Source organism: Carassius auratus, chromosome 32 (assembly GCF_003368295.1).
Source record: "Carassius auratus strain Wakin chromosome 32, ASM336829v1, whole genome shotgun sequence".
In the NCBI taxonomy this organism is placed as follows: domain Eukaryota; kingdom Metazoa; phylum Chordata; class Actinopteri; order Cypriniformes; family Cyprinidae; genus Carassius; species Carassius auratus.
Window position 1 is genome coordinate 18,809,928 of NC_039274.1, and position 136,887 is coordinate 18,946,814.

Below are 136,887 nucleotides of genomic sequence, written 5' to 3' on the forward strand. Positions count from 1 at the left end.
CTGCGGGTAAATAAATATATACTTTCATTGTATTATTTTATGATTTTTTATTTTTATTTTATTTAAATGTTACTTGATGGATGGCTATAATTTTATATAAGAATATATAGTCAAATGTTGCATGTGCCCTGATGTTCAAAGTTCATCTTCGCTATGTAAAACCTTTTAAGTCATATATCCTTTCTCATAAAATTGCATATAATCTTTCTTTTTTTTTTTTTTTTTTTTTTTTTTTTACAGCATTTTTAACGTTTGGTGTCCCAGCTGTACCAGAGAATGTGAAGGTTTTTGATGAGTCAGGGACTGAGGTGGATGGTGATGTTTTTGAGGATGTAGTCAGAGATCCCTCAGTTGGAGTTCTTATCATAAAACATGGTGCAGGTTTGTATTTATTTCATTTCATGTTTAGAATGTATTTAATACTTCTAATTTACAATAATTCCCCATAAAAATGTATCTGCAACCAGACTTGGATTCTGCTTCTCCACAAGCCTCTCATGAGCAGTAAAATCGGTCCCATACTCCATCCATGGACTCCAGTGACTCACAGGACACAGTCATTATTGAAGAAACTTCCTCATGTAAACGAATGTGGCTAGACGAAGAAGCTAAAAAGGTGGGTATCAATTTTTTGGTACATTTATATTTTTGGGGAAAAAAGACTGGTAAAACTTATAAATGTATTTTTAAAAATTAAAAACATGTTTGATATTTATTATTGATTTAAGTTGATTAATGAGACTTACAATTTTGAAAACTAATTTATATATATGTTTTTATTATAATCTTTAAGTTGGTGGAAACCATTCTTGTCCAGAAACCTGGTGGGGAGTGTATAATAACTGAGTACAACCAAACTAAGTCTTTGGGGGATGAAACAAGGAGGAAAATGTTTAACATCTTGGCAGCTCACATGACAAAAACGAATGGGTAATCTTCATAATCATCACCTGGTGTATTAATGGTCTCTAGTTTTAAAATGTCTTGATGTTGTTTAAAGTCAGGCAAAGGACACAAATTGTATTTATTTTATTTTTTACTGCAGTACGTCACAAACAAGGCAGGTGAAAGAAATATATGCCAGAGGAATTGTGGCTTTGTTCCCGTACCTCAGTGACCCCTTTTCCAAAAATGGCTACGTTAGTGTCCGCTTTGAATTATAATTCTGTGTTGAAATTTTTTCATACTTCGGGACAGGTGGTGTATTTTGCTGTTGAATTTATATACTTTTTATCTGTATCTTTCTCTTTCTAAGGAACATTACTATGATGGCGAAAGCGGTACTGGGTACTTGGCATGGAGAATCAAAACTATACAGAGAGGCTTAGCTAAAGAACGACGTGCATCATTTGAAGGTACAGGTTGAAAATCTCCTACCTTTTTTTTTTTTACCTTTTTTTTATAATTTTTTTTTTTTGTCATCTTTCATGGGAGTTCTGTTGCTACGAAGTTGCCCTTTTAAGATTAAATTTCGTTTATCATTCTTTAAGCAGTGTTGAAGCTTTTAAAATGTTCAAAGACATTAAAGGCTTGGTAAAGTGTTTATAATCATAAGTTTTTATCAATTTAACATTACAACAAAATTTACTGATGTCTAAATATGTTTATTCAATGCATACATGGGTTTATATAATTATTTGTATATTACTTAGAACAAAATATTTTGCGTCATCCTTTTCTGCCTCTTCTTAGATTGAGCAAGACTTTGTTCTGATGTTTGGAGAAGGAGTGTCAGGAAAGCTACTGAAGAACTGGACCACTGCATTCAAGAAAAAAGCAGTGCAAAAAGCTTCCCAGCACCAGTGATTTGGAAGAACTTCTACTAGCAGCTGAATCTCCTACTGGTGACTCAGAAGAGGGTGCTAATTTTGGTAAGATGTGTAAGATACATTTTTCTAGAGCTGAAACAACGAATCGATTTAATCGATTAAAATCGATTATTAAAATAGTTGTCAACTAATTTAGTAATCGATTCGTCGCTAAATAAATTTTATTTGCCATAAGCGGCTCATTTCGTTCATATTTCAAATCTGCGGTGACCAAAGTGTGGCAGTAATGAGCCACCGGAGGTTTTACTCAGCCAGTACAGCAGGTGAAGTAGCGAATAGCCAATAGCTGGCCTCGTTTTATGTCACGTGCTTCCCGAATAGCGTCTCTGCAGCATTCAGCGGGAAGTGGGAGTACTTTACTTTGAGCCTTCAAAATGAAGAGTAACCTGTAAACTCTGCACTACTGAACTGTTTAAGGGGCCGTTCACATATCGTTTCTTTTGCGTGCTCAAGTTCGTTATTTCCTATGTAGGCGCGCAGTATGCACTCTCATAATGGAAGCGACGCGGTCGCGACACGCACGCGGTGCGATGCGCCCGTTTTTCCAGGCGCGTCCACACCGCATCCATTTATCCTTTGCTGAAATTTCCGGGTCTTCATGGAGAGGGCACGTCATGGAGAGAGCACGTCATGGTTGCTTAGCAAAGGCAGACGCCTCAGGGGCGCTTCTGCCCGAGCGCTTTGGAAAGAAGGAGAAAGCGGCGCGACTAGCGTTTTCCACGCGTTTTTAGGTGCGATATGTGAACGGCCCCTAAGAATTTTATTTGTGCAGATTCTCCAGTACAAGGTTGTTTGCAAATGTTTAGTCGTAAAAGCTGATAACATTGCTTTTTAACAGTTAACATTTAAAGCTTTACAAACATGTTATGTGATCAGTTTGTCGTTTACCAGTTCATAATTCAGACTTGCAGCCTAATTATGACTGAATGAGAGAGGTAAATGTTTGAGTATATTTAAAATGCTCTTCTTTTCTAAGTATTCACTGCTCTTTTTCACACAGCAGGTTTTTTGTGTGTGTTCCAACCTTCTGATGGATTTTACTTCCATTCAGGTTTCATGCCATTGGCACTTTTTTTCGAAGGATTGTTTACAATTTCACAACATAAGCTATAAAGCTTTTCCCAGTAAATAATAAAATACAATGCACTGCAATTTTATTCTGTTTTATCCTTATACTTCGTGAAAATATGTTCTCAAAGATTCCTTAAGCTTTGTTTGGGATGTTAAACTGCTTTAGGAGCTCTAAGGACTGCCATGGTGAAAACAATATTTGAAATCTCCTTGTGAATTTTGCTAGAGTATGGGTCAGTGTTTTGATTGCAGAAGAGTTCGACAAAGGATTACTAACATAATAAAACAACTCCAGGTATATTTTTGATAAGGATATGACAATGCAAAATGGTTAAAATCTCTTAAAAATCTATGCTGAATGATAAAGACCCTTTATTAATAATTTACTTGGGGAAAAAATGGAAAAAACTAAAATATAAGTACATAAACCGATTAATCGATTAATCGTAAAAATAATCGACAGATTAATCGATTATCAAAATAATCGTTAGTTGCAGCCCTACATTTTTCAATTGGACTATTAATTTGAAATAGTATTGAACAAATTTTCCAAGAAACTATAAGTTGAACGTTTTAGTCCCCATACTTTTTTTTTTATGTTATCAAACTACCAGTTTGCATAAGTGGTCAAATTTTTCTTACATAATGTGTGTTTAAACGGTTTGGGACAGTGAACTCACTTCAATTATACTTCTGTTGCATCTGATCCCACCTTCTGCCCAACGCTGGAAAATACCAGGAAAGGTATCTGCCTCTCAAGCAGAGAAACACCTTGTTGTCTTTAAGAAGGTTTGTTTTTGTTTTCTTCTTTTCTTGTTCTTCTGTTTAATTTTTAACACATTGGTGATAGTTATCTTCTATTTGCTTGGTCTTCTCAGAGTTGAACAAACATTGAGGAGCATCTTTGAGAAATTGCAGCTATTGCTCAGCCCTACCTCCTGGCCGTGTGACCTCAGAAGAGTTCAATTCATGAGTATTTCATTGTTCTTGATCAGCATGCCATTCCATGCAAGTCACCCTCTTCTCTTGGTGCTTTTGACGAGCTGTTTAAGGCACACTTTGTTTTTGGCACCTCTTACAACATCATGCTACACAACATGTACACTTTCATTCAGACCACTGTGTACAACATAGATGTTGGCAAAGTGAAAGAGAGTCCTCGTGTTGCTGAGGTTAGAGCAAGGTTGCTTAGTTAGGTGCTTAAAGTTTTTCTGCCCTCATGAAGTGTTTTGTTTGTCAGACTGAGTTATCTGGTTCAAAAATACTTCTCAGGCATCTAGTTCATGGTTTTGTTCCTGCAAAGAATCTTCGCCTTAAATGTGTAGAGGCAGGATGTAGTTCTGTGTTTGGTACTTTTTCAGGTTTTAGGAAACATTTGCAAATAAAACATACTGAGCAAAGTGACCAGAATTCTGATACCATTGACATCAGTGAGACTGCTGTTCTCTGGAGTTATTTGATCAGCATTTTAACCTATAGCAAAACCAAATGGGTTTTAAAAGTGTACTGACTGAGTGGGATTTGCTTTTCACTAAGAAAATGTAAATAAACTCTACAAAAGTGAAATAATAACACTAATTGGTGTTAATTTCCCCTTGTTGTTAAATTGTGGTGACACTATTCAGAGTTAAATTACTTTAGTGTTAAATTGTAACAACACTATTCAGTGTTGAGCAGTGTTAATTTTTAACTCCAAAAAGAGTTAATTTTACTCTGAAAAATGAACACTGTGAATAGAACCTCCTGCAAGGGGGAGTGGTACCAGGAAGCAGTTCTATGCTGCAATCGTACGGCCGATGCGGAGGAAGAGATGTGGCCCAGGAATGACTGAAAACCGCCCGCAGATCGAGGTACTCCTCAAGAACCCCAGACAAATCACCCTGTTCCAAAGCCCAACTCCTGTCCATAAAGTTCTCTTCCGCCCCAGAGTCTATTAAGGCTGGACAAGGTGCAGCGGATTTGGCCCAGCAAATAAAGAAGGTGGTCCGGAGGCGTGGTTGAGGGTCCAGAGAAGAGGCGATCAAAAGGCTCCCTCTTACGACTGGTGAGCTCTGGCTTTCACCTGGCACGCTGCGGCGAAGTGCCCCTCCGTGCCGCAGTAGAGGCAGAGGCGGTTTGTGATCCAACGATGGCGCTCATCAGGTAAAATGTGAATCCCTCCCAGCTGCATTGGCTCAGGAGCAATAGAGACAGTAGAAGGAAAGCAAGCAGTAGCTGACGAGGTGGGTGTGGTGTGTGCGCGGCGAGCCCGTTGGCGCAGCTCGAAGCACTTCTCAACTCGTAATGTGGAGTCGATCAGGGTATCAAGGCGCGTCGGAACCTCTCGGGCCAATACCTCATCCCTTATCTCGGCGTCAAATCCCTCGATGTAAAATTCCCTGATACAGTATTGTTCAAAATAATAGCAGTACAATGTGACTAACCAGAATAATCAAGGTTTTTAGTATATTTTTTATTGCTACGTGGAAAACAAGTTACCAGTAGGTTCAGTAGATTGTCAGAAAACAAACAAGACCCAGCATTCATGATATGCACGCTCTTAAGGCTGTGCAATTGGGCAATTAGTTGAAAGGGGTGTGTTCAAAAAAATAGCAGTGTCTACCTTTGACTGTACAAACTCAAAACTATTTTGTACAAACATTTTTTTTTCTGGGATTTAGCAATCCTGTGAATCACTAAACTAATATTTAGTTGTATGACCACAGTTTTTTAAAACTGCTTGACATCTGTGTGGCATGGAGTCAACCAACTTGTGGCACCTCTCAGCTGTTATTCCACTCCATTATTCTTTAACAATATTCCACAATTCATTCACATTTCTTGGTTTTGCTTCAGAAACAGCATTTTTGATATCACCCCACAAGTTCTCAATTGGATTAAGGTCTGGAGATTGGGCTGGCCACTCCATAACATTAATTTTGTTGGTTTGGAACCAAGACTTTGCCCGTTTACTAGTGTGTTTTGGGTCATTGTCTTGTTGAAACAACCATTTCAAGGACATGTCCTCTTCAGCATAGGGCAACATGACCTCTTCAAGTATTTTAACATATTGTAGTGGGATTGCCCCTTTAATAATAGCTGGCGTAGCCCTTTAAAAGAGCAGACAGATTGCATCAGGTGCGTGGTTGATTACGTCAGGTAATCACGTAGCTATATAGGCTCAGGTGAGTTCGCTTTCTTTGTGCCATTGTACTGATGTGACCTGTTGCTGTAGGTCTTGTATCTCCTTCACTCCTTGGTAAAGGTAGGTTTGGTTAAATTGGAGGGTATTGACGGGAGGGAATTATAAATTTAGAATACGGGTGTTTGTGGGGAAGTTTATTTAATTCACAGGTATTTAATGTGTTTGTTTGGTGTTATTTTAGATTAGTTGGGTATATCCAGGCATCCGCTGTGAGTATGTGAGTGTTATACACGCAAAAGGTAATTTTATTTTTCCCTACCCTTCTGGTGTGATTATAAATAGGAGAGGAGTGGGGAGGAAGAAGAAAAGCAAACGAATGTATGTCTAATGTTTTTTTTCAGAGTGCCAGTTGCTGCTTTGCTGAGGTTAAATCATCGTTTCCGTTTGAGAAGCGGGTTTGCAGTGCACGCTCGTGGTTGTATCGAGCGCCCGCAAGTTCATTGAACATTGTTAATGCCTGTGCGATCCCCATGTTGAAGCCGCTCTAAACCCGTAACTTGATTTCGGGATTGCATGGTGTTCGCCACCTCGCTTGCGCAATTTTATGTATGGTTTAACTTTAGTTATTTAGTAATCTGGTTTTATTGTATTTGGGTTGCTTCCTGCATATTGGCATCGCTCACTTACGGAGCAGATTAACGGTGACGCAATCCTTTTGATTTTCATTTATTTGCTGATTGTATTTTGTTGTGTGTGTGAGTGTAACTGAAATTGTGTGTTTGTTTGTTTCTTTATTTTATTTTCGGTTTTGTTGTAATTATTAGCTATTATCATTTAGGTTGTTTTTGAATTGATTTAGTAATTTGATTTTGTTATTCGAGTTGTATTATTTCTTTGATCTGCTTTACATTAGAACTGCTCAAGAATGTTGTGTAGTTATTGTGGGTGATTTGTTTTTTTTATTTATTTAATTTGTCTTATTTTGGCTTATTTGGTTTGTGTTGGGTGGATTTACATAATTGTGTTTATTTGGGTTGAAGTGTTTGTGTTTATTATTTGAGCAGTAAATTGGTTATTGCAATCAGAGGAAATAAACTAACTTGATTAGTTTATTTTTTTATTTTCCTTTTTTTCTTGTATTTTTTGAATTTTTTTTTTGTGTAGGTCAGTGTATGGTGGGCGGCCCATGTAAGCCAACCACAACAAAGCCCGTTTCGTTGACCTGTTTCCATTGGTCAAAGGGGTCTTTTAATTATTACTGTCGAGCTCAATGTGGTTTTAGTAAATTTAATTGTTTAATAAATTTTGTTATCTGTGATTTTTGTCTCTGCTCGTCCTTTTCATTTGGTTGAAAGCCTGGAGTACGGGCCTTATTAGGATGAGTTGACTGTAATACGGTCACAAGTGGCGTAGTCGGCAGGGTTGTGAAGTGACAAGCAGAGACAGTCACAGAGAAGAATTGTATGTTTGTGTGTTGTTGTGTTGTGGTGTTTTTTTTTTTTTTTTTTAGCAAAGCAGCAGCTGGTACGAAGTAGCCAGGATTGTGATAGTGGAAGAGATTTGGGTTAAGTGGTAAGGTTTTCCTTTTTTTTTTTTTTTTTTTTTTTTTTTTTTCTTCCTCACTTCCTCCAATGCTTTCTCTCTCTCTCTTTTTTGGGGGGGAAGCTTGTAGATATGGAGGCTGAATTGGAGGAGTTGAGAAAGCAAGTGCAGTCATTGAGGGGAGAAAATGAGCGGTTGCACCAACAGCAAGCCGGCCAGGCTACTGGAGCGGCGGGCCCCTCATCTGTGAATGTCCTACCTGCCCCTAGCCCCGTAGTTGAACGAGTTGTTTACGTCCCTAGGGAACGGAGGGGTCGTATGTTTAGTGGTAGAGGGGAAGACAATGTGTTTGAATGGGTGGAGGAGATACAAGCCTGCTTGCGGGTTCGACATCTGCCTTCAGCTGAAGAGACATTATTTGTTATAGATCATTTAGAGGGTCCTGCCAAGAATGAGATTAAGTATAGGGCAAGAGAAGATAGGGAAACACCAGAAAAGGTGTTCTCTATCTTGAAGGAACTTTATGGGTGCTCACAGTCCTATATTGCCCTGCAGCAAAACTTTTTTTCTCGTAAACAGCTTGAGGGTGAGTCCTTGCAGGAGTATTCCCATGCTCTTTTTGCATTAATGGATAAGTTGGTACAACATACCCCCGGAGGTATGACTAATGCAGTGGTTTTACTTCGAGACCAGTTTGTAGAGCATGTGCTGGATAGTGGTTTGCAGCGGGAGCTTAAACGTTTTGTTCGATTGGACCCTAATTCCACCCTACTGGATTTTCGCAAAGAGGCAATTAGATGGGTGGGTGAGGGATTTCATTCGGAGAGGAGGGAGAGGAGTCATTCGCTCCAAGCTTCCTCTGTTCTTCAGTATAGAGTACAGGGACAGATAGATTCCTCTAGTCCATCAGAGGTAAACGTTTCAGAGCTCATAGAACTGAAGAGAATGATGAGGGCCCAGCAAGAACAACTTAATGAATTGACTCAAAGTTTACGGCAACTGCAATCCCAGAGTGTAGGTAACCGTCCCAGGCAGCCTGGCCCTATCATTTGTAGGCGATGCAATCAGCCTGGGCATATTGCTCGTAATTGTCTACTAGGACAGACTCAGTTTAGAGATCAACGGGCTCGCTTGTCACATGGGAATGTAGTGCCTCCTAATGGGCAGGCGGAAAACTGCAACCCTCTGAACTGATGAGCCACAGTTCGGAAGGGATAGGGCCTGGCTCAGGGGCCCTTGCCCCCACTGGTAGTGGACCCTCTACTTTGTTGGGTAAGTGCCCCTCAGTTGTAGTTAATATGGGTGGGGTTAATGTTCCATGCTTATTGGATACAGGTTCCATGGTAACCACTGTCACAGAGAGCTTCTTCTTGGCTCATTTTGAGCCTTGGGGTAAGGAAAGGTTGAATGAATGTGGATGGTTGCAGCTTCGGGCCGCTAATGGTCTCTCTATTCCTTTTGTAGGATACCTGGAGTTAGATTTTGTTGTATTGGGTAGACGTATTCACAATAAGGGTGTCCTTGTTGTAAAGGACCCTCCTCAGGTTCTTTCTACATCAGGGTTGCCAGGTCTATTGGGGATGAATGTTATAGGTGAGTGTTTTCAGGAGCTGTTTAATCAACATGGCCCAGAGTTGTTTAATCTCCCTATAGTTAAAGAAGTTCCAGCATGGACATTGGCACTTCAATGTTGCCAGACTGGTTGCTTTCAGGGGTCGGAATTTAGCGGGGGGCCTGTACGTGTCCGGGGTAAACATGTGGTCCGCATTCCAGCAAACTCCTTGCAGTTTGTCCCAGTTACTTGTGCTGTACAGTGTGGGTTACTGTCTATGGCCCTTTATGAGCCTTTAGACAATGGGAATCCACTCCCATCTGGCTTGTTGGCATCTGTATCCCTGGTTCCGGTGAGAGGTGGTATTACTAAAGTCCCTATGGTTAACATAGGTGAACTTGATGTCTTCCTGCAACCACGACAAGTGGTGGGGACATTGTGTCAGGTCCAGCCAATGAGCTGGCCAGGGGAGATTGTTGCTACTCGGCCAGGTGTTGTCGATTGCCAACAGGCTGTAGTTTCTTCACAAGTTGGAGGTGTTGATGGCGTGGAAGAGGTGATCCAGCAGATGGATCTCTCGCACCTCTCCGAAGAGGAGCAGAGTCAGGTGAGGGGTCTGTTGGGTAAATATAGATCTGTATTTTCAACAGATGATTCTGATTTGGGGTGTACCAACTTGATTACACATGAGATCCCACTTTTGGATTCTGCTCCTATTCGGCAGAGGTATCGGCGAATCCCCCCTTCTGACTATGTTGCGGTTAAGGAACATGTGCAAAAATTGCTTGCGAGTCAGGTGATTAGGGAAAGTAGTAGCCCCTTTGCTTCCCCTATAGTTGTCGCAAAAAAAAAAAGATGGCAACATACGGTTATGTGTCGATTACCGACAGTTAAATCAAAAGACAAGGAAGGATGCCTTTCCCTTGCCCCGCATCGAAGAGACCTTAGATGCACTTTCTGGGGCTCAGTGGTTTTCAACGGTTGATCTAGTAAGTGGCTATAATCAGGTTCCTGTGGCAGAGCAAGACAAGGGTAAGACTGCTTTTTGCACACCCTTTGGGCTTTTCGAATTTAATCGGATGCCCTTCGGGTTGTGCAATGCTCCAAGTACATTTCAACGGTTGATGGAACGTATGTTTGGAGATCAACGATTCCAAACCTTGTTGTTGTACTTGGATGATATCATTGTCTTTTCCACCAATGTTGCCCAACATCTTGCACGATTGGAGTTGGTTTTTAGCCGGTTACAGCAGGAGGGCTTAAAGGCCAAACTGGATAAATGCTGTTTTTTCCGTCAGGAGGTTCATTACTTGGGGCACGTGGTTTCAAAAGGAGGAGTTTCTACCGATCCCAGTAAGATTAGCACAGTGGCAGAATGGAGGCGACCTAGTAACGTTGCAGAGTTGCGATCATTTTTGGGCTTTGTGAGTTATTATCGGCGTTTTGTAGAGGGGTTTGCCAAGTTGGCTGCTCCTCTGCATCGCCTGGTAGCGGAGTTGGGTGGGACAAAGAAAAAGAGGGGCTCAGGTAGACCCATAGAGAGCTGTTGGACCCCAGAGTGTGAGCAGGGATTCCAGTCTCTCAAAGGGAAATTGGTGGCAGCTCCGGTGTTGGCCTATGCCGATTTTACGAAGCCCTTCGTGCTTGACATTGACGCTAGTCATTTGGGATTAGGGGCAGTGCTTAGTCAGGAGCAAGGTGGAAAGTTACGACCAGTGGCCTATGCCAGCCGAGGGCTGAGGCCTACAGAAAAGAATATGGAAAATTACAGTTCCATGAAGCTTGAACTCCTTGCCCTTAAATGGGCGATGGCGGAAAAATTTAAGGATTATCTCCTGGGTCATCAGTGTACCGTTTATACAGATAACAACCCACTGAGCTACCTGAATTCAGCCAAGTTGGGTGCAACGGAGCAGAGGTGGGTGTCTCAGTTGGCAATTTTTGATTTTGAAGTAAAGTATCGCCCTGGTCGGGTTAATGGTAATGCCGACTCATTATCAAGGCAGTATTCCTCCTGCACTCGGACGCAGTCCCTTGGTACGCCATTGCCCCAGATACTCCATACAGTTGACATCCAACAGGAGGATGAAGGTGAGTTGGTAGGTGCAGAGCAACATGCCATTGTCGCCTTCCCATTTCATTCTAAGGAAGAGCTCCAGCAGATGCAGTTAGATGATCCAACATTGAGTGAGTTCCTTGCATTTTTTTCCAGAAATAAGTACCCTTCTAAGGTGGAGCGTCAGTCAATGTCGAAATCTGGGCTGGAGCTCTTGCGACAATGGGGTCGATTGTTTGTTAACGAGGGATTGTTGTACCGCCACCTCCAACTTCCTGATGGTGGGGAGGAGGTGGACCAATTGGTATTACCAGAGGTTTTATGGAACGAGGTATTTACGCAGTTGCACGATGGGCATGGCCATCAAGGCAGGGAACGGACTTACGAGCTAATTCGTAGGAGATGCTATTGGCCAAATATGAGCACCTATGTACAAGAGCATTGTCAGAACTGTCAACAGTGTACTATTTCAAAGCCCAGTTATCCAGTAGCTCGTGCCCCTATGGGACACTTGTTGGCATCTAAGCCCAACCAAATAGTGGCAGTTGACTTTACCACCTTAGAACCATCTAGTGATGGACGGGAAAGCGTCCTAATTATGACTGATGTATTTTCTAAATATACATTGGCTGTGCCAACTAGGGACCAGAGGGCAACCACCGTAGCCAATGTCCTGGTCCAGGAGTGGTTTTATAAGTTGGGTGTGCCAGCCAGACTTCATTCTGATCAGGGTCGAAATTTTGAGAGTGCAGTGATTGCCCAATTGTGTCACCTTTATGGGATCCAGAAAACTCACACAACTCCGTACCATCCTCAGGGTAATGGACAGTGTGAACGGTTCAATCGAACTCTACACGATCTCCTTCGTACCCTTCCACCTGAACAGAAACGCTCCTGGACTCGGTACTTGGCACAGGTGGTCTTTACGTATAACACCACTTGCCATCAGACTACTGGTGAGTCTCCTCACTTTTTGATGTTTGGGCAAACTCCACGGCTGCCGGTGGATTTTCTGCTAGCAGGAGTAGAGGATCCAGTTGGGGGTAGTGTGGAAGAATGGGTGGCTAGGGATCAGGAGGGACTAAGAGTAACATATGGACGGGTAAAAGCCCGTATTGAAGCCGCTGCAGAGCATAGGAAAAACTTGTATGATCAGATAGTAAGGGGTCAACCACTAATCGTGGGCCAGTTGGTACACTTGCGTGAGTGTGGAGTTCGGGGCCGTAACAAGATTCAGAATATGTGGTCAACTGTTCTGTATCAAATAGTAAGAGCTCCTCAGGAAGGTGGTCAGGTGTATAGTATATCTTCATTGGATGAGCCCACTCGGGTAAAACACGTGCATAGGTCCCTGTTGAAGCTGGCTCCTGAAACTGTACAACAGGCTTATCATGTTGATTTAGGTTTACAGGGACAAGATTTTCAGGAATGTTTGCATGAGGGGGACTCTGTGATGGTGGTTATCGAACCTTTACCGCCTGCTGCTGTCGAGGTTGTTCCAAATGTGACATCTGAAGGTACCCTCCCCTTAGTTTCTGGTCTAAATTCGCCGTCTAGTGAGGTCTCTACTATGGGGGCACAGGGCGTACGGAGATCGACTAGGACAACGGCTGGGAAACATTCTAATCGTTATCATTTGCCCAGGACGGTAATTGGTGATGTATCCGCTAGCATTTCAGTGCCTGCGGAGAACTCCCTCCCGGGACCGGGAAGGCATTGTCATTTCCGCCCTTGGCTGTAAAAGGTTGAATCATTGGGACAATGATTGAAAATCCCGGGGTAGATTGTAGTGGGATTGCCCCTTTAATAATAGCTGGCGTAGCCCTTTAAAAGAGCAGACAGATTGCATCAGGTGCGTGGTTGATTACGTCAGGTAATCACGTAGCTATATAGGCTCAGGTGAGTTCGCTTTCTTTGTGCCATTGTACTGATGTGACCTGTTGCTGTAGGTCTTGTATCTCCTTCACTCCTTGGTAAAGGTAGGTTTGGTTAAATTGGAGGGTATTGACGGGAGGGAATTATAAATTTAGAATACGGGTGTTTGTGGGGAAGTTTATTTAATTCACAGGTATTTAATGTGTTTGTTTGGTGTTATTTTAGATTAGTTGGGTATATCCAGGCATCCGCTGTGAGTATGTGAGTGTTATACACGCAAAAGGTAATTTTATTTTTCCCTACCCTTCTGGTGTGATTATAAATAGGAGAGGAGTGGGGAGGAAGAAGAAAAGCAAACGAATGTATGTCTAATGTTTTTTTTTCAGAGTGCCAGTTGCTGCTTTGCTGCGGTTAAATCATCGTTTCCGTTTGAGAAGCGGGTTTGCAGTGCACGCTCGTGGTTGTATCGAGCGCCCCCAAGTTCATTGAACATTGTTAATGCCTGTGCGATCCCCATGTTGAAGCCGCTCTAAACCCGTAACTTGATTTCGGGATTGCATGGTGTTCGCCACCTCGCTGGCGCAATTTTATGTATGGTTTAACTTTAGTTATTTAGTAATCTGGTGTTATTGTATTTGGGTTGCTTCCTGCATATTGACATCGCTCACTTACGGAGCAGATTAACGGTGACGCAATCCTTTTGATTTTCATTTATTTGCTGATTGTATTTTGTTGTGTGTGTGAGTGTAACTGAAATTGTGTGTTTGTTTGTTTCTTTATTTTATTTTCGGTTTTGTTGTAATTATTAGCTATTATCATTTAGGTGGTTTTTGAATTGATTTAGTATTTTGATTTTGTTATTCGAGTTGTATTATTTCTTTGATCTGCTTTACATTAGAACTGCTCAAGAATGTTGTGTAGTTATTGTGGGTGATTTTGTTTTTTTATTTATTTAATTTGTCTTATTTTGGCTTATTTGGTTTGTTGGGTGGATTTACATAATTGTTTATTTGGGTTGAAGTGTTTGTGTTTATTATTTGAGCAGTAAATTGGTTATTGCAATCAGAGAAAATAAACTAACTTGATTAGTTTATTTTTTTATTTTCCTTTTTTTTCTTGTATTTTTTGAATTTTTTTTGTGTTGGTCAGTGTATGGTGGGCGGCCCATGTAAGCCAACCACAACAAAGCCCGTTTCGTTGACCTGTTTCCATTGGTCAAAGGGGTCTTTTAATTATTACTGTCGAGCTCAATGTGGTTTTAGTAATTTAATTGTTTAATAAATTTTGTTATCTGTGATTTTTGTCTCTGCTCGTCCTTTTCATTTGGTTGAAAGCCTGGAGTACGGGCCTTATTAGGATGAGTTGACTGTAATACGGTCACAATATGCAAACTGATCCATGATCCATGGTATGCGATAAATATACCCAACACCATAGTAGGAGAAACATGCCCATATCATGATGCTTGCACCTCCATGCTTCACTGTCTTCACTGTGTACTGTGGCTTGAATTCAGAGTTTGGGGGTCGTCTCACAAACTGCCTGTGGCCCTTGGACCCAAAAAGAACAATTTTACTCTCATCAGTCCACAAAATGTTCCTCCATTTCTCTTTAGGCCAGTTGATGTGTTCTTTGGCAAATTGTAACCTCTTCTGCACATGCCTTTTTTTTAACAGAGGGACTTTGCGGGGGATTCTTGAAAATAGATTAGCTTCACACAGACGTCTTCTAACGGTCACAGTACTTACAGGTAACTCCAGACTGTCTTTGATCATCCTGGAGGTGATCATTGGCTGAGCCTTTGCCATTCTGGTTATTCTTCTATCCATTTTGATGGTTGTCTTCCATTTTCTTCCACGTCTCTCTGGTTTTGCTCTCCATTTTAAGGCATTGGAGATCATTTTAGCTGAACAGCCTATCATTTTTTGCACCTCTTTATAGGTTTTCCCCTCTCTAATCAACTTTTTAATCAAAGTACGCTGTTCTTCTGAACAATGTCTTGAACGACCCATTTTCCTCAGCTTTCAAATGCATGTTCAACAAGTGTTGGCTTCATCCTTAAATAGGGGCCACCTGATTCACACCTGTTTCTTCACAAAATTGATGACCTCAGTGATTGAATGCCACACTGCTATTTTTTTGAACACACCCCTTTCAACTAATTCAACTAATTGCCCAATTGCACAGCCTTAAGAGCGTGCATATCATGAATGCTGGGTCTCATTTGTTTTCTGAGAATCTACTGAACCTACTGGTAACTTGTTTGCCACGTAGCAATAAAAAAATATACGAAAAACCTTGATTATTCTGGTTAGTCACATTGTACTGCTATTATTTTGAACAATACTGTATGTTCAGTGCCTGTGCAGTAACCCGTTCAAAGCGTTTGGATAATGATTTCTCTGAGGGTGTGGCCTCTAGTCCTCATCTACTGTTACATGTTGTCCCCTGGTCTGTTTCCCATGATGAGCTGATGCAGGAGCAGAGAGCTGACAGCACTTTGAAACCTTGTGTGGATGGGGTTTGTTCTCCTGTTGAGATCAGAAATTTTCTCGTTGTTTTATGCATAATATCTTAATGAGAAAATGGATGCCGCAGTTTGCTGTAACTCTGCTACAAGATTTATTTTAGAAGAAAAGTAAAAAAAAAAAAAAAAACTGCAGTGTTTGGGTGCACCCCATTTTTTTTTTTAAATAAACGGGAATTTCACCCCAAAGGACTCTGATTGAGTTGGACCTGGAGTGCTTGCATCATTCTGAAAAGCTGAGATATTTTTTAATCTAGATGCGGTGCGGACGCACCTGGAAAAAATGAGCACATCACTTCCATTATGAGCATACATACCTTATTTGAAATAACAAACTTGGGCACAAAAAAAGACGTGATATGTGAACGGCCCCTTCATCGGTCAAAACATTTACTTACGGTCAATATGAGTATCCCTAACTGGCATATAAACATAATATAACATACAGACATACAAAATTTATTAATTTTAAGCCACACAAAGTCAGCATTTTGCTATTTCTTGCTCTGAATCTGCCATCTTTTGAAATGCACCTGTGTTATTATGCCATTTTTATTATATTAGTTGAAATGGGTGTTGAAATGGGGACATTATTTCATGTATGAAGTAAAAAAAAAGAAAAAGAAAGAAAGAAAGAATAATAATAAATAAATAAATTAGGTGGAATAAGTGTATTTAAACTTTCATAGTTTAAGGCTTATTTGTACCTAAAATAATTAGTCACAGAAGAGAATATTAGAAGAATGATCATGAAAGAACGATCATGAATGAAATGATCCGAAAGGAAAATTTGAATGATTCAAAATAAATGTAATGTTTAATTAAATTTGAATTAGAGACACAATTAATAATTGTGAGTCAGTATTTTCCTTTCTATTAAAATGCTAATAATTGGTATAGTGAGAAAAGGGAGAAATAAGAGTGAGAAAGAGAACAACAAGTGTATTGGTTGAGATGTTTAAAGGGTTAAATCACTTTACCGTTGCCGAAACAGACAAGATTCAACCACTGGATGTTAATGCTAATGGTTAACTTTTGAGGCTAGTGGCTTTAGCATAGACATCAATGTAAAATACAACTGTTTCGTTAGCTTAGCAACACTGTGGAGTTTGTTTACAGTAGTGTCGATGCGCTGCACGTGTGCAGTTCAAAGTTGCTCCGGAAGTAGGATAAGATGTCCGTGACACAATCGTAACTGTGGCAACCAAAACAGACTCTAGTGACGAACACATAAATTGTTGCAATGCAAGTACAGTTAAGCATGTTACATGAAATGTTGATGCATTTCAACTCTGTAAAAATAACAACACCGCTTTTAGTTGTTTTTGCAATGTAGTGATTAAACTCTCATTTCATTCAGAGTTCAGTTTAACTTTATTCTAATAGCAGCTTCGTGCTGCAGTGGAGGGAAAACGGTAATAACGATATCGGCAGATCTGAAATCTTCGAGCCAGTTTCTCTGGACACATAAACACAACAGGTTTTCTTCGCTGTTGGTACAAACTTAAAATTTATTTTATAAATTAAATTTATAAATTAATTGATCAAGCTTTTAAAACACTCCCATCAAACTCGGACGCCCGCAGTTTTACATGTGTCTTAGGTGAAAGTCGTGACATTTGCCAAGTATGGTAACCCATACTCAGAATTGGTGCTCTGCATTTAACCCATCAAAGTGCACACACACACAGCAGTGAGAACTAAACACACCGTGAACACACACCAGGGCAGTGGCAGTGGAACACTGCAATCAATTTAGCTATAAACAAGGCATTACAAAAATGAGGAACACGCTCAATTTCTACCTTATTGTATGTTCTCAGATGTTAACTTTAAGTTCACTTACTAGTGTTTGACAATGTAGAGGTGGATTTAAGTTACAATCTCATATGCGTTTATTCATTCAAGAGGTTGCGCACTGCTTTTGTCATTGGTCACACACACACACACACACACACACACACGTCTCAACTTTCAGCTTCTCATTTTCGTCCACAGTAAAAGAAAAAATTAAATAACTTGGTTTATGCTCACAATTTACTCTCTAACAATACATTAACTTGTATGAACAAAACACAAAATACTTCTCTTCAAACATGAATAGGGCTTAATTAAATCTAAGACTTATAAACTAATCATTATTGAAGATAGAAAGTTAGGAAAGAACGAGTTTAAGAGAATGAAAATGTGAAACATTAACCACCATCAATCACTTAATTAACCCTCCCATCGAGTTCATCAACGAGGCTAAAATTAAATTAGATAGCTATACCTGTTTAGATCAGAGTCTGGAGGTAAGTTACTTGCATTGCATGTGTAAAGAGGGGTCCCTTTGTTGTCTTGAAAGGGAGGTTTCCTGATGTTGCTGATTGGCTGGAAGTTCAGTAGTCGTTGAAGTGACTTCTTGGTAATCTGACAAACCATCAAGGAATGTTTTTCACAAATAATAATGCCAGAGATTTAGCAGGTAAGTCAGCTGAAAGCTTACACTTTATTATAAAGGTAAATAAATACGTACTAACCTGTTAAACAGCACCCCTTATTATGGGGCTCACAGCTGAAAGGTGCCCTAACTAATTACATTTGTAACAGTTCCTTACTTCAGTGTGTTACACACATAATCTTTGTGTCTTTGGAAAGAAGACCCTTTGGGCTTTACTTTTTAACAACCAGATTTGATAATGCTCAAAAATATTAAAAGTTATAGACACTGAAGTACCTTGAAAATCTTTTTACCACACTCAATATATATATATATATATATATATATATATATATATATATATATATACTATATGTACTGATTGTACTGATTGTACTAGTGTACTGTACCTTGCTGTTAGTGTTTGCTAGTAACATTGAAAAAAACAAAATCACATCTTATGATTTTTAAGCATATTTACTTATTATAAAGTAAATTTAGAAAACCAAAATAAAAATAAAAACATGAAAATCACAGCAATATCACTACTAGCTAGACTATTTAATCTAAAAAAAACACACACTAGAAGTGTATATGACTGTATCAATGAAAAACATCAAACAATAGCTACATTGCGAACATGAATTTTGAAAAAGACTAAACTCATACAGCGATGACATTTCTATCCATCCCAAACCATTTTAAGTGCATAGTAACAACGAGGAAAAGACAATCAATAACAACATTACAAAAATGAATATTAAAGAAGATGAAACTTACAACAATACAATTGCTAATACAGGGCTCGACATTAAGCTTTTGCATGAACTTTTTTTTTGTTTTGGCACAAATGTAATTTATTCGGAAACAGTCTCATCAGTGCTCTGTTACATTTTTTAACTTTATGAAGGAACATATTTTTCTAAACTGATTGACTGTAGATGTCTACATTTACATTGAATTCTTACATGTGATCAATACATTAAATTATAATAAGATTTTATGGTTATTATAAAGATGAAATCAGTATCAACAAACTCCATCTGTCCAAATGCATAAATAATGTTATTAGATTAATGTTTTACTTTTTTGACATACTAAATATGAAATGTTGGAAAAATGCTATGATACTTTTAAATATGATATTAAACCACCAGTAGGTGGTGGCAAGTCACTGTCTTAATGAGTGAATCATTGATTCAACCGATTCGTTCAAACGGCGGATTCCTTCAATAAATGAAGCAAGTAACCGTTTTTATAAATGGCTCACTGAATCATTCAATTCAATTCAAGTTTAAAACTTTTATGCTGAAAGTAATAAAATCAGAATCATTCTCGCCAAATTGTGTTGCCCTAGTTACTGTTTGTTATTAAAATTTTGATCAAGTTACTTGTCCGTTTGGGCAAGTAAAATTCTCTTTCACTTGCCCCTTCACAAAATCCACTTGTCCCGGACAAGCGTTAATGTTGAGCCCTGGCTAATATATAAAGACCAGTTCCAGTTTAATATTTCATCTCAAAACACTTGAAGTGCGTGAGGTAGTAACAATGAAGAAAAATCAACATTACAAAAATATATTAAAGAACATGAAATTCCCAGCAATTACTTTGCTAAGTCAAAGATTTCCATGGACAGCTAATTAATCCGTGGTTTACACTGAACAGTGACATTTTCCCATGTTTCTCATTTAAAACTTAAATCACTCTACATCCAGTAATTAAAGGCTGTGTTCCTCTCCATTGTCATTTACCTTGTTGCTGATTTCTTCTGAGTATGATTCTGGCACCCCTCCCCCTCTCCGCCGGAAAAACTCAAAGAATCACGGACGTTTATAAGTGGCAGGTTTATTAGGAAACAAAATTAAAATTTATAAAAAAAGACATTTAGGAGAATCAATGAATTGTGAATGGATTATTACCATTGTGCAAATAATATGTAATCATGTAATCCATAAAAAAGTAACTGTGGTCTGATTACTAGTATTTTAAAAAGTAGTGTACTCTAATTACAAGTACTTGAGTTTTGGAATCTGATTACGTAATCCAGATTACATGTTATCTGTTACTACAAACTCTGTATATAAGTTTAAGTTTTTAAGTTTAGTGTGTAACATGTGTAAAGTCTGATGTGTTACACTGGTATAGGGTCCAATATAGATAGATATAGATAGATATGGACCAACTGATCAGAAGGTAAGTAGCAGCTACTGGAAAGAGGAGAGCAACACAGCAGGTAGGTGAAAACCAAGAATTTACAGTTCAAAGAGTTCACTCAGAAATTGATTGCATTCAAGTCTTCTCTCTCAATAACAATCAGGGGCGGCAGTGGCTCAGTGAAAAAAATGAAAATTTCCTAATCATTTATTCCTTCCAATGCCATCCAGGATATCCATGGTGTTTTTTCTTAAATTATGTTTTTTAAGGAAAACATTTCAGGATGTTTTCTTCATATAATGTACTTCATTACAGTTGGTTGCTATGCTTCCTAAAAAAATGTAAACATTTTTCCAATATGGGACTCGAGACTCGACTCGGACTCGAACTCTGGTAATGGTGACTCGACTTGGACTCGATAATTTAAAGTATAATAAATTTAAAAACAATTATTTAAAATTGTAATAATATATCACAATATTAGATTTGTTTTGTATTTTTGATCAAATAAATGTAGGCTTGATGAGCAGAATAATCTTCTTTCAAAAACATAAAAAAATAGTAATTTTTCCAAACTTTTGGTCTGTACTGTATATAAAATATGTTGATCAACGGATTAACGTGTTTAACAGTATTGTCAGTGTTAACTAAATCTAAACCTATTAAAAATTATGTAATTAACTTTAAAAAAATATATTATATAAAAAATCAAATTAATTGAACAGTTCATGAAAAACGGCAGTTACAACTGTGTAGAGAAGAAAGTATTTTCAGGACTTTAAGGAAAAGGTTTGAAGAGGAAAAAGTTTTCCTCCAGAGCTGTCTATTACTGCATACTGAAAACAATGTTGTTAGCATAATGTGATTGATTAGTGTTGCTGATGGTGATTCAAACAGATCAAATTGTATGGAAATACATTTTCTATGAATGCAGTAAAGTAAATTGCTCACCCTTTTATATTATTTGTCTTACAGCAACTCAGAGTGGATCATAGAAGATCAAATGGATTTTCATCTAGATAATAATTTACGTTCAGACATCACACGGTGTATCTTCTTCATCATTATTTTTTCTGTGGGTTTGCCAGCTCTGGTTTGGGCTTTTCGCCGTCTGCAGCTTCATGGAAAAATTAGAGTCCAAATTTCATCTTTCATCATCATCCTCCTGCTCTGTGACCTGACACAACTTAAATATACATATAGAGACACAACTACTGACAAAATTATATACTGGATCTCTGAGCTTTTCCAGTATTGGTCAGGGTTACATTGGAGTGGTTTTCATCTACATCAGCTGGTGGCTCTAGAGGGGGTTTTGACACTGAAATTTCCGCTGTGTTCTGGTTGTATTTTTTTTTTCACTCCCTAGTTGTATCATAATCTAAATTCCTGTGATTGTCTTTTTCATTGTGAGTTTATTAACTACACACTATCCTATATTTGCTCCTTAATTGTTCGGTGTTGCCACTATTTTGAAATATCAGATCTTATTCCCTGTAACATTTACGATCACCTGTAAAGCCTCTTCCACCCCCGTCAGCTTTTCTTACCTTAATGCTGAACTTGCCATTCATGTTGATCATGTCTGTAAATGTCTTCATGGGTGGAGTCTATATGTCTTGGTTTTTGATGTCTCTGTTTGAGGAGTTTGAGAGTGATTTTGGATCCTCTTATGTGTGTTTTGTGCTGCAGAGGAAATATCAGAGATGTTTAGACACCACAAACACACACATAACTCAACACTGATGAGAAGTCAGTCTGAACTTGAAGGATGCCATGAGTTTCATCAGTCCTCTGGCTTTTTTTGCTGCCTTTTTTTTAATCTTCCTGTAATCAATCAATACAGCACCACAACAGATGCAGCATTAAATGAAATCTACAATTAAATTACATATTTAAATATACATACACACACAGATATATATATATATATATATATATATATATATATATATGGTATTAGTGGTGGGCCGTTATCAACGTTAATGTACTGCGTTAACGGGAGACTCTTATCGGGCAATTAAAAAAAAAATATATCGCCGTTAATCTATTCTCAAAGTTGGGAATATATATATATATATATACACACACAGTACAGACCAAAAGTTTTGACACACCTTCTCATTCAAAGAGTTTATTTTATTTTCATGACTATGAAGATTGTAGAGTCACACTGAAGGCATCAAGGGATATTTGACCAAGAAGGAGAGTGATGATGACCTGGCCTCCACAGTCACCGGACCTGAACCCAATCCAGATGGTTTAGGGGTGAGCTGGACCACAGACAGAAGGCAAAAGGGCCAACAAGTGCTAAGCATCTCTCGGGGAACTCCTTCAAGACTGTTGGAAGACCATTTCAGGTGACTACCTCTTGAAGCTCATCAAGAGATTGCCAAGAGTGTGCAAAGCAGTAATCAAAGCAAAAGGTGCTACTTTGAAGAACATAGAATATGACATATTTTCAGTTGTTTCACACTTTTTTGTTATGTATATAATTCCACAACTGTTAACTCATAGTTTTGATATATATATATATATATATATATATATATATATATCAAAACTATGAGTTAACAGATGTGGAATTATATACATAACGAAAAAGTGTGAAAATATATATATATACAGTATTGTTCAAAATAATAGCAGTACAATGTGACTAACCAGAATAATCAAGGTTTTTCGTATATTTTTTTATTGCTACGTGGCAAACAAGTTACCAGTAGGTTCAGTAGATTGTCAGAAAACAAATGAGACCCAGCATTCATGATATGCACGCTCTTAAGGCTGTGCAATTGGGCAATTAGTTGAATTAGTTGAAAGGGGTGTGTTCAAAAAAATAGCAGTGTGGCATTCAATCACTGAGGTCATCAATTTTGTGAAGAAACAGGTGTGAATCAGGTGGCCCCTATTTAAGGATGAAGCCAAAACTTGTTGAACATGCATTTGAAAGCTGAGGAAAATGGGTCGTTCAAGACATTGTTCAGAAGAACAGCGTACTTTGATTAAAAAGTTGATTAGAGAGGGGAAAACCTATAAAGAGGTGCAAAAAATGATAGGCTGTTCAGCTAAAATGATCTCCAATGCCTTAAAATGGAGAGCAAAACCAGAGAGACGTGGAAGAAAACGGAAGACAACCATCAAAATGGATAGAAGAATAACCAGAATGGCAAAGGCTCAGCCAATGATCACCTCCAGGATGATCAAAGACAGTCTGGAGTTACCTGTAAGTACTGTGACAGTTAGAAGACGTCTGTGTGAAGCTAATCTATTTTCAAGAATCCCCCGCAAAGTCCCTCTGTTAAAAAAAAGGCATGTGCAGAAGAGGTTACAATTTGCCAAAGAACACATCAACTGGCCTAAAGAGAAATGGAGGAACATTTTGTGGACTGATGAGAGTAAAATTGTTCTTTTTGGGTCCAAGGGCCACAGGCAGTTTGTGAGATGACCCCCAAACTCTGAATTCAAGCCACAGTACACAGTGAAGACAGTGAAGCATGGAGGTGCAAGCATCATGATATGGGCATGTTTCTCCTACTATGGTGTTGGGCCTATTTATCGCATACCAGGGATCATGGATCAGTTTGCATATGTTAAAATACTTGAAGAGGTCATGTTGCCCTATGCTGAAGAGGACATGCCCTTGAAATGGTTGTTTCAACAAGACAATGACCCAAAACACACTAGTAAACGGGCAAAGTCTTGGTTCCAAACCAACAAAATTAATGTTATGGAGTGGCCAGCCCAATCTCCAGACCTTAATCCAATTGAGAACTTGTGTTCTCAATTGGAGAACTTGTGGTGATATCAAACTTGTGGTGATATCAAAAATGCTGTTTCTGAAGCAAAACCAAGAAATGTGAATGAATTGTGGAATGTTGTTAAAGAATCATGGAGTGGAATAACAGCTGAGAGGTGCCACAAGTTGGTTGACTCCATGCCACACAGATGTCAAGCAGTTTTAAAAAACTGTGGTCATACAACTAAATATCAGTTTAGTGATTTACAGGATTGCTAAATCCCAGAAAAAAAAATGTTTGTACAAAATAGTTTTGAGTTTGTACAGTCAAAGGTAGACACTGCTATTTTTTTGAACACACCCCTTTCAACTAATTGCCCAATTGCACAGCCTTAAGAGCGTGCATATCATGAATGCTGGGTCTTGTTTGTTTTCTGACAATCTACTGAACCTACTGGTAACTTGTTTGCCACGTAACAATAAAAAATATACTAAAAACCTTGATTATTCTGGTTAGTCACATTGTACTGCTATTATTTTGAACAATACTGTATATTTCATCTGAAAATGTGTAAGTGAAAATATTCAGTATGTGCTGAATAAATGTTCAGCAATTTGAAGTCAAATCTCCTAACGTCAGCTAAACGTACAAGCATCATCAGGCTGAAATAACTTACACATTCTAGTCTGTATAACATGTTAGTTCATGTTTAATGAGTTAAGGTGATAAAAACAATAACCAGAGCCATGTCTTACCTAGATATAATCGGTTGATTTATACAGCACTGTGCTGATTACATAAGAACATTTCCAGTCTTGGTTGATTTCTTCTCTCGTTCTATCAGTGTGTCTTGCTCTATCTTGTTTAGTCAACTGGCTTATCTTTATTGGTTTATCTGGTTGTTTGATCTCAGCTCTCATATCTGAGCTCTGACTGTGGTTTTAGTAATTCAAAACCTCTTTGTGGACTTTAGTTTGGCTTGATGGCACAGCTTCATCTCAGCAGCCCTCCAGACCAAACTGACCCAGCTCTTTTTTACTAGCTCTATTTGTCAGTGGATCAGCTTTCTGACAGATAGGCAACAGTTAGTGACACTGGGGAAATTAATGTCAAACAGCTGCTCCACAAACACTGGTGTACCTCAGGGATGTGTTCTCTCCACACTCTTCTTCTCCCTGTACAACAATTGCACCTCTAAAGACTCTGTCAATCTCCTGATGTTTGGAGACTACAATTCAGTCATTGGTCTCCTCCAGGACGCTGACGAGTATGCTTACAGATAAGAGATTAAACAACCTGGAGCTGAATATGCTCAAAGCAGTGGAGATTATATTGGTTTTTAAGAGAAATCACCATCATGAACAGCACTGTGGCTGCAGTGGAATCATTAGGTTCCTGGGCACCACCATCTCTCTGGGAACTTAAGGGGGCCAATCACATTGATTCCATTGTTAAAAAGGCCAAACAAAGGTACTTCATTCACCAGCTGAGGAAGTTTTAACCTGGCTGTGGAGCTGCTTAAACATTTCTACTCAGCTGTCATCGAGACTGTCCTGTGCACTAGTTTAGAACATGCAACCACAATTATGGGAAAGACTACTGAATTTTGTCCAGAAGACGATCATCATCACCCTCCATAAGGAGGCATGACCATAGCCAGTTATGAAGTCACTGGACCTCGGTACATTTTTCATGTTCGAAAATAAAATTTGTTCTCTGATTTACTAATTTGCTGTTAGACTCCGCGTATGAATGTCTGCATGTATAAGTCACAATTTTTAGCATCTGTGTTAAGAAAATGATAGCTGCGAGATGCTTCTGATGTGAACGAGTCTTCAGAGAGTTGTGACAATAGATTGAGATGCAGCCGTGTTGCCAGATCCAACTATTATAAGCATTTTAACCTTGTTTTTCCACTAAATTTAACACTTTAGAAAGTTAATAAAGTAGGAAGTTGTGGTTTATGGTAAGCGAAAACTTTATCTTATCCAATTTCCAAAATATTTGAAATATGTTTTGTTTATTTTATGAATTGATAGGTTTTTATTTATTTTAATAGCAATATCTGGCAACATTGCATCGCCAGTGTTCTGAAATTTCGAGACTTAGGTCTCTGCAGAGCAAAAGTTGGCATTTATGACCTTGTGGGTGTTTTCAAACTGCTGCGTATTTCTAAATCATGCAATCAAAATGATCCCCTTTTACCTAACCCCACCCCTAAACCTACCGTCATTATGATGTCAGCCAATCAGGTATCATGGTCTGAAAACACCCTGATCTGGTAGCTCCCATTTTTTTCATTTAGAGACCTATACTTGAAATTTTCAGTGTCTGAGGTATTTGGTGTCACTGGGTGGATTAAACATGAATATTCACGAGTTTCATGTTTTCGCGGTAAAACGACTCTGAAAATTTTAGTACATTTTCACCGGATCACAAAAACTGTTTAACAATGTAGGTTAATTACCTTTCAGCTTCGAAAGATGATAAGTAAACGTATAATATAATTGTTAATTTGTGCACAAAATGTTATTAGTTGTTTGATGTTTTAAATGTTTTCTCAATGATTACAGCCAGTGATAAGTAAATTGGCCTGCAGCTGTTAAATATTTTCTTATATTCTTCTGCTTTGCTATTAATAGTATTTCATTATATATATATATATATATATATATATATATATATATATATATATATATATATATATATATATATATATATATATATGTCATTTGAATTTGTTTAGCATACAAACCTTTCAACAATCCCGTTTTTTCCCGGGAGTCTACTGTATTTCACACCCATCTACCGCCCCCCTCCCGATTTGTTATTTCTCCCGGGAAACGCCCATAATTTGTATGGCCCTGCCTCGCTATATAAATAATAACCTCAATAAATTACTCCAAGGTTTTCCAGTTGCCAGATCTTGTATGAAACGCATCCTACTCACACAATAGATACATCATACGATTTTGAACCCATTTTTGACTTCAACCTGGCAACCTACAGCTCTGATGCGCAGTTGATATCTGCACAGGTAGATGGATGAATTTGAATGAAGCATCACTAAAAATGGCTCAAAAAAATTAAAATCTCAGGAGGTGCTATGGTGAAAGAAAAAAAACTGCAATTTCAAACTTGATCAAATTCTGCTACTTACAATTATAATTCTGGATGTAATAAACACTAGGAAACACCGTTTCCTAGTACTGTAATGTCATGTATTTAACATACACACACATATATATGCACCACAGTGTTTTCATTTATGTAATATAATTTTTTTTATAATAAAGATAAATAAAAAATAAATTCTCATTATTATCACAATAATCCTTATTAATAATTATGTATTATATATTTACTTATGTGTATTTAACTTGCCTCTGAGCCGCCCCAAACCCAACCCCCATCTGTCGAGTCCAGGGCTCATTTGGAGCATAGCCTACCTCAGGTAAATCATTATGACAATTACTAACCATGACACAATCTTTATATTATTTTTCATATTAACAATAGTAATAAAAACAACAATGCACTAAGCATAATGTCATTCTACGCTAAAACGTACCTTTTTGAAAATTGTTTATGTTTCAGTGACAATGCACTAATATTTTCAGTCGCTTTAACTCGAAACAGGAAACTCATTAACATTCATGTATGCTCCGCCCAGTGACACCAAATATCCCAGACACGTCGTTATTGTAATACATTATAAAACAGTATGCAATAATAATTTATCTAATTTCATGGATGCCAATCCATCCAATAAAGCCCTCCCTAAACGTACCCTTAACTTTCTTATTATTTACTTAATTTTCATTGAAAATAAATGTTTTCTGATGTGATTTGAAATTTGAAAAAAATAAAAGATTTTTGACAAAAGGTGCCAATGGAGCTGACTGTGAGGTATTGTCTTTTGTAATCTTGACTATGTTTGCATGAATAATAAATAACTGATAATATTATCCATCCCATAAACATAGTATTAAAAAACTTTGATGCAATAAATAGGGTATAATAAAAAAAATAGCATCCCTCCAAAAACATCTATATTTCTTTCTCTTTTCAAGTGTTAGAATCAAAGCCTGGCTAGGGCCATGAAAGGAGGGTAAGTTTAATTAAATTTTCCTAAGCTGTAAGTAATTACCGTTAGGATTAAAACATCAAACTCTTGAAAAAAAAAATAATAAAAAATAATATTATTTATGCTGCGGCGCCCAGGGAGCAGTTGGGGGTTTGATGCCTTGCTCAAGGCCACCTAAGTCGTGGTATTGAAGGTTAAGAGAGAGCTGTTCATGCACTCCCCCCACCCACAATTCCTGCCGGCCCGAGACTCGAACTCACAACCCTTCGATTGGGAGTCCAACCCTCTAACCATTAGGCCACGACTTTCCCTATAAATATATATTCGAAACCATGATCACCAGTGCAGCGATTGGAAATGAAACCCGACGAAAAACTTGACACATTTCTGGACTTTTATAAGGAAACAGCCAAGGAAACAAAACTACATAAATGTTATAATAGATACATGAAACAGATAATAGATACATGTTTTTATTTTATTACATATTTTTTTCATGATTCCCAATTATTTACATTCACAATTTATAATAGTTGTTCAATCTTTACATTTTTTTTTCAATGTAGAAATTATCTATTCATTTCGTTTATATTTGGACAGATTTGTTACGTGACAGCGTTAATGAAAGTTTCTTAAGCGTCAATATCATGTTATCTGCATGCCCTGCACTGCATCAAGCCACTCTTAAAATAGCAGTCATCACTCAAAATAATGCACGACTCTATCTGTATAGTATATGGTTAAAGTATCTAATAAACATGTTGTTGGTTTAGATACAGTGATACGTTTATTTAGCTCTTTCTGTCCTATGTTTGTCCTATAGTTTATCTTTGGAAACTGAAGTCTTAGATGCTGTAGAATCTACATTCGCTATTGTATTTCTCATCTCAAGGATCAATCTTAGGACCCATTTTGTTTTCAATTTTTATAAATGATTTGGATAGAGATGTTCAAGCCAAATTACATTTATACGCTGATGATACAGTGGTTTACACCCAGGCTTCCACCATTTCAGTAGCAGTGCAGGAACTTCAGACTGCATTTCAGGCATTGCAATACACATTATTGAGTCTAAAATTGGTTTTAAATACACAGAAAACAAAGTTTATGGTCTTCTCAAAAGCTCGAGCACAGCTACTCGACAATTGTGGCATTTTGTCATTAGATGGGAAATCAATTGAAAGAGTGTCTTCATATAAGTACTTGGGGATATGGATAGATGATAAGCTTTCCTTCAATGAACATATTACTGCTTTAGTTAAGAAACTTAAAGTCAAGCTTGGCTTCTATTACAGAAACAAATCTTGCTTTACTTTTAGTGCTAGGAAGAAACTTGTGGAAGCTACTTTTTTGCCTGTAATTGATTATGGAGATATATTGTACATGCATGCTGCATTTTCCATCCTGCGTCATGTAGATTCAGTTTACCATGCACCACTACGATTCATAACAAATACAAAGTCCCTTACCCATCACTGCATTCTTTATGATTTAGTTGGTTGGACATCACTTAAAATTCGTAGACAACAGCACTGGTATATCTTTATTTATAAAGCTATACTTGGCAAATTTCCACTGTACCTCTGTAACCTCCTCTCTGTTTGCTCTGGTACCTATCAGCTACGCTCCTCAAAGTGGTTGCTTTTTAATGTGCCACGAGTTACAACCGAATTGGGAAAAACTGCCTTTTCTTATTTAGCACCTTGGGGGTGGAATAATCTACAAAAAGAGCTAAAGTTAGAAACCCTTATGTCCTTAAATGAATTTAAAACTACTATAAAGAGTGTTGTGATGGAGACATGTTCTTGTTTTTCTTAAGAGTCTCATTGTGTTTTATATTTTTATTTTTAATATTTTGTACTTCTTTTATTGTTAAAATGTACTTTAGTGTTTGTTATGTATGCATTTGTTGTGATTTGGCTGCTACCTTGGCCAGGTCTCTCTTGTAAAAGAGATTCTGAATCTCAATGGGACCTCCTGGTTAAATAAAGGTATAATAATTTCTAATGTTATCTATTTTATCAGTGAAGAAATTCATAAAGTCATTACTATTTAACGTTGGTGGATTATTTGAATCAGGTGGCGTCTGGTAATTTGTTAACTTAGCCACTGTGCTAAATAAAAACCTTGGAGTGTTTTGGTTATTTTCAATGAGTTTGTGTATATGCTCTGCCCTAACAGTTTTTAGAGCCTGTCTATAGCTGGACATACTGTTTTTCCATGCAATTCTAAAAACATCCAAGTTAGCTTTTCTCCATTTGTGTTCAAGACTACGAGTTACTTTCTTGAGAGAGTGCATATTACTGTTATACCATGGCACAGTACGTTTTTCTCTAACCTTTTTTCAATTTGATTGGGGCAACAGCTTCTAATGTATTAGAGAAAATAGTGCCCATGTTGTCAGTCATTTTGTCTAATTCATATGTAATTTTTGATACAAATAACAGTTGAGATAGATCAGGCAGGTTATTTGCGAATCTTTCTTTGGTGACTGGAACAATAGTTCTGCCCAGACGGTAACGCTGAGACATATAGTTAATATCAGTGATATGCAGCATGCATGATTCAAGGAAATGGTTTGTAACATCATCACTTTGAGGTACGATATCTATAGCAGTAAGATCGATTCCATGCGATATAATTCAATCTAGTGTATGATTAAAACGATGTGTGGGCCTGGTGACATTTTGCTAGACTCCAAAAGAGTTTTTATTAGGTCAGTAAATGCAAGTCATAATGCATCATTTGCATTATCAACGTGAATATCAAAATCTCCCATGATTAGCTCCTTATCAACTGTAACCAGAAGGTCTTAGAGGAAATCTGCAAATTATTTTAGGAATTCTGTATACGGCCTTGGTGGTCTATACACAGTAGCCAGAGCAAGAGATACATTAGATTTCTTTTGCATGTCTGACAGTGTAACATTCGCACATCGAATGAGTTTAACCTGTATGCCGTTTTCTGGCTAACATTGAGAATATCACTATATATAGTTGCAACACGTCCGCCATGACCAGTCTGACTGGGCTCATGCTTATAACAGTAGATTGGTGGAGTCGACTCATTTAGACCATAATCATTTGGTTTTAGCTAGATTTCATTCAAGCAGAGTACATCAAAACTATTATCCGTGATCATTTAATTTACAATAATTGCTTTGGGTGTGAGTGATCTAATGTTTATGAGCCCAAATATTTTTCTAGATCCTACATTAAATTTATATTTTGACCTCACTATTCAGTGATAAAAATAGATTTTTCAGCGCTAGTACTTTTATAATTTAAGCTGGTGGAACAAAAGTCATCATAATAGTTATTTGAGAATTGTCTTACTAATCACATGGAGCGAAGAGTCCTGGAGGTGTTTTCAGAGAGCAGCTCCGCTCCGCGAAACAGCCTAGGACGCTCCCAGAAAAGATTCCAGTTATTAACAAATAGCAGTTTTTGTTCTTTACACCATGACACCTCAAGGTCTCCAACTGTTTCTCCATGGCCTCGAGCTTGAGCGGAACGTGTCCTTGCCTGCAATCCAAGTTAGACATTAATCCGCCATTAAAGCAAGTAACAGTGAGTACAGCAATGGTAAGTGTGTGAATACAGTATTAGCAATGTAAGCGCAGTTAGCAGCAACCACGCCGCTGATGCTAACGGGCTATAAGCTAAAAGCGGACCCAGGAGATCCAAATAAAACTAGTGATAATGAGGCACTCTGATTGTTTTTGTTGTAGAATACAATAGAGGATATATTCACACATTATATAAACGCAAACGATGGTGTATAAAATTGATTTTTAAGATAAAAATAGTCGATAAAATGAATATAGTGATGGAGCTCAAACACAGTACAGGCGCCAACAACAAACAGGAAGTGACGTCTAAAAGTAGCCACCTTTTGCTTTGATTACTGCTTTGCACACTCTTGGCAATCTCTTGATGAGCTTCAAGAGGTAGTCACCTGAAATGGTCTTCCAACAGTCTTGAAGGAGTTCCCCGAGAGATGCTTAGCACTTGTTGGCCCTTTTGCCTTAAGTCTGCGGTCCAGCTCACCCCTAAATTATGTTCTCGTTAACAAGGTTCGGGAGGAGCGCGTCAGATACTTAGCCTAATCAACACAGTTGGACCACAATCTAGTCATCAATCCCACAGTATAAATATTGTTGAATTACCTCTATCCATTGACAGTTAATCAGCATTCAATTCGCTCTGTCTGTCATCTGATCACAGACCCAATCTTCCTTCCAATGAAGAGATCTGTCACTTTTTCCGGACCCACAATCACTCCTACATCGCCAAACACGGCAGCCGAACACCATTAAGCATTATTGCGACAGCTGCTCTTCTCGCAAAGCAACACGTTGTGGCCAGTAGACCATGCAAAGCCCCGAGTCCGCCTCGCTCCCGCTCAAAACCGAGCTCTCCTCGAGCGCTGGATCGCAGCAGCAGCAGGCATTCAACCAGCATGGCCGCACCCCAGTTCTCACCGCAGCAAGTCTCTCTCGTTTACCGTCGTGGCTCAGCCTTTTCACTGCGGCTTTTCCAGCCACAGGGCAGTTTGAGGCTGCCTCCTCTAACAGCCCAGACCGCCGGTCGTAAATTCTTCAATACAAATTCTTCAATACATTCTTCAGGTGGAGACGCTAACACAGGTTTCGCAGCTAAAGTTTTTAATCGACGTCATGACATAATTCTGTCGGATGATGATGCCATTTCACCACAAAGCCAAGGCATTTTTTTTTTCAAGGCAAGCCATCCACACAGAAATGTTTGAAGACATTACATTTACCCTAGCGTGCATGTTTAAACCTCACTGAGATGATGCAGACAGAAGTTGCATGCAATTATTCTGGCAGGAACTGTTTGTTTAGGTAAGGCAAGTTTATTTATATAGCACAATTCGTACACAATGGTAATTCAAAGTGCTTTACATAAAACAAAGTGAAATAATTATAAAGGGAAATAATAATAAAATAAATAAATAAAACAAACATTTATTTTACTTTTTAAAAATGATTTTAAAAAATGTACTTCTTTAAAATGAAATTAAAAACTGTTAGAAACAGAAAATGATTTAGCCAAAAAAAAAAAAAAAAGACAGTTCGGACATTGCACAAGTGCTCATTCAATAAATGCACAGCTTAACATATAAGTTTTAAGTCTAGATTTAAATGTGACTAGTGTATTAGCACATCTGATCTCTTCTGGAAGCTGATTCCAAGTGCGGGCGGCATAGTAACTTACATGTTAAATGCCGACTCCCCTTGTTTGCGTGAACCTTTGGTATTTCATACTGACTCTATCCTAGTGATCTGAGTGCTCTTTTAGGTTTATATTCAGTGAACATATCCAAAATTTAAAGGGACATATTTCACCATTTACTTGCGTGATCACTCAAAATTTATCTAAAACACAACTACCCTCGTGTTTTGCCGCAGGACAGCAAGGGTGAGTAAAATTTCTGTTGTCTTTTCTGGATTGTAATACGAAAAGCACGCAAAGTAAATATCTTTAGAATCTGCTTGAAAGTAAATAGCACATAACTGCAATCATCTTTACTATTATAACCATGTCGGTTGGTACAATGTTTTACAAGACTAAACATGCTTCATCGTTTTCAAAGCCCCTGTTTTCACAGTCCATCCTACAATGCGAAAACATAATTCCAAATGTATCCGCTCTGGAGACCGTTTAGAAAAGGCCGGAAGGCCAAAACGAGCGGAAAACATGCTTCCAGCAGGAACGTACTAATGTGGATAAGGCTTGAGGTATTTTCAAACCCTGCAAACAATTGCTAAGGTGGCAGCACCGTAGGCTACCCAGGCACTTTTTTATTTATTTATTTATTTATTCATTCATTCATTTATTCGTTCATTCATTTATTCATTTATTTATTTTTTTATACATTTTTTTTTAGCTTGCCCCATCATTTATTACTAACCCTTCTACTTTTCCTGCAGCCAACAACTACAGCAGCCGAAGCAAGCTCAAGCCGCAGGCGGCCCAAGAAGTTGTCCCTCCCCACTGCCACAGAGCCTCTATCCACATTTCTCCACTGTTGCAGCAGTGTCTTTTCCCGCAGGAGCCTCTATCCATATTTCTCCTCTGCCGCAGCAGTGTCTGTTCGCACAGGAGCCTCTATCTATAATTGTCCATCGCCGCAGCAGTGTCTGCTCCCGCAGGAGCCAGCGAGGCTTACCCTTTCGATGCGTGTGCTCCCATCGGATGTCGGCAAGAGCCTCCTGGCCAGACTACCTTTCTTTTCTCCTAACAGCCGCAAGCTGTCATTTCCACCATGCAATATCCAGATCCCCGGGAAGCCGGCGAAAACCTCCTTTTCCATTTCTATGGTCATCGAGGTTTTCCCGTCCGATGCTGTGAGTACAAGCTCCCATCAGACGTCGGCGAGAGCCCCACGGCCACCCAAACTTACCTCTTCCATCCTTCGGCCTGCGATGCTAACCCAGCCGATACAGCGACGACAAAGTTCCTGTTGGATGCTGGTGAAAGCCTCCTGACCACCCTACTTTACCTTTCCGTCTTTCATCCAGAGAGGCTTACCTGTTCGATGCCATGAGTACAAGCTCCCGTTGGACGTCGGCGAGAGTCTCCCATCTAGACAAACTTACCTTTTCCTTTTCTATGGTCAGAGAGGCTTACCCTTTCGATCGTGTGTGCTCCCGTCAAACGTCGGCGAGAGCCTCCTGGCCAGACAACCTTATTTTCAAATCACCTTTATTTATATAGTGCTTTAAACAAAATACATTGCGCCAAACCACTGAACAACATTCATTTGGAAAACAGTGTCTCAATAATGCAAAATGATAGTTAAAAGCAGTTCATCATTGAATTCATTGATGTCATCTCTGTTCAGTTGAAATAGTGTCTGTTTTAATTTGCAATCAAGTCAACGATATCGCTGTAGATGAAGTGACCCCAACTAAGCAAGCCAGAGGCGACAGCGGCAAGGAACCGAAACTCCATCGGTGACAGAATGGAGAAAAAAACCTTGGGAGAAACCAGGCTCAGTTGGGGGGCCAGTTCTCCTCTGACCAGACGAAACCAGTAGTTCAATTCCAGGCTGCAGCAAAGTCAGATTGTGCAGAAGAATCATCTGTTTCCTGTGGTCTTGTCCTGGTGCTCCTCTGAGACAAGGTCTTTACAGGGGATATGTATCTGGGGCTCTAGTTGTCCTGGTCTCCGCTGTCTTTCAGGGCAGTAGAGGTCCTTTCTAGGTGCTGATCCACCATCTGGTCTGGATACGTACTGGATCCGGGTGACTGCAGTGACCCTCTGATCTGGACACAGACTGGATCTGGTGGCCACGGTGACCTCGGAACAAGAGAGAAACAGACAAATATTAGCGTAGATGCCATTCTTCTAATGATGTAGAAAGTACATGTTATGTGTTATGTGAAGTGTTCCGGTTCCAGTTTACCTAATTAATGCAGCCTAAAAATCCTTTAACGGATTTGGATATTAAAAGCATATTAGTATGTTATGTGTATGCCAGGTTAAAGAGATGGGTCTTTAATCTAGATTTAAACTGCAAGAGTGTGTCTGCCTCCCGAACAATGTTAGGTAGGTTATTCCAGAGTTTAGGCGCCAAATAGGAAAAGGATCTGCCGCCCGCAGTTGATTTTGATATTCTAGGTATTATCAAATTGCCTGAGTTTTGAGAACGTAGCGGACGTAGAGGAGTATAATGTAAAAGGAGCTCATTCAAATACTGAGGTGCTAAACCATTCAGGGCTTTATAAGTAATAAGCAATATTTTAAAATCTATACAATGTTTGATAGGGAGCCAGTGCAGTGTTGACAGGACCGGGCTAATATGGTCATACTTCCTGGTTCTAGTAAGAACTCTTGCTGCTGCATTTTGGACTAGCTGTAGTTTGTTTACCAAGCGTGCAGAACAACCACCCAATAAAGCATTACAGTAGTCTAACCTTGAAGTCATAAATGCATGGATTAACATTTCTGCATTTGACATTGAGAGCATAGGCCGTAATTTAGATATATTTTTGAGATGGAAAAATGCAGTTTTACAAATGCTAGAAACGTGGCTTTCTAAGGAAAGATTGCGATCAAGTAGCACACCTAGGTTCCTAACTGATGACGAAGAATTGACAGAGCAACCATCAAGTCTTAGACAGTGTTCTAGGTTATTACAAGTAGAGTTTTTAGGCCCTATGATTAACACCTCTGTTTTTTCTGAATTTAGCAGTAAGAAATTACTCGTCATCCAATTTTTTATATCGACTATGCATTCCATTAGTTTTTCAAATTGGTGTGTTTCACCGGGCTGCGAGGAAATATAGAGCTGCGTATCATCAGCATAACAGTGAAAGCTAACACCATGTTTCCTGATGATATCTCCCAAGGGTAACATATAAAGCTTGAAGAGTAGCGGCCCTAGAACTGAGCCTTGAGGTACTCCATACTGCACTTGTGATCGATATGATACATCTTCATTCACTGCTACGAACTGATGGCGGTCATATAAGTACGATTTAAACCATGCTAATGCACTTCCACTGATGCCAACAAAGTGTTCAAGTCTATGCAAAAGAATGTTGTGGTCAATTGTGTCAAACGCAGCACTAAGATCCAATAAAACTAATAGAGAGATACACCCACGATCAGATGATAAGAGCAGATCATTTGTAACTCTAAGGAGAGCAGTTTCAGTACTATGATACGGTCTAAATCCTGACTGGAAATCCTCACATATACCATTTTTCTCTAAGAAGGAATATAATTGTGAGGATACCACCTTTTCTAGTATCTTGGACAGAAAAGGGAGATTCGAGATTGGTCTATAATTAACTAGTTCTCTGGGGTCAAGTTGTGGCTTTTTTTATGAGAGGCTTAATAACAGCCAGTTTGAAGGTTTTGGGGACATGTCCTAATAACAATGAGGAATTAATAATAGTCAGAAGAGGACCTATGACTTCTGGAAGCACCTCTTTTAAGAGCTTAGATGGTATAGGGTCTAACATACATGTTGTAAGTTTAGATGATTTAACAAGTTTATACAATTCTTCCTCTCCTATAGTAGAGAATGAGTGGAACTGTTCCTCAGGGGGTCTATAGTGCACTGTCTGATGCGAAACTGTAGCTGACGGCTGAATGGTTGCAATTTTATCTCTAATAGTATCGATTTTAGAAGTAAAGTAGTTCATAAAGTCATTACTGCTGTGGTGTTGGGAAATGTCAACACTTGTTGAGGCTTTATTTTTCGTTAATTTAGCCACTGTATTGAATAAATACCTGGGGTTATGTTTGTTTTCTTCTAAAAGAGAAGAAAAGTAATCAGATCTAGCAGTTTTTAATGCTTTTCGGTAGGATATGCTACTTTCCCGCCAAGCAATACGAAATACCTCTAGTTTTGTTTTCCTCCAGCTGCGCTCCATTTTTCGGGCTGCTCTCTTTAGGGTGCGAGTATGCTCATTATACCATGGTGTCAAACTGTTTTCCTTAACCTTTCTTAAGCGTAAAGGAGCAACTGTATTTAAAGTGCTAGAAAAGAGAGAGTCCATAGTTTCTGTTACATCATCAAGTTGTTCTGAGGTTTTGGATATGCTAAGGAATTCGGATACAGCAGGAAGATAACTTAAAAAGCTGTCTTTTGTGGTAGAAGTGATGGTTCTTCGATACTTGTAACAAGAAGTAGAATTTACAATTTTGGCTATATGAAGTTTACACAGAACTAAATAATGATCTGAGATATCATCACTTGGCTGAATAATTTCAACACTATCAACATCAATTCCATGTGACAGTATTAAATCTAGAGTATGATTTCGACAATGAGTAGGTCCTGAAACGTGTTGTCTAACACCAATAGAGTTCAGAATGTCTATAAATGCTGATCCCAATACATCTTTTTCATTATCGACATGGATATTAAAATCACCAACTATTAAGACTTTATCTGCAGCCAGAACTAACTCGGATGTAAAATCACCAAACTCTTGGTCGGAGACACTTACCCGTTTGATTGTGTGTGTGGTCCCATCGGATGTCGGCAAGAGTCTCCCAGCCACATGACTTTACCTTTCCATTTGACGATAGGCGAGGCTTAACCGTCCGACGCCACGAGTCTCAACCTCTCGTCAAATACTGTACAAAAAAAAAACTCCGCTACCCTCACATCTCCCCCCCCCCCCGCTTGGCGAGGCTTACCCGTTCGATGTTCTGAGATGATACCCCATTGGATGCAGCGTGAGCCTCCCAGCATGGGTTTTCTTTTCCTCTCCCCATCCAGCGAGGCTTAACTGTCTGATGCGTATGCTCCCGTCAGATGTCGCCAGATTATCCTTGTCGGTCAGCCCAAAAACCTTTTTATCTGCCAAACCGAGAGGACCCTGACGTCCTTCGTCCTGAGTCTTAACCTCCAGTCGGAGGCTTCATGGGCCCTTTCGGTCAGCCATTTGCCCTTCAGCCTCTGAATAGCAGGGGCTTCTCGACCAGTAGGGCCTGTACCCCCGACACCGTGACCTATTCCAGTCGAGGCAACTCGGGCCCTCCCGGTCGGGCTATACAACCACGCCGCTCCTCCTCATTGGCCGGTAGGACTCACAATTCCAACGCTGTGAGCCCCTGTTGAGCATCGGCTTAAGCCCTACCGACCGGGCGCCTCTAACCATATAGTCCAGTACCTGCAGCCGGTAGGGCCTACCTTCCCAATAAAATCAGCCCCCACCAGTACTCAGTGCTATTTTGCAAATCACAGAAACAGCGGGTGTGGCGTCAGGCTGAAAAGCTCCTCTCACCAGAGGCCACTGACACAGGGAGAGTCAGGAGTAGTAGTATTAATGCTTAAATTACTGAACAAATCCAGTAGCTCATCATTGTATATGTAATTAAGCATGTCAAATGGGGAAGTGGCATGGTCAGGAAAAGTGTAGAGAGATGAATTGATCTCAAGTGCCAAGTCATCAGCATCAATGTCATGGAGGGTTCATTCCAATTTTTTGCATTGTTCATGAAGCTTTCCATTATTTATTGTCTGCTTCATGTTGTCCTTTGAGAACAGAAAGTCATAAAGGTCATAAACACCCTTCAATCTTGAAAACATGTCACTTAGGCTTCTGAGGGCTGTGTCAACCATGGGCAGAAAGAAGTCTCTTCTGAAAGTCTCGTCTGGAGTAGACTGAGTTTCCACTGTACCTTCATATAGAGACTGTCTTTTCTTTTTACGCTGCCTTTTCTCAGGAAGGGTAATTTCCATATCCAGATTTTGTGCAATGTCTTTGACAGGAAGCAATCCCATTTTCCCTGAAGTCTTCAAGGAAGTCTTTTACTCCTTCTTTTTCTGATCTAAGTGTTTCCATGGAAACATTTGGACTTTGTAGCAGCTTGCTGATATGATTGATCTGGTACAAAACATGGTAGGTCATTGTGCAAAGCAGAAAAGACCAGGTCTTCAACTCACCATGTAAGCTTTTAGCAGTGGACATGATCTCTGAGTCCCCCTTCTCTATAGCAAACGTCTGGAGTGCAGACAATGTATCCAGGATCTCTGGTAACTGGTATCGCACCACCTGCACGCAGTTGCTGTCAGTTCACCTGAGCTGCTTTACATGTGCCTTTAGAGATGCACAGAGGAACTGAATAAGTTATAGAGTCTTTGCAACACACCAAAGAAGGAGATGGACAACACTGAGGACTTGGCAGCATCTTCCAGAACCAGGTTAAGTGTATGACTGCTGCATGGAATGTAAAATGCTTTGCTGTTCAATTGCAAAATTCTTGCCTGAACACCCTGTTTATGGCCCATCATATTGCTGCAATTGTCATAAGATTGACCACGACAGTCAGAAAGACTCAGGCTGTGTTTCACTCAGGCCCTTACCAGTTGGGCTTATTAGCAGGTGGTCACCCTAGTAAAGGTTCATGATTCCTACTGAAACCACAGTCAGAGCTCAGATACGAGAACTGAGATAAAACCACCAGATAAACCAACAACCAGAAACCAGTGGAAGAAAAAATTAATTAAATAAAGAGCAACACACAGACAGAGTGAGAGACATAGTTGGAAACGATCTTATGCCATGAGCAAAAAGCTGTGGAAATCTCCTCAATACATATATTTAGGTAAGACATGATTGTTATTTTATTTTATTTAACTTTTTCACTTGAAGTAATTAAATATAAACTAACCCTGTAAAACCCGACAAGTAACTTAACTCAAACCGTTTGAGTTAACTGATATCATTAAAAACCTGACAAATTAGGTTTACTCAAACCATTTGAGGCAACTGATTGCCTTAAACCATTTAAGTTTAAAAACGAATAGTTGTGAGTACTCCGAACTTAATTCAGTTGAGTTCACTGAAAGAAGATATACATTGCAATTAAATAATTAAGTGATTAAGTGAGTGCTGATTGTGAATTAGTGATGATCACCTGCTGTTAAAAAACAGAATTAATGAAGAAAAGAGAAACACAAGAACTGCATCTGACTTCAGAAACAGCCTTAGATGAAATCAACTGAAATAAAATACATGAAATATTCTCAAGATCTGATTAAACAACCCCACAAACAGCATCACCAGCTCCACTTATTAATAACCAGACTGACTTTATTTCTGTCAGACGTCTACAGAAGATCTTATTGAGAATGAACTAAGATGTTTAGATGTTGATTTATTGTTTCATTTGAAGTAACCAAGTTAGAGATCAGTGTTTGCTTTAGTTGGGATCTTGACCCTTGACTTCCGTCTAAGTTTTTTCTTAGGTATGTTAACCATATGTTTCTAAAACATATCTGTTGTAACTCAAAAGCCCAGAAATTTTTTATCAGGTGTTGCAAACACAAAAGCTGCTTTAATCCAAAGCAATTTACAGGGCTTTCAGGCTAATGTTTTTTTTTTTTAACCAAACCTTTACTTAGCTGTTTATTGTTATACTGTATGTTAGTGATGATAATCATCATTTATTGAACTGAGTTAAAGATATTGAGTCTATTCTCTGATTAAATAGATGTTATGTAATTATTTGGATTGATTATAGTAAAAGTGATTCTAAGAGCCAGTGGTTCTGTGATAATCAGTTAATAAAAAGGAATTTCTGAACAGTTTGGTTTTCTATGGTGTCAATTAGTCACCAACAGACAGCAATAATCAGCATATGAACCTCAACAATGGTGACCAAAAAAATGCAGCAGAACACGCTAGGAGCCATGAATGAGTTTTGTACTACAATAGTACCCGGCATGCATTGCATGAAGTTTTTTTATTTTTATTTTTTTTAACACCCTTGTTGAGGTTCATATTCGGATTATTGATGCCATAGAGGAAAAATGTATGTGCACAAAGTACTTGGAAAGTACTTTATATTAACTGATTATGAGAGAACCACTGGCTCTTTAAATAGCTTTCATTGTAATTAACCAAACTAATTCTACAACACCTATTAAATCAGATTTTAGACTCTAAACAATTCCATAATTGATGATTGTCATTATTGCTGTATAACAACCAATACCTTATAATATTTGCCCTGGGATTTTGAGTTATAACAAACATGTTTCAAAAACACATGGTGACAGCAATCAGATAAAAAATAAAGACCATAGTCAAGGGTTAAGATCCCAACTAAAGCAAACACTGATCTCTAACATGTTTACTTCAAATGAAACAATAAATCAACATCTAAACCTTAGTTCATTCTCAATAAGATCTTCTGTAGACGTCTGACAGAAATAAAGTCAGTCTGGTTATTAATAAGTGGAGCTGGTGATGCTGTTTGTGGGGTTGTTTAATCAGATCTTGAGAGATTTCATGTATTTTATTTCAGTTTATTTCATCTAAGGCTATGTCTGAAGTCAGTTGTAGTAGTTCTTGTGTTTCTCTTTTCTTCAGAGATTCTGTTTAACAGCAGCTGTTCATCGTTAATGCTCAATCAGCACTTAGTTAATCACTTAATAACTTAAATGAAAAGTTTTAAAACTTACATGATTTAAATCAAGGCAATCTGTTTACTCAAACGGTTTGAGTTAAGTTTACTTGTCAGGTTTTACAGTGTGGAATACATACTAGAAAAGACTAGACTAGTTGTTGCAGATGATTCCTATTAAAGGTGTCATATGATGTTGCTAAAAAGAACATTGATTTGTGTATTTGGTGTAATAAAATGTGTTTATGGGGTTTAAGGTTAAAAAAAAATATATATATATATATTTTAAAAACTGAATTGTATATACTGAAGAGCTTACTGAACAAAGTTGATTTTAAACAGTCCAATCAGGACATATGTCCACAAATAACCTGTTCACATATTTAACGCAATCAGACAAATGGCAAACACAAATTGGATCGCAAAATTCGCAAAATCATTGAATCATTAAACATGTTCAAATGTTCCACTGGTTCAACCTATGAAATGTGTAATAATCTATTTACATGTTCATTGTGGATTTTTTTTTTAATTTTCAGCCAGAGCATCTGACATCTTTCAAGTTTTTGATGCCTTTTGTCTGAATAAGGTCATCAGTCGAGAGAGATGCCGGTCAAGCCTATATAAATTAGTGGTGGGCCGTTATCGGCGTTAACATGCTGAGTTAACGCGAGACTCTTATCGGGCGATAAAAAAAAAAATATCGCCGTTAATCCATTCTCAAAATTGGGTTGGGAGCTGGGTCTATACTAAGCAAGACTTTCATCTTGATATTTTATATAACTTACTCACTGAGGCCAGCCTCAAAAGATGCTCAGGACAGTTGAAGGGCCACTGCTGCGCAATCGTCCCGAAAGCTTATATTTTTCACATGTTTTTACGCCTTATCGCTTTTCGATTTAAACATTAAAGCATCCAAACATAAGACGTGGAAAAGCTGAACGGAGTAGCTGGTGACTCGCGCTGTGTTCGGTGCGGAGAGAGAGAGAGAGCCGCGGTATCAGCGACACTGAACTGAGCTCTCTTCTGCGAAGAGAAAGGCGTCTCAAAACACTTGAACATCGAATTTGCTTATTTTTGCTCTTGTGCCGACAAATAAATACAAAATATGTCCAAATATCCACCTTGGAAATTATGATCGAAAAAACTGTCAGTTATTTATTAAGTGAAAGTAAACAATTGAGGGAAAACATGGGATGTGTATTAAATTGGATGCGTTAATTGCACTTTATTGACTGAATTACTTTGTAGTTTTAACAGTCAAACCAAAAATTATTCAGACACCAGGTATAATTTTTGGTATAATTTTTGACCTCTAGGCTGCGTCACTTCCTGTTTGTTGTTGACGGCTGAACTGCGTTTGAGCTCCGTCACTATATTCTTTTGATTGACTATTTTTAACTTAAAAATCTATTTTATACACCATCGTTTCCGTTTATATAACGCGTGAATATATCCTCTATTGTATTCTACAACAAAAACAATTAGAGCGACTCGCTATCACTAGATTTATTTTGATCTCCCGGGTCCGCTATTAGCTTTTAGCCAGTTAGCATCAGCAAGCGTGGTTGCTGCTAACTGAGCTTACATTGCTAATACTCTATTCACACACATTACCACTGCTGTACTCACTGTTACTTGCTTTAATGGCGGATGAATGTCTCCACTCTGTGCAGCTCGAGCTCGAGGCCGTGGGGAAGCAGATTCGCGACCTGGAACGGAGGCAGGCCGAGCTGAGAGAGCGGAGAGCCGCGCTGGAATCATCCCGGGCTGACGCTCACAAGTCCGGGGTAAGTATACAGCGTGCTGTTAACAGTCCCACCACGTCTACTCCGTGTGTTTCTCTGCGCAGGCCCGGTGCACCCAGGACGCGATCTTCCCAGATGTCCTTCACTGCGACGCCGGGACACCACGGACCCTGGGTGCATCCACAGCGGAGGATGCGAGCCGGGTCCCGGGTGACGACATCTCCCCCTCCTGCCTTCGAGATCTCCATCCAGAACCGCTTCGCTCCCCTCCGCGAGACAGGACGCGACGCTGTGATCATCGGAGACTCCATCGTCCGACACGTAAGTGCTACGTTAGCCGAAGGTAAAGTGCACACTCATTGTTTGCCTGGTGCTCGTGTTCTCGATGTTTCTGCGCAGATACCCGCGATCCTGAAGGACGACGAGAGCCCGAGAGCGGTCGTGCTTCACGCCGGGGTTAACGACACCACGCTGCGGCAGACGGAGACGCTGAAGAGGGACTTCAGGAGCCTGATCGAGACGGTTCGCAGCACGACGCCCGCGGCGACGATCGTCGTGTCAGGACCACTGCCCACGTATCGACGAGGACACGAAAGGTTCAGTAGACTTTTTGCTTTAAATGAATGGTTGTTGTCATGGTGTAAAGAACAGAAACTGCTATTTGTTAATAACTGGAATCTTTTCTGGGAGCGTCCTAGACTGTTTCGCGCTGATGGATTACACCCCAGTCGAGTCGGAGCGGAGCTTCTCTCAGACAACATCTCCAGGACACTTCGCTCCATGTGACTAGTAAGTCAATTCTCAAATAACCATTATGATGAGTTTTGTTCCACCCGCTTAAATGATAAAAGTACTTGTGCTGTAAAACCTATTAAGACTGTGTCTGTTCCCCGAATAGTGAGGTCAAAATATAAATATAAATATAATGTAGGATCTAGAAAAAATCTTATCGTAATTAAACCAGAAAAATGTAAAGTAAATGAACAAAAACAATTTTTAAAGTTTGGGCTCATAAATATTAGATCACTCACACCAAAAGCAGTTATTGTAAATGAAATGATCACAGATAATAGATTTGATTTACTCTGCTTGACTGAAACCTGGCTAAAACCAAATGATTATTTTGGTCTAAATGAGTCAACTCCACCAAACTACTGTTATAAACATGAGCCCCGTCAGACTGGTCGTGGCGGGGGTGTTGCAACAATATATAGTGATATTCTCAATGTTACCCAGAAAACAGGATACAGGTTTAACTCTTTTGAAATACTTCTGCTAAATGTTACTCTGTCAGACATGCAAAAGAAATCTAATTTATCTCTTGCTCTGGCTACTGTGTATAGACCACCAGGGCCGTATACAGAATTCCTAAAAGAATTTGCAGATTTCCTCTCAGACCTTCTAGTTACAGTTGATAAGGCGCTAATCATGGGAGATTTTAATATTCACGTTGATAATACAAATGATACATTAGGACTTGCGTTTACTGACCTAATAAACTCCTTTGGAGTCAAGCAAAATGTCACCGGGCCCACTCATCGTTTTAATCATACACTAGATTTAATTATATCGCATGGACTCGATCTTACTGCTATAGATATCGTACCTCAAAGTGATGATATTACAGACCATTTCCTTGTTTCGTGCATGCTGCGTATAACTGATATTAACTATATGTCGCAGCGTTACCGTCTGGGCAGAACTATTGTTCCAGCCACCAAAGACAGATTCGCAAATAACCTGCCTGATCTATCTCAACTGCTATTTGTACCCAAAAATACACATGAATTAGACAAAATTACTGACAACATGGGCACTATTTTCTCTAATACATTAGAAGCTGTTGCCCCAATCAAATTGAAAAAAGTTAGAGAAAAACGTACTGTACCATGGTATAACAGTAATACTCACTCTCTCAAGAAAGTAACTCGTAGTCTTGAACGCAAATGGAGAAAAACTAACTTAGAAGTTTTTAGAATTGCATGGAAAAACAGTATGTCCAGCTATAGACAGGCTCTAAAAACTGCTAGGGCAGAGCATATACACAAACTCATTGAAAATAACCAAAACAATCCAAGGTTTTTATTTAGCACAGTGGCTAAGTTAACAAATTACCAGACGCCACCTGATTCAAATATTCCACCAACGTTAAATAGTAATGACTTTATGAATTTCTTCACTGATAAAATAGATAACATTAGAAATACAATAGCGAATGTAGATTCTACAGCATCTAACACTTCAGTTTCATCCATCGCACCCAAACATAAACTGCAGTGCTTCACAACTATAGGACAGAAAGAGCTAAATAAACTTATCACTGTATCTAAACCAACAACATGTTTATTAGATCCTGTACCCACTAAATTACTGAAAGAGCTGTTACCTGTAGCCGAAGAACCGCTTCTCAATATCATTAACTCGTCATTATCTTTAGGACACGTCCCAAAACCATTCAAGCTGGCGGTTATCAAGCCTCTTATTAAGAAACCAAAACTAGATCCTAGTGTACTGGCAAATTATAGGCCCATTTCAAATCTTCCATTTATGTCTAAAATTTTAGAAAAAGTTGTATCTGCTCAATTGAGCACCTTCCTGCATAAAAATGATCTGTATGAAGAATTTCAGTCAGGTTTTAGGCCCCACCATAGCACAGAAACTGCACTTGTTAAAATTACAAATGACCTGCTCCTTGCGTCAGACCAAGGCTGCATCTCATTTCTAGTCTTACTTGATCTTAGTGCTGCGTTCGACACCATAGATCATGACATACTCATAGATCGATTACAAAACTATACAGGTATTCAAGGGCAGGCTCTAAGATGGTTTAGATCCTACCTGTCCGATCGCTACAATTTTGTTTACTTAAATGGGGAGTCATCTCATTTATCATCAGTAAAATATGGAGTGCCACAAGGATCCGTCCTAGGTCCCCTTCTGTTTTCAATATACATGTTGCCCCTTGGTAATATTATTAGAAAATACGGAATTAGCTTCCACTGTTATGCTGATGATACTCAGCTATATATCTCAACGAGACCAGATGAAACTTCCCAATTATCTAAGCTAACAGAGTGTGTTAAAAATGTAAAAGATTGGATGACAAAGAATTTTCTCCAATTAAATTCGGATAAGACGGAGATATTAATTATTGGACCAAAAAACACTACACAGAATCTTGTAGATTACAATCTGCAACTAGACGGATGTACTGTTACTTCCTCTACAGTCAGAAATCTGGGTGTTATATTAGACAGCAATTTGTCTTTTGAAAATCATATTTCCAATGTTACAAAAATTGCATTCTTCCATCTTAGAAACATTGCCAAGCTACGAAACATGTTATCTGTTTCTGATGCAGAAAAGCTAGTTCATGCATTCATGACCTCTAGACTGGACTATTGTAATGCACTTCTAGGTGGTTGTCCTGCTTCTTCAATAAACAAGCTACAGGTCGTCCAAAATGCAGCAGCTAGAGTCCTTACGAGGTCAAGAAAATATGATCATATTACCCCAATTTTACAGTCTCTGCACTGGCTACCTATTAAGTTCCGCATCAGTTACAAATTATCATTACTTACCTATAAGGCCCTAAATGGTTTAGCTCCAGCGTACCTAACTAGCCTTCTACCACGTTACAACCCATCGCGCACCCTAAGGTCACAAAACGCTGGACTTTTGGTAGTTCCTAGGATAGCAAAGTCCACTAAAGGAGGTAGAGCCTTCTCACATTTGGCTCCCAAACTCTGGAATAGCCTTCCTGATAATGTTCGGGGTTCAGACACACTCTCTTTGTTTAAATCTAGATTAAAAACACATCTCTTTCGCCAAGCATTCGAATAATGTATCTTTAATTGTGAGTGTAGTTGCATCTGATCAAAGGTGCATTTTTATTCATTAGCTTGGGTTAAATAAATTTTACTTTGTTGGATCAGCAGCTATGCTAATGATGTCTGTATTTTGTTTCTATGTTTTGCCACGGGATTCACATCCCGTGGTAACTAGGATTTACACAAGCTCCAGTCTGGATCCAGAACACCTGAGAAGAGATGATGCTGACCCTCAGAGGACCTCAGATGATGCTAACCCTGAATGAACAAACAGAACTAACAATTATTCCTAAATGTGTGACTTAATCATATAATAACTTAATTAATAATATTGATAGTTCATCGTCTAGCTGACTACGTCTTGTATTATTATTATTTTTTAGTTTTTCTAAAATCCTGTGAAATGTGCACAAACTACTAGCTACTACTAAATATTGTAGAAACATAATTTTCTGTAAAGTTGCTTTGTAACGATTTGTTTTGTAAAAAGCGCTATACAAATAAACTTGAATTGAATTGAATTGAATATATACATATATATAGCAAAACTGTGAGAAATGTTAGAACTGTTGAAGGTGTCTGAATAAATGTAGGTTTGATTGTATATTTCATTTTTACATTGAAGACTATCCAGTGCTATTTTACATGTAATTATTTGGTTTCTGTACTTTGACGCCTACAAACTTGAAAAAAACTTAAACATTGGTGTGAAACAGGAGTAAGGTTGTTTGCACCTTGTGCAATGTGGAATTAGTTTACAGCTTTTTCAAGCACTTTGTGATGCATTTTGGAAACAGGAGATGAGCCCCTTTCCTAATGCACCATCTAGCTTGATAAACCCCTTCTCAAAGACTTACTGTTTGTCAATTTTATTTGGGTAACACACATATTCTGAATGCCTTCGGCAGAATTTGAATGATCCATTTAAATCTAGATTAATCTAGATTAATTTCAAGATCACAGTGAGATTAATCTAGATTTAAAAACTCTATGCCCACCACTAATATAAATATAAATATGCTAAATAAATTAAGTTTATTTTTAAATCACTTGACTTTTAAACTATTTGAAACAATAGAAATAGCAGGACTTCATCATTCTTAGCATCCAAATACTTAATTATATTAAGTTGTATTTAATTTATGTTTTTAAGTTCCATTTGATCAAAAAATTAGTTAAAATTACTCAAAAAGTAAGAAATGTTATACCAACTTGAAATAATTAAATTAATAGAAACTTTTCTAAATCTTTGTGTATACACTACTTAATCTATTTATTTAATTTGAACGTTCAGGTTTACAGTGATACTGTACATTATTGTTTCTCCTCTATGCCCCGCCTTTCTGAAATGCATAGATTTTTAAACAAAGCTCATCGGCCCGAAAAGCGAGGTGTGCCTCTCAGAATACTGTGATGCCATCTCCCAACACGACCAGACAAAACCAATTACAAACCATTACAAACAAAGCATTTGTTGCATCCAGTGAGGACATTATTAGTGATTATAATGACTTATACTTGTATGACTAGTTACAAATTGCATTGTGCCACATAAACATAAAACCATGTCTGCATTTGTGATTGGAGAAACGACAAAGAAGCGCTACTCCACACTGCTTAAACTCACGAATCAACAGTGGCAAATTCTTTCAAAATAAAATCATACTTACAGTCTGTGAGTCAAAACAGATGGCAAATCAGGAAACATTCCTCCATTAAATGCACTGCAGATCTTAATATTTGTGTCGAACCGTTCTGGAGCAGTGTTGTAAATACAACTTAACCACTGATTTATAGTTGTGTCCTCTGTTAGAAGGCCATTCGATTGTGCATGATTTGAAGTCCAGCCAGAAAAGCACTGAAATACTTCAGCCTGGAAATGACAAGGCCCTGGATGAGAAGTTGTTGCATACTGCCTGACAGCTGTTGTTGTTGTTGTTGTTGTTATCTTCTGAAAATTGTTTAGCATTTATTTAGCACAGATACTAATTTTTATTATGTATACACTTAATTATTTTCAACAGGACATTGCAAAGAGTTCAAAGAGACACTTGAATATGGAAAACTTGGGAAACTATACATTTAAATGGAAGCTGGAAGCTGACCTACTGGAGATAAGGGTCAGATGGTCCATCTTCACCATCATTAGTGTGTGTGCAGGTCTACCAGCTCTTGTTTGGTCTGTCAGCGATCTGATTCATAACAGAAGGAATGGACACCGGATTTCAGTCTTCATCATCCTCCTCCTCCTCACTGACTTGGTTGAGCTTTTCTTGAGTCCATGCATACTGATTAAAGACTTCATAGGTTTGTTCACCCAGTTTAAGGATTGGAGATTGAGGGTTTTGTGGCCTTCATGGTGGTCATTAAGAGCCTGTGCTCTCCTCTTGAACCAGCTGGTGGCGCTGGAGGAAATTCTCTCAGTGAAAGATCCACTTTTAACGGCTTCAGTTTTCTCTTCACCATGTTTCAGGATTTTCTACATTCATGCTTTTCTCTTAATAATAATTGGTTATTTTTCTTTACCTCAAGTTTATTATGGCTGTATTGCTGTAGAGTTATTCTTGACTGTATCAGTAACCATATGGATAATATCTTGTGGAGCTTCAAGTGCTGCTCATCCTCACTCTCACTCATCCAGGAAACCAGATCGTCACATTTTAGTCATTTTCATATTAACTTTGCTGGTGTTTTATCTGCCCTTTATTGCATTTAATTTCTCCTTTAACTTTACTCTGTCTTTACCAAATATCCATCTTTGGCTGATTCCTATCTTCTTGATGAATGTGAGGTTGATTTCAGATCCTCTCCTGTGTGTGCTGGTCTGCAGACAGAATCTCAGAATTCAAACATCACAAAACCCTGAAGTGACCAGTTTAGTCTGAGGAGGTCTGCTAAGATGGGCTGGTTGTGATAGTTTGACAAAAAAAAAAAAAAAAAAAAAGTCATAGTTACTTATCATAACGAAAAGTAAAGTAAACTTTTACATTGAAAGTAAACACACACCATTACACTTCCCATATTATATCTATTTTCAATTTCCCACATTGTGTGATCTTTTTTTTTCTTCTTATAATAAATGTATTATCAAACAGAACAGAGACTGAATCTGAAACTTCATCTCTATATTCTCTTTTTGTCGTCAAGATTTTTTAATCTTACATTCACATTCATACTGTTCTAAAGATCTTTTAATCTATAAACCTGATCTGTAATATACTGCTAAAGCACACTAATGTAGTCATCCAGCTTACGGAGTCAGAACACAAACAACATGTTATGTGCAAAATAGAAATCATTTTTAGGCCTACAAACAAAGAAAGGAAAGCAATCTTTTGTGATGTTTGAAACTCTTATATGTTTAATTATTTATAGGCCAATATACACTGCTCCAGCAGATCCAGACCAACGCAGACATTCATCATATTTGATCACATCACCTTTCAGACATTCTCTATACCAACAAATATGTTCATTTTTGCAAAATCACGCATGGTTGAACCAAAATCCAATAGTTGCTGAAATGGGGAGCACTGTGTTCTGACAAAATCATGTCTCTTGCTGCTGGTCACGTCTGACAGTTCAGTGTGAGTTGTACCTTATTTTAACCTTTTAGTGGTACTCTCTTTTGTGTGAATTGGCTTTCATGAACTATGCATAACCACAATTTTTTTTTTCTTTTTCTTTTTATGACTTATTTTATTTCAGTTGATTTCATCTAAAGCTGTGACTGAAGTCAGTCGTAATTCTTGTGTTTCTCTTTCCTTCATGTTGAGACCAAAATGCATGAAAATACCTGTAACAAAGATCATAAGTAAGAAAGAAGGAGGCGAACTGCACGCCTCTGCACCGCTTACACATACTGTATACATACTGCAAACGGAGTACGTGTGAACCTGTATAATATATAACAAATCCATTTCGACACCTGAGGCACCGCTACAATTAATGAGCTGTATGAACAATGCATAGCAAAAAAAGAAAAAAAGTCCCTGGACACTGGATCTGGATTTATTTATTTATTTATTTTTTGCAATAAGTCTATAAATGTTGTTACACCTTAACTATAGTGATTAATTTGATGTATGCCGGTTCAAGAGATGTTACAACTTTTTGAAAAAGCTTTAATTGGTTTTCTTTTGGAAATATGTTTCAAATTCATCCTGAATGCATTTATGACTGTAAAGCATACCGGTGTTCGTCAAAATTGATTAAAATTGAAATCTTGAAATGTATCAAAGAAATCGCGATAGTTTTTTTTTTTTTTTTTTTTTCGTACATATCACCCAGCTCTAGTTCATTCAGTAAATACAGTTAACAATCTAGCTTCTGAGTAATAAGTTATTAACCCAACAATAGCGGGCTCAGTTAATTTTTTTGCAGCGGGCCACGAAAAAATATGTGTTTGATTGTGTGGCCCAAGGTGAAAAAGGTTGGAAACCACTGTTCTATGTACTTCTGTTTCTCATTATCTTTATTGGTTATATTTTACTTCTTGTGTATTTATGCTTTATTGCTGTACTTGTGTTGATTGTTTCAGTGATCACATGGATAATATCTTGTAGGGCCTTAATGTTCTTCTGATCGTCACTCTCACACATCCAGGACACCAGGTCATCAAATTTTAGTCATTTTCAAATGAACTCTGTGCTTAATCTGCCCTTTATTGGATTTAATTTCTCCCTTTACTCCATATTTACCAAAGATTGTTCCTCTATCTTCCTATCTTCTTGATGAGTGTGTGGTTTACTTCAGATCTCTTTTTTTCTTTTTATATATATATTTTTTTCCAGTCAGTGGGGAACAGCAACTGTTTGGTTAACCACATTCTTCTAAATATAATATTTTTGTTCAGCACAAGAATAAATAAAACATTAATACATGTTTGATACAACATGACTGAGCAAATAATGACATAATTATTTTTTTTAGGTCGAACTGTCCCTTTAATGACAATCAGCAGAATGTTTAGTACTGTCCCTTTAAGACGTACACACATCTGTTTTTCTCGCAACTGTTTACTTTCACTTTAGACATTAATTGTTGGCGCATTCAAGTCATGTCGGATAAATCATATTTACAAGTTAAACCCACGTGAACGCCACCACAAAGTTGTAATTTGGGGAACTCAGAATTTTCTTTAAGCTCTGAGTTTCCGAGTTGGGTGCATGTGAATGAAAAACAAGGTGAAATTGCCCTTACGAAAAATAACCATGGTTTTATTATAGTAAAACTGTAGTAACCCATGTTTTTTTGGCGTATTGACTGCCATTTGTAAAACCACAGATTTACTAACAAATACCATGGTTAAACTATGGTTAATATAGCAAAACCATGGTTAATTTGTGGTTACCATGGTTTAACTAGAGTAACCATGGTTTTTTGGTTTGATTTGTAGTAAAACCATGGTTAATTTTCGTAAGGGTGATGGCTGCAGCATTTGTTGTTGATGGTAAATCTGTGTTAAAATCAATATTTTAGTTGTTGTATAAACTTTAATTGGTTACTTTCTTGCTTTTCAATCTAGTTAATGAAATACGAAGAAAAAAAAATCCTATAATTTTTTGAGTTAAAAGAAGGTACTTCGCCATCTTGTTCCGTCCAAAGTGACTTGAATGCACCCGATGTCATGATTACAACTTATCAACTACGAACTTCTGATGAGCACTTGAATGTACCATGTGTTTATATGTAAATCTTATATGGTTTTCACAGTATCAACACAATCAGACCATAACTAAGTAATCGGGTGTTGTTTGACCGGCCTTTTAATAAAAATATATGAATAAGCCCATAGAATAGCACATAAATGAAACATTTAACCAGTGAGGCTTTAAAGCATGCCGAAAGTCAAGTAAAGTAACCTTTATTTATATAGCGCTTTAAACAAAATACATTGCGTCAAAGCAACTGGACATTCAATAGGAAAACAGTGTGTCAATAATGCAAAATGACAGTTAAAGGCAGTTCATCCTTGAGTGATGTCATCTCTGTTAAGTTTAAATAGTGTCTGTGCAATCATTTGCAATCAACGATATTGCTGTAAATGAAGTGACCCCAACTAAGCAAGCCAGAGAATAAGAGAGAAACAGACTAATATTAGCATAGATGCCATTATTCTAATAGGACCGGGCTAATATGGTCATACTTCCTGGTTCTAGTAAGAACTCTTGCTGCTGCATTTTGGACTAGCTGTAGTTTGTTTACCAAGCGTGCAGAACAAACACCCAATAAAGCATTACAATAATCTAACCTTGAGTCTCATAAGTGTAACATTTTATGTGAATGTGTCTCATGAGTTTCGGCTGGTGCTGGATTCGTGAGATGATACAGTGCATTGCTTTAGGTAGATGTTGTGTTTTGTTGGTATTCATTTCATTATATTACTAGTGTTGCCTCCTCTTGTTCACTATTACTCTACTGCATATATTTCATTGGACACAGTGTCGCTTTGTTTTGTAACGTGAGATCACACTTTCAAACGTTTTCCTCTTGACGCGATGACTGAGTGCACGCACACACACAGCGAATGTGCTGGATATCACACACACATCAAGCAGACTTCAGCCACATCACTCAGTGGAGGAAAATGACAAGCAGCAGCTTCTAATTTGATGTTAACATTGAATTTTACAGAGATAAAACAACACAAGTATCGATAACAGTATCGTCTGTCTGGAAGCTTATCATTACTCTGGTATGGACCCAATTATGTACGGTCCAAAGAAATACAGATACCCACCCTAGCTGTATCTACTTGTTTTCTTTGTATGGGTGTGTATTGAGTGTGTGTGTGTGTGTGTGTGTGTGTGTGTGTGTATATATGTATATATGGTAGTTTGCTTTGCCAATTGTGAAATTTGATTGGTAAACAGTTTGCCAGAATATAACCTGACTGTTGAGGAAATTTTATTTCTATCCGAAATATTAATAATATTTGCTTCACTGTGCTAAAGAGTGTTCTTTAAACTGTCTCTGAGTGCTCAGTTTGCTTCCGTATGCTTGGGCTTTTGATGAGTTGAGAGATAACAGGAAATCTATTTGTGTATGTGTGCAAGATAAGTGTGAGACAGAAAGGTTTTTTTTTTTTTTTTTTTTTTTTTTTTCTTAGATGTCCTGGCTACTCAGAAAATGATTTGCATTTAATTCTTAGAAACGCATCTGGAGGACATAGATGAACACCTTAAATTGACATATATGTTGAATATACATTATGATTGGATGAGATCAAATCATTTGATGATGTCATAAATGTTGAGTTGGGATGTTTCCTTTTGGTCTCATTCTTCAGTCAACTAGGATGACTTTATGACTGTCACATTTTCTTGCAAGAAAATAAATATTAAAAAAAACTTTTGTCTCATACCTTTATTAAAATGGAAAATTGCCACAACAGTGACAAAATAAATTGTCAAAAGTTTGGTAGTTGAAATCATACATCTCACACAGATGATAAAAATCACACATTCTGAAAGTACACACATTTCTTCATATGGCATGATATTTAAAACTGTATTTGTTTGCATATTTGGTTTAAAAAATAAGATAACACAAACAGAAAATATTGAGACAATGTATAATTTAAGATTCAATTACACTTAAAAAATGTATTCGGTTCAAAGTAATGGGTAATTAATTATTTTCAAAGTAAACTTTAAGTTGATATAAATTAAATTAATTAGATTAGATGTAACAAGTTGGCACAATTATTTTTATTAATTATTTAAATTTTTAATTTTATTTTTTAATTTTTTTGGTGAATGGCAACAGATGCTGAAATGAGGAACACAGTGTTGTGACAAAATTCAAAAAAGAGTCTCTTGCTGCTGGTTACGTCTGACTGTTCAGTGTGAATTATGCCTTATGCATAGTCGATATAAAAAACTGGATGACGAGTAATTTCTTACTGCTAAATTCAGAAAAAACAGAGGTGTTAATTATAGGACCTAAAAACTCTGCTTGTAATAACCTAGAACACTGTCTAAGACTTGATGGCTGCTCTGTCAATTCTTCGTCATCAGTTAGGAACCTAGGTGTGCTACTTGATCGCAATCTTTCCTTAGAAAGCCACGTTTCTAGCATTTCTAAAACTGCATTTTTCCATCTCCAAAATATATCTAAATTATGGCCTATGCTCTCAATGTCAAATGCAGAAATGTTAATCCATGCATTTATGACCTCAAGGTTAGATTATTGTAATGCTTTATTGGGTGGTTGTTCTGCACGCTTGGTAAACAAACTACAGCTAGTCCAAAATGCAGCAGCAAGAGTTCTTACTAGAACCAGGAAGTATGACCATATTAGCCCGGTCCTGTCATCGCTGCACTGGCTCCCTATCAAACATCGTATAGATTTTAAAATATTGCTTATTACTTATAAAGCCCTGAATGGTTTAGCACCTCAGTATTTGAATGAGCTCCTTTTACATTATACTCCTCTACGTCTGCTACGTTCTCAAAACTCAGGCAATTTGATAATACCTAGAATATCAAAATCAACTGCGGGCGGCAGGTCCTTTTCCTATTTGGCGCCTAAACTCTGGAATAACCTACCTAACATTGTTCGGGAGGCAGACACACTCTTGCAGTTTGAATCTAGATTAAAGACCCATCTCTTTAACCTGGCATACACATAACATACTAATATGCTTTTAATATCCAAATCCGTTAAAGGATTTTTAGGCTGCATTAATTAGGTAAACTGGAACCGGAAACACTTCACATAACACCGTACTTTCTACATCATTAGAAGAATGGCATCTACGCTAATATTTGTCTGTTTCTCTCTTGTTCCGAGGTCACCGTGGCCACCAGATCCAGTCTGTATCCAGACCAGAGGGTCACTGCAGTCACCCGGATCCAGTACGTATCCAAACCAGATGGTGGATCAGCACCTAGAAAGGACCTCTACTGCCCTGAAAGACAGCGGAGACCAGGACAACTAAAGCCCCAGATACAGATCCCCTGTAAAGACCTTGTCTCAGAGGAGCACCAGGACAAGACCACAGGAAACAGATGATTCTTCTGCACAATCTGACTTTGCTGCAGTCTGGAATTGAACTACTGGTTTCGTCTGGTCAGAGGAGAACTGACCCCCAACTGAGCCTGGTTTCTCCCAAGGTTTTTTTCTCCATTCTGTCACCGATGGAGTTTCGGTTCCTTGCTGCTGTTGCCTCTGGCTTGTTTAGTTGGGTCACTTCATCTACAGTGATATCATTGACTTGATTGCAAATAAATGCACAGACACTATTTAAACTGAACAGAGATGACATCACTGAATTCAATGATGAACTGCCTTTAACTATCATTTTGCATTATTGAGACACTGTTTTCCTAATGAATGTTGTTCAGTGCTTTGACGCAATGCATTTTGTTTAAAGCGCTATATAAATAAAGGTGACTTGACTTATTTTAACCTTTTGGTTGTCTATTTTGTGTGAATTGGCTTTCATGAATTACGCATTACCACATCATGTTTTAGCCATGAATAAATGGTTCGAAAGTAATGTGATTATGAATTGATGATTAAAAATATTTGGGGTTTACTGAATAATCTTAGCTGTGTATATTTCTGACTTCATCTGACAGCACATATCCAGAAAGTGCTATTAGACCAAAGCAAGCGTAATGGAAAACTACTGCTGGAATGGAGAGGGAAATAACAAGAAGACGTGTGTTTAACTTCGACTGGATTTGCGGTCGTGGACGAGCTGAAACCAAAGATACGAATTTGGTCAATTTCTGCTTCCTGCAGTGATGCTCACAGTGTTTGAGTACTTTATCACAGATGAAGCAGATTAGATGCAACACTTGTCATATAATCTACAAAGACATTTGAGTTTTCATGTAGCAACAGAAACACGTTTTATTCAATAATTTATACAGCTTAATATAGTGTCTGTTTGTGCATGAAAAAAAAAAAATCAACAAAGCCCACCATTTTTTTTTTTGGTATACTTTATATACCAAAAACTGTGTCATTATCAGAGCTTGTGCAGCCGTTCTGGAGAAACTGTGTCAGCCGGATGCTCTTGAATCGCTCTTGTGATACAGCATCCGTTACGATGGGCATCAGCGTTTGGATTCAGAAAGTAAAAGGAGGGACTAAGTAGTTTCCACATGTTGAGACTAAAATGCATAAAAATACCTGTAACAAAGATCATGAGTAAGAAAGAAGGAGGCGGGAACCAGTGAACATTTAAATCAACTTAACTTTACTAACAAAATAAACACAAAACAGTGCGACAGCCCCTTGCGGATGTGCACAAACAAAACCAACGCACAAAATAAAACCCAGGCCAGGTCCTCTCTCATCCTTCACTGTTGTAACTCCTCTTTTCATCCTTCTGGAGCTCCTCTGTGGGACTCGACCGGTGAGTGGTCCTGGTGTCACTCACTTCCAATTACTCCCTCGGCCTCACTCCGTTCCCACGGCTCTCGGCCGTCGGCTCATCAAAATACCCTTTAATAAACCTTCATAATGTTCACTTTAATCACTTGTGAACCATTTAATTGCAAACCTAACACTGAACAGCACAGAGAAAAACAAAATAATTTTTGGATTTTTGGTTGAACATGTTTTGAATAATTATCATTCAGTAAGTCTTTACTGTTACTAAACATTTTGAAATGTCAATGAGTCACTGCTAGGATGTGTTGACTTCATGGGATATGAACCATACTGTGTCTAACATGGTTTTAACTGATCTCAGGTCAGTTTATGTACTTTTTGGTTCAATATTGTTGCATCATCAATGCTCATTTCAGGACACCTTGTGAATCACCTGACATGAAAAAACCCAACCAAATTTTACTATAAAACTAAACAAGACAAGGCCATATGTTGTGGGTTATTAGGGAAAACAGAAACACTCTAAAAAAATGTTGGGTTATTTTTTCTACCCAACCGCTGGGTTAAGCCTGTTGGGTCATTTTGTTGGGTTATTTTCTGAGTTTTGGGTAATTTTTGTGTAACCCAGCCGCTGGGTTAATTTTAGTGACAGTTGACACTATGGACCCCTCCTCGACGTCTCAACTCTACCTTCATGGGATTTTTGAATCGCCTCAGGACAGGAGTCTAGAGTCTAGGACAGGAGCCATCGTTTTTCAGTGAGGACGGCTGTTATTCGGAGAAAAAAAAGGTATGTTTGTGTGTTTTTTAAATCTATACAACTACTTTACACCACAATAGTAACTCCTTGCTAAGTTAGCTTAGTTTGCTAGTCTGTAGGCACATTTTGTTATACAGCTTTCTCATTCCTTTTGAATAACATGAGGTTACACATTTGTGCCAAATTATGTCGACAAGCTGTATGTCTTGCTATGTGTCGTCTCAACTTACTCCGTTTATCTGTCCTTGTTGTTTGTTTGTTGTTCTTTTGTTTCTATGTGTCATCTTCCATGTCTATGCTGTGCGTTGTTTACCTCTGTCGTTACTATGTGTCATCTTCCATGTCGTTGCTATGCGTTGTTTACCTCTGTCGTTACTATGTGTCATCTTCCATGTCGTTGCTATGCGTCATTTCCCTCTGTCGTTTCTATGTGTCGTCTTCCATGTCTATGCTGTGCGTTGTTTACCTCTGTCGTTACAATAAACCTATAAATAAATTAATTAACTAATTCATTGATCCATGCAAACACAAGTATGTCATTTCCCACATCTGCCTATGATTTTATTTGATCAAAATGAGATAAATACAGTCTCCGGCTCTGCACAGTGTGTGCACTGTGGCCCTTACTGTGTAAATCATGCTACACAAATGATTTTCAGTTTGCACGACCCTGTTTTGTTACAGTAAGCTTGGCCGTGTATACACTACAGTCAATCCTGAGAGATTAACTACCAATCTCTGTTCATTATTGAGCAAGTGATGGAGCAAGAATCAGCATTCAACAACACAGTGCAGGTACTTTCCGAGCACTTATAGCAGAACTGCATATACAAACAAGGTAAGATTCAGAAAGGGAAGAACAGTTCTGTCTTGTCTAAATCTAGGTCATCACGGTCAAGAGCTGGAGAGTCTCGATGCATGCTTGCAATCATGAAACCAAAGAGGCAGCCATGCAATGTGTCCAGACGGTCATTTCAGTGTTCACAGCTGAGTTTTCAAGTGCACTCAAAAGCATCTTGAGTTCAACAAGAACATTTTTACAAATTTCATGTGATTACTGACTCACTGTGTCCACAAGCAAGGCCACCAGATCTTAATTCTGCTCAGTACAGCTGTTCTTTACTTAATACCAAGTTTTTTTTCCAGGTTTTGGTAACAACTATATTTACTCTTGACCACCAGATGGAGACGTTTCAGATGTTTTAATTAAATAGAGGCATTGAGAATGGTCTTGCAGGGATTTGCAGGAAAAACTAAAATTCATTTACTCAGATTTGTTCCAAATCCTTATTATATTCTTCATCTTCTGAACACAAATTAAAACATTTTAAATTAAGATTTAGGTCCCTCATCTGAAAGTCCACTCAAAACTGGTGTAAACATTTCAAGAAACATGGACACTTTAATTTACTAATTTAATTTAATTTAATTTAGGCCTAGCCACGAAATAAACATTGATCACCACACAGTTTACCACAGAGTTTAACAAAAAGAGTGGGACCTAAAATGTGTTTATAAGAACCAATGCACTTTGTTCCCTTCTTCTTTTTTAATGGCAGAAACTTTTATTTTTCTGGCGCAGGTAGGTTTAGGCTTATCTTAACCCTAACCAAAACCGCATCAGGCAACTAAGGTTTACCATATTTGATGTGCTTTCATCAATGCAAATAATAAAAAAAAAAATCTATTAATGATCTCTCTACAGTCCTCATCCATGTAATATTTGCATTGCTTTGACCATTCAGCTGTAGATTCATGCCACGTTTGGTTAAGTATGCTCAATGCCTGCATGCTATTGGTCAGACTGGTTAACCTCAGCAAGTATGAAAACAATAGGAATCCAAAGCCAAAAAACAGTCATAACTACAAAACATTGTCTTCCTGATCAATATTTATATATGAATAAAACCAAACGGTTAGTTCAGGAGTAGGACGAGCTTTGTTCTGGAGATGCTGTGCTGTGGCTCATCAAAAGCCCCTTTCACACTGCACGGTGATCCCGGAAAATTGCCGGAAATGTGCCCAATTGCTTTCTGTGTGAATGCTAAATCCTGGGATTGATTCTGGGACTGATCCCGGGTTGGGGACCTAGTAACATTGCTGGATTCAGTCCCTGAACAAGCTCTGTGTGAACAAAAGCCAGAACCAATGGCATAAAGGGTGTGATGTAGTGATGACGCACGTCATCGTGAAAATCTTTAACCAGGTGTTTTGAAGGCAAAAAAAAGTGCAAACTGTAATGAATTTAGTCGCTCGCTATCTGCACTGAGCCTGGGAATGTAAAGTTAACATGCCTAGCGTTTTCAGCTTGTACATTATTTGTCACATCCTGATGTCACATGTCATTACGGGATCCGGTTGTGTTGGACACACGCACAGATTCTTGGAAATCACCTGGAAACAATGGCCGAGAGACACTGCCTGTGTATTATCCTGAATCTCAGTGTGAAAGGGCTTAACACACCTGAACAAGACTAATCAGTGTCTTCAGGATTACTAAGACCAAAGCCACTAGAAGGCAAGCCTCCAAACTTCAGCCAAAAAAAGTGCAAATGCTAATGCTAATCCTTCCACCTTTGCCATACGTAGGAAAGAAGACCAGAGGTCATTTTTATCTGAATGGATGTCAATGACAAGGACAGGTTTCACTAAACTGAATAAACAGTTTTTGATTTAATGAATCAACAGCCTGTCTGCTAATCTTCAACATGTTTTGCAATAACCAATACTTTAAGTTTTAACAATTTCTAGAGTTTACACAAAATAATAAAATAAAAAATTCAGACATTTTGCGACAGGCGGGATTCAGCTTACAGCACTTCTCTTTCATATTTTATGGTAAAATCTGTAAATGGTGACTGAGTCACACAACTCTGACTGAAGTTAAGTGACATCAAGGCTGTAATGTGATTGGTTATTAAGGCACACATGATCCAAGCTGACCGTTACACTTTCTCCAATAGTAAGTAATACAGACCTTCTCAACTCCCAATAGTAAGACAGTCTCTGCTAAGGCTGTCCACCTTACTCTAATGTGGAAGTAAGCCTATGGGCAAAACCTCAGCTTCATTATCCGCTGTAGGGAAATAGTGAGATCAATATCTACGTGCAGTAAACAGTAAAACTGTTTTCACTATAAACAGTGTGTTCATAATTAAGAAAATACATTCAAATAAAATGGTAAGTCACACCAATTTGCAATATCAAGCAGCAAAATTAGCTGTTTTTTAAACCGGAAGCCAGACCCATAAAAATTAGGAATGGCTCCACAGCAGTGGCGTAGCCAGGGGAGGGGCCATGGGGGCACTGGCCCCTCCTGAAAACTGATTGGCCCCCCAGTGTGCCCCCACCCTTCTACTTGTCTGTCACTCACAAATTCAAATTATAATCTTTCAGTTTAGTAAATAACTCATGATTGAGTCGCGATGCTTCTCAACGAGGACTAAGAATAGCGAGCTGCTCTTTTCCAACGAAAAAAAGCACCTATTTTAAATAGCTGATGTTTTTCGATTAGCGAGTTGTTGCAGTGCAAGAAGTGTCTGGTACTAACGTTAACGTCTTTCGGTGTTAGACAGACCAGGTTCGATGACGATGTTATCTCCTAGAGCAGACCAAGATGCTAATCATTATATTTACTATGCTCCTCTGATGCTGAATGTAAAAGGGGTTTACTGCGTTACGATTTACTTTTTTTTTTCGGCCGAACGCTCCGATATAGGCAACAACGCAATTTAAAGCAATGTTTTTTAAAAAAAACTATAATAGCAATTCTAATAAAGTCATTATTGAATCATGCAGTCGATTAGCGACTTTTTTCACTCAAGTGAGGTGACAAAACAAATCGTGTAATGTTTATCTAACGCTCCACACTTGAGACTTTTTTTCTATATGGGTCTATAATGGGTGAGACACATGCAAAAACATCGTTTTTTTTTTACTGGTCAATTTTGAGATTTGGGGCTGTTTGTCTTCAGTAAAATGTCTTCTTTCAGACTTGTGGTGAAAAAAAGTCCAAAATACACATATAGGTCTTTATTTTTCTACACCTTTAGTCTATTTGCGTCTGTAGATTCCTAATAAATTCAGTTGCCGTTCTAAATCACCATGGTGCTCCGCGATTGCTGTCTGCACCCTGGAAAGCTCTCTCTCTAGCTCTCTCTCCCTCCCTTCACAGAAGTTATTGACACAACGTCATTTGATGACACCCAGAAACATTCTCAAAAAAATCATACATAATTATTTAATGCATGATTAAATAGCAAAATAAATAACTAATACTAAAATAACACTGGACTAATTGAGCTATTCTAAACTGTTTTATAGGATCCACATATTTTACATGTTAAATTAAAGCTACCTTTTTGAACAAGTAGCTTTCCAACAAAGTATGGATATATGATATTTTTAAATCAATATGCTCAAGATTAATTAGCCTTGGCATAAGTTGATTTTGTTTATTCATCAATGCAAATTTACTGCAACTGCTGCTATGCAAATTGAATGGGATGTGGATAATAAACAAAAACATATAATGAAATTATATTAAATTTATATTAGTTATATTAATTAATTAATTGTGTATTTATTTCTATGAATTATTAATGTTATTCTGCATTTATATAAATAAGGCTATTATATATATATTATATAAGGCTATTATAAATAAATTATATTATTATTATTTGTGAGTTGTACACTATTCCTACATTGGATTATTTTATTTATTACAGTTTTTCTTTCACTTTTGTAAAGTGAAAAGTTAATACAAATTGTATTTGATTTTTTTTTTAATTTAGAGCAGTGAATACCTGCTATTAAAATATAATAGGGTATCACTGTTTATTACTGATTTTAAAGGTTACTAAACTCTTGAAATGATTTGGATATACAGTTCAAACAACACAAGATTGGCCCCTCTGTATTAATCGTGGCCCCTCTTGTGCCCCCCAGTTGAAAAAATCCTAGAATCGCCCCTGCTCCACAGTCTGGCCTTCAAACTTAAATGTGAGCCAAAATCATCACAAGTAAAAGAACCAAAGACTTAAACGCCCTCAGTCCGTGTGCATTTAATTTATTTAATACACAAGTTTCACAGTTTGAGTTGAATTACTGAAATGAACTTTTCCACGTGCTTCTATTCCCCTGAAATGTTCTGCATTTGAGCTGCTGACCACCAGATGGAGACCTTTAACATGTTTTCATGAACTAACGGACTCGTTGTCTGAGAAATAAACTGTCTGAACATTTGAAGTTTAGTATAAACCTCTCTGAGGCAAGGAGTTAAAGAAGTGACTTTATTAAAGCTTTCACAACAGTGTGACAAGATTATTAGTGTTTGGGGATTTTATCTGGCATTAACTGACTTGTGTGAGACAGTTCAAGAATAATACGTAATCATAACTAAATGCATATTGAATGAACTGTAAAACTCGAGTAATAAAGAATGGTTTCAGTGTTTCTGTGGCAGGAATCACAGTGGAAAGAGTGACTGAGACTCACTGCAGCTCTTGTTCAGCAGAAGAGAAGGGAGGGACTGGTCTCTCTCTCTCTCTCTCTCTCTCTCTCTCTCTCTCTCTCTCTCCCCACCATCAAACTCCTGCGTTTCACAAAACTTCAGACTGAGGAACACTGAAGCGACGGTTTCACTCGAGCAAAGGGACTGTGTGTCTGCGTGGATGTTCAGAAACAGAGCGATGTAGTTGAGTCCAGTCGAGTCCGGACTGCGCGTGAAGTCATGGTGAGTCCAGTCCTGTCCGTCTGTTCACAGGAGCCTTACATCTCGACTGAATTCATGTAGATCGCGAGAATAAGGGACGCACAGGCGTTTATCTCAAAGAGACAGCGCTGCGATAGTGATACAAAGTTGCAAAAGTAACGTGTACGAGTTTTTTCTGCTTGAATCGGAGTCTGTTTAGTCTCTTGTTTCTGCTGTGTTGAAATGAATCGCTCTTTCTCGGTTTTGTGTGATCCCTGCATACATTTACACCATTGATCAATAATGCCATTGTTTCTACAGTTACTATTGTTGAAAACGTTTGCTGTATTAGCAAATCACTGTTATCAAACTTAATAAATGACATAACAAAAGGCTGTTTGAAAAAGAACCCATATGAATGTACTTCAGTTTTACAGTAGTGATAATAAAGGCAGTGATTGTGTTGGTGGAAATATGGTTACCATGGTAAAAGGGAACATGGTAGCATTGAGTAGGAAAGAGCTGGAGGTGGGAATTCCCCCTCATCCCATCTGAACCAGTGAGGAAACTCTACAGGACACACCGATCTGGAGCAAACCCAGGACTCCATCACGAGAAGACTCCGGTCAGGGTTTATAACTGTGTGCTTCAGTAGAACAGAACAGAACAGAATAGAATAGAATAGAATAGAATAGCATAGAATAGAATAGAATAGAATAGAATAGAGTAGAATAGAATAGAGTAGAATATAATAGAATAGAATAGATTAGAGTAGAAGTAAAACTAATAAAATGTAGTAGTTAAATACAAAACAAAGTTATGTTGAATACATTAGAATTAATTGTATACTGTAAACCAAAATATATATGTATATATACATAAGAGAATAAGAAAAACTTAAATGTTCAGTAAATTGAATGGACTAGCTGAATATCATTCTAATATGAAACAAATATAATTTTGTAGTTGAATGGGAGTAAATTGGAACTAATAGAATAGAATAGTTGGATTAAATAAAAGTGATGAAATGAACAGAATTGCATAGTTCAATAAAACAGAGTACTGAAACACATCGAATTTATTTATTTATTTATTTTTTGCATCAGACAACAATTGTGATTACTTTTGCATGACTTTCACATGCTTTCATATAAAAAAATAGTTAAATGCATTAGAATTAAAGGAAATGAAAGCAGTGCAATAGAATGGAGGAGACTCATTAGAATAGTACAGTTCAATGAATTTGAATGGAGTAGCTCAATATAATAAAATACCTGACATGAAACAATTGTTTTTAATAAGAATGGATGGTTGAGTAAAGTTGAACTGATAGAAAAAAGTAGTTTTTACACAGTTTTGCAGAGTTGAATAAAACAGAATAGAAGTACCCATTTAAATTGTGTGTTGGAGTGAAATAAAACAATTATAATAGAAAATATAATAGTTAAAATAGTTAAAAAAGATAAATCACTGAATAGCATAGAAGAGTTAAAACCATTATTAGGAGTAAAGTTCAACAAATAAAATCGTGTAATCGGAAGAGTTTGGAGTGAAACTTGGTTGTATTTTATTTAGTGGTGGGCCGTTATCGGCGTTAACGTGCTGCGTTAACGCGAGACTCTTATCGGGCGATTAAAAAAATATCGCCGTTAATCTATTCTCAAAGTTGGGTTGGGAGCTGGGTCTATACTACGCGAGCTATGATGACTTTCACCTTGATATTTTATATAACCGACTCGCTGAGGCCAGCCTCAAAAGATGCTCAGGACAGTTGACGGGCCACTGCTGCGCATCGGCACGAAAGCTTGTCTTTTACACATGTTTTTACGCCTTACCACTTGTCGATTTAAACATTAAAGCATCCAAACACAAGACGTGGAAAAGCTGAACAGAGCTGGTTACTCGCGCTGTGTTCGGTGCACACGAGAGAGAGAGAGACAGCCGCGTATCACGGACAGCGACACTGAACCGAGCTCTTCTGCGAAGTTCTCCTCGAAGTCCCTCCTGCACCTGAACGAACAAATACAAATCGCAGTTTGAACAAACAAAAATATGTGAAAGAGCCCAATTCTATACTCGCGGTGTTCTGGTGTTCAGGCTCACGCAGAGAAACGCGTCTCAAAACACTTGAACATCGAATTTGCTTCTTTTTGCTCAGGCCCGGCGTCAAGGGGGTCTTGCGATGATCTCAAGCCCCCCCCCCCCCCCCCCACACACACACACACACCTCCCAAGCTTGGCACAAGAGAACATAAAAACATAAATGTGATGTCTAATTTCAATAAAAAGTGTGAAAACAAAACGTTACTCATTTTAAATTTAATCGAGTTTTAATCATAACCACTAAAAAATATCAGGCAAAAATCCGACATGACCGTCAGACTAGTGGTAGGCAGACATTTGTCTATCAGGGATCTTCTTACAATTGTGTGATTCATCAGCAATGGCTAGATAGATTGATTAAATTGATATACGAAAACATATGGTAAATCGGTCCCATAGTTTGCCAGATGCGACTGTGCAATTGCAAGCATCCAACAGCAACTCAGGAGCCATGCTAGTTGACAAGACACCAACACCTATTGGTCCTCTGCACTCATGCTCCAGCTCATGAACACCTGGACCGCCAAGAGTGCCTTTCGACCTTGGTGAGGATAAATCAATGCAATCAGCGAAAGCCCATTTAGTACAATTGGCATTTGAAAGAGACTTGACAAGAAAATTTTGGAATGAATGGAAAGATACTGTACTGAGAAGGTTCAACGAGAGTAAGCGCCGAGACTCCAGCTGTTCTGGCAGGTTGGTGTTATTTTATTTAGCTACTCTAGAATGCATAATTAGTTTATAACGTCATATTTTAATTGTGACTTTAAAAAAATGTTTGCATAAAGTTTGAACCAGTTCAGATGTGCATCGGGCCAGTGTAAAATCATAATACATTTTCTTCTTTGCGAATAGTGACGATGATTAGTAATACTACTTATTTTGTTTTATAGGCAAAATTAAATTACATCGATACCAAGCGCCCACTGACACTCATGTTATGTGAAACTGTAATAATGTGAGAAATGTTGAAGGTGTCTGAATAAATGTAGGTTTGATTGTATATTTCATTTTTACATTGAAGACTATCCAGTGCTATTTTATATTTAATTATTTGGTTTCTGTACCTTGACGCCTACAAACTTGAAAAAAAACTTAAACATTGGTGTGAAACAGGCATAAGGTTGTTTGCACCTTGTGCAATGTGGAATTAGTTTACAGCATTTTCAAGCACTTTGTGATGCATTTTGGAAACAGGAGATGAGCCCCCTTACTAATGCACCACCTAGCTTGATAAACTCCTTCTCAAAGACTTACTGTTTGTCAATTGTATTTGGGTAACACACATATTCTGAATGCCTTCTGCAGAATTCGAATGAGCCATTAATTTAATCTGAGCCATTAGATTAATCTAGATTAAAAAAAATGAATCTATGCCCACCACTAATTTTATTGTATAGAAGTACAGTAGAATTAGTGCATATAATAGTTGAATACAATACAATTATGATAGAAGAAAACTTAGACATATAGAGGTGAATCTTAGAAGTGTGAAGTAAAAAAAATAAAATAGAAAAGAGTAAAAACAATGGAATTAAGAGAAGTTTAACCAATAGCATGGAATATCTGAATTACATTGAGAAGATGAAAAAAAACAATTAGGAGTACAGTTCAACAGATAGCATGAAGTAATTAAAATAGTTTGACACTATAGAATACAGAAACAAAATAGAATTGCATAGTTCAACATACATTAATTAAAGTGGAACTAGTAGAGTATACTAGCTAAGTAAAATACAATTATTGGAACATGACAGAATTCCACAGCTGAATAAAAAGAGTAAACTGAATAAAATAGAATGGGATATTTAAATGACTGTAATCGCTTTCTATGACATTTTTGTAGTGTGACTATGAGATAACACATGATAATGGAGTAATAGAGTTAACAGAGTGACAGTAATGATGTTACTGCAGTGTTGTGGATGTTCTGCATCAGACGCGTGTTACTGTCCATCTGTGGGCATGTATACAAATATAAACTGAGGGAGATGAGGGCGAGTGCTGATGTGCCTTCAGCTCCGGCCAGTGTTTGGTGTGTGTGGGATAGGGTGGAGTCGTCTGGCTGGATATACAGAGACAGAGAGGGAGAGAGAGAGAGAGAGAGACACAGAGAGACTGTTTTACTTTAGGAGAAATGAAAAGACGTGACAGTGGTTTGGGTGAAGTTGCATTTTCCACATGAAATAGACCTGAAATAGAGAGAGATGATTCATTCAGTTGGGAGAGGTGAGAGTGCATGGAAAAACACATCAACACACACACACACACACACACACACACGTATGTATTGATATAGTAGATGCTTTATTCAAAATGAACAAATGATGATCAACAAATGAAGAACACCACAAACAATTTATCAGTATTATTCATAGTACACAATGGCTATAAAATAAATAGATAATATTAGTACATAAACTGGAGCAGAAGTGGAATGCAGATTAAAACACAAGCATAAACATACATTGGCTTTCATATTTGGACACTTATCTTATGCTCAAACATGTCTGAATTATATTGCATTTAGTGCATTATATAAAAAACAACATCAAACCAAGTGCCATTTTTTAAAGTGTTTTTTTTTGCATCAGAAATTTTAATACAGTAGACACAGTGTAAAAAAAAAAAAAAAAAAACAAGTATCGTGGCACGTTGTGAAGTTTAGTGAATCATCTTGATAGTTACAATAACTACACCTGTGTGAACCTGAGGACAGCTGACTTCATCCACGCACAAAAAACAAAAACAACAAAAAAGAACCCCAGTTGATTTACAGACACTGACGAAAACCTTGGAGAAAAACAAGGTTTGTATGGAGAAAAGCTCTGGCATATTTGTTTTCAGTTGACCCTTGCTTTGATATTTATTGTGCAATGATATTCAGATACTTGTTATATGTGTCCAAGAAGAGCTCAAGTATCCAAACGATTTTTGAGGCAATACTAGGGCTTGCACAGACTAGTCTATTAGTTGAGTGATCGATTCCTTCAACCACTAGTCGGCGCTGTCGGAAACAATCGACTACTCGAGAGTAGTAAAGAGTTTTTCCGTATGGCATGAACTTTTGGTTACAATACTGAATGTAGCTGTTACTTTCTATGACTTTATCTATGTTGCATGTAAAATGAAAATATGTAATGTTATAATTAGGGATTTGCTCGAAGCAGAATACTTTATTCAGAATGACACAGATAATGGGTTCAAAAACGAATAACAGACAAGGACTAATTCTGGCTGAATATTCGGCTGAAGCTGGTACAGTCTGATGTTTGCTAGATAAAAGTTGAGCCAGGGGATCAGCACAATATTATACACAGATCTCTAAAGTCATGCAATAGAGGGTGAAGTGAATGAATGTAAACTTTATGAATGAAGATAATGCAAAACAAACAATGCATTGCTTTTGTAACAAGGAGTCAGAGACATTCAGATCCATATGCAGTAGTTTATAAAGAGAATGGTCAGACAGGCAGTAATCAGAGCACAGCGTCGAGTTTGCCAGGGATATCCAGAATCATTAACAGAAACGAGCAGAGGTCGGGGCAGGCGGCAGAGAATCAAAGGTGGTATACACAATCCAAAGTCAGACACGGAAGGAACAAACACCAGGAAACTGCTTGGAAATGTCAGACGGGGCTAAACAAGACTTTGCCATTATTGAGAGTCCAAAAAAAGTTTATAAAGGGGAGTGGTAATGGGGAACACCTGGTTGTAATTTGCTCTTAGAATGGGATTCTGGGAAATGGAGTAGGGAACGGAAATGGACACCAAATACAAGATATGATATGATTGAATGGAATAAGCACAGAATGCTCACTAGGGGTTGTGTGATATGACAATTTTTGATAGTGAAAGATAAAAAATGTCTCCACGATCTGCTTTTGAAGAAATATCATAGTATCGTGCTTCAGCGCACATTCAATTAGCTGTAGTTCTGGAGCCTCCATCGTATACTGTACAACGCTACATGCATTCACAGCAGTGTTAACTCATTGCTAGAGTTACTCTCTCATTACTTGCATGTGCTTTTAAATGTTTCATTCACGCGCTGGTCCGACCTGTACTTTTTCTGAGCGCCACATTCACCTGAACGGACTATGTGAGCGGAGCGGTGTGATTCTGACTGGAGCAAGGAACAGATTTTTTAAAGGTAGGGGTGTTGTGGTTTTCACTCGCTCCAAGATTGCTCCACCACTGCTCCATCATGAATACAATTCATGCCAACGGCCCGTGATAAAACTGCATATGCAACAAGAATTCACATGTTAAACATATTTAGCTATAGCTTGATACAGATGGATCTGTCAGATCAGAAAACTATATTGACGGCAATCGCCGAGCGGGAAGTTAGCTAAAGGCTAGTTCTCAAGGAGTTTGTCTGTTCGTTATATGGAGTATTTTCAGGTTTAAGCATGATTTAAACAGATACAGCACATGCACAAGCAATCGCTATCACAATAATGCCTACTACATCTGTTTCTGATTTTGAATGATTTTGAATCTGTAAGAAATGCATCGATCTGTAGATAAAATAAATGTCGAAAATGTACTGTTATTTTCATCACAAACAAAATTTGCACAGCAGAATGCAGCAATTATACCTTTTAATTCTGACCACCATGTTATGTTGGTTTGGCATGTGGTAGGAAAAAAAGTTTGCACAAATAGCCTAAGCCACTTTGAATCTCTCCTGTTGATATTTTTGTATTTATTATTATTATTCTAATATAGGCTACATTATGAACATAACATTTCAAACATACTGAAATACTTTAGAGACAGAGCGAAGACGGAGCGGTGTTTCTGGTATCAGTGAGCGGTAGTGGAGTGATTATTAAATGCGCGGAGGGAGATTGTTTCCACTCCACTCCGCTCACATACTCTGCACCTGAAGAGTGCACTAAAGCCTGTCAAACACCAGCTGATTATTCAACTAAGATATCTTTTGCGCTAATACTGTCGAAACACAATGTTAACATGTAGACTGAGTTGGTTGTCTAAAATGAAAGTAAACAGTTGAGAGAAAATTACATATTAAACATGCTGCCTACTGTCATCACTGTCAAGGGATAGATCCCCTAAAATGTAATTCCTCTCATTATTTACTCACTGTCATGTTGTCCCAAACCTTTATTAATTTTTTCCTTGTGCTGAACACAAAAGAAGATATTCTGAAGAATGTGGATAACCAAATAGTTGCTGGTTCACACTGAATTTGATAGTAGCAAAAAAATACTCACTGTGGACCAGCAACTGTTTGGTTTTCCACGTTCCTCAAAATAGCATTTATGAACCTCGTTCAGTTTCACTTTTGAGTGAGTAAATGGTGGTATAAATATAAAACATTATGAGAGAATTGACAGACAACTGACAGAATTTTAATTTTTGGGTGAACTATTTAACATTAATAAAACAACAAAACACAAAGAGGAAAATCACTCACTGCTTTTGACTGAAGAAAAAATATACAGTTTTGCTTTAGGAATCAGTTCATATAGTATTTTACATTTTAGATTTGTTCATTCAATTTCTTGCATGGTCCTGCTAAATACACCTACTGTACCTAAAATTAAAGCACTGTTTGTTTTATTTGTATTTTATGTGTAGCTGTAATGTGTATCTTTGTGATTATTTTATCTTTGTTATTAAAAAAATAAGAAAAAAATATTTTTATCTTCACCCTCTTTTGCCTAAATATCTGCCATTTGCCATTCTTTTTCTTTCTTTTTTTGCAACCTTGAAAGGCTTTGGCTTTATCATAGGGAAATTAGTTTGGCTGTAATGCTCAGACAACTTGCAAAATAGTAAAATATAGTAAAACATGACAAAGAATTATGATAAATTTGTAAATCATATTCCGAAAAAATTAATAATAATAATGTGATATGATATTTTTTTTTCCATATCGCCCAGCCCAAGTGTTCCTGTGGCTCAGTGGTAGAGCATTGTGTTAGCAGCGAAAGGTTGTGGGTTTAATTCCCAGGGAACACGTAAGGTAAAAAAATGTTAGTCTGAATGCACTGTAAGTCACTTTGGATTAAAGCTTCTGCTAAACGCATAAAATTAAAAAAATATAACAACCTAGTGCTCACCAATCAGACAGCTGCGTTGCACGTCTCAGTCTCTCAAAAACCAAACCAGTTCTCTCTCAAGAGAAGGCTAATAATCAACTTTGGTACAGATACATTTTCTATATAGCCTACATGTTCTTTATCTTTTGCTGGTTTGCATAGCACATGCACATTTGTTTAGTGAAGTTCACAAAAAGACTTGCTTAAAGAGTTCTGCGTAATGAAAATGTCCGCATTGAATTAATTCAGTCGTGTTCAAATGATCACTAAACATTTGTCATGACATCTCTGCTTGCATGATAAATATTTTTTAGAAATGAATAATTATTTTAGTTTAACAGAACATACTTGTTCAGTGATAACTATAAAAAAAAAATAGTTATAACGGTCTTATCAAGTAACTGTACGACATTGTATCCCAATGCAGATACGAACAATTTTGTTATTGTTACAGATACATACAGATACAAATACTAGTTGTTACATATACATTTTATGTGTAATTTCATAATTATAAAATTCGAATATTAAATAATAATAATATTATATTTGACATTTTACATATGTAATTGTTGCATAAGGCTATGAATTAATAATTAATGTTTATTGATAAGAACTATTTAATGTATTTTCATGTACCATGGCATGAACCACGAGTAATCCATTAACTCAATTTGTTTTTAAAAATTTTAATAAGAAATCGACTAGCAGAAATCAGCAGACATGCAACCCCTAGTAGATACACACATACAGTACACGCAAAATCTCACCCTAGAGTGAGACATTTTTATCGGACAGATCTGTTGTCCAGCGCAAAATCAACATAAACCTTTCAGTTCCTGATCTTCAAATAGAAACTGGTTGCAGACAGCACTTAGGTCATGATTTAAGATATAAGAAGCAGATATTTCAGTGTGTAAAGTTCCTCTTAGAAAAAGGAAATAGTTCATTCTGAATCCTTTTTCGAGCTCTCTTCATGCTTTCACCCTCTTCTCATGTTCTCTCTCTCTCTCTCTCTCTGTCTCTAATCTGCCTGCATCTGGATTCTATCATTCTGCTCTTCAGCAGTCTCTCCCTCGCTCTCGCTGCTGAGAAAGAGAGGAAGTTGAGCTGGACAGTGACATACGGCTGGTGTTAAAGTGTGCTTGAGGTCACGCTGTGGATGTACATTTTTATATACGACATTACAAATGTTTGATAAAACAGATGAACAACTTTTTCATTAATATTTTTCATGAACCTCCTCGGTATGTGACCGTATGTGACATTCACACACCAATTCTCAGAAATACTGATGTGAAAATTGACACATTCTCCCAAACTGGCTACTTGATTTGTCTGACTTATTCAGTCTTAAGGATTAGTGGTCGACCGATATGTGTTTTTTGACAGCCGATGCCGATATCTTGGAAAGCAGGGGGCCGATATCCGATATAAAGCCGATATACATATATATATATTAAAAATTATATATATTAAAAATAAATGAGTAAAATAAACATACTTATACTGTAGATGACAGTATTTTTCACACATAAAAAAATATTTAATAAATTTATAAAAAGAGAAAAAAGTAAAGGGCCACTTAGTATTCTGGGAAGTTTATGTGCATTTTTATTTTTTATTTTTTTCAAATAAAGCCAGGGAAACCATCATTTTGCATACACCACACAGTGAAAATGACACAATTATGAATGTGTGCAAATACATGAAGCACAGCATAATTTGAAATCACGAGTTTTGAGTTTAAAGCATTCAGTTCACACAGACTGACCATCACAGAGAACACGTGATCATGCTGGATAAAAATGCACACTTCACAAGATTTCACAGCTGGATTTCACTGAGTTTGCAAGATTTGTGAAATTAACCCCTTTGTGTGCAAGCATCGGCGACGGCCCCAGTTTATTATTATTTCACCTTCACAGCACGTTAAACATCACTCTCTTACTTCATCTGGACAAACTGTGCATCAATTGAAAGTTTAAAGACTCCAGCTTCAGGAGTGCAAAATAATAAATCCGTATTATGCCACATTTTGAATAGAAATTCACCACTCACTCGTATTCAGTCACGTCAGCAGCGGTTTATTGTGTTCACATAGACTCACTGAACAGCGTCAATAAGGATTTATAGACCAAAAATGCATATCTGTGGAGATATATGGATATATTTACTGATGTTTACTTCATATTTCTTCAGACAGAATCAAAATTTACAAAATACATATAAGATACAGCATTTAAGAACATAATTAAAAATGGCCGACACCCATAATGGCTGACATGGGAAAACTGGGTATCATTTGATTTGGCATGTAGCACTGTTTCCAAAGAGACCAGTTTTGTCCAAAAGCATTCACAAGTTATGAGCAAATAATGCAGGTAGTCTCAGGTCATGTTTGTTCTAGCACACACAAAGTTTGGTCTTAACAGGCCAAACCATTGCAGAGATATAGCCTCACGTCTACTTTTGCATGCTTTTTGTAGAAATCGTTCACGTGCTATACGGAAAGAGTATGACTAATCAACTTGAAATCCATATATTTTTGCCAGCGTGGTCTGAAGATGATCTGATTCAATTTTCGGAGTTCGAAAAATCAGTTTTAACGAACAATTGAAAATACTGAAAAAACGAAACCTTACGATTTTTTTTATTTTATTTTGGTATCATTCCAACTCTTTATGAGACTCTTTAAAAAAAAAAAAGTTTAGACAAGTGGTGGTGCTAGAGAGTGTGATTTAGAGACTCCAGATTGGCCCCTAATAATAATAATAATTTGATCCTCTAACCTTAAAGTGCTTTCAAATTGATTAATTGAAATTAAATACAACTGTGTTTATATATATATATATATATATATATATATATATATATATATATATATATATATGCGTGTAATGCTAATTTACTAACTTAATATTACTTACACTCCTGTTTTTTTTTTTTTTTTTTACACAAATATCTTTACTTTCTAGTTCTTACATTTTCACAACAAGGCTCGTTACTTTAGTTTTAACTTGTACCGTATTTGGTCGTATGATCAATTATATTAATTGTTATTGGGTGCCTATTTCAGAATCTTTCAGAAAAATTTTATTGTGTCAACAGTAACATTGTGCCTTTTTTAGGCAGTTTAGCAGAATTATCTGAGCCAAATTTAGTACTTGCAGAAATCTCCACCAGCACTGGCATCACCGTTTCCCTTGACAAAATGTAAATAATAAACCAAGAATAATAATAATAATAATAATAATAAAAGAAATGTGTTCTCAATAGTTTCAGTGTTAAATGGAGTTCAATAGTAAGTCATGTGTCTTGACAAATCACTTTGTGGTGAATTTCAGTTAGAACACGAGTTTTAAGATGAAGAGCAGCTGTAAATGGAAAAGTGGAAAGACTCTAACCTAGAGAAGCTAGCTAACTGAAATATAATACTAGTGTTTTTTTCTTACACTGCACAAGAAGATTTTGAGCATTTCTACAGCCTGATTTCAGTGTGTGCGTTCGATTATCCTCATGTGACTGGTTCACCTTTTGGTCCTAAAACTCATCATATTTTTCTTCCTCGTTTTGTCTTTAATTCTGTTTTTCTTGCATTGTTTTTCATTCTACTTTCTTTCCTGCCATTTTCCTTCTCGGTTTGTTTTTCTTTCCTCACCCTCCCCACCACCCCAAACACACTGGCCTTCCTGGCCGACTTTCGCTCTCTTTTCCCTCATCTTTTGTTTATTCCACTCATCACTCGCCAAATGTGGGGAGACTTCGGAGAGTATAATATGTGTTTTGTGAAGACTCTTCGGTGGAATTGTTGTTAGGTGATATTTAGAAGTAGTTCCTGAGAGACGGATTGTTTAAGCCGTGGAAAGGGGGAGATGGAGAAAGAGTGAAGAAATAAACGAGAGGAAAATGTTCAGGGTTGCTATGACAACAGAACAGCAGTAAAGTAAACATTATAGTTCGTGTGTGTGTGTGTGTGTTGGCCAGGCCGTGTTTCTCAGGATGGCTTCAAGCCTGTGTCAATGGGCCTCATTCATAAAACACAAGCAGACAAATTTCACATTCTTATGAAACCATTACCCTAAATTCAATGCAACAATTTACGCAAGAATGGATTTATGGACATTTCATTTGAGATCATTTGAGACACAGCTTGTATGTTTGTGCATATGGGAGACTACATCAGGTATATTTTTTGTATTCACATTTGAACAAATAGCAAAATAAAGCATTTTCACAATTTTCAAAAAGTTGAAAAATACAGATTCAAAATGGCATTTTTTTTTTTTTTTGATACACGATTTACGATGCCGATGACCCTTGAAATTCGTTATCACAGTCTGTGTAAAGCGTCTTTTGAAAAAGAAACAGTTGCATTGTTTGTTTTAGTCAGATTTGTGCTCCCCAGCACTGGTGAGTTTATGAATCCAGTGCAGTTGTTGAAACGTAATGATGACCATTTGGCCCACTGGAACACAAAACAGGAAGTTGTGTTTGTTGGGAGGAAGAGAAGAGCAAGCTGTCGGCCGTGATGACTAACATGTGAATAGTCTCGTCAGTTTGTGTTGATATAATCTCTGTTTCAGGGTTCAGAGGCTGTAGAGGACTGTGTGCAGGGGGCGCTATCTTCTCTCTATCCTCCTTTTGAAAGCACCGCTCCTCCTCTCCTCTCTCAGGTGAGACCATAGGGTTTTAAATTTACGTCTACCAAACTCAGCACAATTTCTTATTATGGTTTTCCATGTAGCAGAAAAATATTTTTAATTACTTTTTTAATTATAAAGCATTAACACTAAACTCTAAATTTAATTTCTCATTGCTTAATTATTAAAAATGCATGGACTAAATAGCTTATTGACTTAATTGTCTTGACTGTGTTTTTGTGTCATGTAGGTGTTCTCTGTACTCGAGTCCACCTATCAGCACGACAGCTTGAGATATCTGCTGGATTTCTTCATTCCAGCCAAACACCTTCTGCACAGACTACAGCAGCATGCATGTGTAAGTGTTCACTTACTAGTGGTGGCTCCAAAAGCAATCACCGTTAACCATACTTAGGTTAAATAAGATTAAAGGGCAAGTTCACCCAATAAATTAAATTATTTCATTAATGACTCACCCTCATGTCGTTCCAAACCTGGAAGACCTCCGTTCATCTTCAGGACACAGTTTAAGATATTTTAGATTTAGTCTGAGAGCTCTCATTTTTCGATGCTTCAACAAATTCTAGTTTCAATGGAGGGACTGAGAGCTCTCGGACTAAATCTAAAATATCTTAAACTGTGTTCAGAAGATTAACGGAGGTCTTAGGGGTTTGGAACAACACAAGGGTGAGTTATTAATGACATAATTTTAATTTTTGGGTGAACTAACCCTTTAAGGTTACAATAAAAGTAACCTTAACCTTAAAGGTTTGAATAAATCCCGGTCCAGAATCATTTTAAGTCATTTTTTTCTGGTGGGTGATACAAATGTTTTAAAACTGCCATGTAAATTGAAGGAGGCACATGAGACATATCAAGAGACAGTTTCCCACAAAACCACCCAAAAATAATTTAGAAACCACTTGTTAATCATATTTAAAATTGTAAAAAACCTACTGACTGGTGCAGTACCACTCTTACTTCTACTTACTGTATTTACTTAGTACTTTTCCCTTGCACATGTATATCACACACAAGCACGGAAAATGTTCACTATGAAACTCTCTCACACTTACATAAATACATTACACTCACATTCTCAGCCGGCTCTGTTTTCATTGTCGTTATGAGAAGCTGCCAGGGACAAGAGCCTCGGTCTGAGTCATGGCAGTAATTCTTACCATATGTGTGTGTGAGAACGAGAGTCGAGGGCCTGAGAAAGGCTGGAGGAGTGGTCGCTTGAGAAATGGGGGAGGAATAAACAGACCGAACACTGGGGCACATTGAGAAAGAGGGTAGAAAAGAAATATCAGAATGAGAAAATTAGGGGCTGTTCACTGGGGGAAGAAGGAATAGGACTACATGATCAATCTTTACATGCACTGAACACAATTTTATATATTTTAAAATGACAGTAAATTACATACCATAAAATGGAGTCTGGGGTTTTAGAAAAAAGGGTGGATGATGAGTAGCTTGGATTCCTGAACATAATTTGATCATGGTCCTGTGAGTGGGCATGGATGAGAGGGGATTCATGTCATGGGATAATTAGGAAAGCATTTGAACTACGTTAACATATTCGGGTTGTAAGGTAAGTAAACACTTTCGAATGCAGGAGATGAGAATATATGATTATGTGAAAGATACATGTGTAATTTGTAACAATTCAATATTTAGCGATGCAAACAAAGCTGATGAGTAGTGTTGCACTAGCCAAGAGGATCCTGAATGTGCAGCTATTAGTATAATCTCAGCAGTTAAGGTCTAGATACACCAGGTAGCCATGCTTATAATGACATTTCTTTGGTGTAAAATTCTACTCCATTATTAAACCTCAAATCTGTACTGATTGGTTTTGATTGTTTCATCATTTTGTTGGGAATAAGGTTGTTAAATTTCCATAATTTTAGATGACACTTGAGTTTCACAGTTCACAAAAAAGTAAGAGCCTAACTAATTTAAAGGGGGGGTGAAATGCTCGTTTTCACTCAATATCCTGTTAATCTTGAGTACATATAGAGTAGTACTGCATCCTTCATAACTCCAAAAAGTCTTTAGTTTTATTATATTCATAAGAGAAAAATAGTCTGTACCGATTTTTCCCGGAAAAACACGACCGGCTGGAGGCGTGACGTGTGGGCGGAGCTAAAGAATCACGAGCGCGAATAGGCTTTTGCGTTGAGAGGATGTGGAAGCTGTGACATTACCGTGAGGGAAAACCCATCATCCAAAACAAACCATGGCTTACAGTCAGATTCAGCCATTTATTTATGATCCAGAATCAGAACCAGAGGCTGAAACTGAACGATAGCAGCAGCAGCAGCAACGACTCGCTCCGAGCGGGGCTCGAACCCCGGTCTCTGGCATGGGAGGGGACGCACTAACAAGGAGGCAGAGATATTTGAAGCAGTTTTACTCACCGCCTGTGGTTCCAACACACGATCGTGACCCTTTTTCCTTGGGATTGCATCATCCTTAAGAAATAAACGATACGCAAATCCGTCGTAAAACTGGGCTTTGTGAACAAGCATCTTCGAAATGCAGGGAACAAACAAAAACACTTGCACAACTCCGTTGATGCTCTGTAAAAATAAACTCCATCCACTGGTCCCTTAATGCTGTTTTTTTTTTTGGTAATCTGTGCAGGGTTGTCTTGCCCTGGCAACCAAAAACACACTTCTTTTGTGACTTTTTGCGACGCTCTCACTTTGATCAGTGAAATGTCTGTGCTGCTCAGCCTCGCTATATGGGAGCACGCGCTCTTCCGGCAGAAGTGCCTTAGGACCCATATAAGGAAATTCCCCTCCATCTAACGTCACACAGAGCCATACTCGAAAAAATCTTTCCGAAACTTGAGACAAACTGGAAGGAGTATTTTGGGAACAAAAATACTCCTTCAAACGTACAACTTAATTTTTGAAACTTTGTCCATGTTTAGCATGGGAATCCAACTCTTTAACAGTGTAAAAAACTCAGTATGCATGAAATAGCATTTCACCCCCCCCCCCCCCTTTAAGTAAAATATTAATCTTATTGAAGACAAGTAAGCAGTCAGTAATAAAATGAGCAACAGAACAAATAAATACATTAGAACAAAGATGCAAATGAAATAAACATGGTTTGTCCACACTGTATGAATCAAATATACAATGAAAAAACTTGTTTTTTTTTGTTAAGGCGCAGTAAACAACTCCATTCAGTGATCACACAGTATGAAAGGTGGCTTTCTGTGCATGTGCTTTAGGTTTGTGTCTGTCAGAACAGCGTGCTTGAATCAAATTGAGAACTTTATTTTATTTTGCTTGAAGGGTTTAAAACCATTTGAAAAGTTTAAAGAAGCAAGGTTTAAACTGCATGAAAAAGATAAACTTTCATGACAAAGCAACATTGAGATGTCATGTGAGTGTAACCATAAGACAGTAATCAAAAATCTCTACTGGTTTTCAAATTCCTACCAGTTTATCATGACTACCAGTATACTGGTCAACCCTCACTAGGACACAGTAAATTGCTACTAAAGAACATATAATTTTGTAAAGACACTTGAGCCCAATCCCAATTTGACCCCTTAGCCCTTCCCTTCCCCCTACCTCTCTGTTTTGCCAGTATATGTGTGTATTGTTGGAGCTAGACGACATATGATGATGTGTGACGACATAGTAGTGGTGTCACAATTCTTAGGGGAAAATTTTCACCCCTACCCCTTGACACTCTGTTTCAAGGGATAAGGTGAGGGGTAGGCGGAGGAGTATAGGAAGGGCAAGGAGAATGGGGAATAAAATATAATTCTTATTGGGCCTTGAGTATATTCCACTGTTTTTATGTTTTACTAACAAACTGGAATAAATTTGCATTTGTGGCTTTAGTGCAAATGTATGCTATGACATTAGAGAGACTATCTTTGTAACAATTATTTCTCTCTATTTCTCTCAGTCCCAGTATTTGGGTTGTCTTTTCTTGCACTCTGGTTGGCCACTCTGTTTGGGAGAGAAGGTAGTAGTACAACTCTCTACGTTGGACTGGAGACACCTGCGTAGCACTGACTTCTACCTACAGGTGGTCCCCTTCTCGACACGTTGTCCTCGCCTTGCTCTTAAGTGCCTTGCACCTGGTGGAAGGAACGTACAGGAGGTCTTAGTGCCAGAGTCACAACATCCGCTGGTTTTTACTTCAGAGTGGCTACACTGCATCAACAAGGAGCGTGGCTGCAAGAGAGAAGGTAAGACAAAAAAGGAGGAATAAGGAGACCAATAGTTAGGGCAGTTGGTGGAAAGCAAGGAAATACTATCCATTGGTTTAAATAAAGTGCAGCATATTTATGAAGATTTTAGTGTGTCATGATATTTAAACCAATGTCTACATTTTTGTTTGCCTTCTTAGAGTAGTACACAGAGCGGACCCTCTTCCTCTTTCTCAGTTATTCTCAAACTTTCTTTCCATGTAGGTGGAGGGTGTTTGGACACTTGTCTGGTGACTACATGTGACGGAGTAGTCCGTATTCCATGGGAAGAGGTGGTCTATCCCAAACTCCTTCACAATCCATCTAATCCTCTCCAAGACAATCTTGACCAAACCGATTTGTCATCGGGGGGATTGGGGCTTGGTTGGGGCAACTCTTCGGGAGAGCATGATTCCTGGTCCTGGGATGAAGAGGATGACTTGCCTCCAGATGGAAATGAGGCGGAGATTGAGACTGCATTAGAATGCCTGCGCAAAAGCAGTGATGATCATCTAGTAGCTGATGGTGCTGGAGATTATGTTGAGCTGCTAGAGCCCAGAGGAGGCCCAGATGGTGGTGCTGATCCCAAGCAGCGCTATCTGGAGATGCATGGAATATGTAAGACCAAAACATTGCCCCTGTGTAGGAGAGGTAAAGCAATACGACTAAGAAAGGGGAAGGGGAGAGGGTATGTGAAGACTGAACCTGGTACTAGGGCTGGAAGTCTGGTACGAAGGAATAGCAACAACAATGGTAAGAATGGAGTAGTTTCCTGTAGTGACTTGGCTACCTCACGCCCCTTGCCACGTGTCATTGATTTGGGTCGCCAAAGAAGGTCGTATTCCCCTCTGTTCCAGGACTCTGAAGAAGGTGCTACAGACCCATTAGGTCTTGGATGTAGATCTCATTGTATGGACAGTCTGGCCAAAGAGAGGAGGCCAGGGGTAGGAAAAGAGAGAGATGGGCCTGGGGGTACACTGCCCTGGGAGGAGTGTCAGAGAAATAAGTGTTCCAGCATGCAGTGTTCTACAGATGATAATGACGTGGCTAAGAACAAAGCAGAGAATCTGGAAGAGGGACAACAGGACCACAATCAAATATCACACTGTGACTGTGATGATAAAATATTGGCCAACACTTTAGACAGTAGACATGAGGTTGCAACATTAGCAAATCCCTCCAATGCTTCAGATAATGGAGCTGTCTCTTTGGCTGTTTATGGAGAAACAGAAGACATAAAAAAGACATTGGCTGGAGAATCTATGACACAGACAATGTCTCTCCAAGATTCTTCCCTGAAAAATGTATCTGATTCATCACAAAGCAGAACCAAACACTCAGACAATAACAGTAAAGAGAACACTGATAAAATTCCGCCGCCATCAGGTACTGTAGGTGCCGCACAAGAAAAGTGTCCTAGAAAGTCAGAGAACTTTGTTTGTCCTACAGGAAAAGAAGTAAAAACAGGTGGATTTAGAGCACCCAGGTATGGACAAGTAAATGTGCATTTTCAGTGCATATTTGATGGTAATTGTTCGACTTGTTTTAATTGTCTGTGTCATATTGCTTTGTTCAGTACTGCCAATATAGGGGATATCATACCCACTATAAACAAATAAAAGCTGTTTTTTTTCTTAAAGAGAAAATTTTGCCTTTCTACAGGAGGAAAAGAAAAGCAAAAGGAGGCAAAGGGAAGGCCAAATCCAATGGCCGTGTCCAACATAAAGGCAAGGGTGACTCAAAGAATGTGAACAAAGCCACCGAACCGACCAGCCATTCTAGACGATCAGAGGAGGCTCCCAAATCATCCAAAGATTGCAAAGGCTGTGTATCAGTGACTGACACAGAAACAGATGCAAAGTCAAAAGCCAAAGATGGAGGTAATGTTGTGATCGTCACAATTCATGCTCTTAAGTGGGCTTTCATTAAGTGTTGAAGTCATGGTTCACTCCATACTCAATTTGTTATTACAGAAAGCCAGTCTTGCACATCCTTTTCTGACCATTCCCAAAATGAGATGCGATTACCTGCTGCTCACTTAGAGTCCAAATCTCCCCCTCCTCATCTTAGGGACCTAGATTTCAATCTTTTGCAGTCAGGAAAGCTCAAATTAACAGGTAGATGTTCTTACTTTTTATGGTTAAAAAAATATCTATTTTTCCTTTAACATTAAGTCATTTCTCATGTAGGTACAATGGACCGACTGGGAAGAGCATTAGTTATCACAGAAAGTCACCTCCCAGAGGATGGATGGAACACAGATGAAATCATCAAAGTGCTGTCCTGCTATTACAGCATCACCAGGTCTGTTATTCAACCCATGTAACAGAGACCTTCTTGCGTGTCATTTAACCTCGAATGCACTGGTTTCTTTAGGAGAAAACATTCATACTGAGTAAGCTAAAGTTAGAGCTGGCTGAGTATTTTCATTTTCTTGCTTCATTGAATTTTAGACCGGAGGGCACTATCTCATGACCTTTTACTGTGCTTGGCTAATGTGCATTCTTTGTTGTTCTTATTTTGAAATATCAGACCTATGGCCAGAGAGAAGGGTCTCACTGTCATAGTGGACAGCAGAAAGTCTGCTACGTCTGAACTCTGTCTCTCTGCACTGAAGCTCTTCAAGGTAATCAGTGCACGGATGGGGTTTGTGGTACAGTGGGTGTTTTGCATTGGTTCTAAACCTGTTTTGTCTGTGTGTCTGTATGTGTCTGCTTGTGTCTAACAGGGACAGGCAGCAACAGAGCTTGACTCAGTTCTTATCCTAACTGAGGAACAAGATGAATCTACCCATCCGTGTCTGGATGGAATAGAGGTGCATGTTTATTCACTGAGCTAATATTTATCAGTCAATTTGGGCTAGGACAAAGTAGGAAATGGGCTTTTCAATCATTTTTGTGTTCAACCATTTTTGACAGACAAAGGAGCAGCTACTGGTACCTGAAATCTGTACAAAGCTGAAAATGAGGAAAGGAATTTAGCCATGCCATCCGCGATGTGGAATTTTTAACAGCCCAGCCTTCTTACATTGCTGTTGTAACTCTGCTTAAATTTCCTAGATCTGGATGGTATCTCTAATATCAGAGCATTTAGATCTAGCAATTAGTTGTATTGGCCAAAATGGTCTCTTCTATGTCTTGGAAGGCTACATATAAAGCATGAAAAGTATAATGCAAACAACTCAGATGGAAGACTTCTTTTTTAGAGTTTCAACACAGGAGTTGGCGGCATGTTTGCTTTCTGTCAGCTCCTCCAGTTCCCCAAGGAGTTCGTTCAGTTCCAGAGGGAAATATTTACGTTCAGTCTGGCGCTGAAGCATTTGAGTAGACAATTAAATTTATTAAAGATTTTTCTGATTGTCAGGTGCATACAGTACGAGGTACAGGCATCCTTCAGCAGTTTGTGGACAAGCAGCAGTTGCCCAAAGAAATGGCTGGAGACTTTAACCACTCACATGATGACTGGCTCACTTTCAGACTGGTAAGAAAATACTTGGCATGCTGTCAAACATAGCCAGACTTTTAGCATGGTTGGCATTACAGCTTATTCTGACTACCCAGTTTGTGGATATCTAGTTTACTTGCTACTAACAGTTTAAAAAAAAAAACTCTTAATGTATAATTAACACCACTATCTGGCAAATCCAGTAATTAGTTCTTCTCAAAAGTGCTTTTTTTGCTTAATATATTCATTGACACAAAAAGAAAAATCTCTGAATGGACATCTTTTAGTGTCTGTGAAAACTTAGCACTTTGGTTAAATATACATAGAATATTCCCCACAACAAGACAGCTTTTACATTTAAAAATACATTTAAGCTAAACCCATAAAAAACACCAATAAACTTAAATATAACAATTTTAAGAATTACCACAAGCCTGACCCGACATCTGCAGCAGATTAACATGCTCTTCCTGATGCTCTTCACAGAGTTTGGAGCAGCTGACTGAGCGCTGTGAGAGCGCCCTCACCCTGCTGGGAGACGCACTGCAGTCTATGGACACAGAACCACTACCTGACTGCATTAAGGTGAAGCAGTGTTTGATGTAAAATATGATTTGCTGTCTACTTCAAGTCTGTTTAACTACATGTTTGATTGATTCGTCATCAGACTGTCTAATTCTATGCACCTATAGAATGTTCCCCTCAGCGTCGACAAACACAGACAGTTAATGACAAGCATCCTCACTGACCAACGGCTGACAGAGCTGCAGCAGAGGGGCGGGACTTGGCTGGCAGGTCTGGCCAATGGGACCTCAGGGCTGGCACAGAAATCACCAGACTGCAAGTATGAATACATAATACTGTTAAATTAGTTTCAAATTTCACTTAGCTTCACTTAATTGTAATCTTTAATTGACATTTAATGTGTTTACTTAAAATCTAAAATATTGTGAATGTAATTCTGCTCGTCTGACTGTAGGACTGCATTACTTTTGCATTCAGGGCTGCTTTGGCAGTGGCCTCTAATCTGTATGACAGTGTTGATGATGCGCTTCACCGACTGGTGCGTGTGTCCAATCAGAGGGGTCGTGACCTGGAAGCACTTGGGAGATTGGCTGCCCTTGTGGATAAATTGGACAAGGTATGTGTGAGGATAAATAGAGCAGTGAGATCTGTCAATGGAATATTAATCAGGTATTAGCAATTTTCTGCAATTTTCAGGTAATCCTGAAAACTTTGATTAGCCTCAGGTGTGTTTGATTCGTTCAGATTAGAAACTGAACTCTGCAGGCCTGTGGCCCTCCATGACTGGAGTTGAGTTATTTTGCAGTGTAAACTTTGCTGATTATAATGGGACTATTCGAGAGAATCCAGAACTGTGTACAGACAATGAACTCATGCTAAACCGCAGACTCAACTGATCACGTGAAACTGTGTGAACTTGCAGCTTTGTTGATTATAATAGGTGCATTCCAGTTTTGATGCATCATGTCGCAATGAATGACTGTTTTGTTTTTTAAGCCTCTAGGAGAACCATGCTGACCATTTAGAAAGTTCACTGATGTGATAGTGTATATAACAGCAATATTTCAGGAATCCAGTCCACAGTTTGTTTTGGATGTGTTCATTATGAAAATGACATGCATGGATGGATTAAATTGTATTTGGAAGGCAATTGCAAGGAATAATTCACACAAACATAAAAATATTATTTTACTATATATTAAGTCAGAAATTAAAGTTGTTTTTCCACAAACATCTGCCTTGGATCTCCTCCTGAGTTTATGTGATGAGTAGCAATGTCTAATTTGCTATAAATGTGTCTAATTTATTATAATTAATGGTTAAAGGAATGTTTGGAAATGCAAGCTGATATTTCCTACGGAACACAATAAACCAAAAGATAAAAAAAAAAAAAAAAACTATCTTAAAACATTTTTTTTGTTGTTGGTGAAACGGCTGATGACTTTTGCACAGTAGTCTATAGATTAGCTTTAGTTAATCATAACAGCACTTCGACCATGACATTGTTTTTCCGTTTTGTGTTTAATGTAAAAAAGGAAAGTAATACTGGTGTGGAATGACATGAGTAAATAATGAGAGAAATTAATTTTTTGGGTGAACTTTTCTTTTCCTGAGGGAAATAATGAACAGTTATGAGTTGGATTATAGTCGTGATGTGTTTCATCACATATTACATTGACTTCTTGTTTCTTTCTCTCTCTGTGTGTGTGTTTGCTCCAGTGTGAGAGAGCCATAGAGCAGGAACAGCAGCAGCTGGAGGACTATAAACATCCTCCTCTGTCTCTCAGCAGACTGTCACTCAAACAGCACAAGTTCAGGAGCTTCAGAGAGTCAGCGATGGTGAGTCTGCTTCACCACTACTGCTGAGACCGACTCTTGTAAATGATCTTAGGCGCTCCTCATCCCCACACATCTGTTGTTTGATCATGTATGTGTGTGATAGGAGCTTCACAGTGAGACTCTGGTGTTGCTGGGAGAGGTGGAGAGCTGGTCTGAGCTGGACTGGCCCGGTCTCAGAGCCGTGCTGGACAAACTCCCTCCAATAAGAGAAAAAGTGCGAGACATGTCTCACTGTCTGTCAGACTGCTGGACACAGCTGGACAACACACAGCGACTGCTGTCTACACTCACTGAAGTAAAGCACAAACACATCCACACTGTATGGTTGTATTTATCATGTGACAGGATATTTATTTACTCTTTATATATAGTCGATATCATTTTATATCTACTGTAATAGACAGGACCACTTTACATTATATGAGGGCAACTATGGAGTGATGCAAAAACAGAGCGGGATGTGTGTTAAGTAAACATGAGCAAGAACATAGGACAGAGTTTAGTTGTTTAAAGTGACCACATTGATATAGATTTCAGTATTCAAATGCTTTGAATGTGGTTTATCCAGTCAGAATTTAGAGTCTGAACTCTCTGTTTTGAACATTAGTTTGTCTGAACAATAGTTAGAGTTTTCCATTAAACTCAAGCGTTAAACCGTTAAAGCAGTTTTAGCACTGATGCCAGACTTACACTACCACTCAAAAGTTTTGGGTCCGTAATATAGCCTTTTGGAAGAAATTCATATTTTTTATTATTCAAGGATGCATTGAATTTATTTAAACTGAGAGTGAATGCATAATGTTACAAAATATAAAAATTTCAAATAAAGGTTTCATCAAAAGTATGAAGCAGCACAACCATTTTCAACATTGATAATAATCAGAAATGTTTCTTGAGCAGCAAGTAATCATATTAGAATGATTTCTGAAGATCATGTGACACTGGAGACTGGAGGAATGATGCTGGAATTCAGCAGGGCATCACAGGAATACATTACATTGGACAATATATTCACATAGAACACAGCTATTTTAAATTGTATTAACATTTCACAATAATCATGTTTTATTGTATTTTTTAATCCGATAAATGCAGCTTTAGTGAGGATAAAAAAATATCAATAAAAACTCTACCAACCACAGACTCTTGAATGGCAGAGTATCATTAAATGATGTGTAATTAGGAAACGGGAAGAACTATTACAATGACATTCAGAGTACCTACCCCTACACACACACACTTACGCCAATGATTATTACTAACTCTCCATTTTTCTCTCTGTAGGCGTCTCAGTGGTGTGACGTGGTGTCATCCTCCTCTCCTTCCTCTTCCTCGTCCTCCCCTCTCTCCTCTCTCCCTCCCATCCCTCCATCACGTTTCCAGGATGCTCGTGCTCTTGCGCTGGATCTGGGCGGAGGGGCTTTGCTGGACCTCTGGTCCCAGACTCTGGAGCGCTATCAGAAAACTCTGGCTCAGTTCAAGAGCCGAATCCTGCAGGCGGAAAGAGGCCCGACCATGGCCCAGGGTCAGGAGCCGGATTCAGGGGGACGAGGGAGGACCCCTGCCCCCAGCACGTCCAGTCTGGGGGATTTAGAGGGGGAGATCGAGCCGGACTGGTGCCCTGGAGGAGGAGAGGGGGGCCTGCAGTCCTGGGGTTCACTGGCGTCTCTCTTCCGGCCACAAAACTGCTCAACGCTCAAGATCGGAGAGGAAAAGAAGAAAGAGGGGGTGAATCCAGGAGGGGGAAAGTTTCTGCAAAATCTGCTGCACCCGGCCAAGAAAAATGTAGGTGTTCATGTTTTAGAGTGAGGGAGTCGCATTCATGAGTTCAGCAAATAAAAATAACTTTTGCTACTCCTGTTATCTGAAGGTGAGCTGAGAAAAAAACACAAAACTCTATAAGCAGTCTAGTAAATGCGTACTAACACATTCACAGCTAACTAGCAACTCCCTAGCAACCACCAACCACATAGCAACACTTAGCAACCATATATCAACTCCTTAGAAACCACCCAAATCACCCTAACAACTGCATAGCAACATCAAAGAAACACTAGAAACTGCTTTGGAAAACCTTAGCATCTGCATAGCAACACCCTGGGAACCACCCAGAACATCATTACAACCAACCTAGCAACAACCCAGAGCCTCCTGATAACTGCAGAGAAACATCCTAATACTCAAACCAATACTCAGACCACCCTAGCAATCATCTGGAATACCCTAGCAGCTGCTATTGGCAACACTCAGAGCCTCTCACTGTACTCTAGCAACGGTTTTGCAACACCCTAACAACTACCTAGCAATTCCTTAGGAACCATCAATAACACACTAGAAACTGCTCAGCAGCACCATGAGAAGCTCCCTAGCCACCATCTAGAAACATCCTCGCAAATGCCCTAGCAACTACCTGTTCCTTAACAACCACCAAGAACAGCTAGAAACCGCATAGCAACACCGGTCCGGGCCAGTGTTGCCACCTTGTGGAACAACTGATTAGTGCAAAAACAAATTCCATGTGCATGTGCGACCGGCACATATTGTAAAAAACAAGTTACAAAAATCGTGTGGTGCATGTATAGTACGTGCATACTATTCTGGTGATGAAACCTGCGTCACACGCAATGTACGCGCGCCTTCGTATACATATAAAAACCAAAGTTGGGCCTAAGTCACCGGTTGTCTCTGTCCTGCTGTAGGCCACGGATGCGCCCCTTCCTCCCAAACCTCCTCGCAGGCGTCATCCCAGTTTCGACCTCCAGGCTCTGCTTGCCCCGCGCCGTTCAGCCGCCGTGTCTAAACCCGCCGAGTCCACATCGGGCCAGTCCTCTCCGCTGTCCTGGCTGGGCCGCCGGGGGCTGACGGATCCCATCCTTACGGCAGGGCTGGCAGCAGCGGTTCCAGGATGGAAGGATCCCCCTGGAGGAGGAGCAGGAGGAGGAGGAGGAGTGCTGATCAGAGGAGTAGAGGTTAGCAGTAAGGAAGTGGCGGATCATACAGGCTTCACGCGCCAACATGTGCTGCTCAACCGTATCGAAAGAGAGACGGGGCTGGAGAGAGCAGGAGCGACCGCACAGAGGTGTGTATAACACTGCAACTCTAGAACTGCCAATTTAATGCATTCATTTTGTGTGATTTTGTTATTGCTTCCTGAGTCACTCTGCCCTCCTATTGCATTTTGTGACAGTTTCTCATTCAGGGTCATGAATGTATATAAAAAGTTAGAGACACATACACAAGCACATAGACAAAGGCTGTGCAAATTTTGGTGCCAGCAATCGTGTTAGGATTCAAATGGACCTGCCATTGGTTTCCATGAAGTTTACCAAAAATCAACACTTTGAAAAACCGCAAACAGAGTACCTAGATTTTTAACACAACAGCTCAATGACAAATAAAGAATTGCAAGAACAGTTTTTATTAAGGGGTCAACAATTCCTTCTCTCTCTCTCTCGATCGCAGCAAGCTGTACTTACAGTGGTGTCGGCTGGTCAGCACAGAGAGGCAGTATGTGGCTGTTCTGAAAGGTGTGGAGGAGAACTATCTGCCCCTCCTGGAGTCTTCAGACGTCCCGTCTGCACTGAGAGGAAAGACAGAGTCACTCTTCTGTAACTGGAAGAGCCTCTCTGCGTTCCACTCGCAGTCGCTCCTCCCGGCCATGGAGGGCGCTCTCTCCCAGACACTGCAGCAGACCGACTGCTTCAGCAAATATGTGTGTAACGGCTCACATTTTAACACTTTTTATTTTTACCTTAAAATTAAAGTTTCATTGTAAATAAAAGCATGTTAAAAAGAAGTAAAGAGTGGTAAGAAGCAAGGCCGTTTTTAATGTGACCTCCACATAATAAGAAATTTTCTGAAGTTGAAAAACACCACGATACTGTCAAGATAAACAAATATAGTATGAATTATGAAATACTGGTAAATGTCCATATTAATTAGCTCTCTTTGCTCCACAGAAGGATCAGTTTCTTCTGTATTCCCACTACATCCGGATGAGACCGGAGCCGGACGCTCTGCTCATCAGTCAGGCTGCTGACTTCTTCAGGGTGAGAAACCAATCATTCACTTTCATTTAACTGATTCACATTTCATCAGAGGACATGCAAGAGAGCTGCAGCTGTGTCCATATGACACGTTTCACAACAGTAAATTTTGTTTAATGATCTCTCTCTTTCTCTCTCTTTTTATCTCTCTCTCTCTCTGTCTCTCTCTCTCTCTCTCTCTCTCCAGTCGAAGCTGTCTTCCTCTCTTGTTCCCGCTCCTCCGTTTCCTCAGTGTCTCTCCACTCCGGTTCAGAGACTGGAGCAGTACTGCCAGACACTGGAGGAACTGGGCGGGCTCAATCCCACCTCTGACTCCGCCCTCTCCTTCCTAAAACACGCCCAGCGGCACGGAGAGGATCTGCGAGCCAGTGATCTCATCACAGGGTGTCCGGTATGAACCCAAACACCACGTTCACTCACAGAAGCACAGTCTACTGTGTGTCTCACTGAGGTCACATGACCACTGCACTGCTGCCACCTGGTGGTCAAAAAGAAAAGAACAGCTTGAGCTTTTTGCTAATTAAAGGGTTAAGCACAGCATATCTCAACAACATAATACTTTTAACTATCATGAAATCAAATAGCATTTTTCCAAACTGTTGGTCTGTAATAATATAACTTTCACTGCATGGACTAAACCAATTGAAGCATTCTTCAAAATGTAGGGTTCCTGTTAAGTATTTTTTAATTGCTAGCTAAAACTATTCAAAATGATATATATATATATATAAACTATGCTAAATTCTATAAAAAGCTAATTCAAGATATTAATCTAATAGTATCATGCTGCTCCTGTAGCTCTAAATGGTGCCAAAAGCACTTTGATTGCAGATTTTTCATTTCTAACACATATACCGGCAAAAATGTGCCTTGGATAAAAGTGCTTGCCAAATGCATAAATGCAAATGCACAAATAACTGTGTGTGAAATCACTGTTTTAATAATGTACTACACATACACATCTGTTAATTTCTCATAAAGTGTGGTTTCAACCTACAGTTGTTCTTGATATTATTATATCATAACTAGTAATTAACTGTATGTAGATGTTGACACAATACTCTTCTCTGTCTGTCTGTGTGTGTGTGTGTGTGTGTCAGATCCCCGTGGCGGAGCGTGGAGATCTGGTGCGTCAGGGCGAGCTGTGTGTTTGCGGTGGAGGCCGACGGAAGAAAACGGGAATCAGAAACGTCTTCCTCTATCAGAACTATCTCATCTTCACCAAACACAAAACACCCAGCCCAGGATGCAGTGTGTACAGCTTCAAACACAGCGTTAAGGTACACACACACACACACACACACACACACTGGCTGTGTTCGGAGGGGAAGACTAACGTACTGCACACTACTGAATACAGCCTGATGTTTATTAAAAAACTGAGATGAAAAGGTTAAAGGTGATTCGTTTGTTGCACTGTTTGACCTGTGAGATTAATTCTACTGAAGATTCACTAGCAGTCTACTTCAAATTAGAGTAACGGTAAACCTAAAATACATTTTCATTGAATTGCCATTAACTGTAAAAACATTACACTCAGTTCACACTTAAGTATGTTATTTTTGAGACTTAATGTCATCTCAGTTTGATTATGTGGATATTTTTGCATGGTTATGCACATGAATATGTGGGAAACAGTATTGTGTTGAATGTAGTCAGGGTTCACACTGACAGTGCACATGACCCTTACTGTGTGCCGCCTGTGTCTGGTCAGACGGGGGAGATGGGTCTCACTCAGAGCGTGGGCGAGGACGGCCTGAGGTTCGAGGTGTGGGTGAGACAGGCGTCCCGCACCAGAGACTGTCTCACTCTTCAGGCCTCCAGCGTACAGGAGAGAGGAACCTGGACCCACGACATCGCACAGCTGCTCTGGACTCACGCCATCCACAACACAGGTCAGGACTGACCTCTGACCTCACACCTTTCCACACCGGTCACCTCTGTGACTCTTTCTCTGTTGATTCTTGTCTTTAGAGGCAATATTGAATGAAATATTACTATATTTATCACTGACTTTTCAATATGTTCTGCTTGTGGAAAAGAATTACACTTAAGCATACTTTTTAAAAGAGGACTTAACTTTACTTTAAACGTAACTTTTACTTTAAAAGAAGTGAAAACTGTATGCAATGTTTTGTGCCACTTCATCGCATGTTAATTGCCACAAAATCAACTATAGTTTAATTTTTATTATGAATGTCCTTAATTAAATTGTAAACGTTTTTTGACCCACATGAGAAGGACTTAAGTGCATCTTTATATGTAATCTTGTATTTATGTTTTCAATGTTCAAATATGTTTAAAATGTGCTGCTAAATGTACTGACAAGCATTTGTGATAAACTCAAATATATTTCAATGTAATTTCAATCGTTGCTTCTTTGTATATTTGTAAAACCACATTTGAAAGGATAAAGTTACGAATGCATTAACTTTAAATGTAATGTGGAGTAATACAGTTGAATTAAAAGGACAATCAAGTACTTCACATGTGCTTTAGGATGTTAGTCAACTTTAAAACACAACAAAATATTATTAAAACATGATTTAAAATGTAAAGTAAAACTTTTAATTTGACATTATCACAAAGTTAACTTAAAAGTGTACTTAAGTTTAAGAAACAGTCATGAAATTGTCTGTCTTTTATTAAATTAATATTATATATAATAATCTTAATATATATATATATATATATATATATATATATATATATATATATATATATATATATATATATATGCAGATGATTTCTGAATAGGGAAAACATTTTCATTTTTGATGTTTTGTTTTTTTCACAACATCTTGAGCTTTAGAGTTTACTGTCAAAAATCCATTAGTTAAATACTACAAAGTTGTGTTTAATTAAGTGCGTGCCCATCCTCCCTAATTAATGAGCTCTTAAATATAAATACTTTGCCGTTACTGACCCAGTTATTTATGTGTAATTAAGACAACACTAAAGGCAGTTTAATTAGACATCTTCTGTTTGTCTTCTGCAGGATCTTGTCTTGGGGCAGTTTTTGGAAAAGACCAATTTGTGATTAACAATTAATTCATAAAGGAAATGAATCCATGTCAGTCATTGATTTGCCTTTGCACTTTTGTCTTTTATTTATGCAAATGAGACTTTTTAAATGACACCCATTACTACCCATGTTACTGTGTTTTGTTAATTAACCGTCATGTTTCTGGGGTTTCTATACTGTGGACTCAATCACAAGTCATCTAAAAATTTCCCAGGACTCTTTGCAAGCACATATTTTCACAAACACACGTCTGCTTGGTCTAGTAATGTTTTGTTGAATATGAAGATTGTCAGCATTTTGTTTATTTGAGCTTGTAGCAGAACTGACTTCATAAATTTACAAAAAAATCACCAAAACACCAGCTGATTTAAACATGTTGTGTGTGTGTGTGTGTGTGTGTGTGTGTGTGTGTGTAGAGCTGTGTCTGAAGGAGTCTCTGTGTATGGGGGTCTCCAGTAAGCTGCTGCTGGATGTGACGGGAGCTCAACTTTCAGACCTGGACTCCAGCTTCAGCCTGAACGACAGAGGTACACACACACACACACACACACACACACACACACACACACATAACCTCCTGTTCTTCTTCACTGCGTGTAATACTCAGTGGTATCCACCAGATGTCAATTTAGCCCTCATCACATGAGTGTTCAAGCTGCACATGTTGATCACAGGTAAGATCCATCCTAGGATATTTGTGTAGTTTTCATCTTCATTTTCACTGTCTGTGTTCAGTTCAGAGCAGCTGTTCAGATTCATCTTCTGTGGGCAGCACGAGAGAGAGCGACTCACCCGCCTCCGTGAGAGAGCAAACACCCCACACTCAGGTGAGTCACACACACACACACACACACACACACACACACACACACACACACACACACGCACACACACACACACACGTTTGTTTTTGTGTAAAGGGTGTTCATCCCATAGGTGTAATGGTTTTTATTCTGTACAAACTGTATATTCTATGGTCCTTCACCAACCCTACACCTAACCCTAACCCTCACAGGAAACTTTGTGCATTTTTACTTTCTCAAAAAAACTCATTCTGTATGATTTATAAGCGTTTTGAAAAATGGGGACATGGGTTATGTCCTCATAAGTCACCCTCTCCTTGTAATACCTGTGTCATACCCATGTCATTATACAGAGTTGTGTCCTGATATGACACAAAAACAAGAGCACACACACACACACATTTACTCTCATTCTCTCTCACACAAACTCTCTCTCTCTCTCTCTCTCTCTCACACACACACACTTATTGATGATGATGATGATGATGATTGTTGTTTTCCAGAGCTCCTCCCCCTCCACCTCTGTGTGAATCATTTCAACAGTGCAAGTCTTACAAATAATGTAAGTGCTGTATTGTAAATGTTTTGTTTACTATTGTATTTTGTTTTAAAATACATTGATGCTTTTAAACGTTCAACAATGGAGAAAGATGCGTTTAGAATCGGAGTGTGTGTTTACAGCATGTGCCAGCCGGAAAATTAATACAGTTTCATGCAGCGAAACATTAATACAAAACTAAATGCATCTTCAACTCTATAAAGTCTACTGTATCTTATTTAATGCACAAATTTCTAAGGCCTCTAAATGCCTCTAATTTCCAGATGAACACTTACTGGACTGAATCAGCTCAGCTTTACCTCATTTATCAAATCTGTGAAACTCAAATGTATATATATATATATATATATATATTCCTTATTCTCATTATTTTATACTGTATGAGCCATAAAAGCCTGATGTAGCAAAAATGATACTCAACAAAAACCACATGCAATCTTTAATTTTGATTTCTTTGTCTGACTGTAGTTTCATGTCAGGTTTAAACTGTCTGTGCTACTCCTAAAGACATCACTTTTGTCTTTCCTCAGACACAACGGGTGCTGCTTCTTTAATCACAATCTCCTCCACATATTTAGGACTGGGACAACTGGACACAGACTGGACCCTGAGACGCACGCAGCCGTGTAAATACAGTGTTACAGAAGACTGGAGATCGTGTGTCAGCAGCCGTCTCACTTCTTATCACTTCAGTTGCTCTTGATAATTGACTTTCAGGTAGAGAATCAAAGCTGATTCAACGTCTCAGGCCCATCACATTCATCAGAAACGAAGTAAAAGATGACATTAAAGTCAACATGAAATCAAAACGCCTGAAAATCTGCTCTTTCACAGAGTCTGTTTCTTCATCAGGTTTGGAGAAATGCAGCACTGCATCAGTGTCTCAGCAATGGATGCTCTGCAGTGAATGGGTGCCGTCAGAATGAGAGTCAGCTGATAAAAACATCACAATAATCCACAGCACTCCAGAACATCAGTTAACATCTGAAGAAGACAAAAGCTGAAACAAATACAGCATTAAGATGATTTTTTATCTAAAATACGAGTCTTTAATCCACAATAACTCTTCCTTCAGGTGAAAAAGTGCATCTGCTGTCGTCTCTCAGATCAGAATCCACACACATATTTTGTTTAGAGCTGTTTAAACTCTGCTTGATCTGTGCAGATTTCTCTCCTGATTCAGACCAGGACACTTTTCAGATGTTAACTGATGTTCTGGAGAGCTGAGGATTATTGTGATGTTTTTATCAGCTGTTTGGACTCTCATTCTGACGGCACCCATTCACTGCAGGGCATCCATTGCTGAGACACTGATGCAGTGCTGCATTTCTCCAAACCTGATGAAGACACAAACTCGTCCTGATCTCGGATGACCTGAGAGTCTGCACTTTATCAGCAAATGTTTCATTTTGTGTGATCTGTTCCTTTAATACACTTTACTTCTGCATGCATACTTGTTGTACATTACACCAAAGAAAAACAAATGTTTATCTTCATAATCTTTTATCAGAATGCAATAACTTTCTTACCTCTGAAATCACTTTCATTTCCAACCGTAAGTAATAATATAAAGATTAGAGCGACAATATGAGCATAAAGCAAGATGTATGGGAAACCTGGCGATACAAACTTGATATTTCATGTTGACTTTGAGGTCAATATTTACGTGAGGTGAACTTTCGCTCACGACGTGCTTCAGCAGTCACTTGCAGCTTCAGACTTCATCGTAAATGTCTTGCAAATGTGGATCAAATCCAAACCAAAGACACTATTGCAAGATCGTGCCAAATGCAATCTCTGTAAATATTACAGCAGCAGAGATTCTGTCAGTGCAGCTTATTTAACACACCTAGTGATGGAGGAGTTAAATGCTTTAACAGATTTTATATATCAAACTCCGAGGACACATCTGGTATTTCGGCCCGTCTCCATCTCAGAGAACTGAAGAATCTTCCTTAAGTTTTCTTCTCCGTTCTCTGAGTTTAGTGAAGCAGCAGCTGTATTTTATTGCCTCGGCCGATCCGATCCAAATCCAGTCCTGTGTTTCTGGAGAGAGCTGCTATGGATGGTGTGTTTTATGCTTTATGAGTTATGTAATTATTTAGCTCCGCCCTCAGCTTTTCCATTAGCCAGATTCTGCACAGTCTTAAAGAGTATTAGATGCTGGAACGCTAATCTACTCAAAGGTTCAAGTGAGTAAAAACTGACTCCAGCAACTGTAATCCACTTTACAATTCATGAGGACTGACTCTGGAAAATCATCCTTTATAAGCTCTGTTTGGACTTCAATCTTCTGTTGTGTTGCATATTTTAGATGGTGGAAACTCTGCCCTTCGGAGCTTTTCTTCTACTGATGAAACTACAGCCAAAGTTTTGTTTTCCTTTCGCTGAAGAGTTTTTATTCTGTCCAGCTGTGCGTTGAGCTTGGTGTGCTGAAACACTCATAGAGAAGACAAATCCCAAATAAGATCTTTGTAAAAAGTACAGTATATCCCAGGTTCTGTACAAGTTAGGATCATCAGCATTTGTGGTGTAATATATGATAACCACTTATGATTGCCAGTTTTGATGACCACTTATAAATGTTTGATTTTATAAAAGTACTTACATTCATGCTTCTGTTAAAACTTGTGCTAAATTTGAGCGGTCATTTTAAATGATCTACTGCTACATTATCTTCAATACAAATGCAAGATCAGATCAAATTTAAACAAAAGGTTAGTGAGCAGATTAAAATAAGGTTTATTTCCCAAAACGTTGTGTATTTTGATGATTACATATTGGTACCATTTACTTCCATCATCGGTACCTTGAGAAAAAGATATATTCATGAAATGAAAGGCCACATAAGTGCACTTAATAAGAGCACGCTTCAAACAAAGTGCAGATCTTAAATTAGGTTTTTTGTTTTTAAGTTTTACTTAAGTGGGTAAGATATATATGTATATATACACTCTAAGGTTGAGTTCTCTGAAACGCAAAATTAGACACATCACAAAAGTGTGCAGTCAAAGAAATATTCTGAAATAAAACAGAACTAAGAGTTACAAAACAGCAACCTCTGAGCAACAAAAATGTGCAACGGTAGCAAAAAATAGAAAACGGCATAGTTTCTTCAATAATTAAGCAGTTCAGATAGCACATCCCACTTCTGATTTAGAGAACTTGGAGAAGAGTGTAGGACCCCAAACCTGAGCGAGTGTGGGAGGAATGCACTGTATCTACAGCACCAAACCCACAGTCAGGCCAAAAATACTCTCCGCAGCGGGGCGTGTGCGATCCAGCTCGCTCCCAAACCAGAAATACCTTGGCGGGATTCATAGTTTTGATTGTAAACAGGAGCGTGTGCCAGAGAAACAAGCTGTCTTTATAAGCCTCATCATCTATTCATGTTTACATTTTTGAATTGCATGCTCCTTTTTGACTTTGTAACTGTTTAATTGTCTTTGTGGGAATATTAAATGAACAGAATCAAGTCGTTACCCCTTTTCTTTTCTCCCCGCAGCCATTTTAGAGCCTGATGACATTTAGTGCATATGAGAGCATTATGGGATACGCACTTGACAACATTACTGACACGCTGAAAATGGCAGCCACTCAGTGACCAGCAGAAGGAGAAAAAAAGAGATGAAAAGAGTGTGCAGGACAGAAAGAAAGAGAGAGAGGGGGGGCAAAGACAGTAGATGATGGGAAATGAAGGAGGGACAGACGGAGAGGCACAGAGAGGGGAGAACAAGAGCGAAAGAATGAGACAGACGAGTGAGGGGGGCAGCAGACGCAGCGAGTGTGAGAAAGGTATGGCTGAGGGCAGAGAAGTTTTTTGTCTTGATAGAAATGTGAAGAGAGCGAGAGAATGGGTTTAAATGGGTGGAGAGAGAGAGAGAGATAGAGTGAGGATTAGAGAGAGGGGGGGGGTAAACGAGGCAGCGAGACTCGGCTGAACAAAGAGAACGTGGAGAGAATGAGTTGGGTGAAACATCAAAGGGATTTTTCGGCCGTGTTACCGGGACAACAGACATTTGCATGCGATTAGCTTTTTACAGCATATTAAGGAGGGATGGAGCGAGCGAGGGGAAGCGCACATCATAAAGAGAGAGAGAGACTGACTTATGTGCTGACAAGATGAAGATCATGCCTCTCTCACGCATGCAGCGAGTTATGAAATACATGCTCTATCTGAAACATACCTTCATTCCAATTAACATTAAAAAATTGAGTCATTTGTCATGGAGCGGTGGGAAATGATCATGACCTTTCGAGAGCTGCTGTGTTCACAGATGCAGGTTCGAATCTTGCCTGCGTCATGCCTCTCTCGTTGCTTTTTCTACATTGTCAGAGAATGTGCATTATTGGACCTGTATTGAAATAAAATGCATTTTTACACTATCATTCAGAAGTTTTAGGTTTAGAAAGTTGTTTCTTCTTGCCAAGGCTGCAGTTATATTCACTTTCTTCAATCGTAATACATTTTCAAATGTAAAAGCTGAATTTTCTGCAGCCATTAATCCATTCTTCAGAAAACAAAGTGTTTCCATGACTTTCCAAAAGAGGAAATGTTTAGAGAGATGGGTTATGACAATCCGGAGAAAGAAAGATCGCCCTCTCAGTGGATATATTAGAAACGTATGGATATTTGTCATTTATGACAAAATGTTGAAATTATGAAATAAAAATGGGATTTGATATACTGAGTTTTAGTTATGAGATAAAAATCTGGAATCACGACTTACTTATAGCAAAACGTTTAAATTAGTTGTCATAACTCTTGGATAAAAAGTTGTAAAAAAATGACTCGATGTTATGAGATACTAAGTCATAATTATGAGATAAAAAAAAAAGTTAAATCATGATATAAAAGATAAGTGTGACTGAAAAAAATAGTGATCATTATGAGATACAAAGTTAAAATCATGTTGAAAAGTTAAAATACTTCAAGACTCATGAGATAAAGTCAAAATTATGAGTCATTATAATGAGATGCTAAGTCAAAAGTCAAAATCATGACATAGATGAAATAAATATGTAATGACAAATTGTTATTAAAAAAGATAAGACTATCATAATTTAGATTTTATCTCGTGACTGAAAATTATGAGAAAGTTATAATGTGACACAAAAAGTTGGATTTTAATTCCACAACTATATCGTAGTTATGATTTACTATTTCATAAAATTGACTCTTTACATTGTAAGTATGGTTAGTTAAGATAGAAAAACATGACCTTTTATCTTATGTGCTTCCATAGAATTATTATTATTATTAAAACATAAAAAAGTATCTGTATGATGTTAATTGTGGAAAGGCATCATCTGGAAAGGGTCCATACTCTGACTTCACGACTGAAACGATGGTGAACTCGGAGGCAAGGAAGAGCCGGATTCAAGTCCAGAAGATGAATTACTAGAAAACATGAGATACAAAACAATACAAAGCATCTCAGAAACTAAGAACATAGTTCAGTTAGAGCACTCAGAACACTAAAGACATCAACGAAACAAGCTTTGAGCAAGAAAAACACTGGTTGAAATACACACTGGGTAACTGATTTCCAACTTGCAGGTGCAAACACTCAGGAGCTGTCAATGGGAACAGGAAACAGTAAACAAGAACAGAATACAAATGAAAAGTCCATAACAAGATGCACAAAGACATTAAATACATTGCATAGATAACCTTTGTCATCTCCTTTGAATGATATACTCACCGGCCAATGCAATGTCTTATTTTTATGTATTTTTCCCCATGAATTGCTGATATGTGATTTACTTGCAATTTAATAAATTCTTATTTAATTAACTTGCAATTATTTATTTTAAGCAATATACACAATGAGGTCTAAAAGTCAAAAATATAATGCATGATTATTATTTTTATTTATAAATTAAATGATCAGCATTAAAAAAATAAATAATGCATTTTTCTTATATTCCTGTTTTGCTTTAATGACAGCTGACACAAACTCCACAAGTCTGTGCCAAACCAGATGATCACGCTGACATTTCTTATCCGCTTTCATAATACATTTATTTCCCAGTTTAAATTAGACTTCAGCATAAGCAGTGATTAAATGCATCTTGCCTTCTGCACCTTCTCCAATGGTCTTATATAGATTCGAGAGAGCAACAGCCGTGCACCTGCCAGCTTTCCCCCGTCTGCATCTGAGTCTGTGTGTGTGTCTGCGTCTGAGCATGCGTCTGTGTCTGTGTCTGCATCTGAGTCTGTTTCTGCACCTGAGTCTGCGTCTGAGTATGCATCTGAGTCTACGTCTGTTTCTGCATCTGAGTCTGTTTCTGCACCTGAGTACGCGTCTGAGTCTGCATCTGAGTCTACGTCTGTTTCTGCACCTGAGTCTGTGTCTGTGTTTGCTTCTGAGTCTGCGTCTGAGTCTGCGTCTGTGTCTGAGTCTGTGTCTGAGTCTGCATCTGAGTCTGTGTATGTGTCTGAGTCTGCGTCTGTTTCTGCACCTGAGTCTGTGTCTGAGTATGCGTCTGAGTCTGTGTCTGCATCTGAGTCTGTGTCTGAGTATGCGTCTGAGTCTGCATCTGAGTCGGTGTCTGCATCTGAGTCTGTTTCTGCACCTGAGTCTGTGTCTGCACCTGAATCTGAGTCTGCGTTTGAGTCTGCGTCTGAGTCTCCATCTGCCTGAGTCTGTGTCTGAGTCTGCGTCTTTTTCTGCACCTGAGTCTGAGTCTGCGTCTGAGTCTGCATCTGTGTCTCCATCTGTTTCTGCACCTGAGTCTGTGTCTGAGTCTGTGTCTGAGTCTGTGTCTGAGTCTGCGTCTGAGTCTGCATCTGTATCTCCATCTGTTTCTGCACCTGAGTCTGTGTCTGAGTCTGTGTCTGAGTCTGCGTCTGTGTCTGCATCTGAGTCTGCGTCTGTTTTTCTGCACTTGAGTCTGTGTTTGCTCCTGAATATGAGTCTGTGTCTGAGTCTGCGTTTGAGTCTGAGTCTGCACCTGAGTCTGCGTCTGAGTCTGTGTCTGAGTATGCGTCTGAGTCTGCATCTGAGTCGGTGTCTGCATCTGAGTCTGTTTCTGCACCTGAGTCTGTGTCTGCACCTGAATCTGAGTCTGCGTTTGAGTCTGCGTCTGAGTCTCCATCTGCCTGAGTCTGTGTCTGAGTCTGCGTCTTTTTCTGCACCTGAGTCTGAGTCTGCGTCTGAGTCTGCATCTGTGTCTCCATCTGTTTCTGCACCTGAGTCTGTGTCTGAGTCTGTGTCTGAGTCTGTGTCTGAGTCTGCGTCTGAGTCTGCATCTGTATCTCCATCTGTTTCTGCACCTGAGTCTGTGTCTGAGTCTGTGTCTGAGTCTGCGTCTGTGTCTGCATCTGAGTCTGCGTCTGTTTTTCTGCACTTGAGTCTGTGTTTGCTCCTGAATATGAGTCTGTGTCTGAGTCTGCGTTTGAGTCTGAGTCTGCACCTGAGTCTGCGTCTGCCTGAGTCTGCGTCTGAGTCTGCGTTTGAGTCTGAGTCTGCCTCTGAGTCTGTGTCTGAGTCTGCATCTGCCTGAGTCTGAGTCTACGTCTGAGTCTGCCTCTGAGTCTGCGTCTGCCTGAGTCTGCGTCTGAGTCTGTGTCTCCGTCTGCACCTGAGTCTGAGTCTGCATCTGAGTCTGTGTCCGAGTCTGCGTTTGAGTCTGAGTCTGTGTCTGAGTCTGCGTTTGAGTCTGAGTATGCGTCTGAGTCTGTGTCTGCGTCTCCCTGAGTCTGCATCTGCGTCTGCCTCTGAGTCTGCGTCCGAGTCTGTGTCTGAGTCTGCGTTTGAGTCTGAGTCTGCCTCTGAGTCTGCGTCTGAGTCTGCGTCTGCCTGAGTCTGTGTCTGCATTTGCGTCTGCCCCTGAGTCTGTGTCTGAGTCTGAGTATCCGGCCTGCTCTGCCCCACTGCTCTCACTGCAGCTGTCGGGCGTTGTCATGGCCATCGCCACGGTGCTATTGTCATGGCGATATTACAGTATCAATACCCTGACACTGCGACAAAGAGACAGCAGCCAGTGCCTCATCACTCCACCCCTTTAACCCCTCTCCTCTCCTCTCATTCTCCCTCCATCCTCACCAATCGATCCCTCCATCTCTGACTAAATATGTGCATATTGATTCCACATCATCCCCTGCTCTTCTCTTCCATCCCTCTCTCTCTTTCTTTCTCTCTAACATCTATCAGATTTCATCTCCCCCTTTGACCACCCTTACGTCACTCTTTTCCTCCTCTTCATCTGTCATTTCATCTCCCTTTTTTCACTCCTTCCTGTTCTCCTTGCCATCCCCCCACCTCTGCATGTTTTTTTCTTTCTTTCTCTCTTTTTTTGTCTGCGTCTCTCTCACTCTCTGCATATTAATTGGTGTATTTGTGCTGCGGCGTACAAGACAATCAAAGCGTTGGGGGCGGGTGATGATATGACTGTATCAGACACCACACACAATACACAAACACACACAATCGCGTGAGCTGACAGTCAGAGGTGTGTGTGAGTTAATATATTGAGATTCCTCTCCAAAATCATCCTCAATCTCCCAAAAACATGGCCTCTGAACCAGACAAACACACCTGTGCGCACAGAGCATCCAGCAGCAGAAATGATACCCAGTCTGACATCTGAGGGATTTCAATCTGTGCATATTTAAATTTTTATTTCAAATTTCCAAAGGCCTAATTGGCCTAAATAATAATAATAATAATAATAATAATAATAATAATAATAATAATAATAATAATAATAATAAATAACAGTAGCTGGCCATATAATGTATGTTTGTAGGCCTATAGTTTTAGATGTCAGGCCAAAAGAGGGCAAATAGCAGACATTTATATTGGAGTGTGTGTGTGTGTGGGGGGGGGGGGGGGGGGGGCTTATATTTAAATAATAATTATTTGTTGATATTGTTAATGAAGTTATTAATTGTCACACGGAAAATTGACTGAATCTCATATACAAAGCTTTTCTGTTATTGGCTTTAACACATAACAGTATGCGGTTATTCATGGATCTCTGGTCAATAGAGGGCAAATATTAGATTCATATTTATATCTTTAAGAAGATATGTAGTATATTCATATAGTCTTTTAAAATTATATTTAGAGAGAAATTATTATTATTATTATTATTATTGACTTTGCTATTATTTCTTGTTTTAGATAAAAGTGCCAATGATCATACTGTACAAATGCATGGTAAATGTATTTATTTATCTATGTGTTTGTTTGTTTGTTTATTATTATTATTATTGTTGTTGTTGTTGTTGTTATTATTATTATTATTATTATTATTATTATTGTTATTATTATTATTATTATTGTTATTATTGTTATATTTATTTTTATAGTGAGTAGAACTAGAATAGTGGATGGTGACCCGCGCGCGCGCACCTGCGCAGCTTCCCATGGTGCGCGCGACACAATCACAAGTATCTCGCAACACAAATTGCAGAAGCCCTTTCTGAGGTGCAACAAAGTGAAGAAGAAACGTTCACGATCTTCAGAAGACGTTAGGTGCAACTCTGAGCCCCGCGAGAGACTCGCACGCGATTTGTAAGCGCGCGCCGTGTCAAAAGTCCATCCCGCCAATCTACAGATCGCTTTAAAATGGTGCCTCCGCGAGATTATAATTACATTTGCAACCTACAGCCTCCGCCTCTCTCTCTCTCATTCACTCACTCACGAGCGCACAATAAATGGATCTTTGAGAAAAGAGAGAGAGAGAAAGAGAGAGACGTGTGAGGAAAGGAGGAGGAGGAGAAGATAGAGAGGGCAGGAGGGAGGGGGCATCGGCGTATGCTTGTACACAACTACCCCTGATTTCCATTTTTTTCCCTAACTCGTAATGTATTTAATTCAAGTGAAACGTAATCATGACGTGTGTTGTCATTAATCTCCTCGCCGCCTCTCCCGTAAGTACATTCAGCCTTACTTTCAGCACAAATACCCGATTCATCTCAAATAACTGACCTAATCTAAGCTTTTTGAACGATTTTACTGATGCACATTGCTCGCGACTGTAACGTGTGCGCGCACGGACAGTTTTAGACGTTTTAAAAGCGACTGTTGTCGCCTTCATAAACAACAAATATCCGACGACGACTTTTTTGGGGGCTCTGATCCGGGTAATGCAGAGCCATGGATACGGAATAGGCGTCGCGTTATTTTTCACGCAGGCTACATGCACCGGGACACTGGCTCTCGTGTGTCTCTGTTAGCGCGCATCATACGTGTTCTCACACATACACACTTCTTCACTTTTGTCTCGTGCCGTGTATGTTGCCGGTGTGTGTGTGTGTGCGTGAGCGCGCGCGCGCGTGCGTGTGTGTCCTGAAAGAGATGCGAGACTCGGGCATGGAAATGCAACTTTAGTTATTTAAGGCCCTTGAATATTTCCACAGCTTCGAGTGTGGAAAAAAGGTGTCCCGAACTGAGGAGAACAGGATGACTGAAGACGTGTGAACTTTGTTTGAAGGTTTTTATTTTAAGCAACCGTTCATTTCTCCACTGCTGCAACATCGCAAAGTTTATACTTTATGAGAAGCTTTAGTTTGTTCTGGTTCGCATGTTTGAATTTACTCTTGTAGGTCGATACAGATCGGACATTTTTTTTAGCAGCTGAAAAGCAGCTTATTAATAACCTCGAAAATCACGTGAAAGCTCTCCGTGCGTGTTAATATAATAACTCTTAGGACTGCACGCGCTCTGTCCTCACAGATGCGCGCTCGTAACCGCTGTTTAAACTCTAGCGCAAAACCCGCAGATTCCAGTTTTACCGACGGCCCTAAACACGTAAAGTTTCACGCATCGCTCGACGCTGTTTTGTCACGATAGCGGCGAGATTGGCAGCGGATTTCAAGACGAAACCCCGCGATGGCACTCTTCAGCTGCGCCCTGATCGCGTGTCCTTTCCCCCTCCCTTTATCTTTTGTTGAAAGAAAATCAGGAAGAAAATGGAGCGCACAACATCCCGTCCCAAAAGCTGCATTTCTGCCTCCGTTTGGGAAAACGATGCCGTTTGCTTCTGTAAATCGCGATTTTATGCTCGTGCGCGAATGTTTGCGTCCGCGGGAGGACGCGTCGTGATAGCGTTTGTTTGTGAGCATTTATTTATTTCATTAATGTGCCTTTTTAATTGAGATGGCCGCGAGAGAGAAGGCGACTGAAAATGGTTGCGCGTTACTGACGCACATCACGCGAGGAACTTCCTCTCGACACACGACAGGGTCAACTGATGTCCTGCAAATACATCCGCCGAGAAACTTTAGGCATATAAATATATCTAAATGAAAATCAGATAAGGTGGCATTCCTTTCCATTATTTAACGCTGGCACAGATTTGGGGCATTGCTCGCATGAGGGGTGACGGACTGAGACCTGCCCCCTGAACTGACGTGCCATTTTGACGGATAAAGAGCGCAGAGCAGCACAGAACAGTGCCCTGTTAACACCTCTCAAACCCAGATGTGCTCCATGACCTGCACATCTGGATCAGCTGTTGCAGGGGCTCAGATTCTGACCCAATCATCCGTAGATTTTCGGCTTGGTTTGAGGTCTCAAAGCACAAACATGAATGACAAAATAAGCAACATAGTATATCCCATAATTTGAATTTAGGGAACTGGGATTTACCTTAAATATTATGCAGATCAAAATCACATGCTTGCAAATAATGAAAACATTTTTATGTACTTGTTTTATGAAAGGAACAACAGGTTGTCAGTTCGAATATTTGTGCGTTTGGTGACTGACAAACATGTCTGTGTGTTATGCATCATAAGAATATGCCACCTGCATGCAGTTTTACCAGGTTTGACCACTGCTTTTGAATGGTGAAACAGAATTATGTTAATTTAGTCTCAATGTATAATATTTGTGATGTCAATAGATCTCATACTTTTATGACTTGACATTTTTTTTTTTTTTTTTTTTTTTACAAAAGCATTGTCAAATTCAGAAGATATGTGTCTGTTTGAGCTCCTCTCAGATGCCTGAAGCTAAACTTTTGTGCACTTGTTGCACACTGCAAACACCTTACAACTCGTTCCATTGGTGGAGGTCAGAGGTGCGCTGTTCATTGTGAAACAAAAGCAAACTAATTCTGATTGAAACTGATGACTTCTTTAGATCAACCACCTGAATCTGATCTCATATATAATATATATATATATATATATATATATATATATATATATATATATATATATATATATATATATATAATATATAATCAAATTATCTGTCACTGCCTACAGATGATGCCAGACATGTCTTCGAAATCTAAAGCAAATGCATTTGGGTTTTTCCGAAGGGTTAAATCACTGTCATCCAGGAGCATTAATGTTCAAACCACAAATGTAGTGTGTTCAAACGTGGTTGAAGTTATCAAATCAAACATGTCTTGGATCCTGTTCACACCTGCATTTACCGTTATTGAATCACCTGGAATGGCTTTGTATACCATGTATAAACAAATAAAAAATATAATATTGTGCCACTCTCCTTCAACTTGTTCCAAACCTGAATGAGTTCCTTTCTTTTTTGGAACAAAATAAGATATTCTGAAGAATGCTGATAGCCAAACAGCTGATGGCCTCCTATTGACTTCCATAGTATTCTATTTAATTATATTTTTTCCTTGATAAGGGAATCATTCAGAGCATCCACTGTTTGGTTTACAGCACTTTTCAAAATTTGCTTAACACAGAAGAATGAAATTCAGGTTAGAATCAACTTAAGGGTGAGTAAATGATGACTTAACAAGAATTCAACAAGAGCTCTCTGTGCTGTAAACTTGACGGTGAACCGGAAAACTGCAGTTTTTTTGGTGAGGTCTTCAGATCTGACTGTTGAGAATAATTAGATTTACTTGTACCTTAGTGTAGGAACATTTCAATGCCGATATCTCTGTTTCACGCTCTGTTAAGATTGTGACGTTTTGAACTTCTCTTTTCAGCATCTTTGAACTGAACCTTCAAACTATCCGCAAGTCTCTCAGAGTAGTATAAATCGAGGAGATCAGGTGAAGGTTTAGGATGACTTGAAATTGCAACCTAAAATGAGGACATTGAAGGGAAGGAGAACTTTGCACACACTTGAGTCGCTGTGTGTGGGAGCTGGGATCTGTGAGAGATAAAGTTCAGGCCAAGGTTAGAAACAGGAAATGAATTTTGTCTTTGGGGATTTGTTGTATGACTGCAACAATCCAGAATCATACACACACTGACCTTAGAAATCCTACTCAGAGATACAAGAAAGGTAAAGTGCAGTTCAAGCCTCACACACATCACATACTGAGCAATCGGTTTTTTATCTTAGTCTTTCTCACGATTTAAAGATATCGCTCTCTTTCTCTCGCTCTCTCATCAAAGAACAGTCTGCGATAAAGCCACTCATGTTATATTTTCAAGGCCACGAGCCTCGAGTCTTTCAGTAAGTATGAATGATCTCTTCTTAGTCTTTAGATATGTTACATGGCTTCACTGTTGGAGACCCAGTGTGTCCTCGCACCGAACGCAGGAGACGTTATTTCAGGTGCTCGAGGCTAAAGAATACGAACCGCTGAGAGAAAAATATCTGTTTTATCAAAGATGACTCAAGTGCTTGTTCAGTCGTTTCACGAGTGGTTTTTCAGGGAGAGTAAAGTTGTGCGCACTGTAAACGTGTTCTTGTGAAAAGCGACCCTATTTAAAATACTGGTACTTCAGTAGTAAACATTCAATAAAACTAATTAGTGATACCTAGATAACGAAATAATCAGTTGACTTCAATCAGATTTCTACAGATGATGCAAACAGATTGATTTTTTTTTTTTTTCTCAACACAATTTATCTCCATGGGATGCATTTATTACTTAATGTTGACTTTTGACTTTTTTGACATTTCTAATTAGCAAAGGTTCCAAAACAGACATGCATCAAATCATTTTAATAGCAGCTACATTACATGCACTTCTTTCAAACGACAGCAGACTATTTCTCTTTTCTCATTTTCTGTTTATACGATATTCATTTCAGTGCATACAAAGCAGTAAGTTAAATAGCCGTTGCATGTACCCCAAGAAGGCACAAAATGTGCAAGTGTGTATTTGCATTTGTGTTTGTACAGGGAGTGTAGCATGTGGCCATTCAGACAAAGGTGTTTAGCATGCATGAATCATCTAGTGACTAGGTGCCATATTGAGTGTGTATGTGTGTGTGCATTATTTGTGCATGCTGCTTTATCGCTCTCCTGCCTTCATCTCTCCCCTCCCCCCTCTGTCTAGCACCTTATCACTCTCTCCATCTATCCAAATTTGGAGAAGCTTTATTGGCGTGACAGGGTTGGTCAGACACAAACGTGTCTGTCAAGGCGGAACAGTGCATTGCCATGACGATATTCATATGATAATAATGCCAGCAGACCAAACAGACCACAAGATCCTCCAATGCAGAGCAGAACACTCTGTCCCCTTTCTCGACAGATTTACTCATCAAATATGCTCATTCAGAATGTATTTGTGTTCTTCATTAGTTTTTTCTTCACTAACACCCCCATCCTTCTCTATATTGCCTGTCTGTCTCTCTCCTCTCTTTTCTTTTCTCTTCGCCATGTTGGCAGGCCCCAATCTACCAGCTGATATCAGCATTCCCTGGCACTGTGCCAACTGGCACCGCTGCAGAGAGACAGAGAGAGAGAATGATAGAATGAAAGAAAATCAGTCAGGAACAGAGGGAGAAAGGAATGAGGGTGAAAAGAGAAAGAAGTACAGGGGGTGGAATCACAATCTATGGAAGTGAAAAGGCAGAAGGAAGGGAAAAAGGACAATGATGGGGGGATTAAGAGAAAGAAAGAAAGAAAGAAAGAAAGAAAGAAAGAAAGAAAGACAAGGGGGGGGGGCAGTATGACTGATATAGTGTGATATCGTTGTGAGTCACGGCTGAGCTAAAATTGACAACTGGCTCAGTTAGCCACCATTTCATCCAAGTCTTATGTCACAGATACACATACTTTCACACACAGTCACAGACACACAAACACACACACACACACACACTAATGCACAAATAAACGCTTGATTGTTTACATGAACCCATACTCAGAAACAGACATACAGTTCAGTCTGTTCACAGAGGTAAATACTGAAAAGAAAGAAAAAAAAAAAAAAACACCCACACAAACATAAGCGTAGTGACACATATCCAGGCATACAGACGCCATCACAGATGTTTAGCAGATTGTCTTTCTGTAATCATAAATGAAATTCATTTTCTCTTATTTATGAAATAAACAGGTGTTTATCTCTCTCTCTCTCTCTCTCTCTCTCTCTCTCTCTCTCTTTAAATTGTGTCTGGGCCTGTCTCCTGCAGACTTATGCAATGTATGCATGTGTGGCTTTATGTAATTGTTCACTTCTGTCAGTGCACTGTGTGTTAGTGTGCGCGAGTTGCTTAGGTAATGAGGGATTGATGGGGTGAGAGAAGTTCTATCTGTGTGTATGGATTGTAAGGTGTATGTATGTATTTTTGTTCTGATTTAAGCAGCTACTGTAAGTGTATTGGCAGGAAGGGTGTGTGGGGAAGTCCAAACATCTCACGCCCATCCTGTTTGGGACAGTCCATGTCCTGCTCTGCCCTTAGACCCGTACATAGGAACAAATGTGTGTACACTAATTTTTTTATTCTGTGTTTTACTTGACAGGAGACTGTTGGAGGTGGTCAGGCAGATTGCCATAATCAGAATGCACCCTCTTTAATTCAAGGAAGTGAAGCATGGCATAGACACATAAACAGTGAGTGATCTATCTATCTATCTATCTATCTATCTATCTATCTATCTATCTATCTTTATAGATCTAATCACAATTGTCTATCTTTTCTCGCTCAGAGTATGGAATCCCCACCAGAGATTATGCTGGCTCTTTCCTGTGAGCCTCCATTGTCTCCTTCCTCTATGCCGTCTCTGGACCACAGTCCCCAATTCCTACCCCAAAGTCCTCAATCAACCCCTTCTAGCCCTCAAACTGAACTCTATGCTCCAGTATCACCATGCCCCCTTCCAGAGGCCAGCCTCCAAGATGAGGAGGAGGATGAGGAGCTGTCAACGCCCCCATCACCCACCCCAGCGGTGGCGCTGTTTCCTAGTGAATTGGAGCTTGGCAGTCCTTCATCAGACACCAGTCCTCCAGCAACACCATTAGCACCTTTTCCGGGTTTTGGAGCTCTGGAACAGGCAATCTCCTCTGGTCAAAGTACCACCTGTGATGATGAGTTGGATCTTCAGCTTTTTAACAATGATGGCATGGCTTTCCCTGGAGGGACAAGCTCTGGGCCTGGCCTAAGGTTCCCGTGCCATGTGTGTGGAAAGAGGTTCCGCTTCCAGAGTATTTTGTCCCTGCATGCTCGAGCACACAGTTTAGACAGGGAGCGTCGAGCTTCAGCTCCCTACCGGACCACACATGCCAAACTGCAGCAGAACCATGTGGGCAACAGTGTACTCCAAAATCTCAACAACAGAGAGCCTGGTCTGAAACTGAGTCCATTATCTGGGTCATTACAAAAGAGTATAGATGAAGACATGGTTCCAGAGGAACCTCTTCAAACTGCAAGCAGCCCTCAGTTCCTTTTTGAAGAAAACACTGCCCTGACTCCACCTCTAACAGAGGAAGCACCAATCTCAACCTCCTTCTCTCCACTCAGCCAAGCCCACTTGGAAGACAACACACCACCCACAGCTGCTTCGTCCTTCCGGTGTCATGCCTGTAAGGGTAAGTTCCGTACAGCTTCAGAGTTGGCTCGTCATGTGCGGATCCTCCACAACCCCTACAAATGTACAATGTGTCCCTTCTCAGCCAGTCAGGAGGAAAGCCTGGCTGCCCATCTGCAGGAGAGCCACCCACCGGAGGATCCTACCACTGAAACGGTTTTCCCTTCTCCCCCTATAACAACACCTACAGAGACTCCTCCCTCACAAATTCCAGTTGTTCCAGCTTTCCGATGTGAGACGTGTGGGCAGCGTTTTACTCAGTCCTGGTTTTTGAAGGGGCACATGCGTAAGCACAAGGACTCATTGGATCACAAGTGCCAGGTGTGTGGTCGTGGCTTCAAGGAACCTTGGTTTCTAAAGAACCATATGAAGGTGCATCTCAACAAGCTGGGCCTCAAAGCTGGATTTGGAAATCTGGGGCCAGCTGGAAATGAGCAATCCAAAGGTCCTGCAAGCACACAAGTGTTGGGGGCCCTGTATTCTAATTTGCTCCTGGCTCGCAGTATGACCAGTGGTGGTGGTTCAGGAAGTCGCACCGAGAGGTCAGATGCCAGTGCAGGCTCAAGCAAATCCTCTATATTGGGTTATTTGGGCTTACCCAAAGACAACAGCAATGGAAGTTGCATGGAGCGCCTTCAGGCAGTGGCACAGGTTGCAGAAATGGGTAATGGTGGAGGACGGGGAGGTAACACAGCAGATGGAGAGGACAAGGCAGCCATGTGGCAGCTGGTTGCTCGCAGTCTGGTAGCAGCACAGCACAACCAACAGCAACAGCAACAGCAGCAGCGATCCCATTCACACCATGAGCTTCCTTCCTCACGAGGCACAGTTGCTGGGGAAGCCAAACAGTTGAGGGCCTACCTAGGTGGAATGGGTTCTAGAGAGGAGCTAGACGGATCTAGTCAACCTTGGGAGTGTCCAGATTGCGGCAAGCTGTTCAGAAGCCTTCAGCAGGTGGTTGCCCATTCCCGTGTCCATGTCCAGAAACCACAGAAAGGTCAAAGTCCCCGAGGGGGCATGTCCAGGGAAGAGGACATTATAAACAGTGTGAGTGGTGCTCAGGCAACAGGCGGAGTAGTAGGAGGACAAAGAGCTAGTGACAATGAAGGAAGGCAAGAGGGAAAGCAATTACCATCAGGTGTTGGGGCAGCTGGGAGCTTCCATTCTGTTATATCACATCTTTCTGGTAAGGATCAACCAGCATAATCAAAAACAGCTGACTTTATCAGTACTATATATCTTATCTGTTACAATCCTTTCATACTCTATGCTATGACAATGCAGGAAACAGATTGTTTATATATATATATATATATATATATATATATATATATATATATATATATATATATATATATATATATATAGTCAGTGAAATATCAGTGAAATATATATATATATTTAACTGATACTATATATATATTTCACTGATACTAGTTTTGGAACATTTCCTTCCTGTTTTTCAGGAAGGCACGATTGTTCTTAGAAACAGTGTAGGCTCAGATTATATTTCAAAGCAATTGCTTTTATTCATTAAATGCTATCTCATCTCAAGGTCAGAATGGTCTAAGGGGGTCATCCTCTTCCACTTCATCTTCAAGAGAGCGTGTTCGAGGAACAGGGATAAAGGATTGCCCCTACTGTGGTAAAGCCTTCCGGTCTTCCCATCACCTTAAAGTGCACCTCCGTGTACACACAGGTAAGGCCAACATGAATAGTGGAAATGTGATTCTCAACCCAATGGCATGTGCTCACCAGAGTGTACACAAGCGGGTCCCACGAGCCATTTGAAAATAATAATATTTCAGTAAACCTATAAGATTCATAATATTAGATTACATAATCTAAAGTAAAATTATTTTATATTGATCCTACTGTATAACAATGGTAGTAAAAAGGTGCATAATCCTTCATATTCCTAATTTTAGTTTGATATGTTGTGTGCATTACACTTGTAACATATACTGTATAGACAACAAGCTCAGATCGGAAAATACCTTTTTTATTTAATGTTCAAATCTTGAGCACTTGTCCTATTTTATTCTAATTGGATGTCTTACATTATGTCTCCATTTAGATAAAGCATTTTCAGAAATCTCACAGAATTGTAAACCCCTGCATGATCATTTCCCTGATTTAGCTTGATTGAAACCATTTGCTATCAGTTTCACCCACAAAATGTCTTCTACCAAAAAAAAAAGAAAAAAAAGGGAGTGCTTTCACGGTTGATGAGAGATGGAATGTCCTAATTTAACAGTAATGCACTGGGGACTACACCTGATGTTGCATATGATGACAGGCACTGCCCTCTATCTATTACTGTGTGTAATTGCATATAGTCATTCCACACAAACAATTACTTGCTTGTTAACCACAACAGCCTCCCTTATGAAGCATTGTTATTATTATCCACATTTCTGTTATTAAAATCACATTTTAGTTTTCAATCTACTTAACAAGGGTGCTTTATTCCTTGTTTTAGGTGAGAGACCATACAAATGCCCACACTGTGATTATGCTGGCACCCAGTCTGGCTCTCTCAAGTACCACCTTCAGCGTCATCATCGTGAGCAAAGGAACGCTATGGCAGCCACTGCAAATTCCCCATCACCGAGCCTCCCCTCTCTGATTGGCTGTCCTCATGAAGGTGTGAAAAAGCGCCGTCACTCCTCCATGTCCCAGTCTTCTTTTGGGAGGGTTCCTGGAGGGGCTCCTTCTTCAAGGCACAGTCAGTCATGGGCTGCAAGCCTGCCAGAGAAGAAGGAGGACACTACTGCATCTGGACGTCACAGAGAGGGAGATGTGGAGAGTCAGTATCTCAGTCTTTCGGGGATGATGGGTACACTATTTGCCGGCGGTCTAGAACCAAGTTGGATTGGAGAGGTGCCACCTCCAAAAATGCCCAAAGTGTCTCGACGGAAACCCCTTACTACAAGCCGCATGATGTCAGCAAATGGTTACCAGGGCGGGATGCAGTCCAGTGGGTCCCAGGACGGAAGCTTTGAACCTCTGGACCTTTCCCGCCGCCCTTTACAAGATGAAGGGGGAGTGAGTAGCTCTGTCGGTGGACCATCAGGTGTCTTTAAAGGAGGGAACGACGTCCTCAGTCAATGTGTCTTCTGTCCCTTCCGGACCTCTTCTGTTGAGCTTATGGCCATGCACCTTCAGGTCAATCACACCAGCAAGTCTCGTCGCAAGAGAGGAGCCTCTCTCTCATCCGCCAATCATTCTACAAGACAAACTTTGGCCGGGTCAGACCGCGATCCGCTGGCTCTGTGGAAGTTCCTCGGTGCAGAGGACGGAGTAGCATCTCCTGAGGATTGGGTTTTGTCAAAGGCAAGAGCTGAGAATGGAGTTAGCCCAGAGAACAGGGACACAGAGGACAGTTTTGAACTGACCCCTGGAACTGTGGGACATGTCTGTGAGAAGGGACTTAAAATGAGAGAGGAGCTGGACGAGGAAGATGAGGAAGTCGATGAGGAGGAGGATGACCTGGAAGGAAATGGGAGCTTTGGAAGTGTACCCCAGAATCAGAGCAGAAGGGCTAGGTCTGTTTCATCAGACCTCGCTGCTGAGGATCTGCCCAAGGAGGAGGAAGGCGTCTTGGGGAAATAACATCAGACAAGAACCCTGGATGAGTTTGGACATAGCAGCAGGAGACAAACATTTTTGAAGTACAGTTGTCCAGGGTCCCTCGTATTATTCAAACCAAGGGCAGACCAGTCGCTATGCTAACATACTGTACAGTGTCAGTAAACAAATAACCTGCAAAATTATTTAAATCAGACTTTCCGCTTAATATATCCCCCGAGCCCTCCTTGGTTAGTGATCGATTACCTCTTCACACACACAGAGATATCCAGTATTGTATGCTAGTCCAAGCCTGCCTGTTTCGGGGCCTTCTTGAACACTGTTCTCTTGTTCCTGTCTTCTTGTCAGTGAACGCAATTCATGCCAAGTTGTATATTATTTACAATTTCCTTGCTCCTGTGAATCTTGCTTTCATCTCAACGGGGATCTGGAATGTCAATCTGGGGAGCTGGAAAAGCAAAAAAGAGACACTGTTCTTAATCGCTACGATATACAGTATTAATGCTGAGAGAGATGGACATCCTACTTCCACGTGAACTTGATCTGACTGCACGTCTTTAGCAAACCAAAGGAGTGGGCACACTTCTTACCATGCAACTGCCAGACTCTGAACAGAATGCTGTGATAACTGAACGGTACTTGTGAATCACCTCTAACAGAACAGGACAGAGTAAAGAGTATATTACCAGATATCCACACACTGCCAGTCTGCTCAGACGGGTCTTCTTCAGATATTATATCATACAGAGATTCTGCCTCTTCTATATGCTATTTCTTTCAGTGCCTGTTGATGTAAAAGGTTTTTAGCAGATTCAGTAACACAGGAATATAGTTACAGTGAATATAAACAGTATATATGTGTAGTTGTGCTAGAGCGTAGAGTTCTGTGACAATATGGTGGCAGTTTGTGTGACTATGTCAGCTGTGAATGAAACAATGAATGAGCCCAGAGCACCACATGTGGGAACAGCTGGCCGTTTGACAAGGCCCCTATGGAAGTGTTTACATTACAGACACCAACAGGATTTCGGTGTGGAATCCAGACCACTGTTACTTTGGAAATATTTCAAATATCAGGGTTCAAAATGAATCGCAATCTAGAAAATGGAGGCTCTGCAATATATCCTAAATATTCCTGTGATATCTCAGATTCTCAAACCACCCTAGAGAGGGTGGAAAGTGGGTCTCTAAACATTCAGAAAACATTTCTTTTTTTTTTTACATCAAAAACTGGAAAAAGTAAAAATAAGTAAATAACACACACTAACAAATTCAGACATCCCAGTAGAACATATGTAGCTTTTGTAAAGATAAGAGATCACAAAAGAGGACAAAACATATGTTGTTTTCCTTTTAAGAAGTGTTAATGGAAACAGATATGGGTATAAGTTTTATAATAATTATAAAATAAGACTGCTTCAGAATGTTTTTAGAGCACTGTGCAAAGTTTATTTGCCCCTTAACTCACTTTTGTTTTGCCTTTAAATGCAGACCAAACTTTAATATTTTTTTTTCCACAAACCATTTATTTTTCATAATGCTGCAGATTCAATTCACGTTCCCTTAAACTGTGTTTTTACATATCTATAAATCAACAAATCAATCATTTAGACACACAATCAATGTTAAAGCTTGCCTGATGATCTTGAAACTTCAGTGATTGCTAATATATATGTATAAGCTGATGCAGAAATCGTGTCCAAGACATGTCCCAGTATCAGCATTGTGAGTCTGACTGATCTGCTTGCCAAATTTGATTTGATGTAATCGTGTTGCATTTTTGATGTGAAATTAGCACATCTTACAAATAATGATCTAGTTTCCTCGTCCATCTCTGTGAAATCATTTTCATCGGGTCATCTCATTTTTATCGTTAGACAGAGAGGAGGCGGTACCTTTGTCTGGTGATTGACAGAGGCTGGCCTTAATACGTGCGTTATCGTGTCCTTGTTTCATGTGTAGAGTATCTTACGTTTTCGGTTAACCCCTGATGTGGTGTTCCTTTGAGATAACAGTCAAGCCACTGTGCCTTCTGTCCTGAGCACTTCCTCAAGTATTTTGTAAGCTCACCAAAAGCACTTAGCCCCTACTGTTTCACTTTGTATTCTTTGTTAAACTGCTCTGTACATCTCTATTTGATCCTCTGTATTGTAGGGGACATTTCCATTCCATATAATGAGTGTCATTCCATCATTCTTCATTCCATCTCCTGTTTCCCCTTCCCTTTATCATATGCACCACTGAAAGTTAAGTACTATCTAGCTCCGAGGCCTTTTCAGAAGTTACTTTAATTTCTACAATTTGATGCCGATGAGATGAATTCCAGCTCTTCTGCTTATAATTATTATCATTGTTCTTTTTTGTCTCATTGAAGAAAAAAAAAGCAAAAAAAAAAAAAAAAAAACATGAACAAAATGTGTGTTTTGAATGTTGTACAGATAGAAATAGAGATGTTGTGTTTCTAACAAGAGATCAAACCATGATACCTGCTCTCCATCGCTCCCTGCGCAGCCAAACATCTGCTTCAGCAATGATGTGGCTCTTTTAGGACGGCCTAACTGTGTATAGGGATCAGGGCAATAGTATTGTTTTGTGTGTTTGTGTGTGTGTGTGCATTGATGTCTTAAAAATGTATATTTTGTGATGATATACAGACACTGTGAAATAAGCATAAAGTATTCCCAAACAGTGATGCGCTGCTCAAAAATTCACTACTTTTAACATGCACCTTTTTTTTCCTTTTTATTCCACCAGAAGTGTGTGAATTCATAAATATTAACCAGTGAGAGGGGGGAGGTGGAGAGAAGGTCTGGGTTTGGTCTTTTCAGTAGCTGACTGCTGTTGGTGGCAGAGGAAGCTGATCTAACATAGTAGTGACTAATATGAAATTGTGGATTGAAAAAAAAAAAAAGAAAAAAAAAAAACAGTAGAAAAGATTCAATAAAATTCAACAAAAAAAAAACATGTTTTGCTTGCCGAAAGATGTTTTGCATTGCATTACAGTCCATGCTATGTTTTATGTATGTATGTGTGTGTGTGTGTGTTCATGTTTTAGTAAAGCATGTGCTCGGGGATAAATGGTCATCACACTGATATATTCACATATGGGAGGTGAAGGGTGTAATTTTTGTGACATTAAAATACTCCTACCCCAGTTTTACATGCAGAGTCACATTAAGGTTGACTTTGTAAATAGTGTAGCATTAAAAGCATTGGACTTCCAATACGGTCTGTTGTAGGGTGGTTCTACTTGTTTGTTCAAAATGCACCCTTACTTGGGTAGGAAAAAAAAATTAGGATAATATTGTTTGTTCAACTTCACCTTCAAGTTATTTTTTTGTATAGCGATTTTCACGATACAAATTGTTTTACAAAAAAATCAAGTTTCTACAATGTATTTTGTAGTAGCTTATCAGTTGCAGTCCAAAATTATGAGATGCATTATTCGAATGCTTGGTGAAAGAGATGTGTTTTTGATCTAAATTTAAACTGAACCCCAAATGTTTGGGATCCAAATGTGAAAAAGCTTCACTTCCTTTAGTTGACTTTGCTATCCTAGGAACTACCCAAAGTCCAGCGTTTTGTGACCTTATGTATCATGATGGATTGTAGCGTAAAAGACTGGTAGAAGACTAGTTAGATACACAGGAGCTAAACCTTTAAAGGTGCTGTAGGAAACTTTTGTAAAAAAATATTTTTTACATATTTATTAAACCTGTCATTATGTCCTGACAGTAGAATATGAGACAGATAATCTGTGAAAAAAATCAAGCTCCTCTGGCTCCTCCCAGTGTCCTATTGCCATTTGCAGAAACTCCATCGCTCCTGGTAAAAAATAACCAATCAGAGCTGCGGTCCGTAACTTTGTTTGTGTTCAAAATGTAGAAACATTTATATAATAAGCGAGTACACCATGAATCCATTTTCCAAACCGTGTTTTTGGCTTGTCCTGAATCACAAGGGTGCACCTATAATAAGTGTTTATATTCGGACTATTTTAGATTGCTTCGGGGATACCGCGGCGGAGTAACCCAGTACCTTTGTGATTCTTCATAGACATAAACAGAGAGAAGTAGTTTCGGCTACGATGTTCTTCCGCAAGACGCAAGCAGTTCTGTTTATTAACCGCTAGAGCGTCAAAAGTTCCCTACCGCAGCTTTAAGGGCCTTACAGGTAAGATGCAGGACAATAACAGGTAACATGATTCATAGCTTGGCAATGTTTCTGAGATGGAATAATGTTTTTTTTTTTTTTTTTTTTTTTTTTTTTGTAATTTGGGAAATATGGTTTTCATAAGACAAGTTGCTGTCTGATATAACAGACAGATTTTTCACTGTAGAGGAAGTAACATCTGTCTAGTTGCAAATTGTAATCCAAGGTGATTTTGTTTTTGGTCCAATAAGTAATATCTCTGTTTTATCCGAATTTAATAGGATAAAATTATTGGTTATCCAATCTTTTTGCATTATTTACATAGTCTGTTTCATCTGGTCTTGTTGAGATATATAGTTGAGTATCATCAGCATAACAGTGGAAACTAATCTTGTATTTTCTAATAATATTACCAAGGGGAAACATGCATGTTGAAAATACCAGACAACCTAGGACAGATGCTTGTGGCACTCCATAAAGTGGTAGCGAACGGACCGGTAGGATCTAAACCATCTTAGAGCCTGCCCTTGAATGCCTGTATAGTTTTGTCATCGATCTATGAGTATGTCATGATCTATGGTGTCGAACGCAGCACTAAGATCAAGTAAAACTAGCAATGAGACACAGTCTTGGTCTGACTCAAGAAGTAGGTATTTGTAATTTTAACAAGTGTAGTGTTTTTTTTGTTTTTTTTTGCAGGAAGGAGCACAATTGAGGAGACACAACTAAATTTTGACATAAATTGAATATTTGAAATAGGTTTGTAATTTGCCAGTTCACTAGGATATAGTTGTGGTTTCTTAATAAGAGGCTTAATAACCGCCAACTTTAATGGTTTTGGGACGAGACCTAAAGATAACAACAAGTTTATAATATTGAGAAGCGGTTCTTCTGCTACAGGTAACAGCATTTTTTAGTAATTTAGTGGGTACAGGATCTAATAAACATGTTGTTGGTCTAGATGCAGTGATACGTTTATTTAGCTCTTCCTGTCCTATAGTTGTAAAGCACTGGAGTTTATCTTTGGGTGAGATGAATGAAACTGAAGTTTTAGATGCTGTAGAATCTACATTTGTTATTGTATTTCTGATGTTGTCGATACTATATTTACCAGTGAATAAATTCCTAAAGTCATTACTATTAAACTATGAGGGAATATTTAGATTGGGTGGTGTCTGGTTATTTGTTAATCTAGCCAATGGGCTAAATAAAAACCTTGGATTGTTATGGTCATTTTCTATGAGTTTGTGGATATGCTCAGCCCTGGCAGTTTTTAGAGTCTACAGCTGGAAATACAGTTTTTTCATGCAATTCTAAAAACTTGCAAGTTCATTTTTCTCCATTTGCTCTCAAGACTCTTGAGAGAATGGGTATCACTGTTATATCATGGCACAGTTTGTTTTTCTCTAACCTTTTTCAATTTGATGAGGGCAACAGCTTCTAAAGAAATAAAGAAGATAGTGCTCATGTAGCTAGTTCATGTATTTATGCTTACACAGAGCAGTTGAGATAAATCAGGCAGTTTATTCATGAATATATATTTAGTGATTGGAACAATAGTTCTGCCCAGACAATAATGCGGAGCCATATAGTTAATATCAATGATACGTAGCATGCACAATACAAGGAAATGGTCAGTAACATCATCACTTTGAAGTACGATATCTATATCAGTAAGATCGATTCCATGCAATGTAATTAAATCTAGTATATGATTATAACGATGAGTGGGCCCGTTGACATTTTTCTTGACTCCAAAAGAGTTTATTAGGTCAGTAAATGCAAGTCCTAATGGATTGTTTGTATTATCAATCTGAATGTTAAAATATCAGACAATTAGCACTTTATTAACTGTAATCAAAAGGTCTGAGAGAAAATCTGCAAATTTTTTTAAGAAATCTGTATATGGCCCTGGCGGTCTATACACAGTAGCATTTCTAGCATTTTTAATACAGTTTCTCCTTTATGCTTAAGGAAGATTAAGGGAAATAGTCTGACACCATGCTATAAAGAGCACACTCAAACCCTAAAGAGAGCAGCCCAGAAAATGGAGCGCAGCGCAGGAAGAATTGTATAATCTTGTTAAATCATCTAATCCAGGTTGGTTTATATGATGTTAGACCCTATTCCATCTAAGCTCCTAAAAGAGGTGCTCCCATAAGTCATAGATCATCTTCTGACTATTATTAATTCCTCATTGTCATTAGGATATGTCCCTAAAATCTTCAAACTGGCTGTTATTAAGCTTCTCATCAAAAAATCACAACTTGACCCCAAAGGACTAGTTAATTACAGACCGATCTCGAATCTCCCTTTTCTGTCCAAGATACTAGAAAAGGTGGTATCCTCACAATTATAGCCCTTCTTAGAGAAAAATGGTATCTGTGAGGACTTCCAGTCAGGATTTAGACCGTATCATAGTACTGAGACTGGTCTTCTTAGAGTTACAAATGACCTGCCGTTATCATCTGATCGTGGTTGTATCTCTCTATTAGTGCTATTCGATCTTAGTGCTGCATTTGACACTATTGACCACAACATTATTTTGCATAGACTAGAAAACTTCCTTGGCATTAATGGAAGTGCATCATCATGCTTTAAATCATACTTATATGACTGTATAATCTATATATGATCAATTCATATCAGTGAATGAAGAGGTATCATATCAATCAAAAGTGCAGTATGGAGTACCTCAAGGGTCAGTACTAGGACCGCTACTCTTCATGCTTTACATGGGAGATATCATCAGGAAACATGGCATTAGCTTTCACTGTTATGCTGATGATACTCAGCTCTATATTTCTTCACAGCCCGGCGAAACATACCAATTTGAAAACTAATTGAATGCATAGTCGATAGAAAAAACTGGACGACAAGTAATTTCTTACTGCTAAATTCTGAAAAAACGGGTTAATTATACGACCTAAAGTCTTTGCATGTAAAAACCTAGAATACTGTCTAAGACCTGCTCTGTCAATTCTTCATCAGTCAGGAACCTAGGAAATCTTTGACACTATCTTTCCTTAGAAAACCACATTTCTAGCATTTGTAAAACTGATGTATTTATTTTTTTAATCTCAAAAATATGTCTAAATTAAGACCTATGCTCGCAATTTCAAATGCAGAAATGTTAATCCATGTGATTATTACCTCAAGTTTAGATTATTGTAATGCTTTATTTGGTGGTTGTTCTGAACTCTTAACAAACTTTCTTTCTTTCCTTTCTTTCTTTCTTTCTTTCTGTCTGTCTTTTATGTTTATATGATCATTTTAATTATATTATATTAATTTTTTTAATTCTCATAATCAGAATGCAGAAAAAAAAAAAAAAAAAAAAAAAAAAATATATATATATATATATATATATATATATATATATATATATATATTTATCACATGATGACATTTTATTGACAAAATGGCAGGCAATTATTCTTCAATAATTAATAATCCTTAATTTAGCCACATGGCTTTTGAATTTAAAAAACATTGAACTGAACAATTCAACTATATTTAGTATTTATGTAATTCAGAGTTTTGTCAGCTCAAACACTATGATAGAGAGTGGAATGAGTTTCCTTTCCCTTCGTATTTTTGCATTAGGGAGATTATCCTATTAATGAACGAGATAAAAAAGTGGATTATTTTTAGCTGAAATGTGTACAAATAGCTACTTTTTCTTCTTTTTTTTTTGACATAATTTGTATTCAGACTACAATTTGTAATTAACCTACTCAGCACTGTGTTTGATTTTCTTCTGGATAAGTTATGCATACAGGCTCTGTCAAATTCAACAGGCATCGATTCAGCTGTAAGGTCTTCACTCATCTCTGATTGACAATGGTGCAGTGAACAACAACAATATTTGTTTATTAACCAAAGGCATTTTGCTAAAACAAGCTCTGTATGTGCATTAACTGATGAACCAATAGCTTTGGGGGTTCAAAGAGTAAGCTGTGAGAACAGTGTGTAGATGTTTTCCAAAGCACAACCGCAATCGGTCTCTGCTGTCCTCTGCTGAGCACAAGAGGTCATGCATGTTTAATCACTTCTTCACAATTATAGATCTGATGCACATAATGAATCTTTGCATGGGTAATGCCCATTTACAGGGATTACACTCTTTTTTCAGAATTTTGACCTTATTGACCTGAAAGGTGCATGTTAATAGTGTTATTTGTGCTACTATTTTTTGAGACGTATACATCATCTGATAATACAGGAGCTTCCCATTGATGTATTGTTTGTTAGGATCTGACAATATTTCTCCAAGATACAACTATTTGAAAATCTGGAATCTTAGGGGGCGAACAAATCTAAATGTCATTTATTAATAAGATTCGGGAGGAGCGCGTCAGATACTTAGCCTAACCAACACAGGTGGACCATAATCAAGTAATCAATCCCATAGTATAAATATCGCTGACTTACCTCTATCCATTGATGGTTTATCAGCATGCTGGTTCGCTTCGTCTGTCACCTTATCACAGAACCAGTTTTTCGTACCAACGAAGGGAGCTACACAGGGGATTTATAAGACCAGCTGCTTTTGCTGGACCTGCGATCATTCCTACCCAGCCAAACACGGCCATTGAGCAGCATTAAGAATCATTGCGACAGCTGCTCTCCTCGCCAAGCCACACGTCTTGGCCAATAGACCGTGCAAGCTCCGAACTCGCCTCGCTCGGCACAACGATCGTGCCGCCCGAGACCGAGCTCTCCTCGAGCGCTGGATTTCAGCAGAAAGAATCCAACCACGGGCCGTACCCCAGTTCTCACCGCGGCTCAGCCTTTAACCCTGGCGTTCCGGCCGAGTGGCAGTTTGAGGCCGCTTCCTCTAGCAGCGCAGACCGCGCGACGTTAACCAATACATTTTCAGGCGAAGACGCTAAAAACAGGTTCTCCTTTTTCTTCATTGGATTTTTACGGCAGTTAGCATCCAAAGTGTTGCATCTAAAAGCAGGTTCGCGGCTAAAGTTTGTTAAACGACGTCATGACACAGTTCCGTCTTCTTCTTCTAGTGTTTTATGGCGTTTTTGGCAAACCAGCGTAAAGGTGCATTACAGCCACCTGCTGATCTGTATGTGTGGATTGCGCATAGATTTGGACTACAGATACAACGTTCCGTCGGATGATGATGCCACCTTTAACCACGAAGCCAAGGCATTACATTCGCCTTACCGCGCATGTTTAAACCTCACTGAAACGATACAGACATAAGTTCCATGATAAAAAAAAAAAAAAAAAATTGCTTGTAAATCTCTGGATAAAAGCGTCTGCTAAATGCTTAATTTAAAATTTTAATCTCCATGAAAGTTTTCTGGTAGGACCAAATCATTTAGGGACCTATTTCACCATTCACCGGCGTGATCACTCAAAATTAATCTAAAACGCATCTGCCCTCGTGTTTTGACGCAGGATAGCAAGTGTGAGTAAAATTAATGTCGCCTTTTAAGGACTGTAATACAAAAAAAAAAAAAAAAAACTGGCAAGTAAATATCTTTAGAAACCACTTGGAAGCGAAAAGCACATAGCTGCTATTAACCCATTTGCTTGCAAGCATCGCCTACGGCCCCAGTTTATTATCGTTTCACTTTCACAGCACGTTAAACATCACTCTCTTACTTGATCTGGATAAACCGTGCATCAATTGAAAGTCTAAAGACCTTGGCTTTGATATTTGACCAATATTTCGATAAAACATCATTTCAGCGACAGTTATTTAGTAATTATGTCAGGAAAACGATTACTATTCCTGAACGGTAAATGACGAATGTGTTAGCTCGTGGACAAATAAAATTCCATACCAACTTTATTTGTTAAGCACTTTACAACAACCACAGTTGACCAAAGTGCTGTACAGAAAAATAAATAAAAAATAAATAAAAATAAAATAGATAAAATAAACATAAGTACCATTTATAACCACAGAATAAAAGCATTCCAAGTAACAAATTGAATCAAGTAAATAAAGTCGACATCTTACTAGGTGTCAAAAGCCAAAGAAAAAAGATTGGATTTAAGAAGGGTTTTAAAAACAGATAAAGAAGAGGCCTGCTTAACATGCAGAGGCAGATCATTCCACAGTTTAGGGGCAGACACAGCAAAGGCACGGTCCCCTCTGAGCTAACGCTTAGTTTTAGGTACAGTCAGGAGCAGCTGATCATCTGATCTGAGAGAGCGGCCGGGTTTATAAGAGTGTAGAAGCTCAGAGAGGTATGGCGGAGCAAGACCATTTAGTGATTTAAAAGCAAATAACAGAATTTTAAAATGGATCCTAAATTTAATAGGCAGCCAGTGTAATGAAGCTAAAATAGGGGAAATGTGCTCATGTTTACGTGTGCCCGTTAAAAGACGTGCTGCTGCATTTTGTATCATCTGGAGACGGGTGATGGAGGACCCACTAACCCCCACATATAGTAAATTACAGCAGTCCAGCCGTGTAGTTACAAAGGCGTGGATTACAGTTTCAAAATGTTGTCTTGAAAGAATTGGCTTTATTTTGGCCAGCTGCCTTAAAGGTGCTGTAGGGAACTTTTGTAAAAAAATATTTTTTACATATTTATTAAACCTGTCATTATGTCCTGACAGTAGAATATGAGACAGATAATCTGTGAAAAAAAAAATCAAGCTCCTCTGGCTCCTCCCAGTGGTCCTATTGCCATTTTCAGAAAGTCATGAGCTCCCGGTAAAAAACAACCAATCAGAGCTGCGGTCCGTAACTTTGTTTGTGTTCAAAATGTAGAAAAATGAACATAATAAGTGAGTACACCATGAATCAATTTTCCAAACAGTGTTTTTAGCTTGTCCTGAATCACTAGGGTACACCTATAATAAGTGTTTATATTCAGACTATTTTAGATTGTTTCGGGGGTACCGTGGCGGAGTTACCCAGTACCTTTGTGATTCTTCATAGACATAAACAGAGAGAAGTAGATCCGGCTACGATGTTCTTCTGCAAGACGCAAGCAGTTCTGTTTATTAACCGCTAGAGCGTCAAAAGTTCCCTACCGCAGCTTTAATTGAAAGAAGATTGATTTGACAACAGCTTTGATCTGACTGTCAAATTTAAGCTCAGGGTCCACTTTAACTCCTAGGTTTGTGATAATAGGTTTAATATAGGGTGCTAAGGAGCCCAGATCTACAGACGGGGTCCCAGTGGTGCCTCCGAAAACCATCACTTCTGTTTTTTTTTATCATTAAAATTTTAAAAGTTCAGAGCCATCCAGGCCTTTATGTCGTCGAGACAATTGAGTAGTTGTCCAACAGAGTTATAATTTTTCTTTTTAAGAGGTACATAAATCTGACTGTCATCTGCATAACAGTGGAATGAAATGCCATACTTTCTAAGTATGGAACCAAGTGGAAGCAAATACAGAGAGAAAAGTAGAGGGCCGAGGACTGAGCCCTGTGGGACCCCACACAAGACAGGACTAGAGGAGGATACAGAGTCACCTAAGCTAACACAAAAAGTTTGATCCGCTAAGTATGACCTAAACCACTCCAGTGCTATGCCACTGATGCCCACCCACTGCCTTAAACGTGAAATCAATATTTCATGATCCACTGTGTCAAATGCAGCAGTTAGATCTAAAAGCACAAGGATAACACAGTCACCAGAGTCAGTAGCTAAAAAGATATCATTAAAAACTCTTAAAAGAGCAGTTTAGGTGCTGTGCAAGGTCTTAAAACCGGACTGGAAAACCTCTAGAATATTATGTTCTTCCAAAAAGGCCAATAGTTGACTGTACACAATCTTCTCCAAGATTTTTGAAAGGAAAGGCAATTTGGAAATAGGCCTGAAATTAGCAAGAACTGACGGATCTAGAGCAGATTTTTTAATCAGAGGTTGAACTACTGCATGTTTTAACATTTCATGGACCACACCCGAGGTCAGACTACTATTTATAACTGCTACAACAGATGGTCCTACAGTGGGGAAAACCTCCTTAAATAGTCCAGGGGGGACAGCATCATTTGGAGAACCCGAGGGCTTCAAATGACCAACAACCTCCTCTAAAGAGGAAAAAGTGATCAAAATGATCAAAGACAGCCGAGCAGGGGACAGAGATTGAAGGGTCTGAAGCTGAAGGTACAATTTGAGACCTAGAAGTGACCTTATCAATAAAAAAGCAAAGGAACTTTTCACACATAACAGGGGATGCTTCCATACAAGCATTCTGCGGGGCATTTAAAAGTGAGTCAATGGTGTTAAACAAAACACAAGGCTCGTGACAATTTGCCAGTATAATATCTGATAAATGTTTTCTTTTGGCATCTTTCACAATTTCCTGGTAATGACGCCAGCAATCCCTTAACATTTGAAATGACACCTGCAGTTTGTCCTTCTTCCACTTGCGCTCAGCTCTACGGCACTCACATATGGCAGCATGAGTCATGTCGTTTAACCAGGGCTCAGATTTAGTTTTAGGCTGCCTGGATTTAAATGGAGCCACAGTGTCTAAAACAGTTTGGCAGGTGGAGTAAAACCAAGAGCAAAACTCATCTGTATGCAATAAAGACTTGGGAGTGATGGAGTTCTGACTGAACGCAACCGAGAACTGAACAGCAGTGGAAGGGTTAATCATGCGACAGCGCCGTGCAGCAGCGTGAGGTTTAACTGTATGACAGGCAAGAGCAGTCTCAAATAATACAGGCATATGGTCAGAAAACACTGCGTCACATATCTCTAGATTAAGAACAGGCAAACCATACGATAAAACAAGATCAAGTGTGTGTCCATGTTCTTGTGTGGGTCCAGACACAGATTGCACAAGATTAAAAGAATCAATGAGGTTTAAAAACCCCTTTGCCATTGGCTTATCAGGACAACACACATGAACATTAAAATCCCCAACAATAAGAAAACGATCATATTTAGGCATGATTTCAGCCAGAAAATCGGAAAAATCATTTAAAAAGTCCTTATTGTACTTGGGGAAGTCGTGGTCTAATGGTTAGAGAGTCGGACTCCCAATCGAAAGGTTGTGGGTGGGGGGAGTGCATGTACAGTTCTCTCTCCACCTTCAATACCACGACTTAGGTGCCCTTGAGCAAGGCATCGAACACCCAACTGCTCCCCGGGCGCCGCAGCATAAATGGCTGTCCACTGCTCCGGGTGTGTGTTCACAGTGTGTGTGTGTACTCACTGCTCTGTGTGTGTGCATTTAGGATGGGTTAAATGCAGAGCACAAATTCTGAGTATGGGTCACCATACTTGGCTAAATGTCACTTTACACTTCACACTTGAGGGGCCGATAGACCACAGCACACAGCACTTTGTGGGGGCGACCCTTCTCACATAAACTCAGTTCAAAGCTGCTGAAAGCGGATGACAGCAAAATCTGTTTACATTTATAATGACTCTTATATACAGTCGCTATTCCTCCTCCGCGGCCAGATGTTCGCGGGGAGTTAAAGTAGCGGCAATCTTGGTGTACAAATTCAGTGAAAACGCTAGACTCACCATCGCTCAGCCATGTCTCAGTACGCAGAGGAAATCCAATCCTTGGGACATGAAAAAATCCTTTAATACAAAAGTCTTATTTGCTAGAGATCTAGCATTTACCAGCCCAAACCTGGCAGGAACCGGCGGGTCCGAATGAATGTTCTGAATGTTTGTGTTCGTGAAACATGACACAGAGAGCGCAAGTTGCTGTGATTCACTCCGCGCCAGCGGAGACGAGGAGAGCAGGGGCCGCGGGGATGGAACACCTCTTCCGGGCCGACGACAGGTACCAGCCAGGTGTCGACAGGGTCCAGCAAGCGTCGAGGTATAACGAGGCTAGGCTCGACTCCAAACTCATTCCAAAAAGGCGTAGAACAACATGCAAGACGGGCCTTCCACCTCACCAGCCGACCGCTGCGTTTTCCCCGGAGGCGGGTGAGCTTTCTTCGGCGCTTACTTCGACAAGGTGGAGTCGGGACACACCAAAGGTGAGCCGGGAACCTCGCTAGGAGGGGGGGCAAAGTTTCACGTCCACCATCATCCAATTTCACTATATTTCCAGCAGAAAATCGCAAATCCAGCAGTGTTTGACGATCGTACACCAGTAGAGTCGACATCCGAGGCAAAAAATAAAACAAACAGCAAAAACACACACAGCAGTGACAGACGGCAAGCCACGCACAATGGCGCCATCTTGTTAATGATGCCATAACTTAGAACCTTAGGCAATAGGACCACAAATGTTGATCATGGATCTAGTCAGAAAGAATCATGAGCAGAAACATCTTTATTTTGGGTATGTAATTTCTGTCTCCATGCCAAAAATGGGGGGTGACTGGTAAGGGGTTAACGTTACTGCTAAAATCATGTCTTTCGGTACAACGTCTACAAGACTAAACATGCTTCATCGTTTCCAAAAGCCTCTGTTTCCACAGTCCTTACTACAATGTGAAAACAGCGTTCCAAACGTATCTGCTCGGGTGACCGTCTAAAGAGCCCAGAGGCCAAATGAGAGGAAAGGTGCTTTTCCAACAGGAACATAATAATGTGGACAAGGCTTGAGGAATTGTCAAATCAGGCAACCAACTGCTAAGCTGGTAACACAGTAGGCTACCCATTCATTTTTAGTTTGCCCATCAAATGTCACTAACCCTTTTTAGTGACTGCTCCCGCAGGAGCCTTTCCTGTACCTCCCCACTGCTGCAGCAGTGTCTGTTCACATGCAAAAAAACAAAAAAAAAGCACACATCACCTCCGCTTGAAGGTACGCCAAGCATCGTAGGTTGCGGTGATAGCATCATGTATCGACAAAAGCCAAGACGATATTAGGTCCATTCTCCAACCAATGTTTTTTATTATAACTATTAGGCGGCCTACCATAATTCGGCTATCAAACTGCTCTGTTATCCCATCTCAGCAATGCACTTCACGCTCGCCCGTGCTCTCAAAGGATGATGTGAGCCTGTAGGTGGCAAAGAAGTCTCCATCCACAAATAGACATACATCGTTTGCAGACATAAGGTATTCCATCGTACTTTAACAGGTAATCCGATACGTGCCATATTTTAAAGGAGCTCTCACTAACGGAGTTTAATGCCACAGTTACGTTAGAACGCATCTCATTCTGGTTTCAGGGGCGGCGCGTCGGTCCCATCATGAGGCATGTGGTCCGGAGCGCGTACGACCAAGGCATAATTTCAACCGAACTCACTCCAAATATATGAACTTATCAGTTTTTGAATACCTTATATTTAAGGGTTTCTTTTATGTCCATATTAGGGTTAAATCTAATTTTAGATTTTAGATCATTTGTCACAGGACAAACGAGATCACAGTAGTGCCGACTACATGAACTAGAAGTTTTAAATATAATATTTTATATTTAATGCCAGTTTATCAGTATGTCCGAAAGTAAATTTTTCGATTATTGGTGATTCCATAGGCTCTTTTCGTGCACCTGCATGGTTAAAATGGCAAATAGTAAGCCCAGACAAGTATAACAATTTTTTCTCTTACTCCACCCATGCACGATTACATCATCGATATGTACCATCGATCTCACATGCTGACAATATGATGATTCGACAACGACCACATCGCCGATACATGGCACCTATTTGAGGTACACTGGCACAGGAAATCCAATTTATTTTTGCATGCTTAATTTCGAATACAATGACTGCACCAAGATTTTTCGGACTCATTATCGGAAGCAGCTCATCGGATTTGCTAAACAGTTATTCAATTAAGCCTCACAGCGTCTACCCTCGTAGACAAACAAATCATCCTTAGTATCGAACTCCCTGTCAGGCGCTGCAAGAGTGCAACGAGTACATCGAAGCTAAAACAAATTTTCCCTCCGATGGCAAGATGTACCCATCCAATACCGCAAGTTACGCTTTTGCTGAACACTAACGGGTGCTTCGCAGATAAAACAATCTCAATTTTCCCTCCGATGGCTGGAGAGACTACCCATCTGGTGTCACAAATTTTATAAATTAATAAAAAAATAAAATAAATAATAAATAAAATAAATAAATCAATTAATTAATAAAAAAATAAGATAAAATAAAATAAATAAAAAGACACCGGATGCCGGCCATAGCCTCCCGGCCAGATAAACTTACCTTTTTCTATCCTATTGCCGGCAAGGCTTGTCTCTTCGATGCCAGGAACTCGAGCTCCCATCGGATGCTGACAAGAGCCTCCCGGCCAGACAACCTCACCTTTTCCATTCTGCGGCCAGCAAGGCTTACCTGTTCGTTGCCAGGAGCTCATACTCCCTTCGGAAGTAGGTGAAAGAGCCCCGGCTACCTGTTTTGCCATTCTGTCTTACGTACCGAGAGGTTTACCCATCCAATGCATGGAGTCAGGGCTCCCATCGGATGTAGGTGAGAGCTTCCCGGCTAGACAACCTTACCTTTCCTGTCCTTTGGCCAGCGAGGCTTAACCGTTCGTTTCCGGGAGCTCGCCAAGGCTTACCTGTCTCTTGCCGTGAGTAGCAAACTCCCATAAGACGCTGACGACGGCCTAACGACCACACAAACTTACCTTTTCCATCCTACGGCCTGCGAGGCTCACCCAGTTGTTTTTGGGGAACAGGAAGTCCCCGTTGGATGCTGGCAAGAGCCTCCTGGCCACCTATCGTTACCTTTTCTGTCCCACATCCAGAGAGGCTTACCCGTTCGATGCATGTGCTCCCTTCGGACGCCGGTGAGAGCCTCCCGGTTAGACAACCTTACCTTTTCCTTTTCTATGGTCAGCGAGGCTTACCCATTCGATGCGCGTGCTCCCTTCGGACGTCGGTAACAGTCTCTCGGCCACGCAACTTACCTTTCCATTTGACAGTAGGCGAGGCTTAACCGTCCGACACTACGAGTCTCGGCCTCTCTCGCCAAAAAAAAAAAAAACACTCTCAGCTACCCTCAGCTACCCTCACATCTTTTAACCCCACCTGGCGAGGCTTACCCGTTCTGTGTTCTGAGTTTAATGCCCCATCGGATGCTACGAGAGTCCTCCCAGTCGGGTTTTCCTTTCCACTCTCCCCGTCCGGCAAGGCTTACCCGTCTGATGCGTGTGCTCCCATCAGACGTCTGGCGAGAGTTCTCCCGGTCGGGCCTATGCTTGCCGGCCGCAAGTGAGTCTTATCCATCCGATGCCGTGAGTCTGGATCTCCCTTCGGATTCCTCCTTGTCGGCCAGCCCATAGCTTTTTATCTGCCAAACCGAGAGGACCCAGACGTCCGTCATCCTGAGTCTCAATCTCCTGTCGGAGGCTTCATGGGCCCTCTTGGTCAGCATTAGGCCCTTCACCCACTGAATAGCAGGGGCTGTCAGCCACTAGGGCCCGTACGCCGACACCGTGACCTATTCCGGTCGAGGTAACTCGGGTCCTCCCGGTCGGGCACTACAACGACGCTGCTCCTCCTCATAGGTCGGTAGGGCTCACCGTTCCAACGCCAAAAGCTCCAGTTGAGCATCGGCTCGAGCCCTACCGACCGGGCGCCAACAACCACGTAGTTCACTAGCTGCAGCTGGTAGGGCCTACTCTCCCAACACCCAAGTCGCTCCCTCCAGAGTACGTAGGCCCTTCCAGCCTTTTTTTTGGGGGGGGGGGGGGGGGCATTCTTTAAACTGGCGGCTGTCCTCTTGTACACTGCATTTTTGGGGGGTACTCTAGGTTCGGGCCATTCCCGAGCTCGGAGCCCTTCCCCGGACAGCACGCCAAATACGCCTACCATACCTCAGCTAATTATATGTAAGCGTGAACTAGTGAAATGTAATTTATTAATAAGATTCGGGAGGAGCGCGTCAGATACTTAGCCTAACCAACACAGGTGGACCTTAATCAAGTAATCAATCCCATAGTATAAATATCGCTGACTTACCTCTATCCATCGGTTTATCAGCATCCCTGCTCCACCCCATCTCCTCACTTCCAGTTCACTTTATAAATAGACGGGGAAGGGGGGATACTCTAGGTTCGGGCCATTCCCGAGCTCGGAACCCTTCCCCGGACAGCACGCTAAATACGCATACCATATCTCAGCTAATTATATGTAAACGTGAACTAGTGAAATTAAGATTTTCTTTAAAGTCATCCAAATGAAGTTTCTTAGCAATGCATATCATAAGTTTTGATATATTTAGTGTAGGAAATTTACACAATATCTTCATGCAACATGATGTTTACTTAATATTCTAAAGATTTTTGGCAAAAAAGAAAAATCTATCATTTTGACCCATAGAGTGCATTTTTGGCTATTGCTACAAACATCCCCTTGCAACTTAAGACTGGTTTTGTGAGCAGTGATGGTGAAGACTCTCTAGACTGTTACTGGCATCAGAGACAGAACAACTACAACTTGCTCTTCCAATGATTGTAGCATTAAAGTTCAGATGGCATACACACCACTGCCAAAGATATTTAAGCCAAAGTGCTTATAGCAGTCTGACAAGGTTTTGATGGTTAAACAAGATCTTCTCCATAGTTCATATGTTAACAGAAGTGTTACCACTCCCATATGTGCTGTACACAAACACAGATTCCTTAGTAGCTCAGACTTGTTTTAATAAAGCACCTTCAAATAATTGTAACACACACTTTTACTTTTACTCAGTTCTCTCCCCCAAAGGCCATCATGGAAACACTCATAGAAACGTTCTTTGGTAAGTTTACCCATCTCTGACATTTAAAGTCTATTTTCTAGATTTAGGTCAGTCTAGAGAGTTTGTCCTAATCAATCTCTAAACTCAATGCCAGCACTTCTCAAACTGAGTTATTTTAAGACAAAATTCCACATTTTTAGCATTACAGCAGTTCATGCTGTTCTCATCTCATCACAGAAATAAAGTGACTGACAATTCTGCATTCGGCTCTCTTTCTCTTTCAGAATCAGTGCTTGCCTTTCTTGTTGGCACAGGTTCAGGGTGTTCTCTCGGGCTGTTGTCTACTGTTCTTCTGGCTGAAGCATTAGGACAGACTGTGTTGTGTGCAGTGATGCCTTTTGCCCTGCTACACACCGCTGTTTTTATTACAGCATTAACAGTGGCTGTCGGGATGGACGTAGAGATTGCTGAACTTGAACTGGATAATTTATTTCCTGGACTACTGAATAATCTACTGTCAAAAACCTTTAACACACTGAGACATGCTCAACCTCTCACCATCATAGGAGCAGTAATAATGTGCCTTTGGGTTTTTGGTTTGCGTGATGAAGAACTTTGTCTAGGTCAGTGGGGAATGATAACTGGCATCACCTCTGAACTGAAAACACCAAAAACAGCCGTTCTTACAATCATAACTGGAGTAGCTATGATGGCCTTTGGAAGTACAGATGCACAGCAAGAATATGGAAACATTATAGCGTATATATTAAATATTTTATTGATTTTGCCTCTGATGATTCCTTTTCTTATTACATTTCTGCCATACATAATTGCACAAAGTGCTCGTGTCCCAGATATATGTGCTACTGTATTAGCACTGACCATTTTTGTCAGACTAAGAGCTGTTGTGTGTTTCTTCACTCACATTAAATCACAATATGTAGGGCTAATCAAGGCTATCTTAAAAACCGTGTGTGTCTTTGGGGCAATCGTCATATTCAGTTTCAGTATTTCTTTGCTGTTTGTTTTTGTTGGTCTGCTTCCCCATTCATTTTGGGGAAAGGACTACAATGCAAGGTTACCGCAAACTATGCTAAAAAGTATTTGCTGGCAGAGTTTGTTTGTTGATGAAGTATCAAACATCAGGGCAGAAGAAAAAAGCCAGATGGTTGTAAAAGCTGTACTTCAGATGTTTGCAGCTCTTGATGCAGCAGTCACTCTAGCGGTCATATACAGTTCAGCAGTTTTACTGAGAGTACAAACTCCAGGGATGGAAGCTAAAGGGGGGCTGATCTTAGCCTGGACGGGTACAGGAGCGACTCTGGCTGTAGCGTTGGTTGTACGGATGGTTCATGGTCAAGCCATGCTGCTTCAGGGACTTGCAGTGTCTGTGTTGATATCTGCATGTTTATTCTTTATTTTTAAAATGTCCTTGCAAAGTGCATACATGTCACTTTTGTGTATTAATGCCAGAGAGGCTATAAAGCAGCTTGGCTGGATGTATGTGTCCACACTCGTGATGGGGTTGGGAGTAGCTCTGATGCCTGCATTGATTGGAGGGGCTTGTGTTGCTATTGGAATATTTCTGACTGTTAGCACTGTCCGACTGATCCGTCTACAGGAAGATACTGATGAAGATGATGAAGATCTGGAGGAAACTGATTAAATATTTTTAAATTGTTCAAATAAAATGTAACAATTTCCTACTCTTTTTATTTCTTATAATAAAATCTGTAATGTTCTGCCTGAGTTTCCCTGGTTTCACCACTGGATGGCGTACTTTCAACCCCAGATCACCTCTTTATCAGAGACCTGTAGCACACCTGTATTGATTCTTTGCTAATTGCACACCCTATTTAAATGCCTCACTGACTATTGTTCTTGTTCAGTCCTAAAGTCTTTTTGAGTGTGATGCTGCCAAGGATTTTTGGTTAGAGAATTTAGCTGTCTTCTGTTGAGCGTTGCTTTGGACTTCTCTCTTGTCTGACATTTAAGGACAGAGTTTTTTTTTGTTTTGAGTAAAGAACTTTAGGAGTCAGACTCTGAGCCTCTTGGTTATTTCCTCTGCATCTGGGTTAGACCTGCTTCAGTAGAGCAGTGGTTAGTGCCAAGGTTATACACACCAAATACCTGAGTTTGATCCCCATCTGGATCATAACACAAATCTAATATGTGTGTGTGTGTGGTTTAATTTGATTGATTTGCTCACTAAATTATACAGTTACCGACACTGTAGATTTGCTGGTTAGCATTAATTCCTTATTTGATTCATTCATTAGTTAGCTTTCAGTATCACAGTGTCTTGTATTTTGGATGAGTGAGCA

At 39.2% G+C, this 136,887-nt stretch overlaps 2 protein-coding genes and 1 long non-coding RNA gene across 4 annotated transcripts in view; all 3 read left to right on the forward strand.

Annotated features, from left to right (window-relative positions):
- Window positions 1-166, forward strand: part of LOC113052503 (uncharacterized) — a 1,302-nt gene extending 1,136 nt beyond the window's left edge. The window contains exon 3 of the long non-coding RNA XR_003277049.1: window positions 1-166. This exon is cut by the window's left edge and continues 79 nt beyond it. This is a non-coding gene — a long non-coding RNA (uncharacterized LOC113052503).
- A 63,963-nt stretch (window positions 167-64,129) lies between these two features.
- arhgef40 (Rho guanine nucleotide exchange factor (GEF) 40) lies at window positions 64,130-96,425 on the forward strand. 2 transcript variants are annotated; one of them, XM_026215786.1, is made up of 27 exons: window positions 64,130-64,305; window positions 77,027-77,116; window positions 77,334-77,441; window positions 81,020-81,305; window positions 81,531-82,791; window positions 82,968-83,185; window positions 83,279-83,422; window positions 83,495-83,609; window positions 83,838-83,931; window positions 84,034-84,120; window positions 84,669-84,785; window positions 85,236-85,334; window positions 85,442-85,593; window positions 85,752-85,890; window positions 86,994-87,113; window positions 87,217-87,408; window positions 88,398-88,898; window positions 89,813-90,192; window positions 90,576-90,825; window positions 91,073-91,162; window positions 91,347-91,550; window positions 92,260-92,439; window positions 92,874-93,054; window positions 94,601-94,711; window positions 94,920-95,011; window positions 95,491-95,549; window positions 96,125-96,425. In XM_026215786.1, exons 1-26 carry the CDS (start codon window positions 64,303-64,305, stop codon window positions 95,515-95,517), a joined length of 5,241 nt encoding a protein of 1,746 aa, XP_026071571.1. In that variant the 5' UTR covers window positions 64,130-64,302; the 3' UTR covers window positions 95,518-95,549; window positions 96,125-96,425. The 2 variants fall into 2 exon arrangements, with proteins under 2 accessions (XP_026071571.1, XP_026071570.1); XM_026215785.1 differs by having other exon boundaries at window positions 64,131-64,305; window positions 96,077-96,425.
- An 8,815-nt stretch (window positions 96,426-105,240) lies between these two features.
- On the forward strand, window positions 105,241-118,763 carry znf219 (zinc finger protein 219). The gene is made up of 5 exons (XM_026215787.1): window positions 105,241-105,429; window positions 111,197-111,287; window positions 111,383-113,447; window positions 113,817-113,960; window positions 114,744-118,763. Exons 3-5 carry the CDS (start codon window positions 111,386-111,388, stop codon window positions 115,874-115,876), a joined length of 3,339 nt encoding a protein of 1,112 aa, XP_026071572.1. The 5' UTR covers window positions 105,241-105,429; window positions 111,197-111,287; window positions 111,383-111,385; the 3' UTR covers window positions 115,877-118,763.
- The last annotated feature ends 18,124 nt before the right edge of the window (window positions 118,764-136,887 follow it).

What these genes read in the sequence shown, in the direction of transcription:
- arhgef40 (XM_026215786.1), top strand. An exon ending in CGTGTCTGGATGGAATAGAG is followed by an intron (nt 84,121 to 84,668) that starts GTGCATGTTTAT and finishes TCTGATTGTCAG; the next exon opens with GTGCATACAGTACGAGGTAC. An exon ending in CTTCAGCCTGAACGACAGAG is followed by an intron (nt 94,712 to 94,919) that starts GTACACACACAC and finishes GTCTGTGTTCAG; the next exon opens with TTCAGAGCAGCTGTTCAGAT.
- znf219 (XM_026215787.1), top strand. Translation starts at nt 111,386, where the DNA reads ATGGAATCCCCACCAGAGATTATGCTGGCTCTTTCCTGTGAGCCTCCA. An exon ending in TGTTATATCACATCTTTCTG is followed by an intron (nt 113,448 to 113,816) that starts GTAAGGATCAAC and finishes TCTCATCTCAAG; the next exon opens with GTCAGAATGGTCTAAGGGGG. An exon ending in GCACCTCCGTGTACACACAG is followed by an intron (nt 113,961 to 114,743) that starts GTAAGGCCAACA and finishes TCCTTGTTTTAG; the next exon opens with GTGAGAGACCATACAAATGC.